At 41.1% G+C, this 123,276-nt stretch overlaps 4 protein-coding genes across 6 annotated transcripts; 1 reads left to right on the top strand and 3 right to left on the bottom strand.

The window, feature by feature from the left end:
• The first annotated feature begins 7,868 nt into the window (after positions 1-7,868).
• nr2f6a (nuclear receptor subfamily 2, group F, member 6a) lies at positions 7,869-16,435 on the top strand. The gene is given in 7 exon segments (XM_005476076.4): positions 7,869-8,761; positions 9,078-9,675; positions 9,678-9,873; positions 11,217-11,311; positions 12,640-12,971; positions 13,131-13,377; positions 14,073-16,435. Coding segments are annotated over 6 exon segments (1,215 nt in total). The 5' UTR covers positions 7,869-8,761; positions 9,078-9,605; the 3' UTR covers positions 14,348-16,435.
• A 140-nt stretch (positions 16,436-16,575) lies between these two features.
• Positions 16,576-26,893, bottom strand: zgc:154006 (occludin). Its single transcript, XM_005476075.4, has 9 exons — positions 26,623-26,893; positions 25,148-25,724; positions 24,341-24,544; positions 24,054-24,215; positions 19,957-20,111; positions 19,450-19,707; positions 18,627-18,798; positions 18,437-18,478; positions 16,576-17,037 (listed from the first exon to the last, which is right to left on the bottom strand). Exons 2-9 carry the CDS (start codon positions 25,694-25,696, stop codon positions 16,936-16,938), a joined length of 1,644 nt encoding a protein of 547 aa, XP_005476132.1. The 5' UTR covers positions 25,697-25,724; positions 26,623-26,893; the 3' UTR covers positions 16,576-16,935.
• Positions 26,894-28,508: 1,615 nt separating this feature from the next.
• marveld2l (MARVEL domain containing 2-like) lies at positions 28,509-33,130 on the bottom strand. The gene is made up of 6 exons (XM_003438009.5): positions 32,942-33,130; positions 31,060-32,232; positions 29,633-29,820; positions 29,329-29,500; positions 29,199-29,249; positions 28,509-28,890 (listed from the first exon to the last, which is right to left on the bottom strand). Exons 2-6 carry the CDS (start codon positions 32,155-32,157, stop codon positions 28,774-28,776), a joined length of 1,626 nt encoding a protein of 541 aa, XP_003438057.1. The 5' UTR covers positions 32,158-32,232; positions 32,942-33,130; the 3' UTR covers positions 28,509-28,773.
• Positions 33,131-36,547: 3,417 nt separating this feature from the next.
• kcnn1a (potassium intermediate/small conductance calcium-activated channel, subfamily N, member 1a) lies at positions 36,548-97,891 on the bottom strand. Of its 3 annotated transcripts, none has more exons than XM_003438008.5 (10): positions 96,445-97,891; positions 66,324-66,797; positions 62,476-62,571; positions 59,672-60,090; positions 48,638-48,779; positions 48,195-48,305; positions 46,621-46,748; positions 45,976-45,984; positions 43,784-43,853; positions 36,548-41,218 (listed from the first exon to the last, which is right to left on the bottom strand). In XM_003438008.5, exons 1-10 carry the CDS (start codon positions 97,750-97,752, stop codon positions 40,913-40,915), a joined length of 3,063 nt encoding a protein of 1,020 aa, XP_003438056.2. In that variant the 5' UTR covers positions 97,753-97,891; the 3' UTR covers positions 36,548-40,912. The 3 variants fall into 3 exon arrangements, with proteins under 3 accessions (XP_003438056.2, XP_025755942.1, XP_005476136.1); XM_025900157.1 differs by lacking the exon at positions 96,445-97,891 and adding an exon at positions 84,718-84,813; XM_005476079.4 differs by lacking the exon at positions 45,976-45,984 and having other exon boundaries at positions 96,445-97,880.
• Between the last annotated feature and the right edge of the window lie 25,385 nt (positions 97,892-123,276).

Raw genomic sequence — 123,276 nt, forward strand, 5'->3', positions numbered from 1 at the left:
AGCACGTGCTGCTGAATTTTTAAAGTGCACTCCAAAAAATGTGAACATCAGCATTTGTAGCAGCTGCTTTCAAAAGAGCTTTGTTAATGTTTCTTTCCCTAATATACACTGATGGAGATGTTACTTAGTTTCATAGCACCTGCCTAAAAATGATTTTATGACTGCTGTCCTGATGTTACCAGTTGATCTGTGAAGTCCTGTTATTAAGCTTCAAGCTGGGGATTTTTGTTGTCGCCATGTTAGCTTTTTGAAACTGGATGTGATTTGAAATAGAGACTGAGGACACTATGCTTATGATCCAAAGTACTCTGATTATCAACCATTCTGACTCGTAGAATGATCCAAATTCACAAAATTGACTTAACTGTTAGTTTCACATCATGTTGAATAGAATATTCAGCTCATAAACCCATCTAGGAATTGTTTAATAATGTAATAGATCAAAAAAAGGTGAGGGCCAAAGACTCTTGTACAAGCGGAATTTGATTTGCATCCAAAGGAATCGCCCCCTGCTGGCCATTGGAGAGAATGCAGGTTTAAGGCTTTTAAGGCACACTGACTTTGGTTTTTAGACCTGGAAGCTATGTCATCTTTTATTCTGTCTGTGATGATGAGCTGGCCTCCACATTCCCCATATCCCACCCAAATCAAAATTTCCATCTCCAGTTTCACTTGAGAGCAGACTTGAATTCCCAGCCCAAACACAGAGGATCCACACACCACAGGAGGTCCGGTGTCCATGTTCACATGTGTCAGAACTATCTTGTAGCACAGGAAAATGTGCACAACTTTAGGCAGATAGTTTTAATGTTGCAAATCGTTAGCTTCATAGCATAAGTGCCTAAGTCATTGTCTGGTCAAGGTGACTTAGGCAATTATGCTATGAAGCTAACGAAATGCTTGTTCACTCTCACTTCGGTAAGAAAGTTCAAGGCAAAATTTTAAACATCTGAAAAATAATCTGATTTTCTTGTGTAGCATACAGTCCTGATATGTTGGCTTGCTTATAACCACAGGTAACATAATCCAGCTAATAGCAAAAAGGCTCGCTTTTAACATCATCTATCTTTCTTCTTAAATGCCACAGAAATAAAGTGGGTTCAGTGTACGAGCTCTTAATTTTCTTTTTAATTGTGTTGATGGATTTTCTTCTGCCCAGTGAAGAGATGTGATAAAGATAAAAATGTAAAAATGTAAAAAAAGCTACTTCTGAAGTAGCTTCCTGTCTTCGTCCTGGTCCCTGTGAACATCCAGACCTGATTTCAGCTTTTATGCTAAGCTAGGCTAATATTGCCCTGTCTGCGCCTTCATGTGACAGATATGAAACTGCGACGGCTGTTCTCATCTCAGCTCTCAACAGTCACAAATTAAATTGTTACATCTCATTTTTCTAAAGCATACACACCAAAGCGTATAAACAATTTGCAGTTTTACCGGGAGGGGGTTTGTGTTATGTGTCGGCTGGGAGCACTAACTTCCTGGAGGCTCTGCTGGTTGCCTGGCAACTGCTCGATAATTCCCTAAAATGTCCAGCTTTCACTTTAATACCAAATATTTGGAAAGGAATCTAATTTACATGTTTCCTTTTTACCCCAGTGCTTCCTGGACCACCTACCTGCCATACTGTTTTATCTGCCCCAAGAAAAAAACTAAAAAAAAAAAACCCAAAACTTATTTCCTAATAAAAACTCTGGGATGACACTCAGAATCACACCATAGGATTTCCCTCCTGAGATGTTTCGATCCTTGGTATTTTGCTCCAACCTATCTGGTTACCTGTTTCACAACCATGTGCTATATTAGGTGACTGACTTAAGGAAAGAGGTGGTACATGTCTTCGTCAACCATCAGACCACGGAAAGGCAAATAAACAAGGTGGTGCTAAATAATGGCATGTGCAGAGTTTGTGCACAAAGAAAGTGGAAATACCTGCTCTTATTGTCTGCGCTCCAGCTTGAGCTGAATTTAAATGGCACTGCACCGCGTCGGCGGGGTTAAAAAATTCAGACGTTCATTTATCACGACAATGCGCGATGATATCAAAGACAGAATTGTTGAAATGAATTTTCTCAACAGGCCCTGTGATGTGCCATCCTCTCAGATCATTTATTCTGGCTCAAATTTAATTTAGAAAAAAAATAAAAAATGAAAGAATAGCTGTGGCCAGCACCTCCTGCGGTTATGTGATAAGAAAGACTGGAGCATTCATATCAAAGAAATTTCCCCCTCATATATATTGTATTTATCTATGTTTTTTAATCATTTTTTTCCTGCTGAGCCATGAGGCAGACGGGGAATTATCGGGAGAAACTGGGAGGATTTTGCTTGTAATGATGGAATGTACAGTGGCTTTCTGCACGTTCCCACCAGGCACCTCTCATCTGAGGTGACTGAAAAGACCAAATGATGAATACCTGGGAGTTAATCCCCTTCCCCTCGTTCTCTCTGTGTCTTCAGCACAGCAGATGTTTTCCCTTTGACCCACACAAAAGGCTTCTGTTTTTGTTACCAGGCTTGTCCATTCCTCAAAGGTCAGAGGTCACACTGGTCTCAGGGCGAAGCTGTCACTGCAAGTCTAAACATTTGACGGCCATCAGAGCGTGATGAAAACAGCATCCCTGCAAAAAAGGCTACACAGACGCCTCACGACTGCTTTTAAGTAAAGACCTACTTTCCATATGTTGATGCAGTTGAAAGCACACAGTTTAGATCAGTTTAGAGTTTGGTGGGGATGTCTCGGGGACTGCCCCGTAATCTTAAATTAATGGAAACTTGACAGCTTAAAGCCAAAAAATGTAAGAATCATTTTAAATTTGACAAATAGGTTTTCTGAACAGAGTTTAAAGACATGGAAAACTTGTAGTTTCATGTTAGAATTGCATAAGATGATTTACTGAGGATAACCTAGAGTCATCTCTAACCTGAGAGATGGAAAATAGTCCAATAGAAATGAGACATTTAGGTAGATAGACGAATATGAAAAAAGTCAAACTTCTGCAGAGTTTAAATGAAATATTTGAGCCCACATAAAAACACGACAGATTTTTCCCACAAAGTTGATTCAGTTCATGTGGCCGTAGCGTTTTCAGTGGGAGAAACGTTTCGGTACCCATTCAAGCGTGACTTAATCTGTCTCAGACTGTAGTCACTGGATGCGTGATGAACGTCTCTCCCACTGAAAACGTTACGTCCACACAAACCGAATCAACCTTTTGGGATTTACTTACCTGGATGATTGCGCATGCATCAAGACCTGCCAGATTTACATGCACGTGTAAACTTAGAGATGTAAAACTGTGTATATTTAGATGTGATTTTAAAGCAAACAAAGCCTCTAGTGATGGGGTTGTAAAGTCAACTAACAGGCCTTTTTAGGTAGCTTTGTCCTCTATTAACCAGCTGCTTGTATTCACCAACTCTGACCCCAATCAGGCTGCTTAACCTTGAAGAAAGGATTCAGCTGTGTCTTGTTCACTTGGTTCCTTGGATCCGTAACAAACTTGGACATTTCTTACCTCAATAAAAGAAGCCACAGCCAGCTATACAAATACACAGTGTTTGGGTACGAGGCACAGCAATGCTCTGAGTACCTCAGATTCTTCAGTATGTTACAGACTGCTGGTGCTTGAAGCAGACTTACGTTAATTGTTTGTGGTGAGAGAAACCGTTTTTCTTCTTATGATTGATTTTATTTTGTTTTCAGTCTCATTTGTTGTGTCATGTTTATTTGTCTAATATCTATCTATCTATCTATATCTATCTATACATATATATATATATATATATATATATATATATATATATATATATATACATACACCTACCTATATAAATGGAAAACATAAGACCATCATGGTGGTGCATACAAATGCATGCTTGCCTGCTGTGGTGTGTGATTGTTTAATTATTTATAATTACTGATGTTGGTGCATGAAAACTCAACATGGAGGGACCCTGGGAAATGGTATGCAGATGTGGACTGTGCTTAAAATTTTAAAAGGGTTAAATTAGTTCAAGCTATATTTTTTTTTCTTTTAATCTGTGCATCTCAGAGAGGTGACGTTTATAGATATTTCTGTCACACACACATTTTTTTAAAGAACAGGCTGGGCTAAAAATCACGTGCTGTGCATTACAGGTGACCAACCTTTGCATGGTTGTTGCAAGACTGGATCAATCTGCCGGCAGCTGTCAGTCATATCTGAGTATGAACTCATTTGACTATCAAAAAAGGAGGATAGGCTAAATGCTCTGATTTTCACTGTTTGCATCACCTCAACATGCATAATTTTAAGCAAACATCAGAAACATGGGCAGTTTTTGACTCTTTCACTTGATGTGACTGTCTATGCAAGCTTTTTTCTGCCAGTGGGAATGATTTTATTTTCATGGGACTGGAAAAAAAACAGATAAATAAAAATTTGCCATCGTAAGACAAATTTTCAAGCCCCCCCCCAAAAGAAATTTTGAGTTACTCATTTAGCATTTCAAATTAGTAAGCCTCAGACTAACCTGAGCTTTGCTCCTTACCCTAATTTTGAGTGAGTCAAAATTTAGAGATAATAACTTTATTCATGGATGCCAATTTAGATTTTTTTTTCTGTTTCTTCAAACAAACTTTCATTGACTTTCTTACACCAATCAAAAGTGTAATACAAGTAACAGATTGTAGAGAGGTCTCTCTTTTACGTTCTAAAAATAACCTGTTTTACAATTATTATAGATGTTTTAAGGCTGTAAAACCCCTGACTACACACTTTATACACTTTTCTCAGACAGGCATGAACATTTTCACACTTTTCTCTCTTGTTTAAACACTCTAGAAGTTCAAACCTTCATAGAAAAATAAGTCCAGTATTATAGAATGAAACCAAAGATCAAACCCTGTTTTCAGGTCCAGAACATGGGAATAGAGAAGCTACCAGAGAATTCAACATTAATGAATCAATGGTACGGAATTAGAGGAAGCAAGAAGAATGAGTTGTAAAGTTTGACTTATCTGACTGCTTATAATCCGGTGCGTCTTATGGTCCAAAAAATATGGTAACTTCTACCTTCCTTTAGCATGTCCAGAAGTCCAACCATTTCTGCGATGGTTAGCATCTTCCTCTCCCTTTTGGGTGCTACCACCATTGTTGTGTTTGTTGGGGAGAAAACTTACAAGCGATCAAAAATTTATGTAAATCTGACAAGCTGAACGCATTCTGTACTGTACAGGAGACACGGCACGGAGGAGATTGATTGACAATGGTCTACAGCCGATCAGGACGCAGAACACAACGCGCTGTAAACAAAAAAAAAAAAATCAGCTAAACAGCGAGGCCGCGAAAAGTGAACCGCGTTAAAGCAAGGGACGACTGTACACAGAAGCAGTGCTCAAAAGGCTGGACAAATAAAACAATATTCTATTTTATTTGGTTATGTTTAATATGTTAACATGCTGATTTGCGTTTTAATTTTATTTTAGCAGTCTTTGAAACTGAGCTAACCCATCAGTTGTTCAACAGCAAAAGAACATCACAGAAAAATAGCTCAGCTCCAACTAAAATAGTCATAAAAAAAAGCATTTATTTTTTTTTAAACATTTCTCTATTTTTGTTATCTTAAAACTGCTGATAACTGGGAGCATTTTGCATTTTGAGTAGCGTGACCCTGTTGACCTAAAGAGAATCTCTAAAATATTTAACCTGCTATTAGATAGTCAGACTTCACTATTTTATGTGTATGCACGTTTGTGTTTGTTGTTCTGGCTGCTTGACAGATATTTTTCACAGTCTTGCATTTCTGGATTTCTCGCTGGGAGCGATCACATCCTGCAAGTCCAAAGGTCACACCTCTGCTGCCCCCAGTAGCAGCATTAAATCGGACAGACACGCTGGCGTTGAAGTGACGAGAATGTAAAACATTCTCATTGGGTTTTTTTGCAAAAAGTGATCTTAAATGCCACACCTGTTGTGTGTGAAATGCTATTCGGGTTCTCTAAATGACAATTTTATTATTGACATTTTTGAAACTGAGAGTTTAGGAAGATGCCATTGACACGTTTTGAAGACAGAACATGTCAGTGGCAGCAATCTGGTGAGCTAATGCTGAACCTGCATGGATGATGACATACAAGAAGGGCAGTTGGGTGCTGCTACAGCTCCGCCGGTTAAGCAGGCAACACAAATGCCAAAGGCTACTGCCGGAGCTTCAGTTTGCGTGCAGGTCAGACCATTTCCTGTGTGTCACATCCCCCTCTCACTCTCTCCCGGTTTCCTGCCTGTTCCCGTTACTAACCTCTCAAAATAAAGGCCAAAAAAAAAAGGAAAAAACCAAAGAAGTTCAGTATCCAGGGGTTTGAATCCACAAGAGCTCTAAAATAGAGACCCCATATCCCAACATTACTGACAGCATTATTTATAATGCGATAAAGCTACACAAAACACTCAGAAAAAAATGGTTTTAACATCGTTTTGATTGCGTAAATCAGTCTGTAATACATCCTCCGACCTGCTATGCCAAATTGAAAATCTTCTGACATCTAACGACAGGGCAATTAATGGGAACTCTTTAAATTTACTGTTTTTTAGATACAAAAAGTATTGATTATCGGCCCTGCTGGGTATCTCATCTCCCTCCACACACACTCCTTTTACAAGCAGCCTTTTATTTGACAAGCCTAATCTTTCTCAACACAAGAAGTGACAATAAGCAGGCACAGAGGCCTAATTAAAGGGACTTTCATTCAAATTAACACACACTCTCCCACACAAACCTCTGATGACCCATTAGCTGCACAATGGTTAGGACAATGCTTCTCTATCACACACACACACACAAATACACACAGTGTTCTGCAGGGGGAGAGCGGTAAAGCTGGATTTAGATTTAGGAATGCAATAAAAGTGCAGATGGGGGTGGGGCTAACCAGCTGCTTGTCAGTAGGGTGGGGTTGGGGGGAGATACCTTCACAATCTCTAGATAAGACAAGTTGCATATAATGGGATCTCTCAGGGCACTTTCATCTATCCATATCTTTGACTGCGACCCCCATGAAGCTGCGCAGTTTACAAGCAGATTCATCACTTATCTCTTGAAGCTCTTATCCGAGGTTGTCGTCCCTCCTCTCCTACCCTTTTATCGGAATTTGACCCCGGGCTTTTAGCGTGGCAAGGGGCGTGAAAGTCAGTTTGACCTCTCGGGGTAAGCTCCGACACAAAACACCGTGCATGGCAACAAAGCGCTGAAAACAGAGGACCTCTGAGAAATGAGCAGTGACCATAAAATGGTAACCTCTATTTTCCAGCACAATAAAGGTGTTCTCGGGAGGACTGCTCGCATGTACGCGGGATCAAAGAGCACCGTTCACGGCGCAGTGCGCTTTTGCGCTGGGAATTGAAGTTCACCTCGATGCTACCTCGCTTGGCTTCTTAAAAAACAAAGTTTACTGCGATATGAAAGCATGAATCTGGGGGTGTTCTTAAAGACAAAGGCGAGGCAGGAGATTGGTTTGCTTGCGTTTGTTGTGGGGCTTCTGGGTAATCTGGTTTTGTCGGGATGGTTTTTGGGGCCTCGGGGTCATGCTCTCTGCATCTCTGAAGACAGACATCCTCCACATTCTTCCTGTGTGTGTGTTTGTGTGCGCACGCTGCCCCACACAGCCCACTCTCTTTGCTCTTTGACTCCAATGGCCATATAAGGCAGCCAGCACCATGGTAACCACAGGGCTTGAATAGCAGTGTCAAATCCCTGGGTGCGCGCACACACACACACACACACACACACACAGCCCCCTCCCCCTCTGCATACACTCCTGCTCCCCTCCCTCCTTCTCTCTCTCTCCGGCTTTGCTTGATCTCTCTTTCTCAAACACACACAGACTCACACACACACACACAGACACACACACACACACAGACACACACAAATACGTTGGAGGAAAACAGACAACAGGAAAGAGGGTCGAGGAGAGAGAGAGAGAAGGTGGGGGGGAAAAAAGCAAATGCTGAGAATTTCAGTCTGTGTGTCGAGCTCAGCCATTTCCTTGAATCATAATCTGATTTGTGGACTGTGAAGCCGGAGAGGGAGAGACAGAGGGGTGAGAGGAGCACCCATCTCTTCAACCCCCTCCTTCTGATCGCCTGAGCCATAGGGAAACGCTTCTCACACACACAGAGGCGAAAAGCAGCACAGAGGGGCTAGGCCGCAAGTCATTAGTTCTTGGTGGACAAGCACTCACAAAAGGCTGGAGGGAGAAGGCTGCACAAGCGCCTGGAGAGCGACCACGGGAACTATGGAGGGCTGAGCACACGGACACCCTCTTGTACGCTCTCTTGTTTTTCTGGGTTTTCTCTGTGGAAGCAGGAAGCACAGAAGCTTGTGTCACAACTGAAGCTACAACAAGCTACAACAAGCAAGGAAGAGAGATCACTTCCTTGTGCCGGGGATCTGCTGGTGTGTGTTTTGGAAGTGAGTGCAGGCAGTCCACGTCGCCAGGTCTGCTGCCACCGCCGCTGCTGCTGCTGCTGCAGCTGCCCCCAACATCGCTCTGAGGACCGCCGTGACCACCTGAAAATGTTGCAGCTGCTGCGTGGACATTAACTTGGTTTGCTCAGTGTGGAATGTCTCCATCACGGGTCACAATGCTACTGCTGCTGCTGAGGGGATTACAGCAGGGAGAGAAGAGTTGCCCGCCTTCTCAGGAAGATCTCTAGAGCGACAAGAGGATTTCTTTTTCAGCGAGGGAAGCCACAGACACCACATTACTGTTTGCTCTAAGGTAAGCTTGACATTTTCTCTCAAAGGACTCTGCATACACAGAATAGCTGCTACGAGCAAGGGCAAATTCAGTGTTAGGGGTACTTTAAGAGGGGCGGTCAAATGCTCTCCAGGCATGTGCTAAGGCGAGCTATGCTGAGGTCCTTTTTCAGCCATTACTGTTGCTACAGAGACAGGGCTGTACGTGTGTGAGAGGACAAGAGCATGCAGAGCAGCGCGAGACAGGATTCTGCACCTCGTGCCATTTGCTTGCAAATGATTTTGTGTTTTGCTTTAATTTTGGAGGGTGTGCGCTTAATGTGTGTTTCCTGTGAAAGGTTCCTCGGCTGAGACTATTTGCCTGTGCAGCGCTCGTTGCCCTTAACCATCTCAGGAACTGGTCCGAAGAAGAGGACGAAAACACCAGGCAGGGGCTACGAGCTGGATACAGAGAGAGCGCGAGAGAGAAAAGAGCAGAGGAAGACACTGAAATCTACATGCATGCAAAACTAAAAGTTGCCACACTGAGACTGTTTCCAGGTCATAGTGGAGTGGGAGGAGACTGATCGCTCTTGTTTTTTTTTTTCCTCGTTCTCCTGCCAAACACACTTCTACTCAAAGGCTTAAAGCCCCCTCCTTTTTTAGCCCCCCTCTCATTGACATCTGCCATCTACCCTGAGGATTGTTTTTCTTTCTGTTCTTTGGTATAACAACCCAGAGACTTCATAAACAACTGAGAGAGGGAGAGGTGGGGGAAAACACACGCACACACAGTCTGGACTTTTTGATATTTATGTTACCTTGACAGCAACCAGAAATCTTGGCTGCCTGTCCCATTTTCCTCTGCGGTGGTTCGTAACCAAGCGATGGCCATGGTGAGTGGGGGCTGGGGAGATCCCAATGGGGGCACTAACGGGCTGGGGGACAAGGGCTACCTGAGGGGGAGGAGGAAGACGGCTCTCCCCAGGCGGGAGGCAGCGACATGGAAGCCGGAGAAGATGACAAGGCCTGCGTGGTGGACTGCGTGGTGTGCGGGGACAAATCCAGCGGGAAACACTACGGAGTGTTCACCTGCGAGGGCTGCAAGAGCTTCTTCAAGAGGAGCGTCAGGCGCAACCTCAGCTACACCTGCAGGTGAGGCATTGTGGGTAATTGTTATTTTTTGATTTATTGATGGGCTGAGCTCGCACAGTGTTGAGAAACCCGCTTAATACAGGATACTGGAAGGTGAAAGAGGAAATGAGACTAGTTATCGTTAAAAAATACGTCCATATGTTTTTTTCTTTTTAAAAAATTTGTAGACTAAATGAAATATTTAAAAATAGTTATTATTGACATGACGTTTTATTATTGACAAATATACACTTCCTAAATGTGAGGACTCGTTGCATTTCTTTGTCTTGTTGTACTGGATGTAATACTTTAAGTGCCACAAAACAAACTGCTTTCATGTGGGAAGAACATTTTCACTATTATCTGTTTTTTCTGACTAAATTATTCCCAAAAAATAACAGAAACGTTACTAATCAAATCAGCTATTATTTGTAGCTAATATTTGTTATATGTGTTCACTAGATCGCCATTTCCATACAATTTTGAAACTAGTGATTATTTTCTCTCTTTTTTAAATCAATCTAAAAGACAATCCGAGCTCTTACCAAGCCAAGATATTCTCGCTTCAGATTATTTCTGTTCACTTCTGATCAAAAAAAGTATCTGAATCCTTTAATTAATTACAAATATTTATTTATTTATTTGCTGTTCATTTGACTTATTTAGCCCATGATAACATTTTTAGCCAATGTTACTTGAATAATAATGAAAGCGTCTGTTGTGCACAGCAGACAGCTACATACAGTTAAGCTATATGACTGAACCATGTAGCCATCAGCTCTCAGGGCGCCATCATGTTGTGCGCAGCCTCGTGGAAAATCTAGTTTCATAATGCAATATTAATGTTGAGTAGCTCTGTGAAAAGGAAGTGTTGGCATCAGGCTGTTGACACTAATCTGCAAACAGCTTTTATGCTCATCAGATTGTTTTTTTTTTTTTTTTTGAGAGGAAGATAATGGCTGCACATCAGAGCAGCTTTCCCTCTGCGACTTTTCTACTCCGTGTGTGGGGTTTGTTTTTACATTTGTCATCAGGTTTGGCCGCTTTTGATCACATGTCACACAAACTGATGCCCGCAGTAAAGCTGACAGTTATTAACTGTATTACAGGACAGTGTAGTCGATGTATTTTAATACATGTAAATGCAGTATGTGTAAATGCCGGTGTGATGTGGGGCAAATGTTTATTAACTTTACACATTTGTAATGCTGCTCTGCTGCATGTGCTGCACAATTGTTTCTTTTCCGTCTCACATATGCGATGACATAAGGCTGACTTCATTTTTTCCAGACAATCAAATAAAGTTGGCAAATATTTAATGACTTATTATTCACTAATGAACTTTTTCTGGTTTTTATTCTCAGATCAAACAGAGAGTGTCAGATCGACCAGCACCACAGGAACCAGTGCCAGTACTGTCGCCTGAAGAAGTGTTTCCGTGTTGGTATGCGCAAAGAAGGTAACTATCCTGTTCCGCAAATTATTTTACCATCCATTCACTTTCTCTGGCAAAAATAAAAAAAGCTGTGGCAAATGCTGTGATTATAATTGCACAATAATGGAAATACCGCAGCTGAATGATTACAAAAGGCCACTTTCAGCTGCTCCTGCATTTATAAGGGGTTGCCACAGTGGATAGCTCTGCGTATTTGATTTATGTGTTGGATCCTACATAAACCCCCCCAAACCAGGGATCTTCTGCTTGTTAGGTAAATGTGTAAACCACTAAACTATAAAAAAAGGGGGGATAAGTGACATTCAGCACTAAGCATCAGAGAGTCTTCTCGTTATTTCCATCAGATACTTTTTTGAAAAGAATAAAAACCCATCATAGTATAGTAGTAATTATCTGCTAGTGTGATCTTGCCTTTTCTCTGCTCTGTATTGCAGAGAATGCCACACATAGTTCTCTAGGTCCTATCATGGCTTAGCAAGCCATGCGTGTCAGCTCAATGCCATGTACTAAGTGGCTTAATCTAGTGCCTGCGTAACAGTGAGTGAGAGGGATACAGGGCTAAGACACCTGCGTCCCAGAGGCTTAAGCCTCTGGTTGAAGCTACAGAAACCCTCTGACTTGTTGGCTCAATCAAGAAGAATCCAATATGGGAACTTCACCCTAAGTGGAGGATCAAGCAAGGCCCTCTGACTGATACACAACAACAAACAAATAAATAAATAGTTGCAAACAAACACATTTGTTAGGCCTTTTAAAACTGACATCAACATTCAGGAGATTCTAAGCACAGACATCCTCCCTCAGTGTCTCTTGAGTTGGTTTATTCCTTGTAATCACAGATCACAAAGTACGCTAACTAGACACATTATGAGTCCCTGTAAAACAAGAGAGAGGTTCCATTTGCTCCACTACCTTGAGTGAGAGGTCAGAGTCAGCTAGTGAGCCGCATTCCTACTGTATGTGTGAATTGGGCATGTTGCTCAAGGACGCTTGAAAAGGGCAGATGCTCATACCGGGAATTAATATCCCCAAACGCAGCGATCTCTATTGGTTTCTGCCCTGCTTTGTGCTGAGTTTGATTGTGCATGCTTTTAATGCTGGAGAATAGCTTCCTAATTGAGTCAAGCCTGTCTGCTGGTAATCAGAAATGCACTGCTGGCTGAATTCAGTTTTAACTTTTCTTTTCTTTGGTCTTCTCAACCAAATCCCCTCCATCACCTCCCCTTGTCCTTTGCAATTTTCTATTCTGCCCTTTTCTTCTCCAACCCTTTCCTTTCCTTTCCTTTCCTCTCCTCTCCTCTCCTCCCCTTTGTCCCCCAACCAAAATACAGCAGTTCAACGCGGTCGCATCCCACCTCAGCCGAGCCTCAGCCCCTCCATCACACCCATAGGTGGCGCCAGTGGCCTTGGAGGCGGCGAGTTCTATAACAACAACAATGGAGGTAGTGGTGGTGGTCAGCCAGTGTCTGAACTTATTTCCCAGCTGCTGCGAGCCGAGCCTTACCCCAACAGTCGCTATGGACACCAGTACAACCAGCAGGCCGGTCCTGACAACGCTATGGGAATAGATAATATCTGTGAACTGGCTGCGCGGTTACTCTTCAGCACAGTGGAGTGGGCGAGGAACATCCCTTATTTCCCTGAGCTGCCTGTGTCCGACCAGGTTAGAGGATTATTTCTAATTAAAAGCCACATATACAGTTTTGATTTTGAAAGACTCGTCCCTCTTTATCAGATTATATAGCAGGAACTGTAAAACATAAGCAGAATGAACTGAGTAGACATTAAAGTGTTGAGGGGGGTGTCACTACTAAATCCTCAGGTGGCCCTGCTGAGACTGAGCTGGAGCGAGCTGTTCATCCTCAGCGCGGCGCAGTCTGCCCTGCCGCTCCACATGGCGCCCCTGTTGGCTGCAGCTGGCTTCCACTCCTCGCCCATGTCTGCGGAGCGCGTGGTGTCCTTCATGGATCAGGTGAGGGTGTTCCAGGACCAGGTGGACAAGCTGACCAGGCTACAGGTGGACTCGGCTGAGTACAGCTGTCTCAAGGCCATCGCGCTGTTCTCGCCAGGTGATTAGTGATTCGAGTGGCTAGTAAGAGCAGAAAACATAGTCTTGCTTGTTGACTTCACCTGCTGTCATTTTAGCACAGCTAGATCAACAAAAGAATGGTAAAAATCCTCACAGTTTGATGGTGCCTGGCAAACATCCAACAGCTTTATCTTGTAAAAAGACCCTTTAACTGTTTAAAGAGGCTTTAGGATTTAGAGAAACTGATCTCATGTCCGTCTTCTTCTTCTTTCATGGAGAAAAAACAGAAAGAACTGCTGGAAGACTAACAAGCCACTTAGTCCAAGGCATTCATCGAACAATTTACCTCCTATGGCACCATCTCCTGGCTTGTCATTGAAAATGCAGTAATGTTTTAAGTGCTTTGTAATTAGCAGCACCATTGATCATCATGAGCCCTGAGCTTTTCCTGACTTAAGTCTTACATAAGTGTCTGGCTTAAAGAAGTAGTTTATAGCGACTGTCACCTCTAAAAGCGATCATTATTTAAAGTAAAACTTTTTTTAAGTGAGGCTTATAAATCATGTTTTGGCCTGAGAGCATCCATAGATGAAGCACTTTGGTTTCACGTGTTTCCCTCTGGGAGGTTTTATTACATTATTTGCTGGGATTTCATCCTTCCTCTAGGCTCATCACGACTCTTTATGTAACCTGCCCACACTATTAAGTAACTGCCTCCTCCCTCCTCCCTCTTAGATGCCTGTGGTCTAACAGACCCAGTACACGTGGAGTCTCTGCAGGAGAAGGCTCAGGTGGCTCTGACAGAGTACGAGAGGATGCAGTACCCGAGTCAGCCTCAGCGCTTCGGCCGCCTCCTCCTGCGCCTGCCCGCCCTGCGTGCCGTTCCTGCCAGCCTCATCTCCCAGCTCTTTTTCATGCGCCTGATAGGAAAGACACCCATTGAGACGCTGATCCGGGACATGCAGCTCTCCGGAAACTCAATCAGCTGGCCGTATGTCCCAGGACAGTAGCTCCCTGACAGACGAGGTCTCCGTCTGGTAATAGTGACGACAAGGACCCACAGGAAACCTCCTGACTCATCACTATCCATCTGTGTGGTTATCAAACTGCAGCGCCAGCTGGCCATCATATGCACTGTACTGTAACCGCTCAATTCCCCCTCATGAACGAGCCCTCAGACTCCACATGGGCCTCCAGAAGAAGAGAGTAGAAGAATAGCATAGCCAGTGCCAAGCTGGAGCTGTCTTGTTGCCAGTGCTGTCGTTCTGGTGCCAGGTCCCAGGCCGGAGACCAGCTCCTCACGCTGGGCTCCGATATGGCCACCACAGCCAGTCATGTCACCACCCACATGTCATAGTGACTAAAGACTCTGCAGTTTCATGTAGAGGGCAGCAGCACCCCACTACAAATACATTTAGAGAACAAAACTGTCCTGCCAACAAACATCGGAGGAGCAGTGTTTCCCACACCAGGCTCATTTTCCATGGCTCACCATTTGTGATACAATGACCTTTTTAACCAAATAACTGACCACAGGATGATCCAGTATCATCACTATTATGGATCGATCTGTGCGCCTCACTGTTGAAGGGAAACTCTTACCTCAACACCGGGGAAGACACTAAGGAGCTCTTGAAAAGGAGCAGAAAGGAGATAAAACCAAGGAAAATTCACCAAAGTCTATCATGTCATCCTACGAGATGGTCCTTACACCCAGAAAACGAGATGAACCGACTTGTGACTGCCTGACCATCGAGTAAACAGCGCATTTAAATTCATCCACAGGGCTCACTGGTGGTGTAGTTGAAGAAGATTTAACAAAAAAAAAAAAAAAAAGGCATAGTAAGATGAGAGCGGACTAATACCTCACTAGACATCAGAATGCTTTAGTCTGATATTTCCTAAACACAAACCTCTGTAAATTTTGTTCACCAGAAACCGCCTTCTTTTTGACAACTGCCTTGTTTTTCAGTACAAATTTGGGACACCTGTGTAACACAAGTCTTAGATCCCCCAAATTGATTTTCAGTCGTCTACTGAATATGAGTTTTGACTCGCTGAATATGGTGCATTCAGCGTTATTTTGATCAAACATCATTGTTATTATATATACATATATATATAAATATATATTTGTTTTCTTTTTTCACATATGCACTGAGAAACGGCAGGCTGACGTCTAAATTCTACTTGAGTTTAGTTGTTTGAAACGATTCTGAAACAATAAGAATTTGCTTGACAAAAACAGCTCTAAGAGTTAATAATCGACACTACCAGTTAAATCCCAGTTTACGCTTCTGGAGACCACGATCTCCTGAAAACTGTATTGAAATATGTACATATATATATTAAGGCCGGCTTTTGTCTTTTCTGCATGTTCAACTGTTATTTTGGATCTCTGCTAAGTTGATACTGTTTTATTTTATGTAATTAAAGTTTCATTTAAACATTAAAGTATTTGCCTTCAATGGTAGCTCCTAAATGTTTCTTCTTTTTTTTTTCCTACCTGTATTTACATGAAAATACCTCTGTCATCTGTTGAGATGTCAAGAAAGAAGCTGAATGCCATTACAACTAATACGACGTAGAGCTGTTCATGCTCTCATCTCTTAGCGTCTTGAGTGTGTCTCTGCTGTTTGTGAATGATGTTGTAATTGATGAGGATCTGGTGAAAAGACTGCGCTTGCAGGATATTCAATGCCAAAAGATTATACTGTCTGTCGGGTTAGAAGAAGATGGGATTCCCTGGTCCACCTGGATTTACCTCGCATGGGTATTTCAAGAGGCGGGTTTACAAAATCAGGACTATTTTAGGTATTTTTAAGGAAATTATGACAAATGCACTCCAAACTCAGCACGATTCAGCAGTTTGCAATTTAAGAAACCAGAGAGGAAGAGTGCAACTCCTGCTTCTTGATTTGCCGCTGGGCCATTTTGGAAGTTCTTTGCATTTTCTTCCCTCAATCTACAATTCACACAACCATGCCGTAGAGGGAGGGGGAAAAAATATTGTTAATGTTTTCTTATCTTTGTGTTACTGAGTTCTTAAGATTTAAAATTTCATGTGTATGGCAACGCTATTAAAAGAATCAAACGATGACGATGTGTCTTTGTTATGTTTTTTTTTAACTTCTTGAATAATGTGTTGTAATTTCATCTGTATGAAGAATGCCAAATAAACACTGCAACATGTACTGCAAGTTTGCTGTTGAAAGTAGTTTTGTATGACAAAAACAGAGGAGTTTCACTTGCTTCTTTATTTACATTATGCTCGTCTTCCAGCGTATTCTTACATAGTTTGTCATATATTTAAATTAAATTACAACTGAAATTGAAATCTCATGCTTAAATATGACAGACATGGTGACAGACATATGACAGTGCCGTGTTCTTATGCAGTTTAAAACCACACACAGAGTTGCTGTATGCTTACAGCTTCATGAACATTAATGTCAAAAACAGAAATGAGGCTCACTGGCTGTAGGACCAGTATTAGCGCCACCAGCAGGGAAGTTCTGTGCAGCCAGTGAAGGAAAAGTCAGTAAATGCTGGGTGAATTCTTGTCAGCACACCTTTCTGGACAGATGAATAATGTACACTAGCAGAAACCTTGGTCGTAGATTTTCACCAGACGTTTGATGTGGAAAAGTTTTTGCCGAAGTTCCTTACTCTGCTTCTTCTTTGCTTGATACTCAGGCGTCTAGAAAAAAACAAAATTTAAGCAAGTGTACATTTAAAAAACTCAATATTGCCAATTGTAGTAGTGTTACAGTGCAGGAATGAGATAGCTAGTTTATTTTATAATCTGGACTGTAAAACAGCAAATTACATTTGTCTAATACATGCGAACATGTCATAGCTCCCCTTAAAGAAATTAAAAAGTATATAGATGGCTACATTCTGCTTTCAGGTCCTGACCTCTGGGTTCCACCCTTCCCTATTGCTAGTTCCTGATGTTCCTGCTTTTCATGTCACTGGTGCTGGTATGAGTCCTGCAGCCACTGCATGCTCTCCAGGGCCTATAGAAGTTGACTAAAGCTGCCTTTCCTTAGCTTGGCTATTTTTTTGTTTTATTTTTTTGTAGGTTTCTTATGTGCCTAGCTGGTTTGTTTTTGCTTGTTAAACCCGACTGATTTATTGTGACCACAGGGAGCTTGTAGGGGAGAGTTGCCATATTCTTTTGATATTCCCCCTTTTCTCTTGTTTATCTTTGGTTGCTAGGGAGGTCTACTTTTCTGTTGACTAGCTTCATCAGTCAATGGGTTTTATTTCAAGTTAGGGCCAGTTTGTTTGCTGTGTTGGTTTTGTCTCTTCCTAAAATGAACTTCTGCTTCCTTTTATTCACAACCTGACAATAAATCTTTTCAAACCGACCCAAACAGCCTCCTCATGTTTCCCTATCTAGTATTATGTAATTCCCCTTACATCTAGGGCTATTTGGGGATGTAACATGGTCCACCCAAAGCCCCCAAATTGGGCTGTTAAATCAAAGAATGATGAAATGACATGTGGGAAGATTTCAGACAAGCAAAGATGGTGACAGAAGTATAACTTACAGTCAAAAAGTCTTGCAAAATGTGTTTTTATTTGATTTCCCTGGTGACTCTAATCCTGCACTTTTTCTGTTTGCGTGACCATTGAAAATTTTTTAGAAAATACCCCTCAGCTCCCTTACTGCAAAACATCAGAAAATAGTCTAGTTTATGGGCTTAATCACCAGCTTCAAGCCCTACTGATTATAAAAGAAATGTAATTTTTAAGAAATGGTCCTCAGTAGAGTTAGAAAGAAGGAGCAACAAGGGGATCTGTGTGTCTTATGATAAACAAGTCATTAGCCAACTAGCATGCAGTGTCCCACTTTTTCACCATCTGCGTTGATTTCAAAACGCTAAGATGACGTTGGCAAAATGTTCGGTTTGACGCTTCACAACTGATCTTTAATTTAACCAATGAGTGATGACGCAGCAGGCATGTCCATCTTTTAAATTCAATCTATGATTTTAGGTTAGTGCATGTTTAATTTACTCAGTTTCTCTCAGCTAGAAAGTGAAGAAACTGCAAACTTTACATTATGACATCACAGATCTTCTTATACTCACACTTTTAAGATATTTCAGTCGGTTATACTCATCTGCCAGACCCTAAAAAAAGAAAAAAGAAAGGTTTTGCAGACTTTATGCTGGGAAATGTCAAATACTTACAGCCACAGCCATGACTGGCTGATATATTCTCCTGGCCCTCCACCTTAAGCTTTTCCACTCTGTGCACCTTATTCCTGTTTTTCTCTACCTGGTACTTCATGGAGTCTTCTTCCAGTGCGTCCAACTCTCGGCTCAGCTTGTGCATCTTGTCGCTGATGTCATCCAGCTCGCTGCAGAGGATCTTATAGCGCAACAGATCTGAGTCAAAATCCTTCTTGTATTTTCTGCGCTGCTCATCTGAAGTTATCTCTGGGTACAGCCTGGAACAGTGTTAATACCAAGACATGAAATCACTGTTACATTAAAACTGTTATTGGGGCAATGGCAGATACAAAGGGGAGCTTTTCATTAGTATCTCCACCAGTATTAAATTAGCTAAACTCCCTTAGAGGCAACAGTGATCCTGACCACTTCTTTCTGATATTGCTGTATTTTACTCTAAAATATTATAAATACTGTGTCATTTCTTTATTAAAGATGTGACTGATTAGATAATTTTTCCTCCTCAGGGTATGATCTTTACTTAATTGTGGGTATAACCAAAGAGGATTTTTAAAAACTGATACCAATGCTAATTTTTCTTGCTTAGTCAACATCTGCAGTGATATTCAGCATTTTTTAATTTAATTCCATTCGTTCATTAAAAAATTAAGAGATTGTTAAAAGGAAGGAAATGCATCTGAACCAGCACGTAGACTCTTCATTTAAACATAATGCATATTTTTAACATTATATGAGTAAAAACATATTTTTCTTTTTCAGTAAAGGGACATGTAGTCTTTATAATTTGAGGTTCAAGACTATATTTTGTATTTATTATTTAAACTACTCTGAACACCACCGAAGCTTCTTTTGCCTTGACTGAACTCTCTGAGGTTGCAGCATTACGTGGCAGCAACCTCAGGACATACCTGTAGAGGTAATCTGTGTGGTCCCGGTCCAGCCCGTTGCCGGTGTCTCCCGTGGTGTAACCAGTTTCATACTGCGACTCGATCGTCGCCTGAGCAGCAGGCATTGGCTCTCTGTCCTTTTTCCGTTCCTTCTTCAGGTAATAAGGTGGAGGCCTGATGCTGTCACTCTCATCTGAAGAGCTGCTGGGACAAACTATGGCCCTGCAGTTTTGGTACAAAGGCTCAGCACCATGTGTCTTGCTCTTGTTTGCAGAGACACTGTGGAAAATCAAGATCAGGAACAGGGAAACTTAACTTATATGTTTGACACCGTGACGAAAATGTGTCTCTTTTTGCTTTTTTATTTAATACTTGTTTGGATTTGAAGCCAAACATCGGGCAGCAGTCACTGTCCTCACAGGAAGAGAGATGTGTGTGTGTGTTTTTGTAATGTGACCTATTATTTGGACACAGGCCACACTGGAGAATCCGTGCGTCACAGACTCATTTGCTGCAAACATCACCCACCTGTTGGTTTTGTAATTTCCCTCACTGTGGATGCTGACTGCTCCATTGCCGTAGGAGACCACGCTGTTCTCCGCCCTCAGGTCTGGCGCCGCTCTCTCTGACACAACAACAGTCGGTGCCTGCTGGGTGCTGCGCACTTCTCCAACATGATTCACCTAAGACAACATCCGGACGCTCAAATCATAATCTCCTTATTTACTTTCAGGACCTCTGGTTTGAATGAGCTGAAGTCTTTATCTTGGTATTTTCTGAGATAACGCCATATTTAACACGATGATATAAATAATATAATCCTCCAGAGTTGAGAGATGTATTTTTTTTAAGCCGGAAAGAAATCCTTCGACTGACTCTGTCGCCTAAGTGGAGAAGTGCAGAACTGGAGGGTTCTCCAAACTGCTCAGAAACACTTGGCTGAAAGTCGGCGTGTCCCTGCCAGACGCGTTCGCATGTAGCCAGACTGATACAAGGGCAGGCACAAACGCTAGCCTTGGCCTCAGCATGACAGTGTGACAGCTCTCATATCCATTCAGCCATTAAAGAGAGAGAGAAGCACTCCTCCAGGTTTTCAGGATGAGCTCCCCCTCACCTAAAATAATCTCTTCATTTCTTTCAGCAGCTAACAGAGGCGATTCATTCGAAGGACACATCCGCACAATACAATTTCCCGGCTCCATCTGATGTGAGATGCATTCTACCAGAGCGTTAACAGTGTGAGAGCGTGTGAACATCAATATCATCAGCAGCGCGCTGAAAAGGCTGAGACTGCGGCGAAGAGTCGCATGTGTTTATCAGACAGATATTTTAACACCTACAGTGTAACAGATGTTGCAACTACTGTCAAAAGAAAACATCCTTATAGGATACGGAGAATATCAGACACTGAAACTGCATTACGCCTCATTTGATCCACTGTCATATGCATCATTAATGAAGGCTTGTCTGACCTATTTCTGTAACAGGGTGCAGTCACACAGGATAAAGGTCTAGAGAGCTGATGTTTGAAAAATGCAGTCAGTGAAATAGATCTTATGGATGTGAGGGTTGCAAGTCAATCCCCCATGTGAGGGTGTGGGGGGTGTGGGTGGGGAGCACCTACAGGAAAGCTGCAAGGAATTTGATCCACTGCGGCAGACAGGTGCACATTCAGCTGTTATTGTTAAATCCAGACATCACGATTATTATTAGTAACGGTTCTGATTACTACCTAAATCTGCAGATATTTCCAATTAAATGATTGATTGTGTTGTCTACAAAGGGCTGCCAACTATTAGAATTTAGAAATTTACCCAGGAAGGCTGTCTTTAATGATTGCTTTGACTCACTATTATGGTCATTTGTAAGCAATGAGGTCTGCGACATTATGTAAACAATCATCACAATAAAATCCCTCCGTAACCTTGAGATACTTTTCCTTTGGAGGAGGTCTTGTCATCTGGTCGACTCCTGATGCTGATAAAAAAAATTAATTGAGTTTTTTTTTTTAATTCAACATAAGCAACACACAGTTGTCAGATATCATAACGCATTTGCTTTTAATCTACTTTTCCTATATTCTCTCAATTATCTCTCTTTTCCAGTCATGTAGCACAAAACCGGGGGAAATTACGTCTTAGCCAGGAGTCTAATCTGCAGCAGTGTGTAGCAGCCCCTTCACAGACTGAATCATTTAGTGCCACCACACTCTGTAGGGATTCACACAGCAACACAGAGGCAACTCAACCCTTTTTATTCATTATACATGCCACATACATTATATATGCCTCCCTGCAAGGCAAGCATCTTCAGTGCGATACAAGAGTGCCCCAGAATAGGGCCTGCCTCTTGATGAAGCAACTCGGTACATGCTTTGCGCTGATAGGAAGAATGTAGGCCAAGACTTTACTGAACTTACTGAATACGTTGCTTCCCTTGCCCTAATGAGTCATGGTGGACCCGATACGTTCATGTCACATGGCTACTCTAATAGATTAATCGCTGCTAAACATCGCATCAGGCTACTGTGAAATAAAAAGAGCACATAGCGTCAAAGCAGCAGGAATAGCTGGTAAATGCTGGACCGCTGATGGTCTCTGAGAAAAGCTCTCAAACCAATTTTTCTTGTCCTTTCATTGATACATGTGTCAATAAAACCCCAAAAGAACTAATTCTTTAAATTCCTCAAACCCCGCATCATTGCGGAGGTCATAATCTGAGATGACGCATATCTGCATCTCTGAGAAATGCAAAGAAGGCAGATTGGACGGTATGTGCACATTTTGGTTCCCATTAATAAACATGCTGTGGAGGATGTTTATTAATGACATGACAATGAGCCAAATTGCACCTCAACGTTCTGTGAGCTTTGTAGCGGACCAAGTGGCAAAGTGATGGAGTAGTGCATCAGATGGCATGGCCATTCCAACAGCCTGACCTAAACCCACCCATCATGGTTGGGATGCAGAGTGAGGAAATCAGTCAAGAAATGCTTATCGCAGCTGGCAGCTCCTGCAAGACTGCTGGAAAATTTTTTATGATAACCTAAGGAAGTCGCTTGTTGGAATGAACAGTACTCAAACCTGTTATCAAAGCAAAGGAGGTTATTTGAGGAATGCTTTGTTCACATTTTTTGCTTGGCACATTCAGTAAAGGTCAGAAGTTTACATGCTCTCATCACAGGCTTGAATGTCATGGTAATTTGGGGCTTTTAGTTATTTTTTTGAACTGTCTTTTTTGCATGGTGAAATAATTATACAGCATTCATCTTTAATGGCTTTAAAAAAACAAGAAGTGGGTGCATGAGTTTGAATTTATTTTGGATTTTCTCTAATTCCCATACAGGCTGATGGGCAACTTGCTGAGGGACATTTAATCAAATGTTTGTGAGAGTGAGTGTCAATTAAAAGCCCCAAATTACCACGACTGTAAACTGTAATTGTGTTATTTAAATTGTTTGATGTCTTCAGGACTGTTCTACTATACTGTCATGTATAAAAATAATGAAAAACCATTAAATGTGTACAAATTGGTTCTATAGATCAAGCAAATGTTTTTTCTGTGGGTAAAATCTTGATTCAAACAGATGGAACAAAGTGGTGCTGCGTGTTAGTCAAGAGCTTTTATTTCTGTCTGTCTCTTTTATGTGTCTCAGTTTTAAGTAGATTTTTTAGTTTCTAAGTCATAAATTATGTCATCTAAATTTAAACAAAAATACATGTGACAGAAACAACATAGAAATATTGTTTGTAATCTGCATCATACTCACAGCAAAGCACATATCTTATCCCATTGATAAAATCTAAGAAGTCAAGCTGCTGTTCAGGGTTATTTCTTTAGATGGATATTGTACTGGTTTCTGTGGGTTTTGGCTGATTGTATGGAGAATACAGTAATATCAATTAAAAAATAACTGAACGAGGTGCCGACACCTTTGCTACATGAGGTTCATTTCTTGCCGTCTTTGTTGCTGTATGGTGTAATATATTATGTAATATGTTGTAAATCTGTGAGGTTAGGAACAAAACAACTTAATTTTATTTAGGGACAACTAGTTAAAAAAATGCGTTTACCACAAATTTTTCTGCTTCTAAATGAATCATTCTGAGACGGTGTGCAAAGTGAAACTTAAAACCTGGCTCTTAACCATAAAGTGAGTTACTTTATGAGCCTCCTGATCAGTTTCATGTCACTATAAGGTAAAACCTGGACCTTGTAATGCTGCCTGACTGTCATTCTTAAATGGTTTCTATGTGCCTGTTATCACTAGTCTGGTTAATCATCAGTCAGAGTGAAACCTGGGAGTGTCATGGATAAACACCAGTATTCTTTGAATCAACATCGACAGGTATTGTGAGTTTGTGACACTCATTTTTCACTGTCAATGCATGAAAACTTCAACAGTTTGTTTATATAAATGCTGGGAATTCATTGGTGCTGGTATCTAAAAAAAAAAGCCATCGTGACCATGTAGGAAGTGATGTAACTCTAACTGTAAAAAATGAAGTTATACAAAAATAAGTCAAGATCTTTTTGTTAATTAACTTTTTTATTTATCCTCAGCTAATAAACATCAGTTCTCCATTTATATGCTTTGTCAATAATAATAATGAGACTTTGCTCACCCAGTCCTGTATATCCTGCCCCTCCGATGGCCTGGCCACGGGCTCATCCCAGTGGATGTTAGCTTTTCCATGGCGCCAAATCTTGCTGCGGGTCTTGTAGGCGAAGTAAGCAGAAAACGACAAAGCCACCACCACCAGAAGACCCAACACAAACGCCACTGCCTGAGGAAAGATTGAACTTTAGATAGATAGATAGATAGATAGATAGATAGATAGATAGATAGATAGATAGATAGATAGATAGATAGATAGATAGATAGATAGATAGATAGATACTTCCTGCTAACCTCCTCGGGGTCCATGTAGCAGTAGTGCTGCAGGTATTGATTGTACAGAGGAAACCCCCCAGGAAAACCGGCCCCCACGCTGCCACTGAGGCTAGGGCTGCCCTGGATGTTCTGACACATCATGAGCATGGGGTTGTACAGCATGCTCTGCGAGCTCTGAGACATCGGGTTCACCCCAATCACAAAGATGATGTCAATGATGCCCTAGACGACAAACCGAAAGCAAATTTAATCATAATAAGTCATTTCAGTGATTTGCCAATGCCACACATTAAAAACACAGAAGTCTCATGTAGTTTCTACTTCCACTAAACATTTGGCTCAAACATTTAATTTAGCATCATTTCTGAACACAAAAGGCTGCAATTCAGTTTCAGGTAAAAACTGACTGATCAGGAGAGGATCCCACTGATAAGCCCACAGAGAACACAGAACCACTGTACTGTGTTCCCTCTCTGACTGGGGTCCTTCTGCATGGAGTTAGCATGTTCTCCTGTATCTGTGCGGGTTTTCTTTGGCTACTCTGGCTTCTTCCTACTATTCAAAGATATGCAGGGTGTTAGGTTAGTTGGTGATTTCAATCTAGCTGAAGGTGTGCAAGTCAATTAAATGGTTGTTTGTTTCTCATATGCTGGCCCTGCGATAGACTGGTGACCTGTCCAGGGTGTATCCTGTTAGGACAACTGCTTTTGAAAAGCAGAAGAAGAATGAATGGATGGGTGATGAGTGCTGATCGAAGTGATTTGATGAACATGAACAACTGAAATATTTGTGACTTGCTTTCTTTGTTTGATGAGACAGACTCACCTGAAGGACAGCTAAGATGATATCGCAGATGAACACAGTGAGGTAAAACCTGCATGTCCGTATGCTCCGTGACCGTGAGAAACTCGCCACCAAGAACCCCAGTGACACTGGGAAGTTGATGGCGGCCATAGAAATCATCGCTGCCTTGGCAGACTGAGGAGTCATGTAGGAGCCGCCATAGCCGTAGCTACCTCCGTAATATCCTGACCCCAACCCTCCAACACCTCCAGTATCAACAACACCATATCCCCCATAGCCAAATCTGTTCATGTCCCACACCAAAGTTGACGCTACTAAGGCGAAGATGAGGAAACACATGAGCACCGTGGCTCCTTGGAAGGTCTTGACAAAACCAGGAGGTGAGAACCAGCGGTAGAAGTGTTGAGGCTTCCCCTCCATGTAGTAAGACTCTGGTGGGACATCATAGGTGTAGGGGACATTCTGGCTCCGAGGGGATTGGACACTCCTTGGGGGATACAAGCTGTGGGAGGTAGTGCTGTAGGGTGGGCTGTACACAGGGGGGCTATCATAGTACCGAGGCTCATACATGGTTTAGTGGATAATGCTCCAATTTCACCTGGAAGAGGGGTGAAAATGAGACACTATTAATGCAAGGGTAAATGCCTTGAGCCTATATAGATATCAGCCCTATAACATAATGCATTTAAAACTGATTTTATTGCGCTAAGTATTTTAATTCAATTTTTTATAGTCTAAATACTTCGGTGGGATGCTTTGATGAGTAAAATGACTTTCAAAATCTAAAAGATGAATTCACTTCCAACGTATTTTCCCTGTCCCTTTAAGCGCTAATTAAGTGTAGCTACGTTTTAGTTATAAGTACCTTTTTCAGCTCACCAGCATGCAGCACACTCACCTCAGCCCGTCCCTGAACCCTTTCTAGTGTAGCTGACCCACACTTCATCACTCCAATGAGCTCAAACCAAGCACGCTTCAATTATTCAGACACACAGCAGATAAGAGGTGAGCCGGAGCAGCCATGCGTGGTGTTTTCAGCAGTGGAGAGCCACAGCCATATCCCCTGTTCTGCATGTTACCTGTGCGCACCTGCTGATTGTCAGCACCACTTACGGAGAGGGGAAGATACAACTTAAACCCCCCAAATTTAACTTTTTCTGTTTGATTTAAACCCGTAAAATAACGAACTAATGTACTTCTCTGTTACTGCAACTGTGTGCTATTTGTGTATAACTGAACATCTCTACATTAAAAGAGGTTCATTCCACTTCAGCCCAGAAAAAACAATATTCAGTCCACTGTCATTCCGAGTTTAAAATATGAGCATTTTACTTGGTCGTAAAATGTTTTAAACTCAATTGTTAATACTCGGAGGTTTTCGTTTAATCAATCAGCATCATCAGCGAGGTTAAACGGTCAATAATAATTTAAAAAATTCTCTTTAAATGTAAATTTCAGAGAAGAATCAACAGGGACATATCAGTTACGCAACTTACCCAAGCACCGTGGAAAGCTCGTAAACTTTACACCGGTCCAGGTTCAGCTGTGCTTAAACCGCGTCGTTCATGACTCCTGTCCACCACCACACCGTCCGCTTTATATCCCATCAACGATCGTTAACTTCGGCTTTATTTTACTGGATGGATAGTTTCTCCTAACAAAACAATGAAAGTTTCGAAAGCTTCACCCACACCCTCCGGAGCTGCCGAGCGTCTCTGCAGGAGCACAGTTCACCCGCTAACGACCTGCTTCACCCACGTGCTCGTGACAGTTTATACCCAGGCTCCTGCTACATTCAAATTTAAGTTTACAACCTCCAACCTAAGTATAACCTGCTGATAATCAGCCCAGTGCACGCATTAGACCGAAACCTTTTTGACAAATCTTTTAATCAATTATAATATATTTGTAAAAAATACAATTCATGTGATCTATGATTCATACTTTATACCATGCAGAGTGATACTTAACTACAAAATCATAACAATAAGTGCATAACTGCTTTTGTCAGACAGGCTGGTCTAAGTATTTCAGACACTGCTAAACTGCTGGGATTTTCTCACACGATCATCTCCTGGGTTCAGGAGAAAATATCCAGTGAGCCGCAGTTCTCTGGGTGAAAATCCCTTATTGATGTCATAGGTCAGAGGAGAATGACCAGAGTGTTTGGAGCCGCCAGGAGAGCAACAGTAATTTAAATAACCACTCATTAGAAGCAAGGTATGCGAAAGAGTATATCTGAATGCACGACATATCAAAACCTTGAAGGTGATTGGTTACAGCAGCAGAAGACCACACCGTGCTACTGCTGTCAGCTAAAAACAGGAAACTGACGCTACAGTTCACACAGGCTCACCAAACCTGACAAAAGAAGACTGGAAAAACACTGCCTGGTTTGATGAGTCTCAATTTACTACCTTACTGCCTACCTGAGTATTGTTACTGACCATGTCCATCCGTTTATGACCACAGTGCGCCCATCTTCTGATGGCTGCTGCCAGCAGCATAGCACTCCCTGTCACAAAACTCAGATCATCTCAAACCGATTTCTTGAACATGGCATTAAGTTCACTATACTCAAATGGCCTCTACAGTCACCAGATCTCAATCCAGCAGAGCAGCTTTGGGATGTGGAGAGTAACATCACGGATGTGTAGCTTCCAAATCTGCAGCAAATATGTGATGGTATCATGTCAATATGGACCAAAATGTCAGAGGAATATTCCAAGCACCTTGTTGAATCTATGTTAATTAGCTATTAAGGCAGGCCTTAAGTCCAAAGTAGTTGAGTCTGGTACAAGCAATGTGTAACTAATAACATGGCCAGTGACTATAAATCTGTTCTAATGGGTGTATATGACAAGAGAAAGGATCAACAGGTGGTTTTGTTTGTTGTTCTTGTTGTTCTTGTTGTTGTTGTCTTAATAGAAATACCACAGCTGCTGATTTCATAGATAATATCTCTACATTGTGTATTCTATTAATGTCTGTGGCAGAGTCTGAGAACAAGAATAATATTTCTGAACTGAGTTACTTTACAATACATTTGGGAGAAATTTTGCTGCATTCTCTTATTTAACATTTTTAAATCAGATAAACTATGAAATCTCCAAAATATATTAATATCATTAGATTAAAAATTATTGCCAGTTTCCAAGTTCTGTTAATTTGGCATCTGCAGTTTTTTAAACTGATAACTAAGAACTTGCTTTTGCTGTGTTGCCCAAAGAAGAAAAGTGAAAAGTAAAGAAATAACAGCGTAAAATTAATATAGTTAAAAAAATTTATTACAGAAAGATATATAACAATCCTTTAACTTGATTTTATTTCTACCCAAAGCATTTGAACATTGCTCAGCCATCACAGAAATGACAAGAAAGTGTTTAGAAACACAAAACCGTCAAGTCAAAGCTCTACAGAAGAAGCATCTCTTATAATGTTGTAGGCCAAGTAGTATAATCATGTCACAAACCAGAATTTGTGTAAACATTGATCTAATTTTACATGAAAATACAATGATGTGCAACAATCAGACTTTTCCAGAAGGAAGAATATTGTCTGTCACACAAAACAGAAGCGGAGATTTTAAAAAGTGTTTTTATTTCATCAGTTCATCAGTTGCTGCGGACACTTCTTTCTGAACTTCTTCATGTCTGACCATCTGCCATGGTCTCCTGGTCATAAACACGGATTCTGTTTTTAATGTGGCACAACTTGGCTTTCAAGTAGTCACAGCGTTCCTTTTTCTCTAGGAAAGTAGGGTCCTGCGAAACACGCACACAACAGTCTGCTGATTAATGGCTGAAAACTCTATTTCCATCCTTTCTTACCCAATTCATTCTGTAATTGATCTGTGTTAAACATGATTTTTCAGAATTATTTGCATCAGTAGACAATTATCGAATAAAAGCTACTATTACCTGGGCAGAAAACAGAACTCTAATACCTCTATGGTTAAATTTGAAAATTGCTACAATTGATTTCAGAGTGAGCAGCTGCAGAAATCGTGGTTTATACTGTCATTAAAAAAAAATTTTTTTAAAAAGGTTAAAAAAAACCTTCTGTCACTTACATTCCGTTTCTGGTGATACTTCTTTACAATACTTTGAATCCTGTGTTGGTCCTGTATGAATAACAAAGTAATTAATGCCCATTTAAAATTGGCATCTGATTATTACCTGGGAGGTTGGTATGAATCTCACCTCTTTGCTATTTGTCTCTCTGGGGAGTCGTTCCATCATGAGATCCAGCTCTCTGAACTTACTCAGAGTAGCACTGATGTCTCTGTGAAGGTCTTTGTATTCCTGATACTGATCATTGAAAACTGCTTTGTACTTTTCCCTTTCCTCCACACAGCTGATCTCTGGATACTTGCTACAGAAAGGAGACACACAGTAAAACGGATTCTTTGTATTTTTCTGTATGTGGTAATGTTCCTACAGTATATAAATAATACAAATAAATACAGAACTAATGGTGTGATTCAACATGTAAATGTTAACTTACATGATGTAGTCTGCAATGATGTGCACTTTGGGGTTCAGGTTGACTGGATTCTTTTGGACCTCATGTAGGAGATTATCCCGATTGTTATAATCTTTACTCAGCGCTTTATCAGCTTCATCATCCCTGAATGATATGCGTTTTTTTGTTACCGGTTTGAGTGGGATGGACTGCTGAAGCTCCTCCTGAGGCTGAAGGTAAAAGAAAAACATCATTTGGCAAATACAAAACAAATGAACAAGATGTTCTAAACAGTATACTGGCATGTGCCATCATTACATTAAGGCTTTTATTTTGAAAAATAAAGCTGCATTTCTTTAATGGACCAATTATGTTCACATCTGGCTTCTCATCCTTTCTTATTTGACATCACTATATATATTATCCCAACACGCCATTACAGAAGACTATAGAGACATGTTTACTGCACAGGTTATGTGGCGATCTGCACTCATAGTAATATAGTTGTTTTGTTAGCCTACAGTGGCCCAGATGTTGTTGTCAACAGCTGGAACAGCCATACATTGAAAACTAATTTGCTTCATTCTTGTTTTATTCTTCAAATATTTGCTGTGGGTTACTCATGGGATATATTTTGCTAACCCCCCCCCCCCCCCCCCCCCCCCAGTCATCTGTGTATCTGATATTTCTATTTAGCTCTATCAAACCTGCAACGTCACAGACCAGGCAGCCCTCTTAGACCTGTTTATCTGCCAGTGGGGAAATGATATGGTCATGGGAGCAGTGCTGATGTTATTTTATCATTATCAGTATTGTTACTGGAACAAAGTAGCTGCCCTTGTGCCAAAGATGCAGGTGATAGCTACATTTACAGGTGCAACTCTGTTCTTTAAAATTCACCCTCACTTTAAGGCCTTGTCTGTTGGTAGAATTAGCTGCAGACAAATTGACAATAAAGTTACATACAGTACGTTTGCTGTTATTCATAACATCCCTGACTGTTGAACTAATACATATCTATCAATCCAGCCACCCTCTATGGATTATTCAATGTAGGGTCATGGGGGGCCTGGAGCCTATCCTAGCTGTCATAAGGTGAGAGGCGGGGTACACCCTAGACAGGATGCCAAGTTGTCACAGGGCTAACATAGAGAGACAGACAACCTCTGCCTAATAAATGATATTTAAAACCCCAAATAACGACAAAAGTTGAAAAGTGATGCCCAAGCTTCATCTGCCACACAAGAAATGAGCTAAATATTAAACAACTTTAACAGAAAAAACTGTGATGATGAGCAATTTAAAGGTGGCTTTCCACTATATTAGCCTTTCACAGAGAATTCAACTGTACTGTATTCATGAGGATACCTTCATATATGCAGCTCTGAAATGTATTTCAGTCATTATTCAGATTTAGAAGACATGACCTTGTATTTCATATTTGTTTACCGAGGAGTAAAAATCTGTACCTGGTTCTCAAAATACTGCCTCTCTCTACGTGCAGCTTCATGCCTCCACATCTTCAGACATACCAGGAAGCTTCCTAGATACAGGGCCATGTTGATGAAGATGAAAGCTGTTCCTGCCATCTGGCCACCATCAACCCGACACAGATTCGCGACGATGGGGTTAATACCTATTGTTGTGTAGCACAGCCCCCCGCGATTCAAGTCGTTCAGGTAAACTATCCCTGCTGCCATGTAGAACAGGAACAGAGCCACGTTGATGAAGGCCTCTGTCAGGGGCCACCACGAGGAGTCGAGAAGTATAGTGCGATAGTACATTGTCATTCCCACCACCAGGAGACACAGAGTAAGGATCCATGAGATTCCAGCTACAGCTAGAATGAAAGGAGTCATAGGACCTCTGTAGCTGTACCCAGACAGGCCCATCCCATTGTTGTATACACCATTATAGAGTCCGTAGCTGTTGGACCATTCACTGTCTTTCTGAATGTAAGCAATGACACACGCAAAAACCATTCCTCCAAACAGGAGCTGAAGTCCAGCTAGAAGCCTGAGCAATCCTGGCCATGATTTCAAATATGAGTACTTCTGCTTGTAGACCTCCACCTTCTCAGCGTAATACTCTGCAGGGTGGATGCTGGACAGTAGTGACTCCTCTACTGGGACATGACCAAAGAGACCGTCAGTGGGACTCTCTCTTATCAAAGGCTTATGTGAGCTGTGACTGGAGCTTCCCAGAGATTCATTCCAGTTCCGACGCTCCACCAAGGGACTTACCGGGGGGCTCACTCTGGTCCCATTAGGTAGGATCTGAATACCAGTTGTGCTGGCTTCAGAGTCGCTTTCTTTTGTCCATTTTTTGCCCCATGACTGAGGGATGAGGGATTTCAATCTGTCCTTCAGGCTTCCTTTTTTTTCCTTCTCTTGCTCAGCATAAGGTGGAGAACTGGATGTGCGACCTGTGGAGGTCGCATCATCCTCGCCATCATCGGTGATATTATCCGGTGTGGGTGTGTGAGTAACCCATACAGGAACTGGTGGATCTTTAATGGTGGAGGACCTGACCACTCCCTCGTGGTCTTGTTTCTTGAAGGATTTCATGCTGTGGGCTGATTTTGGGAATTCATTGGTAAAAATGTAATCGCCGAATCTTTACCACAGCGAGACAAAGAGAAGCTGTGGGAAAGAGAAAGAATAGTAGCATTCTACAAATAACATTCAAACATTTGTATATCAGTTTATTTGGGTAAAAATGAAGCCATATATGTCTACACATACATATATGTATAGACATATATGTGTATGTATATATCCATCTATAGATAGATAGAAAGATAATCATTTGTGGGTTTCTACTACTGAATTAAAATTTACAGGACATAGTTAAAAATAAAAACCTTCCCGATAAAGACAAATGTCAGATTCTTATACAGTGAAGTATCTTATGCACAGACCTCCTCAACCAGTTGCAAATATATGGTGACACAATATTTCTGTTTTAAATAGAAAATGAAGGAAAGCCTCGATTCAAGATTTCTAAAACACAGTTGTGTTGTTTGCAGTACAGTTAACAGCAGTGGAGTGTGGTTTGTATGACATGGGCCAAAATTAGTGGAAATGGCCGTTAAAGCCATTAGTCACACCATGTCGAACAGCACGACACATACACCACAAACTGCTGGAATACAACAACTCCAAAAAAGACCCCAACATGACTCCAGTGCTGCTTGGGCTTTGCTAATTACAGAGGACTTGTGTGAGTTGTGACTCACACAATGCTGCGGCTCCGTGTACTTCACTACTGTTGCGATACTATCGCTGATTTTTAAAAAACGGAACACCTGATTCTACATTTGTTTTTTAAATGTCAAATCCAACAGCTTACCTTGACCCCAACTCTCTGGTCATGTAGAGATGGCACTTTCTCATGGGATTTTTGAGCTGCAACTGTCCAGCAGGCCCACACAGTTCACTCTCTTCAATCTCTCGGGTGACTCACTCCTGGTTTAGCACACACAGGGAGACTGGCTAATGTGTGCGGACAAAAGAGGTGGTACTAAAAGCTTAAACATTAAACCTGAACCGCCCCTGCGCTGGTGCTGACTGGCACTGCTAGGTTAATCTGTGGGAGAGAGAGTGGCTGAAACTGTTGACAATCATGGAGTGCATGATGTTGGCACTTTGCTGATAAGAATAGGTTAAAAGAGTGAAAAAAAAGTGCACAATCTACTAATTAATGCTGGATCAGGGACTCCTGGGAACACAAAAGTTCATCACGTCAGCAGTTCTTAAAGCATTACGCATATCACTTAAGACTATCAGCAACAGGAGTTTGTCCATGAGATTCCACTTTTCTTTTTAGAGATGAGAACGTGTTTGATAAGAGACCCATATTATCAATTACATCTCGTATCTTGCATCGGTATAATACTGCTTTATCAACCCATCATTTATGCATTATTCATTCTCATCTCAGCTGTGGCTTTGTGTTAGACTGGGAGCTGAGTATTTGGCACTAGAGGGCAGCAGGCTCCCGTGCTGCTCCTGCTCTGAGTTTGGTTTGTCTCTTTATCCCATTTAATGTGGCTATCTTTCCCACTTACTTTTTCAGTGTTGCACTGAGTGTATTCAGATGTGGCCCTGTGAATAATGGCTACAATCTGTGTTTTAAGATTAGTCATGTTTTCTGAGCTAAATTCATAAAATACATTTAGTTGCAGATGAAACTGCAGGCTTTGATGATGACGTCTCTAAGGTGTTACTGGAACACTTCCCATAAGCGATGACATTGTGATACATGTCTTTTTATGTATCATTTAACCCTCCAGGAATCACTCCTGCTGTATAGCAAGGCATCACTCGGTGCCAGCGATTGTTCCAAAACAGTGCAGATTTTCATGTAGAGAAAGCTCGGGGCAAGGACATCTGTAGTCCACCGCCCCTCCCCACCTACAGAAAAACACGCATGCACACACAATGCAGTACTCATGCCCCATACAGTACAATGATCTTATAATTTGAACAACTCTATCAAGTGAATAGGGAGTTGGTGGACCTTCGGTAGCCTTGGGCGTGGGGCTAAACCTCATTTGGGGTTACCATAGTGGTCCACTGCTGCAACACAGGCACCTACTGAACTGCTGATTATTTGGAGGAGAATGCAAAAGCATGTTTAAATATATTATTATATAGGTAATACTGCAAGCTTAGTACAGTGCCTCTCGGTTTGGAAACTGAAAAAGGTTCATGCCTCACACTCAGGCAGAATTTTACTGATCTAAATATAAGCATAATGGCATCACCATCATCAAATGGTACAAAATTGAATATTTTTAAACTTCCACTTTATGATTTTTTTAAACTAAGTTTTTAATTCTATGACAACCTAAATACCTGCTTGGTCTTTACTGTCAACAGAGCAGGTAGCAAAGGTTTAATAAGTCAGCTGTTTGATATGAATAACCTGTAGTTGCCGGCCACACCATTACCACTGGCTTTACTGATTATTTACTGATGTAAATAATGGGCAATAGAGTGAAGAGTGAGTCCTTGTGAGGTGTGATGTAGTCTCAGTGTGTCAGCTTAGATTGGAAATAACAGTGTCGATCATCATGGCTTTATCATAAACAACATTTATTGTGCCCATCTCGGTTGTGGGCCAGTACCCCGTTTCTGTGGTTGTTAACCATAGATATATATATGAATAACTGTATTTACCTACTGATGGAGCTAGCCCCCCAATTTGAGAGCCACTTATGTACTAAATGAGCAAAAATTTACAGATGAAGCAGCAATGAATCATGCTAGCTGACTCTGTGTTAAGTTGATAGGGAAACTAGGCCTACACACATACAAGAACAATACTGTATGTGAGCGATCACCAATCTGAGTTTTTAGCCTTGGCTGAAATGATCCTTTCACGTGGAAAACATCCAGCTAGCCAAGCATGTGTACGTGAGTGTGAACATACACATACGCAATATATAGTGCATGTACACTTTCACAGTTGGACTCCTAGCATATGGTTTGAGAGTTTTGAAAAGAGCTGCCGCCTTCTTTCACTGCTAAATGAAGCAGAGAAGCAATGGCAGCTTCCAGCAAGCAAGCTCATTTGCAGCCGTTCATTCTGTTCGGATCTCAGAGAGAGAAAAATGGGCAGCAGATGAAAAGATACAGATAGAGCTAAAAAGACAAAAAGAGAAATGATGGATGCTGAAATAAGTGACACTCAAAAAAACATTTGGTGGAATGAAAAGGCCCTTCACACCCACTCTCCACCACTACACCAAAACCAAAATCAATACTCTCTCTGATTTCCCCAAGTGTATGCCAAACCACATTAGTTGAAAGCTATATGCAGGGCATTAAGCATAATGCAGCTCCTAGCTGCTCGTTCCTGAGAAAAGTCAGCCTTGTAATAAATTGAATAACTTAATAAAAACACTTCCCAATGTCTTCTGCAAGTTTTCCCCATAGGATCTTTTCAAACTATGCTCTTCAGTACCCGACATGCTGAGTTTTCTTCCCCCTGTCCTTCCAAACTCCAAGGGTCATCTTCAGTCCTCTGCAACATGACTCCATCTCCTGTTTCCTCACTGTTTGGCTGAGCTTCAGTACCCTCTAGGGGAGATTGCTGGTAATTTAATGCCACTATGCTTGCTTTTCACACTTCAGCACAAGGATAAGCTGAGTGAATTAAATGTGTTTATTAAGACAGACTGTTAGAGAAGGAACGGATGGACATGTGGCATAATTTGTGTGCACTTTTCACAATTTCTGCCTCTCTTTCCTACTTTGGTTTCCACCGTAAAGCAAGATTTGGTTCTATGAGAGCACATTCAATGTCACATATGATTGTTATCACTTTAGAGGATAAAAACAATATTTTAATTACTTTGTACTAATTGGATTGTTGAGGGGCTGTTGCCTGTGTTTCCACGGTTGCATGTCTTTGGGGTTGTGTAGCAACAACAACAGGGTGACTGACTCTGCCACTCTTGCGGGATATCGGTCTGCTGCCAAGTCCCTACAGATTTGACTGTAATTAACCAGGCAGAGCCTTGTTTGTGCATGTGGACATGAATAGTAGCTTGTTATTTGAACATTAATGGCTGTGTACGTGTGTGTACGAGTGTGTGTGTTGTGCACAGCTCACAGTTCACCTTGGAACAGCGCCCCAGCAGCTGCGTGTCCTCTGGAGTGCTGTTTATATCAATACTTCCTCCTGTAATCATGTTTTAGGACGGCCCATGCCTCAGTTTCACAGGACGAAACGTGTGATGTTTGCGTCTGTCAACACATTTGCCAACCCACCTTTCAAGTGTCACATTTGACTTTGGGCTTCTGCCATTTTCCTTCCCTCTCGGGGAGGCCCTGGCATGGGAAAGTTTCAGATTGGAGTACGCAAATTAAACGGGAAGTAAAGCATTAGGAAGATTATTCAAAACGGAATTTTCAAATTCCAGCGGAAGAAAAAGAAAGAATAACGGTCATAGATGAAGATAGTCTTTAATGTTGACCTTGGTGTCTCTCCTTGTTAGGACAAAGGTTCACCTGCAAAATGAAGGAACAATGAACAGTATACAGAGAACATGTTAAACCCATTTGCCATCCATTAAAAGTTGATTTATTCCAGTGCTACTACGTACATTATGCATCATGTGGCAGTGTACACAGAACAATGATTTGGTTACATTTTTTCAGTTTTTTGGGGAGTGGGGGGTTCACTCTGTACTCAGCAGAAGTGTGCTCTGATGCCTGCTCTATGACAAAAGCCTACTTAGGATAATAAAAGTCCGGGATGTGTTAATCGTTTTGTCTTATCTACCATTATCAGAGCAACATCATGAATGTCCCTCACTTCACTATGAAATACTGTGTATGTGTTTCATCTTCTAGAAAAGATCAGTTCAGTAAATATTAGAATGGTGTTTAGGCTGGTCTTTGTGATGGGATACAAAGAAAACCAATTACAACAGAGTAAGGAACAGCAGATCCTGGATTAAATTTCCTATCTGCAAATGTAAAACAATAAAAGGTCTTTTGGGGTTTTCTTTTTTAACTGCCAGAATTTCAATCCCTTTGTGTAATTCCTAGGCATTTTTTTTTTTACTACATACCTACGACATGCTGGCAGCCAGCTACCTTTACCTTTTCACCTTTGTCCTGTTTAAATGGTGACATCTACAATGAGGTCATATTAACAGGACACCCAATCTTGCTGTTCATAACCTTCCTGTCAGTGAATGAGCAAAGTCTTTCCTTTTTTTCGTGCCACCCGATGAAGTCCTTAACACCAGCATTGTTATGTCTCTCTGGGGAAGAGACTCCAGCATCTGTGATCCTTTCTGTTGTAACTACACACCAAGTACAAAATGGGACATGACCTGGGTTTCCATTGCTTCTCCTCCCTTGCAGTTTTTTTGTTTGGTTTTTTCTTTTGGAACCACTTCAATGTCTTTTCTGCAGGCCATCTGTCAAGCCTACTTTTGTATGAGGGACTGATATTCTTAATAATGACAGATGAAAAACGTGAGGGCGTACCAGATGTAATGACAAGGTGGAAACCTTAGATAGGAGCAGGCAGGTAAGGCTGTAATCAAGCAGATAGGCTTAGCCGTCCTGACTAATTGGATGATACTGATTGAAACAGAGACTGCAAAAGCATGATAGATCTCTTTATAGGCTACTATTAGGGAGAAGTGTAGCACTCTGAGAGAGGAAAGGCTAAAGGTGGGGGCAGTAAAGAGTCATGCTTCATCAACTCAAGTTGAAAGGGAAAAAGCTAATATTCATGCTCGATTAAGTTGCACTTGTAGCAAACTGAATACATTCTTAAAAGAAGTGCTCTCTGGTCAGTCAGAGCCTGTGAGATAGCGAACCTGTTTGTTCTCTCACAGGGTTGGACCTCGACCCAGTTAAGCCTAAAGCAGCTTGGAAATAATTAAGACCATGGAAATAATAATGATCCTACAACTGTCCATTTGCTTAAGGGACCACGAATATGAGTTTTAGCACTAGCGTACTTTTGGGACTCAATCTACTGTTTGAATCATTCTAGCCCGCTAACCTGATGACCTCCTGTTCTGTTCTAATGTGCTCTGGGAAAATCCTAAATATTTGTCTTCAAATTAAACTTTGCAAGTCATCACAGCGCTAGCATACGCCAGTGCATGCTTTCATAGATGTTTCCCCCTCATTTCTTATCCATTACTGTATCACTCAGATAACCAAAGCAAAGGCCTCAAAGAACAGTACTTTACTACTGAGAGCTGTCCACTTAAGCTACAGGTCTGTACAGTAAATATAAAGCTAGTATTAGAAACCAGTTAGCTTATTCTCCCGATGAGTCAACTGAAGCCGCAGACCGAAAGTAACAAAACTCAGAAGCTCTGACAGACATGCCCAATTTTACAGCAGAAGCAACATCTTTACAATGGATTTGGTACCTATATCCAATTTCCAAGTTTATAACAACTGTTTGGAATAATTTTGACTTAATTAGACTGTTTATTTGTAATAAAGCTTGAACTATAATTAAGGGTGTATCTGAGTATTGTTGAGTGTCTTGTTCTTGTCATACTAAAAGATATTTTAAGAAATTGACTGTTCAGTTTTCGCTAGTCAAAGTTTGTGTCGTGTTCAATATCACAGTGAACTCCTGATGCATCTTTTTTCTAAACTTTCCCAGCCAGTGCTAGCATTACAAACCATGAGTCACTGCAGCTCTCTGAGAAAATAATCCCCCTCACAAAAAAGCCCTCAATGTATCCGGTATAATCTGCATAATGGAGATAATGTGTCACAATATGCTAGCGATAGCTTAAGAGGAGCTAGAGCTAGCATATAGCTCGGGTTGTTTTGATTGTGGCTGGACTAAGGAATGTAAGTAGTTAATGTGAATTTGTGTTTATTACTTAAATTTCTCTGCATGTAGATGACAACATACACAGAAATTAATCGTGCAGTCTCCCACCAGTTAAGCCAATCTAAAGCTAATTTTATATTTAAAGTACAGACATGAGGGGCAGTGATAACATACTTCACAAGACAGCAAAAAAGTTTAATCTTTTCTTCTTTTTTTAAACTGTAAAACTATGTTTTATTTACTTTGAGGTCATTTAACTGTTTTGTAACCCTCAAAGTTTCTTCAGCATTTTTTGTATTCTTGAGGATTTTTTTTTATAATACTGATTTTTAAAAAGATCTCACCTCATATTTTAAACAGGGAATCAATTACAGAATCAACTTGCTGTAATTCTTTAGGTTCTGCAACTCTAAAAAAAAACCCAGGTATCCTCACAAAATAAAAAAATGGGGAAACCAAAATTAAAAAATATAATACAAAAGAAAAGCAACCAACAAACCAAAGGTAATCTAATGAAACCAAGTGTATAAATAACCAGAGCCATCTGGGAAGATTGTGATCCGTAACTACTACTGGACAGAACCATGCAAAAGAGCTGGGTTAGTTACTCAGTTCGACCAGTGATGTGTTTGTGCCTGTATCCCAGCAGACCTCAAGCCATGCAATTTTCTGAAGACCACAGGAAGTTCTAATTAGTGGTAGTGAGAAAGGTAGACTACTACATATTTCATATTTGTTGTGTATGAGTGTGCAGCATTGAGCTAAAAGTGAACTTGTTCTCTGAAACACACAAATATGCTCTCAATTTGTCTCGCCACGGGTTTCTTGCTGTACTTCTCCATTTGTTGCTGTGTTAGAAATAGAAAAACAGGTTTTTAAAACATTTAGAGTTGCGGTGTAATGGAGGCAATGTTATGCATGTTAGACATTTTCTTTAAAGTTTTGGAGAGGAATGTATCTGAAAAAGGAATGCAATGTTGTATTTAGACTGTTAACATCGTAAAAAAGCTCTGAAATTAGTAATTAAATAACCCTCTACTATTTATACATTCAGGCACTGAAAAATCACATGTCAATATGTAACTAAAAAAGATAGTCGCTCTCATTTTTTTCCTTGGTAAGAACAAGGAAGCTGATACCTTGAAGTTGGCAATAGTGATAATTTTTCCTACCCAGTAGTAATGCCATATGCATCCCCTTTGCTATTTATTTGTGTAACAGTTTCTCCTCCCCTTTAAGTGCATTTTCAATCACTGACCTGAAGTCAGAGCTTTTGTAGCCTCTCCTAAAGCTTTCACCCTAAACTATGGGAAAGAATCCATGACACTAGTCATTTGAAAGGGAAGTCCAATGGTTTGTCTTGTTCTCCTCACCGGACAAACAGGTAGACGGACAGATGGGTGGACAGATGTCCTCCATGGCCTCAGAGGGCCAGCAGGTGAGCCAAGGCCCTCAGCTCCACAGACCAACTTCCCCCCTTGTTGTTAAGGACTCTCCGGTGTGATAGCCAGCTCTCACCTCAGCAACCCTGAACTCAGTCTTTTTTTTTTTTTTTAACTATACAAGGGCTTTTACAAAAAAAGCTAACTTGGACAGCCATACAATGGCTAAAACATAAACCATATCTCTACTTTATCTCAGTTTGTAATTTTTTTCTATTTTTCTTTTTTGGATGCATTTGTTTTTTCTTGATTTAAGTCTTTGCTTGCTTTTCTTTGTTCTTTTCGAGTAGCTCTAATCAGGCCTGTGCTGAGAGGCTCAGTCACAGAGAAACTGGTTTTCTGGATTTTTTTTTCATTAGGTGGAGAGGAAGGAATGAGTGGGAGGGAAAGGACAAGGATCAGGTCAGGGACCAAGATGTGGGTTCATTATTAGTCCAGACATGGACTTGCCAGCAGATATGAGACAGAATTGGATGGGACAGAATGAGGCGACACGTTGGTTTGGGAAAGGGGGTGCTCAAAGGTGATTACAGAAGATTTGTCAAGGTTATCCGCTATCAGAGGAGGTGTGTGGTGCTGTGGAGGGAGAGCGCCGCCTACGGGCGGTGGAAGTCCAGGATCGCTCGGAGCGTTCGGAACGCTCAGAGGCTAGCGAAGCGGGTCGAAAGCGGTGAACAAAGCCGTCCAGGAAGTCCTGCTGCTGCTGGGTTATGGCTTGCGAGATGAGGCAGGGCAGTGCCTGCAGGCTGCCCGTCACTGAGTCCAGCTTGTCCTCCAATGTGCCGATGCGCTTATCCAGCTCCTCGCTGCGTTCCTGCAGCTCCGACACCAGGTCATACATCACATTCTGGGTCTAATGAAGGAGAGAAAGTAAATGTGTTTCAGGACAAGAAGGAACAGGAGGACAGAGACAGGAGGGACAAGGGAGGAAGAGGCAAGATAGAAACATTAAGAAGCTGTTTCACAACTTGTTGCAACAACTAAAATTAGGAGATGATATACAGTAGGACGCATATAGTGATTAAGGAAAAAAAAAACCTTAATGTAACAGTAATAATAACTTCCATGAGTAGACAACTACAGTAAATATATTACAGCAGAGGAGGAAATCATTTAAAGGAAGCAGTAGGAAGGGGAGCTGTAAAGTTTCAGCAAGTCAGCATAGATTTTATCTTCCCATAGATTTTACAACCAACTTCTCCAATCCATTTATAGCTCCTGAAGGTCTTTAATCCTTTATGTGTTTGCTTGACACAACTCATTTATATAATGAAAAGCATCGCTAGTATTTAGGTACTTATTGTTTAACAGTTGATGCAGTTCTGGCCAGCTCAGCATGTGGCATCTGCAAGTAATTCTTGCATCTCAACTAAGCAGTTTTCCATATTGCAAAATTAATCACACATTATATACAACATACTGCATTCTTCACCATTACAGAGCATTTTATAAGATTTGCAATTTAATAGCCATCTGCAGAGATTACAAAATACTGATGTAGGGTCTCCAGGCATGTGTGCCCCTCAGAAATCAAATCTAGAATCCAGATGTGAAAGGTTTATATCTCTATGGGGCTTGGAAGCTGAGCCACTGTAGGGTGTATGCAGATTGATCTGACCATTGAGCACAGTAAGGCGCAAGTAAACACACATTAAAGGGATTGGCCTTGGAACCTTTTAAAATACACACTGGAGTGCAAATGCCATCCACATCAAATGAAGTCAATGCAGTCATGCACCTCCCTTTGAACCCCCTCTCAGCTCTAGTGCCTCAGCTGACATCTGTACAGCCAGACAGAAGCTACTGAAGCATTTCTGTATTCAGCCTCTTATGGACAGATGCTGTTTACAGTGTGTCATCAGGTTCAGGTTCTTCAAACTGAGTAGTCTCGCATTAGGGTTCATTCTCCACAGAGTTAGCTTAGCCAAGATCACTTTTTAAGTGACGCATATATGTTACATTCAATTTAAAATGCTATGATAATGTTAAACATGAAATCGAAAAGGAAACAGTTAACAATGGAGATATAATTACTAAATAAATGTATATTATTTATTGTGTACAATAACTTTACCACTTTAATGATTTCTATAGGAGCTTAATTAGGTGAAAAACAGAAAATAGTCCATGAAATAAAGTTATAATTGATTCTGACTGATTGTATTTTCATCTTCTCCCGCAAACCTTCTATAGATAACATAACAGTAAAAGTTTTAAAAGTTTTATTTAAGAATGAAACTGATGACCTGTACTGAATGACGTAATGTTTGACATTTGTATTAGGCCTCAAAAACTATTAAGTATTAGATTAAAAAGAGCACTCCTCTCAAATGTTGAAGCCTGAACAACTAAAGCAATCTTAATCTCCTAACTCTTCAAGAGCTGCACATATTGTCTACTTGGGATGTTGTATCTTGGGCCAAGCATTTTAACCAGTTGCTTAAAACCCTGCTTTTCCACCACATAATCACATCAGTAATTTCTATCCACCATTTGCTCTTCCTTTCATATGCAGTAGAATTAGCAAGTAGTCCAGCAATGTTTGCTCAAGTTACTTGTTTACATTTGACTCTCATAAAAAGTTGCTATTATCTCCTCCTTTGAAGCCTGGTTGTACTCAATGTGTTTTTGCCTGAAGTAATATAAAAAGTTAGCTGTTTCCACCTTTAGTCAGAAAGGTTTTCTTGCATATTTTGCAAAGTAGTGAGCTTTGCTGCTAGTTGTCGAAGTAGCTTCCTTTTTGTTACCAAATCATCATCAGAGGGTGATGCACGCTCTTGCTCTCAGACATGCCAGGCTTGTCTCGTTGTTCTGTGTGCTGGAGAATGTAAACACAGGCCATGGCTATAGTAATGATATGGTACTTTTTTATTATGTATTTGCAAATGATATGATATGGCACAGCCCTATTTTCCTAGGGGTTTTTTGCTGACTATTAAAAAAAAAGAATGTACAACTTGATGCAGTCCCAGGATTGGCTCACCTATCAGCTTTATGTGGTAAGCTAAAGACCCTACAATTTTTGAGAGGAAACCACAGGAACCAGAAGACCCTATATTAGCAAGCACTAGGTGACAGTGGGAAGGAAAAGCTCCCTTTTAACAGGAAGAAAATTCCAGCAGAACCAGGCTCAGGGAGAGGCAGCCAGCTGCCTTGACCGGTTAATGCATGTCATTTACCGTGCACGGGGAGAACACTGAAAATATGCTAGGACAAAACCTTGGGGTTCCCTATAGTTTATGTCCTTGGAAAGAGCCTGCTTAGGCCCTTACTGAGAAGAATACCTCCATATAATAGAAGAATATACATTCAGTCAGTTTAAATAAAGACAGAATAGCAACGGCAAGTTAACGTCATCACAGCACAAATTATATCAAACCTTCAAAAGATAAAGTCAGATTTTTAACTTAAAACTTACCTTTGCCAGGTCCACCAAGGTGTTAGCCTGATCATTGAGTTTCCTTTGCTCCATCTTAACACTGCGCAGTCTGAGTGGGCGCACAAGGAGGTGTGAACATGAAAAACAGGGAAGGAGAATGTGGACAAAAGAAAAGAGATGACAGCAAGGAAGAGAGGAGAGCAGAGTGAAGAAGGGGAAGGAGGGTAGTTTGAAGGAGCAGAGCACAGAGAGACAGGTTTTTGAGGGGCAGAGAGGGCCAATAGAAAAGAAAGGAGGAGGAACAACAAATGTTTTATCAGGACTTTTTTCTCATTGATGACATTGAAAAGAAAGACAGACATGCATTGTAAATTTTTTCTTTATGTATTTATATTTATACACATATATGGAAGTGTATGTATATAAATATATATTAAAAGCATTCCTGGTCTTGGTCAATACAATACCAACCAAAACATGCAAAATTACAGAAGCATACTACACTCATTTTGAAAAAAAAAATATAGACTCTTTATCATATTTTAGCTAGCTCTTTTTTGTTATAACAAGATCTTTTTTTCACAACGTTACAGTCCTTTAAGCAGCAGGTGGCAGCAAGTATTTTTGCTGTAATGAGAAATGATGCTAATAGCGAGAGATGATCTTGTTACAAGCCCAAAAAAGAATCAGTTTTTGAAAAAGTGGGAAAAGGAGCTCAATACGTGAAAGAAATGTATTATTAGGAGTTTAAAATGCCCCTGTGAGCAAGAATGCAATATGCTTCCATACAAGAAAATCCCAAAACCTGTTTGAAATCAAAACATTCCCATCTCTTTCCAAAACTAAGACATTGAAAAAAGGAAAAAGATGGCATGCCCTTTGTCAGTGCTACACACAGCTCAGTGGTAGGACTTCAGATATACACACTGGTCATTCAGTAAGCGTGCAGTGACTATGACTGACTTTGTGCACAATGGAACGAGTTGAGTGTTTTCAGTGCTGGATATTGTGAGTGTGTGTGTGTGTGTGCATATGTGCATGAGCTGATGTGTGTATGTGTGGATGCCACAGATAAAGGATGAAACTTGCCAGAAATAAACTGCCTAATGACACCGCTGAACATACGGCAACATCGACATTTCAAACATTTTAAATGAAATGCTGCACGATGATACATTGGACATGTTTTGTGATGCCTTCAACAAAGCGCCTCCTTATCTCTAATCAAATACATTATGGCTCTGTAAGAACTGTTAACGCTGATGTGCATAATATGCCATTGTTAGCAGTGGCATCACACAGCCATCATCTGAATGTGCAAGGGGAAGAATTTCCCTGTTCGGCAAATTATGAGACAGGATGACATTCAAGGGCATTTATTCATGTGCAAATCAGTATATCAGAGCAGAGTGAGACTGCTCGCTTACGGCTCTATCTCTGTGGGAAACTGCTTCAGCTCGTATGTGTCTGTTTGCCCGGCTTTGTCATCCCTTACGGCTGTCGAAGAATTGGGACTATTTGAGGTAAAAGCTCTACTTATTAGCGTAACACATTTTGAGTACAATTTTGTTCTACAAAACCCCAATGTACATGTTGCGCTGTGCCTTTTGTGCCATCCTATTAATGTCATGTACAAGGCCTTGTTGTTTGATCTCATATTAGAAAGGGAAAAACAGCATAAATCAAGACTAAATCAGCAGCAAGCATTTGATCCACATTAGAACTACAGGATAGAACACTGTGCTTATTTATGTCATCACAAAACCTTCAGGAGTGTAGGATGAGTTCTGTTGATGCAGGTTAATATAGCCCCAGAGCAGCTATATTAATCATGGGCAACATTATACACTACATCATCAATGATTATGAACTGCTGGCCAAGCCAACAAAGCTCCAAGCTCATTCTGCGCAAGATGCTTTTTCTTTCACACGTTCTCTCCAGACAGCCCTCCACTATCGACAATGTGGATGCTTTTCGTTCATTCAAGTCAGGGGGGAAATGGGAGGGAGAGGGAAGTAAATGGAACACTGAAGTAAAGAAAAAAAACACAACCGAAAACAGCAATTCAGCATCCATCCTTTTTTTTTCTTTTCTTCTTTTTTTTTAATAACAACTTTTTTTTTCTTCTTTTTTTTTTTTACATGCATGTCGAACGCAGACATGGAGAGAGGAGGAGCAGGAGGATGTTGAAGAAACAGTAGGAAGAGGATACATAGAAGACTCAACTTACTTCTGAGCTCTGCGGTGATAGAGCAAAACAAAGACAGAACACAGTACAGAGTTTTAACCCCACAACATTCACGAAACGAGTGAAAACCATTACACTTCTCACTGTAAGCACAGGGTAAAAAGAGGGTCGCGGGGAGAGGGGGGCAAGGGAGGGGAACAGGAAGGACCATTACACTAGATTGCAGAGTGCTTGTGTGTATGTGTGTGTGTGCTTGTGTGTATGTGTGTGTGCGCGCGCACGCTCTGTATGTGTCCATCTGTGAGAGCTTACATGTGTGTATGACAATCAAAGGAAATGGTCTTCGAGGAGAGGACATTGTGGGAAAACACCATTGTTGATACTATCAGATATACACAACTATGTGGCATTATAGCTGATAACGCTGCCTAACAACAAACAACATTAAGGAATGAACACAAAGGGACTATTTTCTTTTACAGCTAATCAGTAAGAATTACATTATCTCAGATTAACAGTTGAAATGATAATACAGCCTAAATATTTTAACCACGAGTAGCATTAAAGATTGAGCATCATTAGTTCTGGTTTTAGGCCATGCTGAAAGTCTCCTTGGTAGTTTGTGGTGAACGTCTCTGTCATATTTAGATCAGATTACGCAAAACACACACGGTGCAGTGAACTTACTGGTGAATGGCTTGGAGAAACTTGCGCTGGTGTTTCCGCACCTTGGCGTGATCTATCTTCTTGACCAATTTTGTGTGTTTGTAAATGAGCCATGTTTCCCTGAGTACATTGGCAGCTGTGTTCTTTACCTGTGAAACAAGGGCGAGAAACTTATATAACATAGAGTAGTTTGTACTGCTCTGACAGAGTACAAACTGAAGCACCCATCTGTGTGTATTATTATGATATAACAATAATTTCAAAAAGTGGTTAAACACAGAAAAATAAAACAATAATAAAAAGGTTATGTTAGAACTACATGTGCCAACACTGAGTTTTAAAAGCTTTTATTCAAAGAAACAAACTCATTGTATTTGACTCCATACATACACTCGCCAGCCAATTCATTAGTTGCACCTAGCTAAGACTGGTTTTGGATTTGTGAGAGCCAATTCCTCATGACGTCACACAGTTACTACAGATTTATCAGCTGCACATCCATGACATAAATCTCCCATTCAACCACATCACAAAGTTGCCCTATTGGACTGAAACTTCTTGTCATTTTCAAGAAACCGGTTAGAAATGATCTGAGCTTTACGACATGGAGCTTTATCCTGTTGGAAGCTGCCATCAGAAGCTGGGTACACTGTGGTCATTAAGGGTTGGACAGGTGGTGTTTAAAGGAAGTTCAGCTGGTACTAAGTGCATTTTCCCACCCATAGTTCATTTACTCTGGTCCAAATCAGTTGGTGAATTTGTAAGCTTGTGGCTTTCCCCCAGGTTTGGTTTGTTTTTTATACAGAGAAAAGTCCAAGAGAACCAAAATGCATCACTACAAACTAGGTAAGAACGTTCAGTCTGCTTGAATGAATCCATGCATTCATGGTGTTTATGCCATGTTCTGACCCTACCATCTGAATGTTGCAGCTGAAATTGAGACTCATCAGACCAGGCAATGTTTTTCCAATCTTCTGTTGTCAAGTTTTGGTTAGTCCATGGGAATTCCCAACAAAAGTTGCCTCAAAGTTTCTTATAATGTAAGGGAAAGACCTTAAAATATTAGAAAGTTATCCCAAACGACCCCCTGTCGAGAGTGGGAAGGAAAAACTCCCTTTTAACAGGAAAAAACCTCTGACAGAATCAGGCTCAGGGAGGGGCAGCCATCTGCCACAACTGGCGGGGGGTGAGGGGAAAGAGGAAAGAGCAGAAAGAGGATGAAGGGAGAGAGAGTCAGAGTTTAATAGTTACAAATGATTAAAACCAATAGTCGGCAGAAAACACACACAGGTTTCTTCAGCAGGTTTTTTTGCCCATGTCTACATATTTAAATGCACTGATTTCCTGTCATGTGACTGGCTGGTTAGACGTTTGCGTTAACAAGCAGTTGAAGAGGTGTACTCAATAAAGTGGCTGGTAAGTGTATTGTTTATTCTACAATCCCAGTCAAATTAACCGTCTGGAAGAAGCAAATTGTCACACATTTTTTGAGCTGAGAATGCTCGAAAGAGTTATAAACCAAAACCTTATCATCACTGTTACAAACACAAAATGCGTATTATAAGAGTTTACTATTACAGTTTACTGTGACTCACTCGTTTGCAGAGTTGTGTGTCCATCATGAAGTTGTGGACATGCTTCTCAGCCTTGGTTAGCTCCAGCTTCCTGGCTACCACTGCAACTACCAACGCAGTGCAACCAGCTCCCTGTTGCACAAAAACAGCAACTGTTCTTTCTTATATGGACACTACGTTGGGTGTGGTGTTACATAGATCTCCATATATACATAGTACATTTCAGGTTCTTTAAAATTCATGACCAGTGTGTGAGCTCTACAGAAGAAGAAATAAATACGTGTTCTGGTAGGTTAAAAAAAAACAGAGGAAGAGAGAAACATAAATATGTGGAAGAATCAAGTTGAAATCTGACGTTCAGGTTGCATGATAATACTTTGAGCGTGAGGTTTCGTTCTATCTGATCATAGTTGTCTTGTGTGTTCTGTTATAAATTTATGTAACTGAAGACATGTTGAACCTACCATGATCCCTGTAAGCAGACACACGCCTTTCCCACAGTAGGTGTGTGGTACCATGTCTCCGTAGCCAATGGAGAGGAAGGTAATCGAGATGAGCCACATGGCTCCCAGGAAGTTACTGGTCACTTCCTGTTTGTCATGATACCTAAGGCAATGGAGATATGCAGAAGTCAGGAAAACTGGAACTCAGTTTCGTGAATGTGAGCATGCTGAAGAATGACATGGTGCTGTGTGAACCAAACGGGTTGTGAGCGGAGGTGGTGGAGGTGGTGAGGATCGAGGAGTAGGAAGAAATCATGATGGAAGGTGAGACACCTGTTTTATAAAGCCAGTTCTAAAAAAAAATGCAGCAGATTTTAGAGAGAAACAACAAAAAAAGGTCTACTCAGTACATGTGCAAAAGACAATAGAATTTCTTTCTGTTTTTCGTCATCTTTGAGGCAGTTTTTAATGCAGAGCCATATTTTTAATGGGAAGGACGCTCGGAATAAGGCAGGGGGAAAAAATCACTTTCTCATTGAAATAAGCTGATTTAAAACTGAAACCGTGATGTTCACCGTCTGTCAGTTTGAAAATGAGGCACTTGATGGGATGAATGATGGGAAATTTAAAAAGAAAAAAAGAGTCTGAGGCCAAATCACATCATCTTGATTTAAAATGGAAGTATAGTAAGCAAGTTTTAAATGACAAAGAGAGAGGCCATGTTGCTCAGCGTGACTGGATATAGTGCCATGGGTTTAAGTTATTTTCAGTATTGCAACCCCAGAATGTACATCAGTGCATCCAAAAATGCATACGCTTCTTCTTTAAATCAAACTAATAGTCGGATTATTAGTCAAAGTTTTATAAAAATCTTCCTTCCTTCTCAGAGTTGCCCTGACAGAAGTTTTGGTAATTCAAATCATCAGTTCAAACTGACAGCCATGCTTGAAAATGTCAGTCCAAAAGGCCCATAGTGCATACGTAAAGATACTTGTGTAACAAAAAACACAGGGCACACAAAGCTGGATTGAGGATGACATTGCCGTACCTTCCACAGCAAAGCAAAAGTCAATCACGGAGGCAAATCTGCCTCATTCACCCACCCTCATTCAACTAGCCTGATTATTCCCAATGGGCTGTCTAGGAGGAGATCAGATAAGATTTAATTTTGAAGTCAAAATCAAATATTCATTAAGCACTTTCAGACAACATCACGCTAACATCCTTATGACAAGGCAATCTAGACTCGGAGTCTAATTTCTTGGGATTTGGTTAAGGATTTTGTAAAGGGAGTTCTAACTGGGCCAATCATGAATTTCCGATGAGTTTGAAATATCCAGCAGCGGCCAAGCCTATGAACTCAAAATGACCAGCACAATCATCTCTAATTAGTGCACAAGTACATATCAGAACAGCTGGGGTCAAGTCTATGAATTTCCAAAGTTTTCTCTACACCAGGGGAGAAAAAAAAAAGATTCACAGTTTCATAGAAAAACCGTTTCCTCTTTCTCCTCCAAGACAGTTCATTGTTACCAAACACCATAAATGAACTAATCATGCCTTCCACATTTCTTAAAACTCCCACTCTCAAGTTTTTCTATTCATGCTCAAAGTCCGGGGGAAAAATAGCTGAGCGTTTTTGTCCCACAGAATGTCAAAAAAGTGTGTGGTCTATGGGATTCAAGCTTTTTCAATAACATGCAGAGAAGCAGTCTGTACAACACCATGCAGGAATAAAAAAACATGTCTGCATCTGCATGCTTCAAAGCCAGTATATTGAGAGCAGGGGAGCAACAGAAAAACCTAGGGTCCATTTAGAGATTAACACCACCTATGACAAATCCTGCAGTATTACCATGTGGAAGGGGACCGCTATGTCTTCTTGGTACTGTTCATTTGTAAACAGTGGGGTGAGGACTGGTTGAGTAACAAAGGAAGAAGCTCATTGAATTTGACACCCCTGTCTCTTTTACCTGCATCCCAACACTTCACCAGCTGCCCTTTGATAACTGCCAGGGGGATAAACTTGATCAGCTGGCTAAATATTGTAATTACAAGTGACTACAATGTTAGTGACTAGTATGTTAATTTCATTCATTTTGTCATCAAGGCATGCAGAGAGTGAGTCACGTCTCCAAGGCAGGCAGGAATGTGCTGCACCTTTCAGCACAGTGAACAGTGTATTACAGTGCAATATGGTCGCCTCTCTGTTGTAAATATGACCTATAAATATGCTTGGCAACAATGCAAAGAGGCATTGTTGCTTTCCGTTTTATCGCCTGTTTTTCTGTTGGTGGACATTTCATTGCACATATTTCAGCTCTCTGAAAAAGAGCAGAAGACAGCAGTACTGGAGCAGAGACAGAGGCTGAAATGGGAGCAAATCAATAGCGTTTTAAGGCTCTCAATATACTGTGTCAAGTTTTGGAATAGCATGGAGAAGAGCTGGCACCACTTTCAACTTATTCCAGGACAGGACGTATATAATGTCCAGAGCAGATAGTTGTAATCCCCCCTGGTTAAATTCTCCCTGACAGACACTAACAGCAAATGCATTATTCTTGGATCAATTACCCAAACGTTTTACAGATTACATTATTTATCCGGCATCAAATGCAACAACAACACCGTCATTTACACCCAAAAGACCACCGAGGCCTTCGTTCTGCGAGAGAGCGTGATGACCACAGCACAAGACCGATAAGGCAAGGTCTCAAGTCGCAGTGTTTTAACTAAGCTGACCAGCAACGAGATAAACAATTGGTTGTGAATGACTACATCGTCCTGTTCAAATCACCATCGGTGTAGTCTAATCAGCCCTTTCCCTCCCAACATGGCTATGCTCTCTGTTTATGTGCACAAATGGAATCACTTCATTTTTCAGCTGCAGTTGTCTGTAGATGTTTGACAGAGGCTGACAACACAGCCTCTCTATAAATAAAGTAGCAAGAATGGATCACATGTGAATGAGCTGCACTTAACCTTGCCAACATGCACACACACACATACACTCAGGTTTTCCTTTCGAACTGGATTCCTTCACATACGTGAAATATTTTAACAGATGTTCCGTTTGGAACAAGGGCGCTTTTTAAGGTATCGCACACATAAAAGTTACTACTGTGCTTTGTGCGCCTAAAATGCACAAATGAATTAAAAAACACTCGCAAAACTCGATAGTACAACAATATTTAGATTTCAAACATGCTAGAGGAAGAACATCAACCTTGTCTCTGTTTCTTGCCTTCTTTAGTCAGCCGGCACAGCGAAGCAAAGAGCCAAGCACTTTGTTCACACTGAAAAGCTCGTGCTTTACATTCTGAAGTCATCACCTTCATATAGTAACAGCACATCACCACTTTTGTCCAGATGTTCAATCACGGCAAAATAAATGAAAAAAACAAGTCAGAATGCCAAAAAATTAATCTGAACACTGCTGTGATGATTTTAAACAAATACATTGGGATGCTCCACGGGGGGGGGGGGGGTTAGTTGCAATAAACATGAGCAGATTAAACTCAAAGTAATGACAGCTTCTTTGAAAAACTGCAAACCTAGCAGTGTTTTTACAGCACAGCAATACACAAGAGTAAGCAAGCAAAGCAGCACAGCAAACTAAAAAAAAAAAAATCTACATTTGCTAATTGCTGAAATTGAAAGGAGACATATTGTATTTTTACATGATTTGTCATATTTACAGTGTTACAAGAATGGATCACATTACAAATTTAACATGGCTGATTTTTTTTTTAAATTGCCATGTATGAGACAAAAGCTCAGGCTTTTGAATCTTTGGGATTTCTTGTACCTTTAGGCTTAGTTTACCAAGAGTTCTTCTGCTCTTAGTTCTTTATGAACTAAAAGTACAAGTCAGAGAGAGAGAAAGGAGGTGTATGGTCATCTCAGTTGAACAGCTCCGGCTGTGAGCACAGTATTCCCACCCACTTGGTGTTCAAACACTCAACCAGAAGGGAGGATGGCCTTTGGATAATGTTCTTCTGAAGGAGAGGAGCTAAAACTGCTTCTTTCAGACAGAGGGCTGAACCAAGTCCCAGTGTAAGCTATATATGGATTATTTTGAACTGATTTATGCAAAGCTACTCCAGCAGAGTCCAAGAATTAAAATATGGAGATGGGTATGATAATAGGGGAATAATAAGTCCACTTTAAATATAGTGGGAGTTTTCTCAGTTCAAAGCAATACAGTACGGAGTTTTTTAAATCCCAGATTCTTCCTGTGGCACCAACATGAGATTGATTTGTGATTTTTGAAACTTTACAAACTTTACAAGACAAGATTTTCAGTTTTCTCTAATGACACGATTAGGTAAAATTTAGTTATGGATTAAATGTGTGAAAGAATTAATTATGGTTAATTAACAAATGTTAGCATGCTATCAATCTAAAGAGATGAAGATGGGACACTTTTTACTTAAAAATATGTAAAACTTAAAAATTATGCAGGTTTTACTTGCAGTTTAGACTCAACCCACTGTAAGGTTTATGCCCTAAATTAACCATATTGGTAATTACCAAAATTGTTTTTATGTTTCGGTAACGGTTAATCTACAGGATGCACAAGCTCTTTAACTGAAATATTTTAATGTTGTTGTTATTGTTGTTACCCTAGATTTTCAAATTTTCTGGTTAAAAAAAATAAAAATTTAAAAAATATAGTTGTTAAGATGCCAAATTACAGTCATCTACTTGGATTCCTGAACAGAAATTTTTATTTGATTTGATTAATTTCTTCTTAAAGAATTCAGTGTAACAGCTCAAATTTGTAAAAATATTAATACATTAAAGTTTGTTATTTTCCTAATGAATAACAATATTTTTTAGAGTTAAACAATTTCTTGAAAGTTTCTAAATTTCTATTTGTGTTTTCTTGTTTTTATGGCCTGTGGTCATATGCACACATTATATACATCTCCCTCACACCACCTGCTGGGTGATGTTTGTGGTCCTCAAGCTTGGGTCCTCAGGTCTGGGAGTTTGAGGGTCCTATGCAGTATCTTAGCTGTTTCTAGGTCGGTACTCTTCTGAACAGAGACATCTGATGTGCCTGGAATCTGTATCCATGTGTGGGGCATCCAGGTGGTTCTCAGGTTGCTCTGCCTGGTCTTGGAGTCCTGGTGGTGCTTTGACCCATTGGTGTTATTTCCAAAGCTATTATGAAGTGTGCTCATGTACTGACTATACATTTTGCCTGCTGCAGTATTTGAGAGGAGCTTCCATGTTGTGGAGAGGCAGGTGATTACCTGGACAGCAACAGTGTTGTACCCTTGTAGGGCTCCTTCATGCATATAACCTCTTACATTAGCGTGGCTGGCATAGTAGCATCTGACATGGACCTTGTTAATAAGGCATGTGTACATGTATTTTATAATATCTATGTTTAGACAGCTTAGGAAAAAAATAGATTTCCAAGTTCTCTAATTGCTTTCGGTGTAATGTGTACAATGAAGAAAGCTTATATATGAAAGTATACGTCATGCAATTCAAACATGAAATGAAATTATGCAGACGAATCTGCAGCAATCTTCACCTCTTGGCTTTGTGCCCAAATCCAACTCTGTCAAATGAATTCTTAAACACACTTGAGCAGTCAAGGGGCTCAATGTCACAGTGACCTGTCATCAGGAAATCAAACACAGAGGAGTGGCGGTCTCACAAGATCTGATGTACTTGTGCTTCGGTCAATTAGCACGAAATATAAACCACATGGAGGCTTGCCATGTTGCAGAAACTGGATATTAGCTTTAAATTAAGTACCTGTTAGATTTCCTCTATATATATGTTGCAGGGAACAAAATGAATTTTAAAGTGCCAGTGCAAAAATGCACACACTTCAAAGAAGAATTAACCTAAATCTACTGTACTGCTGTCAACCATCTAAAATGTTTTGTTTTTAACTGAAAGCTCTTTGGATTTGCTGACTCAAGGTTTTATCCCCCCTAAACAAGACTTTCTCTGGGCCTCTGCTGCCAGAAATGCTCAGAGTGTGTTAGCACATCTGCATTTTTTTTAATTTTTTTTTTTTACAGGGGCAGTGAGAAAACTTTCGAACAGTATGCTGTAACTGCAGAGATTTTCTGCAAGTCACTCAATTATGAATAATGATGTAAATAATGTCAGCTGGCCTAAGCCCTTTGCAGTGTTGTGTGTGCGCCCTTGCAAACTTTCGTAATTAACCTGAGAACTACAGTCAGCCTTTCCTTTCATAAAGTCAGGTCTCTCTGTGCCATGCTGGGACTGTCCTCCCTAATCTACAGACAGGAAACTCCATTCGTGACACCCTTAATCTTAATGTTTCAGAGCTGGAGTGTGTGCTTACCTCAAAGGTTATCAGATTGACAGTAATCCATCACAGATGTTTCACTGAATTAGGATAGAGACACCTCTAGAAAAGCTCCTCAGTAAGCTTCCAATCCCAGTAACACACTTTAGGCATTCTCAACTCCAACAATAGCTGTTTTGCTCAAGCTAAGAAGCAGTTCAAAATAGTTCCCATGTAAATGTTAAAAAACATTTCCAAGAAGTAACTCGTTCATCCTCTGATGCACACTCTGGGTATTAAACCATCATGGGACACACAGAAACACCGAAACACTACCACTCCACCTCCACTGCCAACTCAGTACATCTAAACATTTTCTTTTATGTTTCAAATCTTCTCAGTACACTCAGCCTTCCACAATGCGCGGTGTACTTCTGCACACAACACCGAGACTGTCTTTAACATTACACTTTTAACTCTTTTAGGTGCACTAAAAAAATAGACCTACCAAATGATTGTGAGGTTTTCAAGTTTTCAAGTCCTAATCATCAGGTCATTATTTTATTTTTGTCCCTTTTTTGCAGCTGTACAGAAACCTTTCAGTTTTGCTTATTAAACCACTTGTTTTCCCACACGTGAGAACCACAGCGCAGGAGCCTCAGCAGTGAGCCTGTTCTCCTGTGAGGCATTAATGGGAGGAGTCGGTGGAGCTGACAGAGTCCCTCAAATCAGACTTTTCCCTTTCTAAGAGTAGACTGAAACAAGCAGGAGGATCTCCTAGACAGGATAACAACTCCATGTGTAAACTGGTAGAAGCAATGCCACCGCTGCTTTGTCTTTTGGAAAATCATTTCTAAATGCATATGATCGCATCAAGACTGCAGAAAGAGACAGTAACTGATGTGGCTGATGAAAAACAGAGAACTAACTTAATTTTATGTTACTGCATGTCAGTCTTTTACCTGTCCCAGTGCTTATCACATATTATGCAAATTTACCTTGTGGGCTTGCATGCGCCGATAGGCTGCAATCGATACTAGGCCTGCAGAGCGAGCACGCTGTCACATCAAGTGAAACAATGAAGGATCTAACTGTCCCTGGTGAATATAGTACTACATGCCACATCGAATCAAAGAGGCTCCCTTACATTGCTCAAATTGCAGCATCAGACTATAAATGTAAACCTACTGTAAGAAACTCAAAGGAACGGCAACATTTCGGTTTTGTATATGTTTGGTTGACCTCACAGCCTGGAAACTGTAAAGTTACAAAGCCTGCTTGAATATTTCATGTAAACATGTGGTTGGTGTGAGAAAGTTCAAGTTGCTCTGGTATGCATTTCTCCAGTTAAACATTCGGACAACCTGTTCTTGGCTGACGCTGTTTGTATCTTGAGCCTGATAATCTGGTGCTGTGCGCTGAGGGAAAGTCAGCTAAACTTTCTTGCCTTTTACGTAGCCTACAGGCCCTCACTGGAGTATGCGAGGTGAGAAACAGCAGCCTCGCATTGCCCCGAAATAGAGCGTTTTGTTTCAGATAACAAAGTTAGAACAGGAGTGGAAGAGAATTAGATAACAGCTAAAGAGAAAAAGGAGTGAGAAACCAGGGAGGCAGGCAAGGCATGCATGCAAGTGTGTAACTGAGTTCGGGCTGGATTAGGCCTGCTTGTTATGGATAAGGAAAGGCAAAGGGACAAGGAATCAGTAGTGGGGAGAGATGAGGAGAAACTGCAAAGCATGCCACGTTAGATGGGTACAGTAGGAGATCTGCAAAGGATCAGTCAGCAGTAAGAGAGAGAGGGAGGGAGGTGTCTTTGGTAGTGAGGGAGAAGCCAAAAGAGCTTAGTTAAGGAGCTTAGTTGAGGTAGGTTAGCTCTGAGGATGGGCTGTAACAAGAAAGATGGGAAAGGGGGCCAGTGTTAAATCCATCTACTGTAACATTAGCATTTCTCCCATCTCCACCCTCTCTCAGTCCCTCTGGTTGTGTGTCTTTCATTCCCCCCATCTAGGCATTTTCCAGGTAGACTCCGTGTTCGTCCAATCTCACACCGTACTGCCCTTTGATTTACTTCGCAGCGTGGTCAATGTGACAGTGTTACGGCGCATTTAACAGATACAAGTCACATACAGCACTTTGGGAAACAAGCGCCTCTTTTTTTTGCCACTTTTGTTTCACTTGAAATGATGGGATTGATAAGTAAACATGAAAACTCGCATGCTGTTTCAATGTTTACTAAAAGAAAGGAGGAAGGGGAATGACATTCGGCTCACGTGGGCAAACAAAAACCGGAGACGCCGCATTCGGCAGAGACCAAACGCTTGTTTTTAAAAGATGTCTCCGTTAACACGTGTAGCAATGGAAAGCAATGCTCTCATTTACCCTCTAACTGCGTTACGCCACTCGCGTATCTCGCATTCAGAATCATGCTGTGCTAAAAGTAACACGCAGCCCAGACAAAAGTGCCCTCAGCTAAATACACGAAATGACTTGACATTCGTTCTCTTCTTGCACACTCGGGCCTTATTTTGATAACAGAGGACAAAGTGTCTTCATCTCTGCAGAACAATCTTTTGGGTAGAAGCAACAAAAGTCTGTGGAAAACTATAACACTGTTCAATTAGTTTTGTGAGGGGAGACACATAATGAGATGGTAATGTGTGAACACAAAGAACAGAAAGGCCTTTGGTCCTCGAAAATCTTTGGAGTTGCTGCTAAAAAGACATCTTTTTGCAGTATGGATCTATAACAATTGCATAAGGAGAGAGAGAGAGAAAAAATGAGATAAGACAAATTGCCCTCTGGCAGACTGGTGAAGGTGACTTGAAGGAGTTGCTCCATTTTTATACAAACTTCCTCCTCCTCCTCCTCCTCCAGCTCCTACCGGCCTAATGCACAACAGTTAGCAAAGAGACGCTTGCTTCAAAGTGCTGCTCACACCGTAGGTCTCTGCTGTCCTCCTACAGCCACTAAAATCTCTTAGGAATTGTGCCACTTTCACGCCAACTAGAGGGCCCTTCCTAATTCTCCGTTTGACCTACTGGGTTTGGAAAGGATCATCGGTCAGTTTTGTTTCAGAGGAGCTGCCCCTTCTCCCCGCTACCACCACCCCGCTCCCCACCACCCTCCAACCCCACTCAGGGCAGCAGTGGCGCCAGCTCGGTGAAAAAAATGATAAGTTGGGTTTTCCACGGCTAGAGAACGAGGACTCACATGGTATCCCTATGGAGCAGCATAGTGGGGAAATAGAAAGTACAACAAAACATTATACAAACACACGCACACGCATGCACACACACACACGCACACACACACACACACACACAACCTTCATGTGCATGCTAAAGTGCACCCATCCATAGTAACAGACGTAGACATACAGACACAAATCTACCCATCTGGACACATTATTCTGAGGCTAAAGGATTAATAGCATGCCCTGCTCATGTGTTTGTGCATTTTGAAACCAAACCACACTCTAGAGATTCTGTGCCTTTCACCTCCTCATTCATTTAAGTCCAAATATCCAAACTAAACCCATTTAGTTTTTTTTTTTTTTCCTCTACCAGCCTTTGACTTGAATGAAATGACTCCTTCCTTTTATGAGGTGCTAAAGACTGAATGATGGCAAAAATGTGACATATAGCCAATTATAATAGTGAGACTTTGTGTAACTTAACTTTATGGAGACGTCATCATATGCAAACTTTATGTTGTGTTTTTTCAACCAATGCATGAAGCGCTTTGAGTGCTCAGGTAGAGTAGAAAAGCGCTATATAGGAACCAGTCCATTTATCATTGGGTTAAGGTGATCTCATGCCTGTGACACCTCACTGGCCTCCCTCTGTGCTCCAGAGGAGCTGGTGTGAAAGTTTTTGAGTTTTAAATCCACCAGCCAAGAGGATCCCAAGGTAAGGGCGTGTAAAGGGGGGTGGTTAGTGACAGGTTAACATGTGGGTAGTTAGGGGCAGGGGTACAGGAGGGAGAGGGGAGGTACTTAATAAAAGCAGGCAAGGTGAGCTGCAGCAATAAAAGAAAAACCTTCCTCTGACGGGATGTTTAGCCTTTGCGGTGTAGCACGTGTAGACTAAAATATTGGGTTTGACAAGAACTGCTGCTATAGATTTTCCCACTCTCCACCCATGCAACTCGAGTCCCCCTTCCACACCATCTACGCAAAAATGAATTTAAAAACATCAAAGCTGGCATTAATGTCTCATTTCCCTATGCAAATGCACAAACGAGAAAGAAAAAGAGAGCCTCTCATTTCTCCCTGCCTCTTTCATTTTCAGCGAGAATCATTGGTGCCCCCTTGAGACGAAGCCCGTTGCGCAGTTTTGGTGAGAAAAACGGGTTAGGGGATCCTGGGGGCTGCTCTGCATTATCAAAACAAACCATTCAGCAAACAAACAATTAAACACTCATGAATTATGGACAAGCCATCTAAAATAGCAATAAAAACAAGGAGTGGGAAGTCGTGGAGCAAGTGCTGAGCTAATGAAACGTGTGCAAGGGTGTTTTTAAATAGCCGGGCAGTGGTGTAGTATGTGGGCGTACTAGCGTATGCCTTCCTGCACACGTGTACAGCATTGATATGTAACCTATTCTGATGATTCCACATATTTCCGGGAAAGGACAGGAAGCACGGAAACGCGTGGGAACAAAAGCGATAAGTGAAGGAAGAGAAGACGTCTAATAATCCACAAAGTGCAATTGTGCATCAGCCATTTTGGTTTGTGCCCAGCAACAACATCCATTATTCACAGCCCTGTATTTACCTCTCACAGACACGCACAGTCCATGCAGCAATGATCCAGGAGGATATACTGAACACCAGCAGAACAGTTCCTGGACAGATGGTCATGAGGGTCTTCATGACAAAGCGTGTGTTGAAGTTAATCTTGTTGAGGGCGCCAATGCTGCGGGACGAAGCGTCCGTGAACAGCTTGCTGTGGAGTAACATGACTCTGCCAATCAGGTAGAGTCTCAGGAACATGGGGATGGAGAGGATGATGTCCACATCCGCGTCGGCCACCGACGGCGTGTAGGTAAAAGCCAGCCGCGCTGTCCATGTGAAGACATACTGGCCCGGGATGGGGTGAATGGCACACACCAGTAGTTCCAGCACGATGAAGAAGATTCGCTCATACGTCATGGCTATCCTCCAATCATCCGCACCATTGTCGACCATAAACAGCTGAAGGAAACGACAGACTGAGGTCAGTTTGGCTAAACTTAGAATTTCCTTCCACACTCAACTTCTTTTCCTTCTACACATCTTTAATACATTTTCAACCACATGGACCCTTGAATGAGGCTTCATAGTATTGGTGTGTTTATAAATGATCCATAAGACATGGATGCTGCTCATGTTGGCCAATACCCCATCTACAAATATCAGCCACGGCATTAAAAACACCTGCCAAAACTTGTGTAGATCAGAAATGTCAGTTAACTGGGATGGTGGGAGATGGTGATGGTGAGTTCCTCTGGGCTTGTCCTGAGCAGGTTTTGTGGTGTCCTGGCCTTGCCTGTGCTCGATTCGCAAGAAGGTTTTTTCATGGTGCATCCGAGTGACACGAGTGTCAGGATCCAACATTTCTCAACCAGAAGATCATCAATGTTATTCGCTTTTTTGTGGCTGATCTTTGCAAATCAAGCGAGCAGGCAAGAGTAGCATCGGTGTCTTATGTATCTCTAAGACTCAAATAAGCTTAGGGCAAATACATAATACATATACAGAGCATGAGATGTCCTGCAGTAGTTCTATTTATCCCAGGAAAAATGTACAGAAACTCAAATACAATAAAATAGAAAAATAATAGTGTGTTTGGACAACAACTTAAGAGTGATTTTTTTTTCCCCACTGGAAAACCTAAATTGCGCAATACATTTGTAAGCATAATGTTTACGAAAATTGTGAGAAGGTTCAATAAACACAACATTTTCGGAAAAAAAAACATTGAAATCTGTCAATTGTTTTGTGATTTGGGGTTTAAAGGGTTAATGGATTTATTTTAAGATGTGTTTTTCTCTACAGTGGCAATAAAACATTCAGCCTAACACGGCTGCAGAGGTTCTTGTGAATATGCTGCACATGTAGGTTACTCTTCTTTGCTTCTGGCCAGGTCTTTACTGTTTTGGGTCATTTTCTTTCTTTAGAAAGACAAAGTAGTCCATCTCCCATTGTTACCTGTTGCCCTTTTTTCCCCACCATTCTCTTAGCAATATAAAATACTAATTGTCACACTCAGGATTGCATTAATGATGTATCAGAGTGTACAGTGACATAGTATTCCTACACTGCCTTTGTACAGACAAAGGGGTTTGTAGGAATTGTCAATATTTAGTTCAGTATTAATTTAATCAGTATCTTAATTTAACAAAAAAAAAACTACTATGATGTCAGTTTTGGTTGTGTAAACTATTTAGTAACAATTTATAATCACAATCATTAATAGAGTGTAAATTGATCATTTTGTTTATGGAATTTTATTGATTTGAATCAAACAAACGATTGCAAACACTTAATACTGACTATCTATAAAAATGTGGATTTATATTATCATTTATCAAATGTTTACAATACTTATTTAACTGGCTGTGGTTTAAATCTTAAGTTGGAGACTGCTGTGGTCAGGGCTGTGTTTAGTTTTGTTTCCACGTGTCTACATTTTCTGTGAATGATTTTGGAGTGAGACCTCTCATGATTTCTACATGCGTATCACAGGACCAGCACTACGAGACATCCTGTATGAATCTGAGACATCAGAGGCTCTGACAGCACAGCAATATTTCACACCCTGAGACTGAGAACAGGCTCAGTGAAAGGTAATAATAAAAAATAAATGAAAAACTTTATCACAAAATCACAATGATTCTTTGCAGTCACTAACAAATATAAGATATTTCATATACAGTATGAAATAAGTATTGTCCCTTATCAGTTATGATATACCACATGTACAGTACTCATTACTTTACATTTTGCTACAAACATCTTTGGATGCTTCTGCCTTTTGTTCTGCTCCCTGTGGAGATGATCCCACACTGCTTCAATAATGTTAAGGCCCGGGCTCAGGGGAGGCCAATCCATGACTGATAGTGTTAAACTGTGTGCTTTTCTGAAAAATTACCTGAAAAGGGTCAGGTACAAAGACCGGTCTGAAAATTGATCAAAAACCAGCCAATGTCCAAAGAAAAATGCTGGAAAAACTAGATGGAGAACTATTGCTCAAGACCACTAAAAATTACAATAAAGTCCAGCTCCTTAGAAGCAAAATTACACGGGTTGGGGGGTGGGTGGTAGAGCGGTTACAATCAAGCACTTTTTGCAGTTCAACATTTTTTTAAGCTTCAAAAGTTTATCTTTGGGTGCTTTAAGGTTACACTGAACTGACTGCTTCAATTTCAGTTAAAAAGAAAAAAGAATAAGTGATTTGTATTTATCATATTTTTGCCAGTAGAAATTGAATTCACAACAGACTTTTTAAAATCAGGTTTTATAATATTTAACTTCTGCCACACTGATCCCAAAAGTTAAATGAATAAACAAAGGTTACTTTTTCTGCAGTGCACTCACCTGGATTTCCCGGGCATGGTACATTATTATAAGACCAAGCAATATAACAGTGGAAAGGCTGATAAGGCATTTCAGTGCAAATGAGTATGAAGATTCCTAGGGTGAGAAAAAAAGGACATGAGAGACAATATTAGAAATAGCCACCAAAATTAAAACCGTTCTCTTAATATGTGCAAACATCATACAGTATCATATATAGGAGTACAACTTAACATTACAGTCAAAGAGTGTTCACCATTACATAACTCATGTTTTCGAGGTTTAAAATAATAAGATACATGTCATTTTAACCTCTATGGTATAGCTATATGTATACAGATGACACTACACAACTGCATCTATACATAGCACCCTCAAACACACACTAACATATATACACACACACATGCTACTTATTAGCTGAAGCCCAACAAGAGCCCACATAATGGGGTTTCACGAACAGCGCAGTCAGGATGTTGCTAAACAATACAGCTGCAGGTGGAGGTGTAGCCTGATATTATCTATGGACACCATTTCCCACCATCTAAACTACCAATTAATCAAAGCCCAGCACTAACAGGGGGACTTTCCACTTAATGGTAGGTGCAGAAAAGGCAAGGATGGTATTAGCAGGGGGGCCAGCACAATGAGCACTGCTGGTGATAAATAGGCTGGCTGGATGCTCACGCAGGAAAGCTCTTTGCATGTGTGTATGCGTTTGTACATGGGGGCCGTAGATCTAGAAAATGAGAACCTGTGCTACTCAAATCCCCCCCCCCCAACCCTCTATGTTGGTAAAATGCCAACTGATAAATCAATTTAACAACCATGGTGCAAAAATGCTGCTCTGCAGCAGGCTAATGATCATAGTGTTGTTATTACAATAACAACACTGACGACAAACGATTAAAAAAACCAAGTGGAAATATCATTCATAATTGCCAGTGAGATGACAGTCCTTGCTTCTCAATATATGTTGTCCTTTGGTGGTCCATATTACAGAATTATTTTTAGCCATCAACTAGATTGCTTTGCCCCTCAGGTTGGCGACATGTTCTCAAGACATTCTAATGTCTGAAATTGTTTTGAAAGTCCCTGATGAAATAATACAGAGTAAACCAATTAATCCACGTGCCAGAGGTTCAAGGATTTTTAAGTCCCAGTGCTCACTGCCTCTTTACATGTTCCCTCCTTCAGGGCTCAGAAAACCTTTGCTGAGCCGCGAGCGTCTGCTCCGTGACGGGACGTGAGATGGAAAAATGGACCAGCCACAGCACATGCTACCTGTCTGATGTGGGAAGGCTGCGGTGCTGCTCAGAGACATTAGGTCATTTCCATTTCAGCTGAGGTCAGTATGATGAATGGACTGAACAAAACTCAGTAACAGTCACAGACAAATCTATTGACTTTCTTAAAACCCCATAAATCATCCTATAGATTACCCCACCAACTTACTATATTTTAGAGACACAAACCCTTCCTCACACACATATGAAAGAAAGAACACAATTAAAATGCACACACAGACACAAACAGGCAAAAACAAAATCCCTTTTGAAAGGAAAAAATGTATGTTTTGGAAAGAATTTCAGTATGTCATTCACAAAATATTAAAAAACTTCTAATTGACCATAATAATTACCGTGACAGTTAGCACACTCCAATCCTGCATACATAAAGTAAAAATACCCATTAAGATAAGCGCATCATATGAATAATTAATGATTCATTATGCATTTTCAGCTTTAAAATTTTCACAAAGGCATGCTGCACTCCTCTCGTTTTGCTGACAGTGAAAAAAAGTCTTGTTTGGAAAGAAGTTTATTTACTATAAGCTCATTTATGACTGACTGTAAAAGATCAACAAAGAAAAAGCAGTAGCCCCTTAAACCAGAATGACTTCTAAGGCCAGTAGGGGGCAAGTCCACTGTTTGTAGAAAGAAGTCAAATTGACTTAAAAAAAAAAGTACAAGAAAAAATATTTTTTGAACTGGAACTTTGTTGAGCACTTTCTTAAGAGTTTAAGTCATCATTTTGTACACGAGGATTAAAAGAAAATGGACAATAAAGCAGGATATGCGATCATATGAGCATGCAGCATCCTCAGATTATGTGACCAGATAATACCAACATTCTAAAAACTGCAAAAGTGCTTGTTTTGTTTTAGTAATATAGGCAACGTATATGCCAAAGCTGCAATTCTTATAGAACTGACAGGGGGCCATCCAGCGTCCTTGTCTATCTTGCAGAGAGTATGAGTCGGGTATGGAAGTACTTTGCATTTGAGGAGAATGACCGGGAGGTGATAGGCTAAGTGATTTACAAAAGCAACATGCAAACGAGCTTTTTCCACTTTAGTGAAGCCCTTAAAAGACTGACATCCACATTTTTTCAAAGAATTCAAGTCAGTTAAATTTCAGTTCATATTAACAACCTCCAAAGGGTCGTTCTCATTATGTTATCCTGGAGATCAGCTGTGATACACATGCTAAAAGTTTGCAGTGGCTAATGTTATGTTGAATGAATGTTCAAGCTAATGTAATGTAACAAACATTATACCTCATAGTAAACTTTAGCAGCTCACTCAGCAATCATCCTAAAATCTCAGTCTGTGCCTGTCAGCAAAACATAATGTTAACATTTTCTGCTCTGTACTTTTGTTGCTTTTATTTACAGAAATGTCACTGTTGTAAGTGTTTTTTATGTTTTCTTTTTTAAATAAAGAAGTTTAAATAAGTGGGATGGCTCTGTAGTGATATACAGATTTGCTTGGCATCCTAAAGGTTAGTAGCTCACTTCCAGCCGGAGAAACCTGGGGGCTTCTCTGTCCCCTTGGGGTTGTGTCAGGAAGAGTGCTTTGTGTTTAGGTGCATGGTAGTATGAAAGTAGTATTATGGCATGCATTCGTCAGCTTCTCAGTCAGATCCACCCCTCGCTTGTGACAGCTCAAAACTCAAGGCTTAAGAACAGTTCCCAGACCCTGCACTTAAATTTTCAAACACTAGGTCTTCTATCCTACTTTGTTTTTACTGACACCACAGAAGAAAGAAAACAGCTCTGTGACCTATCATATTGCTGCAGTGTCAGCTCCACAGTAAACAGCCTAATAAATAATGTGGTGGGAGTTGTGCCGCACTAAGTGAATGATATTCTTCCCCCAAATATGACACACTAGGGTTGACTGTTTGACACTGACGGACAATGACGGGCCAAGGGGTGGTAGCTTGGTCACCACAGTGACCCTGAAAACACACTGCCTCGCCAATGTCCTCGCTCAAGAGTCCCTCTTGTCTCTAGAGTGTGCTGCGTCATCGCCACTCCTACAAACTGATGCAGTTTGAAAAACCTGGAACTTCATTCCAACCTTTTATTCTCACTTGCCGACCTCTTCATTTCTACAGGTCTTTATCTCCCTTTGTCTGAATCTTTATGGCTCTCGTTGTCCACTTTGCTCCACTATCCCAGTTTCCTTCTGCCAGTAATGGCAATAGCAATGGAATCAGTCCTTTGGGTACGTGCCAATCTAATGCCAATAAGTAAAACTTTTAAGTAGTGACAAAAATAGACCTACCAGCAAAAAACCCCCAAAAAAGACAAAACAAGTTCCAAAAAGACAATATCTTTTAATAGAATAAATAGTCTATTAGTCATTGTGCAGATCACATGACACTTCTTTTTATTTCTATTGGAGCAATACTCCCAGTTGCTTTGTTGCATACTGTACGTCAGTGTCTGTGCTAATAATCACTCTTCATGAAACTGACAGCTGCCAACCCCACACAACTCAAACATAACAATAGAAGTGACAACACACAGGGCTCCCACTCATGCATCACACACACACACAGACACACACACGCACAACCTACCTTAGTGTAAACCCCCCATGACAGTTCCGTCTCTGTCACCATGACAACAATCCCAAACATCCCAAAGATGAGAGCGTAATCGCTTAACCGTTTCCGCTTCTCAAACAACGCCCTCCGGTGGCCGAGCTTGTAGCCAATGTCCCTGTTCTTCTTCTGGGGAGCCCGCCCACCGCCCCGCCCACTGCCCTCCCTGACCAAGCTCTCGTTGGATGCCTTGCTGGGGTCTTCGCCGCCGTTGCCCTTGGACACCACCACCTCCAGGCCAGAGCTGTGCAGCGTCTGCAAGGGTTGCGTCTCCGAGTCGAGCTCCGCGAGGTTGCGGCGCGACGAGGACGCCAGGCTGCCCACTAGTGGTCTCACCACTCCGCCATTGTACTTGCAGGTGTTCATGGCTATCTGAGGGAGTCGGCCACAGCTCTCAGAGAGGGAGGGCTTGGATCCAGCATGGCTCAGCTTCTTCTGCTCAGTAGTGGCCTGTGAACAGGAAGCAAAGGAATTAGCATAATACTACCACAACTTTAATTTTAAAAAAAATTAAGGGTGTAAAAACCGACAGCAGGTTGAAGAGACGCACAGGTTTAGACTTTAAATAGAGCATTGATGTGGGAGTTACATCACTGCAGCTCTGGAGAGGGCACAGAGACGAGAGGATCTTGCAAAACAATATTGGTTATAAAAGGAGACAAATTTAGTGCTTAGCAGGACATGTGTCCAAGCGTACAGCATGAATCAAAATAGCAATAGTTCTGGTTTCAAAGTCCCACATATGGAGGGTTTTTCCTTGAGTAACAAACTGATAGCTTCTAACCGAGTTACAGCTCTTCATTAAGAACAGCCTGTTTTTGTGGGTAGTAAAAGCATGATTTTTGCTGTTAAACATTTGGTGCCCTCTTTTTGTGGAGCTTTTCCCATACATATTAGCTTCCCTTCAAGAAATGCCATCCAAACTGCATGGCTCAAAAATAAATTAATAATGAATGAAAGGGTTTTTGATGTATAAATAAAACCATATAACCAATATTGGACTCTACAAAGTGCAGAAAATTGAATCTTTGCGCAGCACAAATTTAGATATAAATGATTAATGTGCAGCATGGCCCTGTTTCCTGTCAGACAAACATTTTTCCCCTGCAGAGATGAGCAGCTAGCTGCCCAAAAGAGGAGAAGAAGAAGAAGAAAAAAATAACACGGATCTCCTTAATTCAGGCATCCCAGCTTCTCACTAATTTAACAAAACAGTATAAAGTGTTTATTGCGTTTCATGTTGAAGGCACAGCAAGCTTACAGGAAAGCTGAAGAACAAAGGATGACGCAAGCATATAAATATTAAGTTTTCACCACTGACAACAGTATTTTCTTCATTATAAGGGGGATGGGGACTCATTTTTTTCTCTTTCACTTTTAAAATCACCTTCTAACCCGATGCTATGAGACGCGCCTCCTCTTTTACTGAGTCCTATATCACTTCTGCTGTTCTTGGTAGATAGGAATGAGTTTCTGCCCCGGCAACGCAGACAGAAAATGTTCAATCCATGCAGAGACTATAGAGCAGTCACCCCAGAAGCATCTATCTGCCGGTCTATCCCTTGCCCTTCAGAGACTTGGGCCGATTATCATAATGGGTTATGAAAACTTCACATGGAACAGTGCTTTTTCCGAAACAAGTCGGGGGTGTGCGATAGCACTGCTGGCCCTTTTTTATCAGCCTTGACAAAGCATGCCTAATGCCTTTAAATGTGCTGGTGGGAATACAGAAGGGCAGCCCTAATGGAAATTTACTAACTCTGGTCCTGTGATGCTATCGTCTTGCACATATTGTGGCTCCATGAGAACAGGACTAAAGGTTAAGGATAAGTGCAGCCCATAGTGTTTCTAATCCCCTTTCCTGTATTAAATTGCTTTTTAATCTGTGCCATTAGGACCCCTGTACACTTGTGAAGACTGAAGTGAGTGAACTTTACGTTTGAATGACAGGAAAGACTGCAGAATTAGATGCTGATATGGCAGTCCTACCAAACATGATGGAAGAGGATATAATTAGAACAGGAGGAGCTGAATTTTCCTAATCTAACTTTCCCCGCAGATGCTTCTTGGATAAAAGGGTCTTTTGAATTAATTTAAATTAATTCTAACAGTTTGCATCTTATTGACATGGAGGATTAGAATCCCCAAATATGGATTTATTTTAGTGTCAAGTGAAGTTTGAAAAGATTTCACACAAATTATGCCTTCCTCTGGCTTCCTCTGCTTCAGGAAACCCTTGAAGCAGTCAACATAACCCAAAACAATAGGGCATCTCAAAAAAGTAATTTTTTGTAAATAAATTTTAAATGATTAATAATTATAGCCCATCAGAAATCCAGTGTCTCAAATTATTAGTAGTACACATAGAACATCCCAATCCAGCCAGTGGATTCAAACCCAGCACATCCATGCTGTGAGGCAAAAGCGCTAACCACAGCACCTCTGTGCTATGTTGCACTTTATCTGGAAATCAAGGTCCTGGAGTTTAGTGGAAGAGTGGAGTCGAGTAAATATCCAGGGTGTTTTAAAACCCAGTGTAAAGTTTCTGCAGTCTGATGATGTTGAGGGCCATGTTGTCTGCTGGCAGTTGGTCCACTGTGTTTTATCCAGGCCAAAGTCAACACAGGCGCTCAACCAGGAGGTTTTAGAGCATGTCATGCTTCCACCCAAAGACAAGCTTCATGGAGAAGCAGAAAGGGACTTTTTCCACAATACTCTAAATTCTTGAGACGCAAATGTCAAAAATATCACCGATTGTGAACCAAAGGTATGTACAGACTGCGTCAGCAGAGAAACAGCAGAGCTGAATCATCCCGCAAAATACAGCTGGATCGATCTCAACCATAAGCAGTCTGTATTTAGAAAGCCATTTTATTAAATTCTAATAAATATTTCAAAAGTCATTACCAATGCATCAATAAAGTCCTTTTACTAGCATTAAGATCCAAAGCAGAAAAGCCTGTCTTTCCTTTAAATGCTTGGGATTGTCATAGTAACTGGCGAGCAACTGCAAAATATCCTTATTCCTTTGGTTTTAAATGTTATAAACATGATGTCACTCATTCTCAAGAGATAATTTCCAACTTTTGTGTGGGAGGTAAATAACACTGAAGTTTCACTTCTTGCTGATCCCAGGTTATTTTTAGTCTCAGTCAAACTTCCTGAGATGCTTGATATGCAAATATGGATGGCAAACTATAAAAGCTGACAAAAAAAATTATATCACGGAGACTCACTGAAGACCACTACTTCAAGCATCGCTTGTGGATTTCTGTGAGAATGTACAGTAAAAAGGGCGTCCAACACAGATGTATTTTGACTCAAGCGTTTCACAGGTATAAGATGGCTTTTTTCCTGACAGTCATCCTCGTGTTTTGAGTGCGTCTATAAATCAGTGTGCGTTAGTATGCTTACTTGAACAGACTAAACTAATAAACCAGCCTGATAGAGTGCCACCCGGCCAGTGTAGTCCTCTCTCCCTTCTCCTGGTGGTATCTACTTTCCACCATAAACACGCCCCTTTCACGCAGTTGCATGGCTGAAATTTTTGATAGCATTTCATGTTGAAATATTTCCAACACATTAACTACAGTCACTACAAACTGTTGAGCAAGTTTTGAAAAATCTAAATTAGTCACTCTAACCTTGCAGTCATCCCACTGCAAATCACCCGGACCGCTCCATGCAAACATTTTCATTCATTTCTTTTTTTTATTTTTAAAAAAAATACGTTTAAAAAGTAAGAAATGCAGCAGCGCAGCGCCGCGCAATCCGAGCGCTCTCTCTCGCTTACCATTGTCATTCACGTGTCGGACGCTCAGTGAACGCAGCCTCTCGTTGCAGGTCTTTTACTAAACTACTGGTTTAAAACGGGTCATTAGCATTAATATGGACCCTGCTGAAAGCATGTGACGGGCACACTTTCCAGTCTAAAAGCGCTGTCAACGCCCACCTGCTCCGCGATTTCCTGCTTCTGCTGCCTGATCAAACTTGATTTGCAGGAGTGTTCTGTCCCAAACCGCACACGGGTGTGACTTCTTAAGAAGCAAATATTCACCTCCAGTGAAGGTAAATTAAATGATCAGCCCAATCATGCAGTACAAATGAATGCTGCACTTCGGAATGCCATACTCCCACATTAGGAACTTCATAGAAAGGTTATTATAGTTCATCAAAACTAACCTTAAAACTAAAAATACAAAAAAAGACTTAAGAAAAAATAAAAATGAATCGGTGTAAAGTAAGTTCTGTGTTTTTATTGTAATATCTTCCCTTTGACATGCAATAATAATTAGAGGGGTTAAAATTGGGGCTGAAATTAATAAGAGAAAAAATAAACTAAATTTAAATATTTTCAAACACAAAACTAAACTGAAAGAAAAAGAAAAAACGCACTCTGTGAATGAACTGAAAGTGAATTAAAAGCAAAAAATTTAAATACAAAAACATTATAAAAGCTCTTCTTGGCAGGTACAAAATTAGGCACACCCAGTATATCCTGCTCATCTCATGTTCTGGACTGAACAGAACAAAATGACCATCATGTTGTAGCTGTTCTATAAGACATGAGACCTTGAACTTGCTAGGGTAGTGTTTAGTGATGTCAACACTTTAAGCCACAACATTTTTAGCCTACAACATACTTTACATAACTCACAAGTTATGGCTGAGCATCTGCTTACCTTTGATGCTGGACGTTTTGGCCTTGGTTTGTAAAAACTTGCAATGATTTAGCAGGAAAAAAATGCAAAAAAGAAAAGACGTTGTACAGATTCCCCCTCTCTAGTTATCTGTTAATTTGCAGTTCTCACTAGGTGTGAGCACTGCTCATTGGTCAGACTACCTGTAGGAACAATTAGCCAGCAACAAACATTTATTTGCGATCGCCCATTGGCATCCTCAAACTATAAATACACAGAGTCGGGCTCCTACTGTCTAAACACCTGTGTGTTGACACATTGGAGCAGAGATGATGAACATCAGCAAGAAGAACTCCCGACAGATTCAGCTCATGAGGCAAATGGAGAATTGGCGCCAGAGATTTAAAGGTATTTTGCAAGCCTGGGAATTAAACTGTCACTGTAAACTGTACACCAGCACAAGACGGAAAGACAACACCGACCATTGAAACTAAGGAAACTGCAAAAATAAGCAACAAAGTAAATCACTATATTTGGTACATACATACAGTATCAGTTCTATGACACACTACATAACCAGCCTGTTTATTGCTGTGTTGATAATGTTTTGTTTTTTGGACTTCCACAGTGATGTCCTGGCTGACAGCATGACCAACACCAGTTGACTGTACAAGTGGTATTTGTCATGCCTGAAGAAAGCTTGGCTGGAAGTATAAAAAGACCCAATTCTTTCCAATGTTAGAGAAGCACAATAAGGAGGCAAAGCTTCAGAATGCTCTTTAGTGGATAGAATCAGGGGAAATATGGCACTAATCTTCTACCTTCACTAAAGAAACCACTGTGACCCTTGGAATACTATGCACGGTCTCATTTCTGATGGAAAAACCACTTTGTTGTCAAATCAAGCTCCATGTCTGAGGAATGGTTTTCAGACAAGGTGCAGGTCCTGTGGTCACTGTAAGGGAATCACAGACAGACTGTATTCTGAGCAGACAATTATGAAGCAAGTTGCTGCACCCAGTATCAGGGAACATTATGGCCAGAATCATAGTTTCTTCCAGGACATCGACCTAAAGCACACTACTGCTTCAGCCTAAATTACATCAGAGGGCATCAACTGGGTAAAAACTCCAGAGTCACTGGTTGGAGCTTGCTTGGCACTCCATGAAAGACTTCCTCCATACGGAAGCAGGAACTTGTTCATGCCATAAAAGTGTTTTGAAGATTTTTTTGTTTAAAAATCTCATTATGGTCACGGACCAACCAAGGACCGGCTGGCTATTTTCAGTGAAAGTATGATCCACTTGCTGTTGTAAACTCATTTAAAGAAAAAAATGCGTCAAGTTCAAAAACAGAAGCAAGAAGAAGAAATAATTTTTTTTTTAAAAGACATGGCCTACATGTTTTGTTCATATGGGTTAAAGCGATTTCCTGCTTCTGCTGCCTGATCAAACCTGATTTGCAGGAGTGTTCTGTCCCAAACCGCACACGGGTGTGACTTGTTAAGAAGCAAATATTCACCTCCAGTAAAGGTAAATTAAATGATCAGCCCCATCATGCAGTACAAATGAATGCTGCACTTCGGAATGCCATACTCCCACATTAGGAACTTCATAGAAAGGTTATTATAGTTCATTAAAACTAACCTTAAAACTAAAAATACAAAAAAAGACTTAAGAAAAAATAAAAATGAATCGGTGTAAAGTAAGTTCTGTGTTTTTATTGTAATATCTGTACTGATTTTCATATATCTTCCCTTTGACATGCAATAATAATTAGAGGGGTTAAAATTGGGGCTGAAATTAATAAGAGAAAAAATAAGCTAAATCTAAATATTTTCAAACACAAAACTAAACTGAAAGTAAAAGAAAAAACGCACTCTGTGAATGAACTGAAAGTGAATTAAAAGCAAAAAATTTAAATACAAAAACATTATAAAAGCTCTTCTTGGCAGGTACAAAATTAGGCACACCCAGTATATCCTGCTCATCTCATGTTCTGGACTGAACAGAACAAAATGACCATCATGTTGTAGCTGTTCTATAAGACATGAGACCTTGAACTTGCTAGGGTAGTGTTTAGTGTTTCACTTGCTGTTGTAAACTCACTTAAAGAAAAAAAAATGCTAGAGTTCAAAAATAGAAGCAAGAAGAAGAAATAATTTTTTTTTTTAAAAGACATGGCCTACATGTTTTGTTCATATGGGTTAAAAAAATCTATATTTTCAGAGTAAACTATGAGCTAGTGTGTATCAGAGAAGGACTTTTTTAGTGCTAAAAAATAAACCAGAGTGTGATAATAAAAAGAGAAAATATGCACCATAAAAATAGCAGACAACTTAAACATACTAAAATCTAACTCTGGATTCCTCTTTGTATAACTCAAGAGTCCTTCACAGATTTTACACCAAGAGTCCTCACATTGCTTTCCAAAACCTCAGAGCACCCAACCAATTCTAAAATACTCTCACCCGCTTAGCCAGCTACCCGAGCCCCTTTGCTTTTCATATGTTTCTCTTCACCCAGACTAAACAGCAGAAAGGCACGCTGAACCATTGTCATCCCCTGATGACCCCACAGAGGAGCCATGGGTGGGGGCTGCCTGTCCAGCCAACCAACAGCTCAATTTTAGGCTGAATAGCACGTAGCATTCAGGCTTTTTGAAATTGAGACTAATAATGAAATTGAAAAGCCTCAGTGCAGAACAGTTTAAATGACGGCAACTCTTCGTCTTGCATTTCTCCCTCTTTGCTTCATTCTCCATCCAGCTCAAATCAAATAGAAAATCCTCGCTCTCCTGTGTTGTAGTCTTGAAGGCTTATATACTCTAAAATGGAATAGTGTATTATAATATTAATTGGGTGAGTGTTTGTAAGTTTCAGCACGTGGGTGCCAGTCTGTTTAATTGTGTGTGTGTGGCGGGAGGAGGGGGGGGGTCGCATATGTGTGCTAAAAGTACATGCTGAGTCTCTGCCACGCTCTGGATTAGGTTGGATATTGATGCAGACAGCGTGAAGCAACGAAAACGAGCTCGAGGAGAAATTGTTTGAGAAGATCCATGTGTTTGTGTGAAATCTGCGAGCAAACGACAGATGCTGACAAGTCCGATATGAAAGGAAGGTCACAAATGAGGGAGACGCGGGAAAAGCGACAAAGTAAGGTAGGGATCTAGAAATCGAGGAAACATAAAAGGGTGAAAACAGAAAGAGATAAATGAAAGAGAAGACAGACAGCTCCCTATGGGTGTCTCTGCCAGCCCCTGGAGTGATTGAGAGCTGCAGGCTACACTCTCCAGTTTGTCCCTGCACACTAGACGCTGTCACATTTCTCTGACAGGCCAGCAGGAAACAGGGCTCCTCCATCCATCCCTAACCAGCATGTGGATCATTACTCAGCACTAGCAAAGACAGGGGATAACCAGTAGCTGCAGCCCCACACTCATGAAGGAAATTACTCTGTCAGAGCTATCTGTGTGCTGAGCTCATTGAAATAATTATATATTTAATGAATCATGCTGGAACATTAAATGTTTAAAGGTGAATAGCATATTCTTTAGACACATCAGGTCTGAGGAATAACACCATGATTTTAAACCTGTTATCTTGCAGTAGTGGAAAAGGTGAAACTCTTTGTGCTCAGCCTTATCACCTTATACTTCATGCCCTCATATCTCTGTAGGGGTGTCTGTCTCCGGGATAAGCTACAGCTATTCTGAGTGTTTTGTGAAGACACAGCAGTTCTAGGGAGTAAGGAGAAAGCAGACGTTCAAAGTTCTCACAGGATACACAGAAATGTAAAGTCGGACTGACTTCACATGTCTGATACAATCTGTAATGTCTGAACAACTTGAAGTGCGCTGAGGTGAGCAGCTCGTGTGTCTGGGATGAGGCTAGAGCATGTTTGTAACAACTTAATGGGTACACCTCTTTCACTGCTCATTAAGACAATGTAGATATGGTCAAGATGTGCTGCTGAAGTTAAAACAGAGCATCAGAATGGGGAAGAGAGGTGATACAAGTGACTTTGGACGTGGCATGGTTGGTGGTGCCAGATGGGCTGATCTACTGGGATTTTTTGACGTCACCACACATCTCTAGGGTTTACAAAGAATGCCCACCAATCCAAAAAACAAAAGAGAATATCCAGTGAATGGTAATTCTCTGGGTGAAAATGCTTTGTCAGAGGTCAGAGAATAGCGAGTGTTTGGTTGAAATGTGTGTTTGAGTTACTTTTCCCGTACTTTCAGCTCAAAGTTATGTAGTAGTCTATCTCTAAATGCTCAACGCATCAAACCTTAAAGCAGAAGGGTTAAAGCAGCACAAGAGACTGAGTGACACTCTTATCAGCAAAGAACTGAGGAAACTGCAATTTTCACCAAAAGTGGACAAGATTGGAAAAATGCTGCCTGGTCTGGCGAGTCTCAATTTCTTCTGAGACTCAGAAGAAAAATTTAGATGGTAGTGTCAGAATTTGATGTAAACGTGAAAACATGAAGTATCGATGGTTCAGGCTGGTGGTTGAGCTGCAAGGGTGTGGGAGATATTTTCTTTTGGCTACTCGAATATTGTCGCTGACCATGTCCATGATGGTTGTCTGATGGTTGCTTCCAGCGAAATGACACACCATGACATTAAATCATCTCAAATTGGTTTCTTGAACATGACAATGAGTTCACTGTATTCACACTGTACTGTATGGTCTCCAAAGTCACCAGAAATCAGTATAAGAGAGCCCCTTTGGGATGTGGTGGAACGGGAGAGTCACATCATGAAAGTGCTGCTCAAAGATTCACAGTTAATTTGTGTAACTTTGTCATTTTACTATGGGCCAAAATTTTTCTAGCACCTTGTTGAATCTATGCCAGAAACAAATAAGGCAGTTGTAATAGCGGAGGGCTAGTCGTAATACAAACCAATACTGGCAATGTGTACTTAATAAAGTGTTCAGTGAGTGCACACACCACCTTTCAACTTATAAAGCACATTTGTTTTACACAGCAGTGACAGTGGAAGTGCAACGCCAGACAGGCTGACCAAAGTATTATCTGGCATCTCAGACAGTTGGCACATTGTATCCATGAGAGCACTGAAGGTCTTCTTTGTGTGTTTTAGAACCTGGTACCCTAGAAGCATTGTTGCTTCTGTTTTTCAGACCCACTGCATGCCCTGTTGCTCTCAGTGTGCTAGGCTTTTGTTCTTCACTTTGCAAAATGAATCCTGGCAAGCTGGGCTTGCCAGCATAAATAGGTCAGAAGCTGCCGTTGTCCAAATAATTATGTGCATATAAAAATAATTAAAACCTTGCTTGGATTTTGTAACAACCTCATTCTTCTATAACAAAATATAAAAACAAAGCTATTTAGTTTTCTGTACTTACAATATCCATCGACAGATAGTCAAAATTTAGTGATCTGAATCGTGAGACAGACTGACATTATTACTGTATAAGTAAATTTTCAATCATAAGCCAATCATAGACAAAGACATGTCTAATGGTGCACACATTAGATTTATATTGTTCGCTCACTTCTTTGTAAATGCCACATTAATTGTGTTTTCTCTGCATTTTGAGTTACCCGTCTCCTGTTCCACTCCTTATTCTTCTTCTGTTTTTATGGCAGTGGGCAAAAAACTTCTAGGTGCATTACCGCCACCAACTGGTATGGAGTGTGGCCCAGAATGTCACTTAAGGATTAGATCCTATCATACAAATTGCTGAGGTTGGAGCTGGTTCAAATACAGACTCCCATCAAGTGGGCCAAACCATCAAATGGGCCAAACCATCTGCAGTAACAGCATGGGGTCTGATTTGTATTTCTTTGTACTGAGTTTAGTTATTGTCCATGAGATTTTAAACTCAGTGGTAGAATCACTGTCTGGAAATTCACTCTCTACGCATCCTGCAATTAAGATTGATGGCCTGTTTGATAACAGAGACAATTATTGGCGTCTTGTTAAGCTCACCCTCCCTCTTGCCCTCTTTTACGCTGCATTTAGAGATGAAAGAAAAAGTAGCCAAAAACAAGACAAAGCCTTCACGGAAGGAAGGACACAGGTACACGCCTGTGGGAACGTGATATTGTTAGGACTAATAATGCACTGTGTTCAACTGAGACACAAAGCTGTTATAATTAGGACCCAACAAGGTTATTTCATGTGTGAGTGTGTGCTTTATAATCTAGGTCCTGGGGAGATTGGCGTTAGAACTAATGGGAGGAGGGGTATTTTTCCTGTGGGACACCCATTGCCTCATTAGGGACAATTTTAATTTTCAGCAAATTAAAGGAGAGGGCTGTTAGAAACTCATCTGCAGAACAGACCATAATGTGTGAACTGAGATTGATAATATACAGTAAAATAAAATGTACATTAAATCTGGCCGTGTGTGGATCCTTAAATGTTGCATGGTTGGGAAGTAAATATATTAGAACTACTGTAATCAAGTACTGCATGTAGAAACAGGAAAGCATCTTCTTTCTTTCAGCTAATCAACAGTATTGCCCAGTTCACCCTCAGAGACTCCAATTATGCCTGATTGCTTGATTGATTCCAGATTTGTGCCAATAACCCGTTTAGAAGGACAGAACAGGTGTTTGACGAACTCTGTGAGAGACATTTCTGGCCAGAAATCATACCTTCTCTCACACAGCACTACAGTCATCCTTTCCTTTTGTTCTATTAAATTACCTCATAAAAACTTTGGCACGATAAAATGAAACTGAACTGAAACTGAATTCTGTGGGTTCAATTTAAGAGAGTACGTCATCATCAAAAACTGCCAAAAAGGGGACCTGTGCCATTCGTTTCTGGGACATGCTCACAGCGAACACAAAGGGAAAGGAAATGTGAATATATCCACAAAATAAAGAGTCAATATTTTTAGTACGGTAAGTATGATCAAATATTTGGCCATAATGAACAGAGGCGGTATTAATATTCTAGAGAGGCAAACAGCAGCATTAACTGCCTCCCAAAGGAAACACAACGCTCATTTCTCACCAGCTGCAAGGTGGGGTGGCACTTTTGGAAGGTTTTCAGCAGTCGCGGCCTGGCTTTCAGTTTAGTGGTGTAAGCAAGCTTTTAGCCCCATTATTGCAACACGGTGACATAAACCAGTCATTTATTTTTTAACTTTTGTTACAGGTGTAGAGCAAACTACAAGTAGTGAGTTCAATGGTGCTGATGGTGTGTACGACTTTAAATCAGATGTTGAAATTCCCAATTTCCAAATTCCCAGTCGGAAATTTTAACTGACACAAGTTTAGAGCAGTTCCAAAGACCCCGGCTTAACAATCCAAGATGGCGGCAGTGCTTAAATATTAGCAAAACTAAGAAAAAGCTGCCTTCAGTGGCAACAGCAGGTAGCGCTGCATGTTTGAATTGGCAGTAGACGTCCTTCCTGATGTAAACCAAAGGGGATTTGTGTTAAACCAGGAATTTTTCAAATGTGTGAACTACTACACTAGGGCAGCCACACACATCTGTCAAACTCAACATCTGCGCTGCAGATATCTAATCCTTAAGTGTTGTGTATTTGTGAAAAGAGTCTGCCTGTGAACGTGCTGTAGTGTTTTTAAGTGCAACAAAACAAGCACTGCGCTGTATTGCTAGTAATGCATGAATGGCTGTAACTTGCTAAGGAGCTAAACATGCTTTTCCTTCCTTTTCTGACTTTACTACTGAACTCAGGAGCAACATCTGACTTTCAAGGTAAATGCAACGCAGCATGAAAAAGAAAGCGCTAAACAAGAATGTAAATATATGTATTTGATTTTTACAAATGCGACTATAGATTTTGGATGGGAAAAAAAACCCATTCATATTCTCCATAGAGATTTGATTGTGACCCATGATGTTGAATAAAGCCACAACACTGCAACAAGATGGTATGGCCTCCCATCGGAACTACAGTTGCTCACTTGTTTTAAAAATAACTTTCAGTCCTAAATAGAAACAGCGACATCTTGATGTTATACCACTGTTAATTCACTGTTAATGCAAATGTTTCAACCTGCAAACGTCAGCTCAGTGAGTACAAAACGCCAGAAACCACAAGAACGGTGATTGCGGTCAAGAACAAAGCACTGAACTGTATCGATAACTAAGCTATGCTTTTCTTCACACACTGCAAAATATATTACAATCTATTACATCACAGGGGACAAGGGTAATGAGAAGGTTTAAATATAACAAGGTTGGTGGAATCTGGGGTTTGCAGTGCATTATGGAATGAGTTTGTAATTATGTACACAGTCGTGGGCCTTTTGCCTTGTTTTTTTACATTTTTCTTGTGATCCAAGCCAACCTTGTAGTTTTGGCTTGGGTCACAGCTTAGAACTCTTTATCTAAGCATTTCTGAAATGCTAATGGAAACAAATGAATGGGAAATTTACTTCCAGAACTGGAGCATATAAGAAAGGGTGGCTCAGTTAGGGTAGGTACTGATCCATGTATACATCCACCAAGCAATGCCTACAGACAATCAGTGGGTTTCTCTATGAGATTGTAAGGTTTTCCTTACAATGTAAAGTGCTCTGAGATGATTTATGATGTGACCTGGCCTTATAAAATAAATTGAATTTGAACTTCATTGAATAGTTTGTTGCTAGTGATCAATAGTGCAAGGAGTAGCAGTAGTTTGAAATTACATGTGTAAGAATGTATGTAGGAAGGTATGGGGCATTATGTTTTGTATGATTTATGATCTAAATAGTTTCTCATGGCATTGACCTTTTGTCCCATTAATCAGCGTGCTCAGTAATGCATGTGGTCAGGGACACAAGACTCACAAACACACCAAACCACAAAAGCTTGAAATATGGCTGGCTTATGTGTTCCCAGTGGACTAAACCAACCTCATTAGGTGACTACTCCCTGGGTGGCTATTTGAAATCCCAATAGCACCACAGTGGCCCTATATTCCACAGTGGCATTATCACCCTTAAGTGCCCATAATCCACATTACAATCCCACAATCTTGGACTCTTACAAAGTTTCATTCGCTACTGCGAGACTTTACAACGGTATCAATGTATAAACGGCACCGCCTGACAATTTCTATTTTCATTGTGAGGTGATTGTAAGTCATTTGAAAACTGGCCCCCGGTAAATTCAGGCCGAGGCAGTTTCTTTCTTTCCCCGAGGCAAAAACATCAATAGCGGAGAGAGAAGCCAGGACAACCTATAGCACAGGACAGATCGATAGCGCAACAAACTCAGTAAAGATTGACTGGAGAGTTGCCTGGAAACATCCAGCTTGAGATTTATGATGGGAGGAAGACACAAGCCAAGAGGAGAAGCTAGAGGACAAGAGAGGGAGAGAAAGACGCACTTACGGGGATTCAGAGGAATTCTCATATTTTTTAGGATCTCAGAGCTAAATATTGTCCTGACAATTGTAAACATACCAGTTAATAAATTAAGTAAACTGTCCCTAAACACTGTGCGGATTTTTCTATGGAGAATAAACACCAACGGAAAAAAAATCCAAATTAATCTTTCAGCTACATTCCCCCTTTTTTTCCATGTGGTCTTCCTGTTGAAAAAAGGAGGAAAAATGATATCTACTCAAGCAGACAGTATATGCCTGACATTCCACTGGGAAAATTACTGAAACAGTGACAAGATGAAATGAGAAGATATCGAGTTTCATCGCTTCTCTATTCTAACAGAGAGCCCTTACCATATGTCACCCGGCTCCAGCGTGCTCTGACTGGTGCAGCAGCCTTCCATAGACTCAAACTAATTGAATATCCTTATCTGGCAATGAACTACCCCCTTTTTCTCTGGTGAAGTGAAACAGAGGCCAGTTGGAAAAGCATTGCATTTGAATTCACCCAGAGACACATCCAGAGGAAATTTAACACACTACTGTACTTTCTTCTCTGCATAATCTTGTTTTCAGGTAGATGAACCATAACCAGACCCCACACCCTACTATACTACAGCAAGATAAAAGTTCTGGGAATGGTGCTAACGGCCTTAAGCTACAGCAGCTTCCCTCTGTGATTTTTTTTCTTTTTTTGAAGTTATGAAATTAAGTGCTGCAGTTTCTAATACCCCCTGGGCTCCTTAGTGTAAATTGATTCTATTTAAAAGGCTTTTTTTCCTGTGTGACAGAGAATAAGAGGTGGCTGGGGAGCAGAAACAAATGATTGAAAATGAACTCTCAAAGAAAGAGACGGGAGACAGCTGGGGAGCAGCTTTGTTCATGAAAGGGTTAAAGAGGAAAAAGTGGAGACAAAGACCACTGGACCACTAAGAGTTAGAGGGAAGCTGATTATTTTAGGCTGGAGCAACTGTATAGGGCCAGTATCATAGACCAAGGAAAATCAGGGAGGAAAACACTATAAACCACAATTATGACTTGATTTCAAGTCATAATTGTGGTTTGAAACTATACAGCTAGCCTACACTTTATACAATACATGTGATCCATGATTAAGCAATAATAGTCAGATTTACATCAGCCAGGCTGAAGCTGAAATCTCGAAACTAAATCTGAGAAACAAAAGCAACATTAACATGCTGCACTGTGCAAAAGTCTTGAGCCATCTCTCATGTCTTTATGTTTTCTTTCATGGAGTAAGATTTTTTGTCACTGTTAAAGTAGTCGTGAGCATTAGTTATTCAGTCTTTCACAGGTTTAATTTAAATATTGTCTGCTTTCAAATCATTGTCAATATCTATGGAGGAGATCAGGAAAGAACAGTGAGTTTTTACAGCCATCTGTAAAACACGGTGGAGGCTCTGTCATGGTGTGGGGCTGAATTTCAGCAAGTGGTGTTGAAGATCTTGTCAAAACTGATGGAATTATGAACTCGGAAAAGTACTGTCTTTTCAGTCCACCATGAAATACAATCTAGGAAGTGTCTTACTGGCAACGGCTTCATTTTTCAGCATGAGATTGATTTTAAAAATACTGTCAGTGCAGTAAAAAGCATATCTAAAAAGAAAAAACACACAATGCAACACTATCAGTCATGGATTGGCCTCCCCAGAGCCCGGGCCTCAGAATTGTTGAAGCAATGTGAGATAATCTGGACAGAGAACAGAACAAAAGAAGCCTGGAGAACTATTCCTGAAGGCTACTGTTTGTACATTTTAATAAATTGCTGCACCTGTTTCCCATTTTCCTATCAAAAAATAAAGAAATGAGGGGCACCTTAAGACTTTTGCACAGTACCGTATTTGCTAATGCTTTTATTTATTCAACCGCAAAAGAAATGTAACCCAAATCCAAAACCCATTAACACATCCTCATTCTAAAGACTACTGCAGATGCATAATTAAGCAAGCTATGACTCAAACAAGGAAGCATTCCTGGCAAAGAATCCAGTGCAGTGATACAGTGGAGGATTCCTGGATAATATGCTCTTCTACATGAGAAGCTGGAAAAGAATTAATGTCACCTTTTCCAGTTAAAGCGCTGACTGTGGTACGCACATGATAATGATAAACTAAAGCTATCCTCCCACTCACTCGCTCACTCTCTTCCGCTTAATACTTAAACCAAGTGCAAACACAGAACATGCAGCAGAGCACACACACACACACACGCACACACATACACACACACACCAGAGAAATGCCCAGTGGAGAAGCTGTTTCTCTGCAGCTTGTGTTATCCATGACAGCTATTTCATATTCTCCAGCTAGGTGATTTGAGGTAACAAAGGAAAGCAGCTTCATTCAACTCGTATTCTCTTTCAATTTGCAAAGCTCGTATGTTGGAGAAGAGCCACTATAGCTGGAAATAGTAAAACACAGGTGCACACACACACACACACACACACACACACCTCAGTAATTTGAATGTATTACACACATACACACACAGTAGAATACACACAAATACACAGTCGTCCTGATTAGGTGCTTGGATTACTCTTTTTTTTATTCCCAAAGAAACACCCTTGTTTGTATAAAGGTAACAAATAGAATTCACATTGTCTATAAACCGCTAACTGCAGGGTGCATCTGACTAGATGCGGATCAGGTTTTTTGTCTTCACTGCATATTTATCAGTGGCCAGAGGAGGCTGTGAATGAGTAGTGCAGGGAAATGGTTTGTGTATCATGTTCTGTAAATTAAGCACTATGGTAGCTCAAGGGATCAGCAGTCAGACTTTGACCTGGAGGCATAAAGACCTGATGAGAAGAACAGGGGGAAAAAGCACATTTAGTGAGAGCAGTGGAGCAGCATTCACATGCACCAGTAGAGAGCACACACCGACACACAAAGCAAACATCGTACAGATTCTAACAATGGCAGGAGAAGCTTTCCAAACTTGAATTTTCAAGGGCAGGTTGCGAGCAAAGCGTTAGTGGATTGTGTGAGCTAAAGTATGATGAAATCACACATCTTTCACATCCCATTATTGCACTCTGCACTCCTTCCAAACACTGTGTTTAACAAACATTTGATAACAGCCAGCAGGCAATATTGAAATGACTCAGTGGGCTTACATCTCGACAATATTCAAAGATACGTAGAAGGACGCATGCGCGAACACACCTGCAGCCGTGCACGCACACACTGTGGAGCATCACTGTACATCTGCATCTTTAGGGCATTGTAAGGAAAGACAAATGACTGCTTAAAGCCGCATTACTCATACTTTCATACTCTTTTGTGTTGTGATCATGCCCTAACGCAGGACCAGCCTCAGATCAATAACCTAATTAGCCATAAAGCATATGCATTGCAGTGATACATTATATGCCTGGCATCAGTTGGCTAACATCTCACAGGAATTACCATATAAATTAACTGTGGTCATTTATTAAGCAAAGAGCCATGGTGGGGAGTTGGCACGCGACAAAGTTTTAAAAAATTAATTTGTAAGCTACAACACATATTAGAAAAGAAAAACACCATGAAAGTGTGGCCCCTTAGTGCAATAACCGTGCAGGCAACTGCCAGTTACATTCTGCCTGGGTGCTGAAAATTGGCGTCCTGACAATTTATTAAAACAGTATACTAACTTAGTAGAGCCAGCTATTTAAGAAAGTGCAGCCTCGGATGCCCCACCACTCACTGCCGATCGTAGATGATGTAAATTGGTTTTCAAGCTGTCTTTCAGATGGACTTCCTGATTCCTCCTAGAGGGGGTGTGTGACTTGAGCTTGCCTCAGCATTACCTGTAGCCCTGAGAGGTACAGGTGAGGTTGCTGCAGGTTCCCCTGCCAAGCGAACCGTTACTCAACCACAGTTCTCAGCTTCACTATCTGGACTAGCTCCCACAGCTCCTGGGTTAGCTGGGGAGGAGAGGAAAACTCTTTCTCAAAACTTCAACCCTGGTCAGAGTGTAACCGAAGTGGGGTTATAGAACCATTCCTTGACCAAGACCTCTACAACTGTCGAAGCCTGCTGGTCCCGAGTGGGAATGACCTGGATGAACTTAGAGAAAACGAGAGTCATTACTAGCACATACTCCCTGACATCTTATGCAGGTTCTAGCAGAGAAAAGTCCGGTGCTAGAATTCCATTCGGCCTTGACAGTAGCAGGTGCCCCTTAGGTGCCCAAACCTGCGGCTGGGTATTTTTAGCCACACTACACCTGCTGCATCTCTGACACAAGTCTTTAATCATCATCCCCAGAGCAGGCCAGTAACACCGCTGCAGGATTAACTCTGTTGTCCTTTCAGCTCCCTGGTGCCCATGGTAGGTATGCTGTTGAAAAACTTCCCCTTGTAAACAGTCAGGTAAGACCAATTGGACACACACTCACCCCCATCAGGCCGCTAATACCTCTGATGCAGCACTCCCTCTTTCAGCAGCTGACCATCCCACTGACGCAGTAATCCTAATGCAGCAGGGGGAAGGTTCTGCCTCTCAGAACTGCTGGGAAACCGCTCTTGCAGACAAAAAGATAGAACTACACTTATAACAGGGTTGACCTTCTGCAAGGCCAACAAATCATCTGTTGAACATTCTGGTACAGCAGAAATAGTGACCTGGACTGCTTTGTTTGTTTTATCAGCCTTTTGAACCATGTGTGGCACAGCAGTTCCTGAACAGATAGGTTCCACCCCTACTGCTGTTGGAGAGAGGTGTTATCTGGACAGCGCATCAGCATTCTGGTTGCTTTGTCCACACTTTATAATCAAACACTACAAACTCTGATACCCAGCGTTGCTCTGTAGCTGCAAGCTTGGCTGTGTTTTAGATGACTGAGGGGGTTGTTTGAGCCATCCACACCAGACACCTGTGGCCCAGGAGATATTCTCAAAATCTTTGGTCAGTTTCATTTCCAGGGACTCCAGTTTCATTGAGCTGTAGTTCTTTTCAGCTGGATGGAGACTTCAGCTGGCATAGGTGATGGGTCTCACTTTACACTCTTGTTCCTGGGACAGGACTGCTTCAAGCCCTTTGTGGCTGGCGTCCACCTTCAGAATAAAGGGAAGGCTAAAATCAGCATACACCAACACAAGTGAGGACATCATGGGTTTGAGGTCCTGGAAACTTCTCTCTGAGCTGTCCAGGCATCATCCAAGGCCACACTCCCGCAACAATTTTTCTTCCCAGTGAGGTCAGCCACCAGCTGGTGGAGTGGGGCAGCCACCTTGACAAACCGTACTACCAGCTTGCAAACCCAAGAAATTATCTTAATTCTGATACTGTCCTTGGCGTTGGCCACTCCGCTACTGCAGCCACCTTCTTGGGTTCAGTGGCTACAACAGCAGCTGACACCACATAACCCAGATACTGTACTTGGCAACGGAAAAACCGGCACTTCTCCAGTTTTACTTTGAGCCTTCTTGGTTTAACCTTTTCATAGTCTGCAGTCCACACAGAGTTGTAGGCTACTGTCCTTCTTTTACCAACTAGGACGATGGGAGAGGCATACAAGCTGCCACTCTCTTATAACAGTACTCTCTAGCAACTGGCAAATGCGGCCTCTCACATCATCATAGTTCGAGGGAGGCATACGCCTATACCTCTGTCTCATTGGGACATCATCAAGCAAGAGGATGTCATGGGTAACTAAGCTTGTGTAACCCAGGTCACTATCTGAAGCGGCAAACACGTTCAGACAACATTGCCCCAACTTTGTCTTGCTCTAACAAAGGGAGAGAAGAGAGGTACAAGGACCTTATCTGCTCTCTTACTGAACTACCCAAAGCATCATGGGACGAAAGCCTAGCTGTGACAGTACTGGGCTCCTGAATCACAGTAGAAATCCCCTTGGGCAAGCTTACAATCTGTGCCTGGCTTAACACACCAAGTGGACAGCGGGGGTGCAAGTAGACCATGGTATCACCTATGTTGACTACTGGCACATATACTGTGCCTTCCCTGACAGTAACCATTCCTGGAGAGACAAGCACACTCTCTGAGAGGGACTAATTGTCAACAAGGGGCTTAAACAACACCGCATCTGACTCAAAGAGTTGCTGCAAACACGTAGCAGCCACCCACTTGACCACACCACTAGGTATGAACACAGGACATCATACCCAGTACTCCTGGGACATCAGGAGAGGGCTTTTGGCCAGGGTGGTATATTACACTCACCTTTATGAGGCACGTTTTTCCCAGCACTTCTACATCCAGCTCTACATAATCCACATAACCCATAATCTCTAACCCATTTAAGGCCTGCAACTGCAACGACTGGTGAGAGCTTGGGGAGTCCTGGAAATGTTCCCTAAAGAAGCTCTTGGTTATTGTGGTCACCATAGACCCCATGTCTAACAGGCACTTTTGCGGCACCCCATCCACTTTAACTGTCACGAAAGGGCACAATGCCACTAAACTAGGGGCAGGAATGTGAGAAATGGGATCTGATGCAGGTAAGCCTTTATTAGACCCTCCTGACGCTCTGTTCTTCAGATCAGGGGAAAATAGATTCCCACATCCTGAGCTACAGTACATACAGCAGCAGGCGCAGGGTCCCTAAGTGCCTGTTCCTGTGAATCCACATGTGTGTAACATTCCCTAACATAGTGGCCTGGCTTTTGACAGTGTCTATACAAAACGGTATCAGGGCATTTAAACCTAGCAATAGTGTAGGGGGCGGTTTGCAATACAAAGAGACCCTGGGTCAGCTGGTTAAGCGGTTCCTGCTGTTTTTTAACAATGCTTTTAAATCAGCAATTTCTGTCCAACCTGTGTTAGCAGGTGCGACACCTCTAGAGCACTGTAGACGAGACAAAATGTCTCCTACCCCTAGGCTTATTGGGCTGCCCTTCCCACTCCCAACGGATAGCTTCAGCTCGCACATCCAAAGTATAACCTGGTGACTGACGCACCAACCGTTTGAAAATTTGAGTCATACACATGCTCAATGAACTGGTCTCTGAAAATACCAAAACATGCTCCTCTAGGGACACACCGTTCAACCTTTTTTTCATAAGACAGCACAGAGCACGTGAAAATTCTTCCTCGAGAAAAAGCTTTATTGCAAATAGGATTTAGGGCAACCATACAACTCTTCAAGAAGAGTGAAAATCTTATCTGGATATTCCAGCACTGCTCTTGGTCTGTAACCCTGATCTCATCTTTAGCTTCCCCTTCCAAATGTTCATTTATAAAATAAGCTTGATCAACAGGTTTTAAGTTTCTGGTTCTCAATGTAGCAATCCCAAAAGAGGCCCTAAAAACTGGACATTATCTTTCTCTAGAAATGTACAGTAAACGTTCAATAGGTACAGTAAGAGCAGGGTGAGAATCACCAGCCGGAGAGCCAGTGCTTGAGCCAAATGCTGCCGGCGGGGGATTAGTTGCCTTTTCCTGTAGCAAACGTTCTTTTTCCACCCGCAACTGCTGAACCAAGTCCCACAGCTCTTGAACCTCATTCCACATTATGGGAGACAGAAGAGATTAGTTCAGTATGACCACAAATTGGCCTGCGGGGATTCCACAGCCACCGTCGAAAGGTCCCTTGAAATGCACACTGCTGTTTTTGTGCAAAAATGAAATAAGTAAATAAAATAAACAACTAACACTTTGTCTCAAGTCAACTGACCAGCGTGAACCTGTCGACATCGCCAGAATGCGGCCCCGCCCTCACATTCAATTATCTAAATTCTAAGGAACACGCTTGGTCAAAGAAAATGAGCTGAGACAAACAAAGCTTTCCCCAAAAGTTATCTATAATTTATTTAACAATTTTCAAATAATATTAATAAATCTTAAATACAATCACTACAATCAATCAAAAGAAAAAGAAAATTAATTAATCGTCATCAATTATTCCGTATACGATTACCTGATGTGTCTCACGGAAAGTGCTCACCAACAAGCAGATCATCCGCACACAGCATCCTCACCACCAGCCTTGCAGCACATTTCCACACACACAGCTATAACCACGAGCATGATAATCAACTATGTAAAGTCGCAGAATCCCTTACCGGTAGCAAATAAACAGAATCTGCTTGGCCTCTACAGAACCAAGCCACAGCTCTGCCGCGTTTCCACATCTGACAGCCTAAACGTTGTGCACAGCTGTATGCGACTGGGACATTTAAAGAGCCACCCAATCCTGGCTGGCATCTTTCTGCAAAAGGGGGAGGGCGTGCAGCACCAGACAGCACTCCTTAGTGCAATAAACGGGCAGGCAACTGCCAGTTACAAAGGATCCAACAGTCAAGCTGCAAACTCCACTGATGGCTAACAGAGTGAAAACATACCTTGGCTGTACTCGTGGGAAGGAGCGACGTAACCGAGGAAACCCCCAACACGCTTTCTTTCCACTCTTTGTATTCAACTGGACCGCAAGTAATTCAATACAACTCTTATTGTGCAGGATCATTCAAATGAAATGCAAATGAACTAGAACAAGTGGAGAACTATTTAATGACCTCTTACAGCAATGCCAGTGTTTGTGTGGGCTATGGTGCAGTGTGTGTGTGTGTGTGTGTGTGTCATGTGCAAACAGTGCCATTAAGTGTGTCTTGCTTTTGGTAAAGACAAGCGTGAAATGACTTGTAAATCTAACAGATAGTCTTGCTCTGCACATGATTTCTTGACCAAACTCAGTAACCCAGAGAGAATCTGCTACACAATACAAAACTGATCTCTCTATAGCAACATTCACGGTAACATTTCAGAGCAGACGAGCAGCATAGCATTTAAACACAGCGTAGCACACACACACACAAAACTAGGGAAAACAGTTTAACAACAACTACATAATTTAACCTTGCAAGTCTCCTCGAGCTGCACAATATTGTCACAATGCACATTAATACCATATCTGTAATTTCCATCCACTGTTTGCTCTTCCTGTTATATGGACGGAATGTAGTGAGTGCTCAAGTGATGCTTGGTCGAGTGACGTGTTTACATTTGGGAGGTTGCTAAGGTAGTCCCCCTTTAGGTATTAAATTACTTAGGTGATTGGAGACTGACACGTGGCTCTTGCTCTCAGACATGTCTGGGCTTGTGTCATCGCTGTACACAATAGGGAAGTTAATGCATGGTGTTGCTACGTCATTCATATCAAGGTATGGCACTTTTTTTTTAATCACCTAAAACTTTATACCAGGACAGCATAGTATGGCATAGCCCTATATGTAAACAGTGTTGGATGCAACAGTTTACTCTTTGTACAAATAGTTAGAATCTGATTACAATACTAAATAGTTAAATGCAGACACTGTACCTACAATTCTAGATGCAACACAGCTGGAAAATGATTTGAAGCTATACAGCTAGCCTACACTTTATATAATACATCCAATCAATCTCATGTTATAACTCTATGACACTCTGAATGTAGAACTGGCTTGAGCAATATATGTTACTACTGTATATATGTAAGGTTACATCCATGATTAACCAATAATGGTCAAACTGATTTCAGCCAGACTGAAGTTGAAATCTTAAAACTAAATCTGAGAAATAAAAGCAACATTAACATGCTGCACTGTGCAAAAGTCTTGAGTCACCTCTCATTTCTTTATATTTTCTTCCATGGAGTAAGATTTTCTGTCATTTTTAAAGTGGTCTTGAGCATTAGTTATTCAGTCTTTCTGAAGGTTTTCCACAGGTTTCCTTTAAATATTGTCTGCTTTCAAATCATTGTCAATATCTATGGAGGAGATCAGGAAAGGACAGTAAGTGTCTACAGCCATCTGTAAAACATGGTGGAGGCTCTGTCATGGTGTGGGGCTGAATTTCAGCCAGCGGTTTTGGAGATCTTGTCAAACCTGATGGAATTTTGAACTTGGAAAAGTACAGTCTTTTAAGTCCACAATGAAAAACAATCTAGAAGGTGTCTTACTGGCAACGGCTTTATTTTTCAGCATGGTTATTCTAAAAAATACGGTCAGTGCAGTAAAAGCATATCTAAAAAGAAAACCACACAATGCAACACTATCAGTCATGGATTGGCCTCTGTCGGCACCCAACAAAGTTTTTTAAAATACTTTGTAAGCTGCAACACATATTAGAAAAATAAAATACCATGAAAGGTCCAGCAGTCAAGCTACAAACTCCACTGACGGCTAACAGAGTGAAAACAGGTCTTGGCTCTACTCGTGGGAAGCTGCGACGTGACCGAGGAAACCCCCCAGCACGCTTTCTTTCCACTCTTTGTATTCAACTGGACCGCAAGTAATTCAATACAACTCTCCTTGTGCAGGATCATTCAAATGAAATGCGAATGAACTAGAACAAGTGGAGAACTATTTGAACACCTCTTACAGCAATGCCAGTGTTTGTGTGGGCTATGCTGGAGTGTGTGTGTGTGTGTGTGTGTGTGTGTGTGTGTGTGTGTGTGTATGTGTGTGTGTGTCTTTGTGCGTGTCCAGTGCAAACAGTGTTGGTAGGTGTGTCTTGCATGTGGCAAATACAAGCTTGAAATGACTTGTAAATCTAACAGATAGTCTTGCTCTGCACATGATTCCTTGACCAAACTCAGTAACCCAGAGAGAATCTGCTACACAATACAAGGCTGATCTCTCCATAGCAACACACATGGTAACACAAATCTATTTCAGAGCAGGAGTGCAGTGTAACACTTAAACGGACCGTAACACACACACACACACACACACACACACACACACACACACACACACACACACACACACAAAACTAGGGAAAACAGCAATCAATTATTAAATGAGCTTCATGTTCATACTTACTGCCTGTGTATTTTGCCAGCTGCAGCCAAAAACTAAGAGGCCCCCACTGCTCAACACCTACCTCACTTCATTCAGCTTTATCAGAGATAGACAGCGGTGCCACTCCTTCTAATGTGAGCAAGGATCTGCCCTGTCTCTGACATTTAATTGTTATGTCGGGTGTGTTTACTTTGAAGGTGTTGGCTAGCCCTCCAATGCATAGGCCAGTGGAAACATGGGCATCTAATGAGAGCAAAACAAACAGAGGCCCTACAACAACAACAGCGGCGAGATGACCGATAGAGAAAGTTTAAATCAACATAATGTTTCTCCTGGCATAAGCCTGCCAGTAAATCATAATGCTGTAAGCAGATCTGTCTACATCAATTGTTTCGAGTTCCAGCAGACAGTGTTACCTCAGCGTTATTACGGAGCCAACCCAAACACACACACACACACACAATGATAAGATAAACTAGTTTTTTAAAGAGAGCCAGAAGCTGAATTACCTCAACATTTCCTTAATTTAGACAGCTCAAGTGCACAAGCGTCCGGGTAGGATTCAATTAGAAATAAACGATCTCGGTTATAAGAAAAATTGAATGCCCGGAAAGGAGAAAAAATTACATGCTAAACAAGAAGCTTTAAATGGAGAAGAGCAACGTCTGGAGAATCAAATGTTTCCTCACCTTCTTTTAAGGAAATAATCATTCCCCTGCTACCGTTCAGACCTCTTGCAAACACAACCATGCTAAATCCTCCAGACAGCGTCAACGAGACACTAAGTTGGTTGCAAGTGGCACTTTGATATATACTGTGTTGACCTAGATCATATAGAGTGATTATAACCATGTTGGACCGCCATTTGGCAGGAGCTGCACAAAAGGTTTTACTGTAATAGCTTTCCTCCTCTTTCAAGCCATCCATTCTGCAGTGACACATACAACCTTATGTTCTCCTGAAAGGTGGGCTGGCAATCGCCCGGCACACACGCACGCATACATAACGCTACAGTACAGTAAAGCAGGCCTGTTGCATCCAACAAATGTGTGATGCGACAGGTCAAAGAGAGAAAGGTGACACCGGGTTATAAATATTTTTTTTCTTCTCTTCTTTCTAGATCGACTTATTATATTGGCTTTCCCTTAAGGGCAGTTTTATTCAGTGTAAAACTGACTGTTTTGCTGCGCAGCCTCTAATGCCACATTGGGTAAACTGAGAAGAAGTGAAAAGATTAGCACATTGACAGGTTAGTTTGGTGACAGAAAATGAACAAGAAACTATTTAATAATTGATCATCGGTGCCATTTTTCAAGCAGAATTATAACTTATATCTTTCTCAAAAACATTTTAAGCTATATCGTTTTATTTGTGAAGACCTTTCTCTTGTGCTTGGATTTTGACTGCTGATCAGCTGTAACACAGAAAATATAAGCTGACCAATACATTGGCAGGCCAATATCATTGGGTGAGTTCAGCTATTTGCTAATTCATCAGTACCAGCCTTTATAACAAACAATACATGGAAATTTTAAAAGTAAAGAAGAAACACCCTTCAACATCGTATGAGTGTTGACATCGCATAGTTTGTCCACCAAAGCACACTCAGCAACTTCCTGTTAGCAACACGTGTTTGGAGTGACACAAACACAGCAACCGGCGTAAATGAGTAAATAAATAACTACACATAACAAGTGTTAAGAAAATGTTTATGTTTTGTGTTTACAAAAGAAAAAAATATCTGCCGATATATCAGTGTCAGATTTTATCAGATCAGAAAAATAATAAGACTGAAATCTTTCACTAATCTAAAAGTTCCCATTACTTTCATTCTTTTAATTTCTGATTCCTGTAAAAATTTCAAACACTCAAAGAAACTAATATTCAAACCAAACCAATCACACAACCTACTCGGTGGGGGTATTTAAGTGTGTCTATAAAGGTGTGTCATTTCTGGTTCCAGCTTCTTATATGGATTTGCTACTTTTCTCTAATCTGTATCGCTGAAAGTGGATTATTTGGGTGATCTGACCTGTTGTTTTAACAAAACAAAATTCTGAAGATGTCTCCTGGGGCAATTGTTTTATTTTATCTTATTGCGTTTTTACCATTAATATTATTTTTTAAACTGCATAAATGAGCTTAATGCCATAATTTGTCATTTATGGCATTGAAAAAGGAAAAATCTTGTCGAAAATGTTGTAGAAAATCTAAAAATCTGAGATGTTGCCCTAAAATGCTTTATGAAAGTGCCAGGAAGGATTCCCCGGGCTTGTGCTCCCACATGTCATCTTTGGTGTTCCAACAAGAGACAGAAGCCGTGTTAATATAATAAAAAAAGAGTGAAAGAAAAAGGAAACCCACCTCAATTTCTGTGAATCTGAATACAAAGCCTTGCATTTATTTTACCACATTTTAAATTTCAGACAAACCTCCTTTAATTTCTGGCATTGAATCAGACAGACTGTATCCTGATTAATCACAGGTGTCTGCTACACACAGTGTTTGTATATACTCCGAAAAAAAAGAAAAAACAAGTTATTAAACGAAAGCAAATCCACTGGTGTTTATGTGCTACAATGTCCCTGCAGGGAATATCACCATAGCAGTAAGTGGCAGGCATTAGAGTACTTACACAGCCCGGCACAATAGAAGCAGCAATGCAGCTTTCAAAGCACAATGTTACTGAGGCAGGACACAATATCGTACTACCTGCCATCAGTTCAGTGGGCTAGCTATTGAGTTTCAGGGTGTGCTGATACTGTAATCGTATACACTTTATCGGGCTTGTTCTGTCACAAGTGTTTTGTTTAAGGGATTTCAGATGGGTGAGGGGGTATGGGCTGTCTCATTAAGGGTGAGTCAATAAGATGTAACCACGATCCCACAAACGTCTGCGGATAGATAAGCAGTTCTCGCCGTACCAAAATACTTGGCATGGTCAGCCTGAGCGAGTGGAAAAGGGCTGTTACTTAACAGAGTTTCATAGCAGCAGTTCCACGATTGTTTTTCTTTTTCTTTCTTTCTTTCGTCCTCATTTCCATTTTCATGATTGAAACGGGATTGTGTAATAGTTGTGTGATAATAAATGTCTTGTTCACAGTGCCAATTACATGCTGGAAAGCTGCATACAAATGGGGATAATTACAATACATAATGGCATTTTGATTATTTTTGAGAGTGCACAAAGTTCATCGTATTCATCTTGCTTCTCGTTCGGAGGCTTTTTTGTAGCCCTGACTGGTGTCCCACTATGTGCAGACACCTCAGACCATTTCACAGCTTTCAGTGCCTCTGTGGCTCTTGAAATCTCTCAATATCACGTTGGCAAAGGATTTTAAAGACATAACATTCTTAGAGCTTATTAAAATCCCAGATTCTTTACACAGTAATGAGCATGCACTTGGACTATTGTTCATTTAATCTTTATAATGAGTTTTTACACTATAATTAGTGCAATATTGGCTCATTTGCTATTATACAGAGATAATAGTTTCACAGCATTCTTATGTTCTTCACAAACATCGTGTTTTCCATTCTTGCTCACTTGTTTGTGATTCACATTAATGTTTAACTAACTAACTAACCAAAGACAACTGATACCTGGTGAACAACATATCACCTGTACCTTCATCTATGATGCAGTGAAACCAGCAACAGCACCAGAGTCGACCGTCATACTTCTGGTAATAACTTATAACATTATTTTTTAGGGATCTGGAGATCAAAGCAGACTCTGTAGTATGGACACAACTGTAATATTATGCCACTAGAAGAGGTAGAGACGCTACTCTTCATTTTCCCTATTTTTCCTTGCTAGCAGGACCCTGTGAAGTTGGTAACTTCAAGGAAAAAAAGTTTACTTTTCCTGAAGCCACTTGGTCATTTTTGGACGTTTTGCTGACGCTCCAAAATCGAGCCAAGTTCAGAACAGTCGTGTCAAGGTGGTTCGATATAACACCTTTTGCAACTGGTGCCAGCTCAGCCTCAGAAAACAGCTGTGGCATTTTAAAAAGGAGCCTCTTGGTGATATTTAGATGCTGCTGAGCCCTCATCAATGCCTTCCTGTTCCTTTTTTTTTCCTGTCCTGTAAAAACATCACCTTGACAGCAGTGGGAGGAAATGCTGAAGGAGGGGAGGAAATAACAAAGGTGGCAACTAACTTAATAATCATTTTTAAAAACAAACAAAAACCTCCTAGGTCCATCGGTACACTCAGTCATGATTCAACAACTAGATTTCTCAGTGTCACTTTTAAAAGAGTACTCGGTGTGCTGCGGGGGAACATCATCAGCAATCATTATCATCAACAATCCGGTTTAACACTTTCAAATTTATCTTTGTCTGCCTTATCTTTTCCTTCCATCCAAACTACAATAAAACTCTTTACCCTCCAACTTTGAGTAGCCTAAAGAACTTCAAGTCACTGTTTTATCAGCGACTTTGGAACAAATGTGCATGACATGCTCAAGGCTAACTGGATCAAGAAGCATTCATAGTTCTTTAAATTTCCCACCCCCTCCTTCTTTTCCCCCCATTTTTTGTGATTTTGATAGACATATGCACATTCCACTTGTTGTTACCACTTTCACTTCTGATGTCTGTTGAGTTGTTATAACTCACTCCTACCCTCAGTTATCCCCATTTTTAATTTTTTGTACCCAATCAACATTTCTGTCCTCTTGATTTGCCATCTGTTGTCAAACGCAATAACTGACTTTCTTTTAAACAAACAAACAAAATGCTACATATTTAGTCCTCTTAATACAGTGTGGACTGCACTGTGGCTGTTAGGAGAGAGATCTGCAAGCAGGAACATGCAGCAATGTATGAAGTGAGTGTGCTCACAGAGCCAGGTATCAGGGCCTAATAACATTAAGCTGAGCACTGTCTCAGAGCCAAAATATAAAAACGTCCTCATGTTCTGTGGAAAACACAAACCTCCCTGTTTCTAATCAGCACCATTTGAATATTTCTAATGTACTGCCTAAAAGAACACCGCAACATGGAACAGGTGTGTGCGCGCGCGAGTGTGCGTTTTGTGTGTGTGTGTTTTTGGACTTGCATGCGGACGCTTGTGTGTGACCACGCGAAATAAACAAGCTTCCAGGTAAAGAAAGGAAACATCACAGAGTTGGTTATATGTGCGGTAGTTTCGCGCATTCTGTTTAAGCTGCCTAATAGATTACTGAATGACGATTCACACACATGAGTGCGCGCACCAAACGCGTAGGTTAATATGTTCTATCAAAAATCATATCGCAGGCGTGGTCATTCACTGAAAATCTTAGGAGCAGTTTGTTTTGTCATCTGGAGCTGTCTCCGAAACCGCATGATAAAATGTGGAGAGGAGGGGAAGGGAGGAGGGGAGAAAAATCTACCTTGTGAAGGTCTATGCGTATCCTCTCCTCTCCTTTATGTGGACTCTCGGGCCACAGGTGATAGCTCGAGCCGTAGTTGGGGCTGTCTTTGCTGCTGTTGCTGCCGGTAGTCGCGGACGAGTTCCCCGCGTATGCCTGTTGTGTTACCGGGGGGGTTACGCGGGAGTCGCGGTTGTGTGGCTGGTCGCTCTGCGCGGTGATCCTCCCAGACTTATTGCGGTCTTGTTCACAGTGCTGCGGACGCTGGGGACAGAGCCCCAGTGCGCCTTGCTGCCGCTGCTGCCGCTGCTGCTGCTCTTGCTGTTGCAGCAGTGGAGCCCGATGAGTCCTACATAGCTCTCCTGAGTCGCTGGCGCAGTAGTTGATAGGCAAGCTGCTCCCCACCAGTAGCTGTTGCTGCGCTCGTAATTGTGGGATCTGTTGCTGCTGCTGCTGCTGCTGCAGGTCCTGAGTCTGAAACTCGAATGCTCTCCTAGCCTCGGTTGACTCGCATACATTTAAAGAGCGCCCTTTCTGTGAGTTTGCACGGATTTCTTCAGGGGAGGGGTCTTTCTGCTGGAGTCTTAAATGACAGTGCTGCTGCTGATGCTGTTGCTGCTGCTGATGCTGTTGCTGCTGCTGCTGTTGCTGCAACAACTGCCTGTGGTCTCGGTGCCCTCCTGCTCCTCCTCCTCCTCCCCTGCAGCGTTCCACGATGCTTGCCTGTTGGTAATTACTGGCACTCCTTCGGAGACGATCCCCCCTCTTAGATTCCCGGGAAAAGAGCAGAGAGGAAGAGGACGACGTTGGTGGCGGCGGAATAGGCGGCGGAATAGGCGGGGAGGGATGAGGTGGGAGAGGCTGGAAAGGATGGGGCTGGTTTTGAGACAAGCTCGCCTCCTGCTCTGAAAAACTGCAGTGGCAGCTCGGAAAAACGGGCTGCTTCTCTGACTGCGGCGGCGGAGGCTGCTGCTGCTGCTGCTGCAGCTGAGAGCCGGCCGGGGCCCAGGGATCCTGGTGCAGGTGTGCCGGCTGCCCGGTGTTAGGTTCACTGACTCGGTGTGAAGGTCGCTGGGCGGTGTCGTAGCTAGCCAGAGGTAGAGGGTCGCCGCTGTGAACAGGTCTCCGAGAGGGCTGGCTCAGACAGGGGAGCTCCTGGAGGCTCTGGCGATGAGCGGCGGTGGTAGAAGTGCGATCTCGGTGGTGAGAAGAGGGCGGGGGCGGCAGGCTGAAAACAGGCGCGACTTGGTCTCGGCTCTGCTTGCTGTTTCCTCGGTTTTCGTCGGGGATTTGGTGCTGATGGACAGCTCCCGCGTACCGATGCCGCATCCCCTTGATCGCCTCGTCTCGCTGTGGTTGCTCCTTTGCCGTGCAGAGCTCCGACACCCGTTCATTGCGATCAGTCCCAGCAGAATAGGACCGACTTGTATCATTGGTAGGTTTGACCAAGACCTGCCTTAAAACGTCACTATACAGCCAAAACACCGCCTTCGACTCAATATCGGTCCATTCCCTGCCATGCGCACAGGTTGCAGCAGATCGATCACTCCCGAGTGTTAAAGATTGGCCTATTACAGGAGCGGGACTATGCAAGAACGGTGTTTAAATCCCGCACACTGACGGGTCGATCATGTTAAGCCACTGCGGACCTAATGCATCGAGTTTGTCAGTGTTGCCATAACCGCCTTGTATAATCAGAAATCACTTTTTTTACTGCTACGTCACCCTTATCCAGCATGCCCACATACATCCCGAGCGTCACTAAAATTTATGACCAACTCTGCATGATTGCCTGGTTTGTAAAGTATCCGCATGTTTAAAGAAAAAACACGACGGCAACAATTTGTGTCTGTTTGCACATCACCTTTCCACTTGTTGGTCCATGGAAAGCACATAAAATCAACAGGCGTGTAGCCGATTACCTCATGCTATACAGCACAAGCCTTGCAGTATGGAATTTAATAATTCATGTGCATAGTTTTTGTATTACCAGGCAGAAATATTAAGAATGGGTGCTGCATTCAGCGCCCGCAGTCACCTCTCGCAGGCTGCCGTGTGTGACGCGCAGCTCGCAGCTGTTGCATGCTCTCACTAAGACATTGTACAGGCTTCACTGTCACAGCTGTGAGGGGATCGGTTAGATGGAGACAGAGAGAGGGGCTGGGCGCAGACGGCACTGGTGCTGGAGGGGTTAAGACACGCATTTCTAAAATAGCCTATACTTGCCGGGGTGTCAAGTGGCCAGAGGACTGTCCGTCAAATGTCTGTTAGTGTCATGCAGCCGGGAGGATTACTCATCCAATAATAGACAACTTGAAGTACACAAGTTCAGATATATGTATATTTTTAAAGTCTGCCTATTTATAATAGTCATATGTAGAGATAAAAAGTATTCTACACGTCAGTACTTGTAAAACCCTGTTGGCTAAACTGCAGACCTCTTTCTGTATGTCTGTGCTTTTTTTCCCCAGCTGTGCTGTAAAGGAGGGATAGTAATACAAAAAGAGATTTCATTTAATTTTTTAAAAAATTGTTGGAAAATACCCCTTTGATTTAGTAGGACCATTACATTTTGTTGCTTTGGTTGAAATTTATTATAGAACTGAGGTCTATTAAGTACATGGATTTTCTTCTGCAGCACATTTAAAGCTTCTCCTTCAGAGGGGCACATAAAAATAGAGTAGCAATAAATTACAGCATGTGAATGCATCGGGGATTAATCAGTAGAAATAAATGATTTCAAAGAAAACAAACCCATCGGACCAACGTGCTTTAATGAAGGCCACTTCCACAGGTGTTGTGCTTCTAAAAGCAGAATCACCGTTTGTCTTGAACCCCTGATTGTGAAACTTCTCGACATTTGATGGTCAGACATTAGAAGTCTTGGTGCAGAATAGGGATAAGAAATAATAGATCAAAGACTGAAGCTGAGTAAGAGATGCCTTTTACAGGACTTTGATCCTATATGATGTGTGGAAATCTGTCTATTAAATTCGTTTCCTATTGTCCCAGGTAAACAGCTTTCTTTAGAGTTGTGTCTGTTCAACTGATTTGTGTTGTAAATCTGGGATTCTACAAGGGTGGAGAGATGTTTTCCTTTCTTTCTTTTTTGTTTTGCTTGTTATGCCCCTCTGTGACCCCTATTTTCTTTTTAGAGGCAGCAGCGACTTTTATGGCAGCTGTGAGGATTATTTATCCAATAATAGAAAGTCTGTCTATTAAAATTACTCCCCTGAAGAGTTAAAGGGTATTCTACTGTATAGCACTGTATAGATTTACCAGCCACTTTGTTATCGACACCTGTTCAAGTGCTTGTTAACATGAATATCTAACAAGCCAATCACATAGCAGTAACATTTAGGCATGTAGACATGGTCCAGACAACCTGCTGAAATTTAAAGCGAGCATCAGAATGGAAAAGAAAACTGATTTTAGTGACTCTGAAGTGCTGATCTGTGTGGGATTTTCCCACACAAACATCTCTAGGGTTTACAGCAAATGCTCCAAAAAAAAAAAAAAAAACAGACTGCAATGTGCAGCAGTTCTCTGGGTGAAATGCCTTGTTGATAGTAGACAATCAAAATTATCCAGAAGAGCATCTCTGAATGCATAACACGTTGAACGTCCAAGCAGATCAGCTACAACACCTGAAGAGCACATCTAGTGAGATGCTTAGAATGAGAAACTGAGGCTACAGTTCATATGGGCTTGCTGAAATTGGACAGAATTTGGATTAAGCAAATTGAAAGCCTGGATCCATCCTGTCCTAATGGTTCAGGCTGGCGGTGATGGTGAAATGGTGTGAGGGATATTTTCTTGGAACACTCGTGGAACACTTGTGACAGCTCCATGTCACAAAGCTCAGATAATTTTAAATTGGTTTTCTTCAACATGACATTGAGTTCACTGTATTCAAATGGCCTCCACAGTCACTAGATCTCAATCCAACAGACCACATTTAGGATGAGGTTGAACAGGAAATTTTAATCTTGGATGTGCAGCCGACAAATCTGCAGCAACTGTGTGATGCCAATCTGTGGAGCAAAATCTCTGAGGATGTTTCCAGCATCTTATTGAATCTATGTCATGGAGAATATAGACAAGTTTTAATGCATTTATTAGGTACACTAGCAAGGTGTGCCTAATAAAGTGACCAGTGAATGTATGTGTACATTGAAACTGGTCTTCACAGGGAATTGCTCAATTGAATCAGACCTGTGAGCTTTGTCCACTTCACAGTCAGTATGCAAAGCGGGTGAGTGAACCTTTTCACCGTGTGGATATGTGACTGTTGTATTGAAAAAGACTTCTGCATGCTTTTGTAGTTTCATGGTCTGTTGGACAGTATGTCAAAGTGTAGGCACAAACAACTCAAACACAGCATTTTAGCCAAGAGAGAGAAGCGGAGACTGAGCCAAAGAGACAGGAGAGGATAGAGGATAGAGATGAAGATGAAGCCAACTTTTACATCATACATTAGCCATTCTTAATAAGTAATAATCCTTCCCTTAAAGCTGGCTCAGCCGTTTGAAGGTTTGATGGGTCCGAAGACTGCAGAGGTGGCACACTTTGCCTAACCGCTGGAAGAAAGCTGTGGTACACTCTGTTTTATAGCTATGTGAAGTACTGCAGGAATTTGGAGTAGAGCTCTGGCCAAGGCTGCATTAGAAACCTGAGCATTTTCATTAAGTAATTGGTCACTGTGACCTGTGTGAGTTCCTAAGCAAGATGGAGTTTCATTTGCTAGTTTGGGAAGCAATGTTACTGCTTCCACATGAATAATTAAACCGAACTTTACAACTGCTGGACACACACAAACACCCATCCACCAACCAGCCACACATGCCAAAACCCACACTTTATATCTCAGTTTTCCTTTTTTTTTTTTTCTCCCTTCCTCCTGGTCCAGGCCTGCAAAACAGCATATTGTGTGTCCTCGTCTCTGTTGGCTGCTGTAGGGAGAAGCGGCAGATCTGTGACACTAAAATGGTAGAGGAGGAAACATGGAGGAGGCCAGTGGCTGCAGCGTGTAACACAGGAAGTAGATAAGAAACCTGTAATTACAGAGAAAGAGAAAACCAACCAGGGTGAAGCGGAGAGATGTGTAAGAATTTGTGTGTGCGTGAGAGAAAGAGAGGAAGAAACTGATAGTGTGTGCATATGTGAGAGAAACTGGACAAAGAGAGAGAGATATCTAAAAGAGCAGGTGCACCATCACAGAACAGATCAAAAGAGTTCAATTGAAAAGAAGAGGAAAACAAAAAATGTGCTGTAGCGTGACATAAACCAAAAAATGATTATACACAGGTACAGAGATTAGCCATTAGCAAAACACAGAAAACAGCCACACTGAAAGACACGTCATACCTGTTTCTAATGTTCTTTGCATCTCACTATATTTTGTGTAATATATCCAATAGCATTTATTTAATATTAATGTGACCAGCTTTACATTTACAGTATTAGGTAAACTGATGTGACTTTGACTGAGCTGTTTGGCACGACTTGCTCAGAGACACTTTAATTGAGCACATGTGGGGTTTCAAACCAGAGTCCAGCTCCTTGTTACCAGCTGCGACACTATAGCAGGTATTGTTTTCAGCTTGTGCGTCTGTGTTTGGTGTTTGTGTGTGTATATGTGTACTTGAGTCATCATTGCAAAACAGCACTCTGCTCCTGGTGACATTTACTGTAACATGAACTAACCTAAAGGTGGTTTTAACTGTTTTAGCATAAAGTACAACAAAGCTGAAGACAAATGGACATCACATCCTCTGTCATAAACTGCCATTTCCACCAGTCGTGCATCAATGACTAAACAGAGGAAGATGCAGCAACTGTTTGAAAATATTTTATGGAAAAAGCCTTGAAAAAAAATTTAAATTCTTCGCTCCTATACAAGCTTAAATGTGGAGGTATGGTCTGAGTGAGGACACTTGATGTGCACCCTATTAAAAAAAAAAAGCAAAGAAAAAAAGGAGAGAAATCACACTGAAGGAAGTCAGCTGTTCATAAAGTTCTTTCAAAATAAAGGTACAACTAACAGGTTAAGAATAGTTTAGCTAAGAGCAGTTTAGGCTAAGGTTTGCTATATAAAGCTTAGCAATACTAACATCAAACAGCATTGAGCTTAACTGTATGTTGGACCAGTGGTTCAACAAACAATGAACTGCTCCTCAAGGGAACAAACCAGAGAAGAAGAAAGAAGTAGGCCTGTGTTGGACCAGTGGTTCTCAACTGGTGTACAAAGAGGTAAGCGAGGCATTTTGAGGTACATTTTAGGGTAATGAGATGGCATATTAAAACAGTACAATGACAATGCTTCCTTAACTTTAGATAAATGGGTGGAGGTTGATGGCAATGAATACCTGTGTGCACTCTCACAAAAGCTTTAATGCATTACTTAATCATCCAGAATATTCACAGCAGCATCAGACATGCTGTATGTGGCCCTTTTAACTTTTGTGTTCTATAATATTAAAAAACACTAATAGAAAAAGGATGTTAGACCAATTCACATCTCAAAAAGCTAATTTAATCTGATGCATGTTAACATATTTCTATTAGGCTAATTTAACCTTAATGTTAGACCTTCATAAACAAATATGTTTGGAGACTTATCTAAACTTTCATCAGTTATCATCAATATAATTACATTATTTAAAATTAGTGTGGTGTGCCTTAATAATCAGGTGTCACTGCTGTTGTGTCTTAGCACCAGAACAAAACCGTATTAAACTGTAAGCAGGTTAAGGAGCTAGTATAAATCCTGCGTGCTTTGTTCTGTGTAGCAGACAATGAGCAAGAGTATATGGTACCGACTACACGCTGTGAAATCAGGGCTGAAATGGAAGAGATTTTAAACTGTCCAGAGTTATGGACATTTCATAGAGACATTTCAGATTGTTGCATACAGTTATTGGCATAAATATCTGTTAAAAACAAACAAACAAAAAAAGACGCATGAAAGATATCGATCAAGAAGAATGGAAGGGGTCCCACAGAGTCTGCTTATAGGGCATGATGTTCTGTGCTACGCCCCTGTATGACTGTGACCTACAAGCACTGACTAAATTGCAGTGAAAGTAATGGACCTAAAAGGGTCACTGGCTTCCCCGGTTGATGCCCTTGTGCCATAGTCTTTTAATTCTCCATATGGTAGTCACTTTTAGCTGCTTCCTTATTTCCCAAGAGGTCAGCACGGCTGATAGATCCATATGTTTGATTTGACATTGATTTTACAATGGATGCTAAACCTGACACAACCCTCCCGTTTAATCCGGGCTTAGGACCAGCACTAGGAGAACGCTGGATTTTGATACCCTGAGGCTGGGTTTGTGTCTCCTCCTAGTCTTGAACCAGAAATCCTTCAAGTGTAAAGCGAATTCCAAATAGATGGATGTACAGTCAATCTAACCATCAGACTATCAGACTGTCATGATACCATTAGCGCTGCATTTGCTCCCCTGGGAGTGAACTGCACTCCATGTTTACTTGAGCTCAGCTTTATTGGATCATATGCAATAAGTTAAGGAAGTAAGCTTGTTCTCTCTTGAAATGATCCAGGTGGCTGTCGTAGGTTAATATACTATATTAAAGTAGAAATGCATTTGTCTTATTAGGGTTAGAGCAGCAACACCAGTACTGCTGTTGCTGCTCTAAATCTTAAAGGGGTTTTCCATTCCCAAACTGATGGTCTAAGCAGGCATGTTTAATATTATAAATAATGCGACTTCTTTTTTTAATAGGTTTTTAATATCAGATTTTAATTCAATTCATTTAAATAGCACCAAATCATAACAACAATCGATTTACGATGCTTCGTATTTTAAGGTAAAGACCCGACAATAATTAAGAGAAAGCCTCAAAAATCAGATGATCCTCCCTGTGAGCAAGCACTTGGCGACAGTGTTAAGAAAAATCTCCCTTTTAACAGGAAGAGACCTCCTGGAGAGCCTCAGGGAGGAGCAGCCATCTGCCACACCTGGTTGGAGGTGAGGGGAGGAAGACAGGACAAAAGACACGCTGTGGTAGAGGAACCAAGCAACCCAAGATTGGGGTGATACTATGAGGTCTTTAAAAGATGAGGCCTGATTATTCAAGACTTAAAAAAAGAAAAAAGCCAAAATCTAATTTGAGCATGCACACCTTACAGTGGACAGCAATACTGTAACCATGAGACTTTATTTATTTTCCTCTTATACCTTGCATGCATTGAATAATTTTTCTTGCAACCTTTTGCCAGTCGTGAAATTCTGACAGATTGTCATAGATCTGAGAAAAATGTGGGTTAGTTGTTATTTAAACGTGTAGTCTGATATGTTTCTTGTCATTGCTCTCTTGTTCTGCACAGAGGCCTTGCCACCAATTGAAATCCAAATTAGTCACTAAAGTAATTGCTAATCAATGTTACTGCAGCAAGCTTTGTCAGTGGTGTAATTTTGAGAATAAAAAGCGATTCTGCATCCTAAATGAGCAAAAACTCATCAAAGTCGCCAACAGTAAAAACAAACATTGCACTGCAGAATTTTCATGTTACTGTGACAATTAGGAAACAGACACACACATGCACACCTCTCTATCAACACAGATTAGGCAATTTAAGAAAACACCAACTTTGAAGTAAAATGAGTGCACGAAATATAAAGGTAAAGGTCTCCACCAAAGATCTAAAATAAAGTTACACTTTAATTCATTGCTTTTAGGGTAAAGCTTAGTGAGAAAACCCTTTTTTTTCCTTTTATATTTCAAATAGAAGTCATAAATTACTTTATCACTGCACAAGCACATCTGAAAGCTGTTATAAAGACAAAGCTTATAGTAAATATCATATGTAAACAGTGTCGTTAAGTTAAGCAAAGGTTTCCAAATCACTTCTTTCCACATCAACTTCTCCACATTGTTACTTTTTTCCATTATAATGGCTGAGTGTATGGGAGCCATCTTGATATTCACTGCATGTTATTTCAATGGCTGTCATCTCACTCTAAAACTACTTACTGGGACAATGCCTCAAAGCCAGACTTTGGTGCAGTGAAAACAAAAGTAGGCCTTTATACAGTGACCAGTGAATAATGTGACACATATTCTGCTGGACCAGTGCAGCTTGCCTGTGCTAATGCTGACATGCTCCACACATGATGAACTACCTGCGATCCCAGAGATCAAAAAAAAAAAAAAAAAAAGAGTCGTGACTGAGTTCAGCTGCAGCATTAACACGCTCGTGGTGCAGTTAGTGTGAGATGATACCAAGGGGCAGGCTCGACACAGCGCGTCTGGGAGATACAGGCTGCCAGCCGGGGCAGTGGCGGTGGAAGGGCCCCGTGCCCAATGGTGGAATTTATCTCTGACAACTAAGATCATTAGTCAGATTTGCTCCACCACTCAAATGACTAAGCAGCTTTACCATCATTCAGGAGGAGGCAGGTACCGGAAGAGTCATTGTTAAATATCAGCTGACATGTTTGCATCCCACTGTCCCATAAATGAGCGGAGAGTCCTGCAAGGCGGACAACTGTGATGAAGTGTTTTCTATTACTGCCACGGAAAGGGCCAAGGCACAAGGAATGATGGAGTGGCCCATGCAGGCAGCAGCTGGATTGAACAGACATGCCAGGTAACATCCGAGATGAGATGGGATCCCATTTAAGGAACTGAATAAGGGAATACCACATCCAGGGTAGAGAGACAGAAGAGTGAGTGTTCTCATCCACCTCCAGAATATAACCCAGAAGCCAATTAGTCCCCTTGAGCCACAAAAAAACAAACAAAACAAAAAACACACACACACATACATTCAGTGAGTAACACGTTGATATGCCAGTTTCTATTGATTTAGTGTAGTATTATATTTGCTATAGTGTATAATGTTGAGATTATGAGTGACAAAAAACCTTTTTATTTTAGTAAGATGACAACTAGACACAGCAAAATCCTCGCATGACTGTGACACCTACTGCCCTTTAGCTTGTTTATCTTCACCTGAGACGTTATCACATTTGCTTTAAAGCGCTGTACGTCATGCACCTTTTACATCTGATCAAGGTGTGGCCGTGTTAATGCAGTAATGACAGAAGTGTCTCTGGACTTTGCCTGATGCTGGGTCCACGTGACGTCTTCTCGGCTCACAAACACCAAACACCTGCCCCGCATTCTCTGGCCTGGCCTTTGCAGGAGCACTGGGCCATCACCCTCTTTTCACAGAGCACAGCATTGCCACCGCACTAAATAGAGCAGTTGACGATGAGGGGAAGTGAAAGAGAACAAAGAGAAAGATAGAAAAACACAGGGCAAGGTCCATTTATAATGCAGCCCGGTGTGTGTGTGTGTGTGTGTGTGTGTGTGTGTGTGTGTGTGCTCCTGCATAGGTATAAAGCTAGTTATGACATGATATTTAATTGTGTGTGTGTGTGCACACGTTCCAAACATGTGCCTCTGGACGTGTGTTTGTGCATCAGTGTGTTCTTGTGAACAGATGTGCACACTGGTGCACCACAGTGTGGGCGGATGGGACCAGCGTCTGACTAGAGAGGCTCACTTTGTCCAGTTGTAAAATATGGTGATGAGAGATAGAGAGGCGAAAGCTCATCACTAATGCAAAGGTTCAAAGACTTAGTCCCTGTCTCATCATCAGAGCCGCAACAAACACAAAGGAGATGACCAACTGACCCCCCCACCCCCCTCCACCCCCCACTCCATATTATCCACCAGCAGGAGGAGATGGACTGTGCACTACTCTGTAAAAGGCTCATCTTATGAAACCTACCTTTAGAACACACACTTAATGCCACCTAATGTAAGGACAGAAAATTGTAAATAATGGCGCACACGTGCAGCATTGCATTATCTAATGCAAGAGGATATACCTTTATATCCCACTCTGCACACCAGTGAGAAAGAAACTGTCTGCTCCTACTTACTCAGTATAGGTGTGTGGCAGATAAGAAGCTTCAGCTCTGCAAATAAAAAAAAAAAAGGAAAGGAGAGATGGGGGGGGGGGGGTCATGCACTACTGCTGCAAGGTGTGAAAATGCAAATAAAGGGAGACCCTGCAATTGGAATTTCATCCTGCAATCTTTTCAAACCCCGTCCTTTTGAACTGATGCTAATGGGAGAGAGAATGAACAGGAAGGCAAAGAAATGAGGAATGCCAGGAAAGAAGGAGAGGACGTACCTTTTATTTGATAGAGATTGCACAGGAGCTCTCCTTGGAAGACACATCAACGATGATTATAAATGACAGAAAGAAAATCAATAGTCTCCTGCTAAGAATAGGGGCTCTCCCAGTCATTGCCGTCTCCTGTCGCTTGTAGCATGGAATGGAAACGGAGGAAACACGTTGTGAAATTTTGCAAGCCCCGTATTGTTACAGCTGCTGGCTGCTCTCGTTTCTTTGCGCCTCGGTATTTTCCTCTCTTCCAACTGTTTGTGCGCTCACAAAACGCGGCTTCTGCTACGGAAAGTGTCCCCCTCTTTATTTAAAGAGAAAAAGAGAAAAAAAAGAAAAACTGATTTATTTTACTTTTTTTTTTTTTTTTGCCTTGATTGCTCAGTGAAAGCTCATTCCCATTCTCTGAGTCACGAAAGTAATTATAAGGAGGGACGTTTTAATAGGATTTAGTGAGGGATCGATACCATTTGGACTTTTGTTTTTTATCAATTCAGGGCGATGAAATAAAATCTGACACGGTGTGGGTCTCGTGGATAAAAAACAGCGATGTGAGCTGGGGCAAATCATGAAATGCGCTGGATGGGGACTGGTGGTGTGGGGGGGTGACCTTGTGTGAGCTGACTCCCCCACCCGCCCCCTCCTCCTCCTTCTTCTTCTGAATTGATGCGGGGATTCCTGGTGCTATTTTTAGCCTCTCGGTCGTGGAGAGCCGTGCGTGGGAGGAGAGAGAGCGAGAGAGGGAGAGAAGAGGCAGCGGGAAGAGGAAGAGGAGCAGCGGGTGGATGAGGAAGAGGGAGAGATGGAAGAAGGAGAAGAGAGGAGAAAGAGGTGAGAGGGGGGGTATTTGCATGGAGGGGGGGTTCCCATGCGGACTTGAACTGCAGCAGCATCCACACACAAAGCTCCACTCTGTGAGGGCTCTGAATCGTGACCAGACAGCTAGGAAAAAACAGAAAAGGGAGCGCCGTGTCACCCCCCCAACACACACACAAACGCACACACACACACACACACACACACAAAGAGAGAGAGAGAGAGATTTCTCTTTGATTTTATTTAGTTTTTATTTTTATTTTAGGTTTGCTTATTCTTTTTTCAAACGCCAGCCTTAAATTAGGTCTTTGAGAAAGATGGAGGAAGAGAAACCGTGCAGAGGTGCATGACGTTAAATGAGAGTAATAGTAATAATAAATGCAATATTTAAAAAATATACAGAAATAAATACTTCAATACTTAATCACATTATTGTCATTTTAATTCAATCTAAAATTACTGGATGAGATTAAAGACCCAGCTGTGTGATGTTGTATCAGAGGCAGGGAATTAAAAAAAAAGGGGGGGAATTTAAACTTCCAACATTCAAACTTGGTCAGACCACTAAAGATTTCTATTTAATTCTTCTATTTATTTCACTCCTGTAATTGCAGCTGAACTCAGCATTTGGCTTTGACGGGAAAATTATGTGCAATTTTCCTTCAGTAACAAATAAAAGGGGGGGGGGTGCATTAATGCACACCATTAGTAGCGTCAGCTCTTGCGTTTCTATACAGCATGAACCCAGCAAATTAAGTCGTACAATTAGCCGCACAGACTGAAATCACGAGGAGAGTAGAGGGGCGCTTGGCATATGGAGAGAGGTTTTATTATTTATCACCAGAGGACTATTTTTAGCTCGCGCTGCGCTGTGTTGGCGTCGAGGTGTTTCCGGGCACGTTGTTGGCAGGCTTCCCCGTCACCCGCAGGTCACACGGTGGGGAGATCCATACATGCCATACTGCAATGAAGGGGGGATTAAAAAAAAAAAAAAAAAACATACAAACGTCACAGAGAGGACTCCTGCTCAGCCTGCCAGCTTCATCACAGGCGTGCAAACAAAAGCAGGCACCTTCACTGGGGTAAGAATGCGTTAAGGAAGGAAGAGTAAATCAAGTTGACTCTTGGGCAAAACGGCTTTTTAAATACAGTAAAGCTCTTCTTTTATTTAATGTTATTATTTCCAAAATGGCCTTCAAAAACAATGCTCAGTAAATAGTCACTAATATTGCTTTTTTATGGCAGAACAATAAGCTGCAGGCAAGTTTTGGCCTGTGAGGTAGAATTCAAGTATGATGCATTAATGACAATTTTCAGTTTTCTTCCCCTATTTTTATGCCAATTTTTGCATCTTTTGCGTGCTGTGGAACCACCTGAATTGATGTGGGCCTGTGAGCTTTGTGTAAAAGGAATCGATGGAGTTTCTACAAAGGAGAAACTGGACCAACATTTATTAGAAAAGTGCATTTAAGGTTGAACGCATCCTCCTAAACTGGGAAGCAAAGAGGAAGAACGCATGCAGCGAACAATAAAATGAATTATATAAAGCAAAAAGACAAAGAGAGAGAGAGAGAGAACAATGGACGTAGTGAGGAATGAAAACAGGGTTGCCTGATTGAGGGGGAGGACGGTGGAGGGACAGGGGAGCGAGACAGATAGAGTGCATTAGGAATGATTGGAGAGGAGCGATACAGAGAGAGGAGTGGATGGGGTACATTCAGATGTTCTGGATGATAATTCTGCCTTGTGTGGTAATGAAAAAATCCTGATGCTATCTGGTTGCTGGAAAATGCTGCCCCCCCCCCTTCCTAGGAAGAGAGTAAAGCCACTTTCTTGAAGGGTCCTAGATGGCTAAGCACAGTAGGGGTTTAGATATAGCATCTCTTCACTACCAAAGTTGTCCCCAAGGCATGGAGTGGTTGCAGGCCTGTGCTTGTTGCCTGTTGCACTGTCTGCCCTCCATCTATTCTGCATGCATGCCTGGATTTCTGCCACCCGGCCTGCCTGAATGTCTTCTTATCCGTCAGTCTCCATGCGTCTGTCTGTCACTGTCTGGCCAGCTGTTTGTCCATTCTGTGTATTATTTGTATTCCACATGTATCTCCGTGGTCCAGCTTTTCTCCGTTTCCTCTCTGACAGCCTCCCTCCCTCTCACGTCTGTCTGCATGTTGACGCTAGGTGCCTCTGTCTATTTGAATACCTCCATTTTGCTGGACGTCTTCACTGCTCACTGTCTGCTGCATGCCAGGCGGCCTGTCTGCTTCAACGCCTCTTTGCCTCCCCTCTGCTTCAGGAAAAAAGACGAAGCTGCTGCCACACCCAAAAACAACATTAGGCCTACTTTGTTGGTCACGATCTAACCTTTAATTTGTGAATTTACAGCTTAACAGCTCTGTATGTGTATATGTGAGTAACTGGCTAATTTAAAATGGAGCTGAGGGAAATGCAGAACAATGACACAGACACAGTCCTAATTAAGGAATTAAAGCAGCTTAGGTTTATTACGTGACAAGGTCCATTCATCTGAGAGTTTAACCGTGCACCTTGAATTGGCTGTTCAGGGTTCAGTTTGAAACTGACCTCATGTTCATGGTCTTTAAGCATGGTGAAATATCAGCCATTAACAGCACTGTTTTTAACCTTCAAGGGACCTTCAGCTGTATTTTTTCACCGGTTCCTTAAGGCTACAGAGTATTTTTGCACGCAATTGCTAAACTGGTGAGACAGCCACATCTAGCTTTTGTGAAACTAAATTTATTCATTGATTTTTGCTGCTTATAAAAAGCAAAATATCCATTTTGATAAAGGGGCATTTTGGAGGATTTCAGTTAGTGATTCGAAACTAAATTTGCTACAGTTGTAGATCAATCAAATCAGTGTGAAGGAAAAAACCATCAAAATGTACTCGTGACAGCTGATATTTATAACTGTTACGTAAGTTATGATGCTGCTTTTAAGAGAAGTGACGACTGTTAAAAAACAGACAACATCTAGCAAAAGAAATGTTATAAGATGTAGTTTTAGTTTTCTGCCTTTAAGCCCTATCTGGTCAACATCACTGCAGGTGTAGTTACTGCCCTCTGCTTACTTTTAAAGTCAGATTACAGTAAAAGACCAGGTCAGCATTAAAATGCTATTTTACAGTCTATCTACTGTAATTCATAACAACAGTTTCTTACTGTAAAACATCTTTGGCTCAGTTTGCCATATATATATAAATATTACTTAGTGTTCCTCCTGTTATTTCCATTAAACAGTTCATTACTTTAATATGTAACATGGAGCTACAAAACCTCACACCTGCACCCAGAATTCAGTTTCACATCTTTCTTAAATTATGACAAGGTATCAGTTTTGTCTATATTCCCCTGCTCGTTGCGATGGATGGTTACAGGAATGCTGCTGTGTTGATGTGATTAATCACCACAGGTGTCTATTCTCAGGTGCGCAAACACAGGAAACTACATAACGCATGCATGACTATCAAACTCTAAACACCAAATATGAGCTGAAAGAGTCATCACAGCTTTTCCAAATATAGATTTAAATTAAAATGTTTACATTCCTGTCAGTTTGTGCACTTTCCAAAAAAAAAGAAAGACAAAGAAAAAAGCTGTTACATCCAGAGCATCAATTATATCCAGATGATTTTTACAAATATGCCACATAATTGAAGAAAATTTATTTTAGTTTTACAGCAATTTGTTAAATTGTAAGGCAGAGTCAGCAGGTGTTTGATTTAATGCCTTGGCTTTAATGAGGGCGTGCTGCACACAGCAACATACTTACTTACTTAGACTGGACGTAAAACAGTAGCGAATCCTTGTTTTGGGATGGTGCTGGAGCTTCTTCCAGACTGCTGTGTTTGGGATCTGATGCTGTTTGTTGTTAATGGGCCAGACAGATGTGGTTGCTATCCATCAGGCCACATCTTCCATGTGTCACTAACAGTCTATTTCCCCGTGGTGCTGCCTCTCTTTAAAATGTGTCACTTTATTGTTCTGATTTCTCTTTCTTCTCCTGGGAGTGGAATATGATTTCACAGAACATTAAGTGGATGGGATCTAGGGGAATAGAGTAGGGACCGGGGATGGGAATGGCGGTGGCAATGGCAGTGGCAATGGCGTAGAGCATCGGTGATCTGGCCTAATTAAGCCCTCTCCCCATTTCCCTCCTACCCCCCTTCCTCCTCCACCTTTACTCCCACCCAGCAGTCCCTACTCCCTGTGCCTACCCCCCGTGCTCTCTGATAGCTTGGTGACTTTCACCGTGGAGTGTGAAGGACGAAGGAGTACTTCTCAAATCGTAATCCGCCTGACTTTGGGAGAAAAAGGATTAGTCTAGCAGTAGCCTGATTCAGTATCCTGTGTCTGTGTAACTCATATGTCAAGTACAAAGATGAAGAAAGGGTAAATGAAAATATATTAAGACATCAGAGCAACTAAGGTTAAACTTTAATGCAACCTAGTCTTTGTGGACTGAAATTATACCAGGCTATGAAGCCACAAATAGCACAGGACTGCATCCAGACACTTTCGCCTTAAATGCTGTGGAATGCAATCTTCTGTTATCACTTGATAATGATGCTTCCTCCCTAAGCTATATTAGGGTTTATATAGGCTACATTTCATAAGAAGGCATGACCTCGTATTATTTTAATAGCACTGACCCAGGTATCATTGAGTGGCGCCAGGTGGATCCAGGCTAACCTTGTTTCACCCATGGCTGGCACAATTAGTAGCTAATCATCTCCTGTCATTAAAATCATAGGACTCTCTGCCAAAAAGGGAAGACCCACAGAGGTCACGCAGGGACGGAAGCCCTATATACAAAGCACATGCTTTGAACGCACAATTCAAACGAGGAACAATTGTGAGGGGCGGAGGGAGGGAATGCGTTGTCGGAAGGAGGGAGGAAGTCCTGCAGCTACAACACATGCCCCCTCCTTCGCATCGGGCACGAGGCTCGGGCAAGTGTAGGATGATTGATAGCGGTGCCAAGACAACATCTCGTCAGGGGCCCAGTGCACAAGGGTGCCTAGCAGAGCAATGATGGACGAGCCTGTAGACCCTACATAAAAATCGAACCCGGCATATATAACACATTCCCAGCTCCCTTTCTTAACCTGTAATGTATTGTGATAGAAATTTGTTTCGCAGTCCATTGCCACAGACAGTGATGGATGCCAAAAAGAAAGAGAGGGAAAAGGGGAAGAGGAGAGAGAGGACATCAGGCGCTGAGGTGTGAATGTGTTGTGTGCATGTGTTGAGATAAACCGAAGGAATCACTGAGAATCTCTGTCGTACCTTTTGTTGCTGTACACTTTATATACATATATATATATATATATATATATGTATATATATACAAATCTGCATAGACTAAGAAAAGTGAGCACAGGTGTGCAGTCAGCTATTCACACAGAGGTTAAAATGAATTAATAGTAAGGCTAATTTTACATTTTTAGCACATGATAGACACATGTATTTGTGGTTAAATCTTCAGTCTGAGAGCTCGGTTTCAGCTAAAATTCATGAGTGTTGAGCATTTGTTTATCCAATAACGTGCACTAAGTTTATGGTTCACTGATGACAGAAGCTAAAATCTGAGGTTGAGTGATCCTGCTGATACCAACCAAGCATCTGTAGGTAAGATGTGTTTGGTGCTTCCTTGTTTTAGGGAAGGCTAATGAGCCCGGCTAGGATAAAAAGACAGCCAGCTCTGCGTGTCACTAGCATATCACTCAGCAACACCAAACATGGAAAACTGGCCTACTTGAAACAGGCAAGTTTTATAGAGGATTCATTTTTTCACAGCAGGCATGCCTCAATGCCATTATTTCATGCTTTTAAATATGTTTATGCATTTTCACAATATTTAAAGTGAGGTAAAATTTGGATAAGACAGCCTGAATCTAACCGAAAATACAACTTATATTCAACCAAAGAGACTGAGTCATTGTTCCAAGTCTTGATCCACAGAGTTTGGGCTTGGTTACTGCATTTGGATTTTTTGCTGTAGTGAAGTTGCTGTATTTAACTGCTGAATCTGATCTGAATCTGAATTTGATTGTCTCAATTTTGATTCAGGAAAAACCCTGATTGGTAACTTCTTTAGTGAATTACTATGTCTAATTGGGCAGCCAGTGCTCATGTGGTAGAGTGGGTTGTTATCTTTGCTATTGCATGGTTGGTGGCTTGATCTCCAGCCTCTAGCACACGTCTAAGTGTTCTTACAGACACCGAGCCCAAGTGCCCTTGACCCGATGGCAGGCCAGTCTCTTGTAGAGTGTGCGTGCGGTAAAATGCTTTTGCTATCATTTAATATTATTATGAGAGAAAATTCAACACATCACCTCGCCCTCTGTGCTGGGACTGAGTTTATGCTACTTAGAACTAGTCAAGTGATTAAAGTAAATGGCTTCTGTGAGAACTGTCATGTGTGCACTATATATGAGAACACATGAGACCCATATGCATGCTTGAAACACACAGTGCACACGTGTGCTGCTGCTACATGACCCATCATCACATCTCAGGCTCTCCCAAACCCACACACACCCACACACTGTGATTTCTTTTATGTGCAAAACGCTCGCAATTAACAGAAACGTGTTCATATTTATGTTTTAAATGAATAATTAAATGAATAATTGTACATTTTGAATTTCTTAAATATTATTTCCTTGTGTTTTTTTGTGTTTATTAATCATATTAATCAATCATTTGATTAGATACTCTGTATTGATGCAGGTGGCACCCCTCTGCCTCCTTGCACATGCACGCCCATGTGTTGTGTTGTTTATGCCTTCTTTAACGCAGACTCACATACCTGCCCGTGCACAGAACACCGACCACCTCGGTGCATTGTTAGCCGATCAAATTGACTTGTCGTCACGAATCTCCCAGTAGCTGATGAATATTAGATGGGAGCAGATAATACCTCGACAGAGGAGGCCTCCCCCCACCAAGGCAAGAGAGGCTGCGCACTCAGCAGTGAAGCGCTGCCCACTGAGACCAAACCCCGGCTGCTGAAAGATTCCCTTGCAGTTGCGTGCTGTATAATTGTGGGTGGATTTCATGTAACTCGGAGAGCTAGAGGAAGTGTGTCCATGTGCGAGTGAGCGCGTGTCAGCAGAGAGAAAGCGAGAGGGATGATGGAAAGAGGTATTCATCTCCATCTATCTCTGCAAACCTCCAACTGGATTTAGCAGCAGGCCTCTTCATCATAAACTGCAACGGACTATATTCCAAAGCCGTAGCTGTAAGAGGAGCCCCTCATGGCTTAAGTTTTTTAAGTTAGTGTATGTGTGAGAATGACAAGGAAGGGGAAAAGCAGTGAGTCAGAGATTTTGCATACATATTTATGCATGGTTTTGGATTACCAACCATACATGCAGATCTGGATATAAGGATGAATAACTGTTTGTGACATTACTCAGCACATAATGATTGTCACAGGGGACCTCTTTATTGGTGCCGCAAACGTAAACAAATGGTAGCCAGTCACAGCACAAGTAAAAGGTAAAATGTTCTAGCCACAATTATTTTTACAGAAACACAATATTTAAAAAATAAGTAATTCTAAATTATTATTGCATACTCTATTAAAAAAAAAGAAATGATCACATGATTGTGAAAATCTTCTATCCAAAGTCCAAAAATGACTGAATGGGACTTCATGAGATGAGTTAAGGATTGGGGTTGTTTTGACAATGTTCCCATTACGTCAAGTCAGTCCTTTTTTTAGACACTGACTAAAGCTCTTGCTGGAGATTTGAATAAGCAGAGTGGTTAAACTGAGAGAAAACATGGATTGAAACAGAATTCACAGAGACGGTATGATTTATTAAACACGGCGAGGTTAAATTTTGATTTGTTGACATCTTTGATTTAATTTCCACAAGGATCAGAAAGAATTGGACTCGTGTAACTGATGCAAACACATTACAGGTCAGTTCACTGTGCATGACTGGCATGCTTAGTACACAGCAAAGTGGGACGTATGTTATGTAGCTGAATCTTGACATGTTGTAATGCATGCTGTAGGCAAGAACTTTGTCGTTTACGTTATTGGGTGGGCTCATCTATGCATGAATCGTCATGTACAATTGTGAAACGTGTCTTGTGTGCTCTAACCTATTGTTCTGTTGGAGCTATAAAAAAAAAACATGCCCTGATTTCAGCTGAATAGACATTCTGCAGATGTCTTGAGAATAAAGTCAATTTTATCTAGAAATCATTATTCGATGTGATTATTTTTCAGACCACACCCATTCCTGAAAAAAGTATATATAGTTTTATATTTTAATATATATTGTTTTGACTAAATCAGACATTTAAACAGCTGCAAAATGTTGTAAGGGCCTTTTTGTTATTTCCTGCTGCAATAGGCAGCTCAGGATCATGTGTTGTTGTGAAACACACACACACAGGCAGATAGAAAGACTTAAAAGATGAAAACAAGACCACATCAGCAGATGACTCTGCAGTTTGTTCCCCTTGAGTTTTAAAACAGATTTTACCATTTTGCTAGAAATCTTGTGTCTCTGACTCAGATTCTTTTTTGATGTTTGTTCTTTATAATCCACATTAGTTTCTTAGAACCTCTGGTTGCTTCCAAATGTTATAACCATTAGTTTGTTTTCCAAGGTGACTGGACCTTTTCAGGCCTCAGCTTTGGAACTCTGCCCGAGCAACTCAGCTCGCCAACTCTGCAGGGTCTTTTAAATCACTTCTTAAAGATCACTTTATTGACTTGCTTTTTATTTGACTAAGTCTGCATTCCTCTTTTTCTGTTCTTACCTGTTTGTGCTATAGCCCTCCCATCATATAATTCATTTAGATATTTTGTGTGCGCCTTGTTGATTCTGTTAACCCTTTGAGGTCTATATCATTTTCATCTATGACAAAAAGATTTGTCGTGTATCGTGATTGTCAGGATAGCTTTAGGGTTAGGGGTCCTTACACCTCAGTGGGCTCATGAAAACTGGAAAAAAAAATCTAAATTCTGATGCCTCTTCAATAACTAATTATACTCTGGTAGGTTTGAGGCTTAAAAATGGAAAAAATGAGCCCTAACATGGCATGTAGAAGTCTAGGCACTATTCATGATATTTTTGCCTAATTAAAAAAACAAGAGTGTGACATCAGCAAGTTATTCCCCAAGACACCCTGGCAGAGGAAAATCCTTGTCGTGATGTTTTGTTTGTGTCTGTTTTACTCCATTTATTCACCTACATATTTTATGGTCTTAGTTTCTTTTCATTTCTCTAAAATAAAAAAGGTGCATTTTTGTTATAAAAAGACACATTTTTTCCGTAAAAATCACTGAAGGTGTTATGAGTTGTGACAACACTGAGTTTAAGACTGTAGGTCAGAAAAGGTTCTCATACAGCAACACCTTTATTTGCAATGAAAATGCACGGATAAACACAATATATGCTCACCCTTCCCCATACAGCAGAAAGATAAAGGTGGGGGTGAAAATTGTGAATATTACACTTGCAACATCAATTAGGTGACCCAGTCATATTTCTGACCTGTTGCCAATTAATCTAATCTTTTTAGCACCACATAATTTTCCAGCCTTTTGTTGCCCCTGTAACAACTTTTTTGTGACGTCTTAAAATGAGCTAATATTTTCATGAAAAAGTCAAATGTTTCTCAGTTTAAACTTTTTATATATTTTCTGTGTTATATTGTAAATAAAATATGTGTTTCTGAGATTTTCAAATGATTGCATTCTGTTTTTACGCAGCAACCCAACGTTTTTGGAACTGGGTTTGTATATGTTTACCTGATGACTCCTGTAGCCAAAATTGAGTTGCAACGTTAGTCCCTGTCATCTGCTGTGTAAAACAGCTTTGTTTAACTGAATGTCAAACAACCGTATTTGCACTGTAGAGAGTAAACAGCTCAGCATCCCGCGACTGTAGCTGAAAAAGAGTCAGCCTTTTAGTAAGCCAATAAAATAATAATAAAATATAAAAAGAACTTGAAAATAGCCTGCCCTCCTCCTGCAGCTCTCTCCTTGTGCTTCCAACCCCTCCATCAGAAAAATAGCTAATGTTTACAGTTGCTATATATGTGATAAAACTGAGTCAGTGCTGACTTTTTTGTTCTCACTGGAGTCAAACTATTACTTCTTCAACTTCTTTCCTACATACCTGATTTGGTAGAAAGACCTGTTATTGGCCAAAGTCTCCCAATCACAGGCTAGTTTTCCTCAAACCTGAAAACAGATCCTAGAGGACATGAAGGAGTCTAATTCATTCTCAAACTGCCTGAATCACAATGTGCTAAAAGTCTCTTAGGGATTCTTTTCTTTTTTGTACACAAAAATTATGATGACCACAGCAATTTTATATGTGCGTTCCTTCATTGACATTACACATGTGCAAAAGGTAAGAGCTAAACTGATCGTTACTGATATAAACTAACTTGATATTTAAATCCATCTGTGACACAGTAGAACTCTCCCATTCAAAGACGCCGTCAGTTAAATAGGAAAGATTGGCACCAGCTAATTAGCATATCGAAGGATCTACCCAACAGATGGCCTTGGATTATATTCAAGGCTTGGCTCAAGTTAGTGTGATGGAAATGTCTGACACAGGAACTGCCTCTCTGTGTGCTCATCGCTACTAGATACATGTTATAGTCATGAATACTTACCTCAACTCCAGGAAAAGTTTCGTCCCTGAATGATGACTGATGCTTGATTTTTGTGCAATACCAAAACCATAAAAAAGACCACTTTGCTCTGTCTGTAGAAACTTGTGAAAAACTTTTGAGTTACTTTGCATATGTGTAATGAATCACTGATATCCTACCCTAATGTCAGCTATGGGTGAGCAAGCAGCCAGGTACATTACCAGTCTAAATCCTGTAAAGCCTTAAAGCTGGTGACAGGGCCACCAGTGGGCCAGTGGTACAGTAGCTGCTGGAAAATACATTAGCTGATAAGATGGAGTACTTTGTGTAATAGTACTAATAGTACTATCCATTGTTTTGAGACCTGATAGCAAAAGTCACAGTTTAAACGTGCCTGCTGCTGGAGATGAGACTCATGAAGAAAGTGACTCTATTGTCTTGGGTCTGGATTTTATTAGAATTAAGTACAACTAAAGTTAGATAGTATTTTGCCACATTCAAAAACTTTGTTGGAATCAGTCAGAGGTGGTTGGGGTGGAGGCTGGGCATACAAAGCACCCGACTCTTACACCAGGCTGATCAAAGTTTTGTTTAAATGCAAAAAATGTCCCACTTATTTTTTTTTTAGTAGCATAAAATTAAAAATGCCATTGCCCTTATTAGTAGAATTGCTTAAAATTAAGTTACAAGTTTGAATACAACATAAATTGGCAGTGAATATATTAGTAACCAGTATCAGTGTGTTTCCTAATTGCACTGAGAGAAAACAGAATCTGGTTACATTTCCTACATTTGCCTTTGTATTGCACTGAAATATAAAATCATGAGTTTAGGGATGTTTAATGGAATCAGCAGCTGTTAGTCACATAGGTGAGCGCACAAGCCAAGCCTGGTCTTAATAGTGAAGCTACAGGGTTTACACAGATCCAGGTTTGAGAAAGCGGTGATCACTGATGCAGTACTAGCTCAAATTAAGTATTTAAAAAAAACTTTGTTGTTACTGTCGCTTTCCTCCGCCCCTAACTGGTTGTATTTCAAACATAACATTGTTGAAGTTAAAGCTGCTAAAGACATATAATTTTTCAATACAGCCCGCGGTTTGTGTCTTAAATTTGTGCCCTTTTTCTTTGAGCAAGAGTAGTTCATATTCGCAAAGCATGGTGTCATACCGCATGAATATATAATCTAAGAGATTCCTACATTTATAATAAGTTTTACTGTGGAGGAAGAGTGTGGAAGTGAAACCGGGAAACAATAAATGTGACCCGACGTATTTTTTACTTGTTGAGTGAATGAAAAAGACATGAAACTGACAGAAAGAAGGAAGTCTGATACTTCAGTCTCATTAACATGCACATTAACAAGGGTCTGGTCAGGCCCCAAACATCACCTTGTCTAATGTTGGAAGAGAAATACACAGGCTGATGGAGCTCCTGCATTGAGTATTGATGAGTGTGACTGGATAGGATGACAGCACAAAGTGAAACCGGAGACCCCTCACAGAATGAGGGGAGGGAGGCGGTGGTGGCTCTGGTGGTGTGATTTAGCATTTTAACATTATCACTTAACAAGACAGGCCTGGCACTCGGTCCCAGTGTAGGCCTAAAGAGAGCAGGTGGTAAGGAAAGGAAGGAGGGGAGACAGAGAGGAAGAAAAATTGAGATGTTCAGCAAAGACTTACCCATCTTATTCACAAGAGCACGAGAAAGGAAGACTGATAGACATGGAGGGAAATGGAGGAAGAGGAAAAAGAGAAAAATGGAGGAAGGGTGCATTTCCACTGGAAATTTAATTATGCATGGCAAGGCAGCTGGAGCAAAAGAGCGGAAGAGTAGTGGATGGAGAGGGAAAGAGGAGAGTACCCACCAACGCAGAGGAATGAGGAGGCAGGTTAAGAGCAGGGGGAGTAGGAAGGGTAAAGGAGATAAAATATGAGAAAGTGGTGGCAGGCATGGGGGGTGGAGGCGGTTCTGTCATGCTTAAGGGTGGATGTAGGTGGTGAAAGTTGAAATATACACATGAGAGCCCATTGTGTCGACTGAGCGGTAGGTGATTACGCATTCAACAATTATTGTGTTCGGTTACTGAAACGAGCATGTGAAAAAAAAATATTTCAAAATAGGGGTGATTAGCATTCATATTCAGTATTTGTTCTGCAATTACATTATTATATTATCAAGATCAGCAACACCACAGTGAAGGGGAAACATAAGCTACACTAACTTTTGTCATTCCATGAGTCATTTCTTTGAGTTCATACATCTCACTATACTGCATGTATGTGAATCTGTTCTCAGTCCTCCTTCACTCGTTAATCAATCAGTGTACATTTTTGACATAAAGAGCTACTTATGGTCCCACAATTGTGTCCATTTGCATTTGCATTTCCATTTGAACACCAAGCCGAGGGTGATTTCACCTAGTGCAGGTGCTCTACTGTGCAGTCCTCCAAAATCCCAACAGCATGTCACTGGACGTGGATGACATACTCGCTGGTCAAATGTTGACAAGTGGGCCACAGGTTAGCTGCAGAGATGGGCAGTAACGCGTTACTTGTAACGCATTACTGTAATCCGATTACTTTTTTCAAGTAACGAGTAATGTAAGCGATTACCATTGCAAAAACGGTAATTAGATTACCGTTACTTTCCCGTAGGAACGCTGCGTTACTGCGTTACTAAAACCGTGAGTTTTTTGCGAGAATGTGTCATGACAGTGACGTAAGCGAGTGTGACGTTCGTGACAACAGCTGTCTGCAGATCAACAATGGATAATATATCAAGTACGGGAGAGAGTATGAGGATGCAGCGTTTAAAGCGTGGAAGTACTGACCTTATTTTGAGTTTGATTCCATAAAAAGTGACAAAAACATTAGTGTCCGTTGTGCGTGGGAAGAAAACTTCTTTTTACAGCGAAAAAAACCCTAAACTTCCAAGCAAGCACCGAGTGCGCTACGACTGTAATGGGAAATTCACAGAGAAACTCGCGGAGTCTTCAACTGACCGCTGCGGCACACCTGCACCAGGGTAAACCTCCGCCTACCCCAGTCCTGCTTGACAGGTGAAAATAGAGCAACTAGTCTTTGACTTTATTTATTTTCTGCTGTGTTTTACTTTCATCTATTTGAAAGAGTGAGTGTAAACACAAAAAAATATTTTATTTTATGAGCTGGAATGTGCAGAAAATAGGTTTAAATGGTAAACAAATTTCTTCCAGTCAGAGAATGTTGCATATAATTTAATTTTTGCTTGATGCATAAAGTTAAAAGATTAAAACTAATAAAACAAGTTTTAAAAAGAGACTTTTCCATTTGATTACATTTTGTATGATGGATTATGCAGAAAAAGTAGAACTGGGCTGAAAGATCTATCGCTTTATCACCTATTCAGGTTGTAAATTGTGTTTTTAAAAAGTAACTAAGTAATTAATTACTTTTGAAAATAAGTAATAAGTAAAGTAACGGGATTATTTTTGGGGGGAAGTAATCAGTAATTAGTAACTGATTACTTTTTTCAAGTAACTTAACCAACACTGGTTAGCTGGTTGCTTGCAGTCAATAAGCTTACATTATTTTATGTTAGCTAACAAAACCAGTAACTATGGGGAAAATAAAGACACCAAAACTAAAACTGGGATCATTTTTGTGCTGCCCTTGGCTGTAACAATGAATTTTATGTTAAGAAACCAACCTTTGTCAACTTTCGCGCAATGTTTCTTTGGCTGTGGGAATCCCATCAGCATGTCTGTAGGAAAAATAAGGTGAATGTGTGCAATGGGCAAAAACAAACAAACAAAACGTTTTAGAGACAGAGATGCCACACTTTAATCTAACCCTTTAATCTAACCTCACATCATCTCATTAAATTGATTCCTCCATATTAGAAGTGAGGAAACTCGAAGCACAAATGTAAGTGAAGGATACCATAAGACCCAGATTGGGTTTTTTGCTTTCTTTATTTTTACCGCGAACATGCTGAGGGATGTCAGGATCCCTGATCGTGCTTCGATAAGAGAAATAGTTATGTTTGTGATGTGCATTTAGTAACCTGTTACGTTGTAAACTGCTTGGATGTACTTGGGAAAAGAGAAAATGTTTTATTGCAAAAACTAGCGCTGATTGCATCAGATAAATGAACCACTCAGTACATGCAGCACAGGAGGAAATCAGTTCCTGACTCCAGCTTGTCGATCATGTGAACCACCTGTCACCTGACT

Source organism: Oreochromis niloticus, linkage group LG18, assembly GCF_001858045.2.
Source record: "Oreochromis niloticus isolate F11D_XX linkage group LG18, O_niloticus_UMD_NMBU, whole genome shotgun sequence".
Classification (NCBI taxonomy): domain Eukaryota; kingdom Metazoa; phylum Chordata; class Actinopteri; order Cichliformes; family Cichlidae; genus Oreochromis; species Oreochromis niloticus.

What these genes read in the sequence shown, in the direction of transcription:
- zgc:154006 (XM_005476075.4), bottom strand. Translation starts at nt 25,696, where the DNA reads ATGTATGAGCCTCGGTACTATGATAGCCCCCCTGTGTACAGCCCACCC. An exon ending in TCATCTTAGCTGTCCTTCAG is followed by an intron (nt 24,545 to 25,147) that starts GTGAGTCTGTCT and finishes TTTGTCGTCTAG; the next exon opens with GGCATCATTGACATCATCTT. An exon ending in GACTGAAATATCTTAAAAGT is followed by an intron (nt 17,038 to 18,436) that starts GTGAGTATAAGA and finishes GTTTTTTTCTAG; the next exon opens with ACGCCTGAGTATCAAGCAAA.
- kcnn1a (XM_003438008.5), bottom strand. Translation starts at nt 97,752, where the DNA reads ATGCGGCATCGGTACGCGGGAGCTGTCCATCAGCACCAAATCCCCGAC. An exon ending in ACTGTGCGTGTCTGTGAGAG is followed by an intron (nt 48,780 to 59,671) that starts GTAAATACAGGG and finishes CCATTGCCTTAG; the next exon opens with GTATCATGACAAACAGGAAG. An exon ending in GTCTGCTTACAGGGATCATG is followed by an intron (nt 48,306 to 48,637) that starts GTAGGTTCAACA and finishes TTTGTGCAACAG; the next exon opens with GGAGCTGGTTGCACTGCGTT.
- marveld2l (XM_003438009.5), bottom strand. Translation starts at nt 32,157, where the DNA reads ATGAAATCCTTCAAGAAACAAGACCACGAGGGAGTGGTCAGGTCCTCC. An exon ending in GGCAGTATTTTGAGAACCAG is followed by an intron (nt 29,821 to 31,059) that starts GTACAGATTTTT and finishes TTTTACCTTCAG; the next exon opens with CCTCAGGAGGAGCTTCAGCA. An exon ending in GAGAGACAAATAGCAAAGAG is followed by an intron (nt 29,250 to 29,328) that starts GTGAGATTCATA and finishes TTATTCATACAG; the next exon opens with GACCAACACAGGATTCAAAG.